Source organism: Odocoileus virginianus, chromosome 8, assembly GCF_023699985.2.
Source record: "Odocoileus virginianus isolate 20LAN1187 ecotype Illinois chromosome 8, Ovbor_1.2, whole genome shotgun sequence".
Taxonomy (NCBI): Eukaryota; Metazoa; Chordata; class Mammalia; order Artiodactyla; family Cervidae; genus Odocoileus; species Odocoileus virginianus.
In genome coordinates, this window is record NC_069681.1 from 12,060,967 (window position 1) to 12,176,961 (window position 115,995).

The 115,995-nt window shown below is 41.1% G+C and overlaps 1 protein-coding gene, 1 long non-coding RNA gene and 1 other non-coding gene across 4 annotated transcripts; 2 read left to right on the forward strand and 1 right to left on the reverse strand.

The window, feature by feature from the left end:
- Positions 1–2,352: 2,352 nt before the first annotated feature.
- EPSTI1 (epithelial stromal interaction 1) lies at positions 2,353–99,548 on the reverse strand. 2 transcript variants are annotated; one of them, XM_020889509.2, is made up of 11 exons: positions 99,280–99,548; positions 79,904–79,962; positions 78,019–78,102; positions 74,063–74,136; positions 73,154–73,237; positions 60,670–60,743; positions 43,738–43,831; positions 32,587–32,670; positions 14,271–14,344; positions 7,990–8,089; positions 2,353–2,891 (listed from the first exon to the last, which is right to left on the reverse strand). In XM_020889509.2, the coding sequence occupies exons 1-11, from the start codon at positions 99,456–99,458 to the stop codon at positions 2,883–2,885; spliced, it is 915 nt and encodes a 304-aa protein (XP_020745168.2). In that variant the 5' UTR covers positions 99,459–99,548; the 3' UTR covers positions 2,353–2,882. The 2 variants fall into 2 exon arrangements, with proteins under 2 accessions (XP_020745168.2, XP_020745166.2); XM_020889507.2 differs by lacking the exon at positions 99,280–99,548 and adding an exon at positions 98,976–99,253.
- On the forward strand, positions 62,410–62,481 carry TRNAR-GCG (transfer RNA arginine (anticodon GCG)). Its single transcript has one exon. It is a non-coding gene; the product is annotated as a tRNA-Arg (tRNA).
- Positions 99,549–99,584: 36 nt separating the features above from the next.
- Positions 99,585–105,256, forward strand: LOC139036274 (uncharacterized). Its single transcript, XR_011488973.1, has 2 exons — positions 99,585–100,650; positions 101,319–105,256. It is a non-coding gene; the product is annotated as an uncharacterized lncRNA (long non-coding RNA).
- Positions 105,257–115,995: the final 10,739 nt, after the last annotated feature.

Below are 115,995 nucleotides of genomic sequence, written 5' to 3' on the forward strand. Positions count from 1 at the left end.
TTAAAAAACAGCTTAGAGAATTTTATCATGTTTAACAAGATCAATCTGTGGAAGGAATCTAATTTTTTTCAAGCTAACAAAGTGTTTAGGGACCACAGGAAATATATCTTTAGTGTTAAAAATACATAAATCTGTGAGCTCAGGTCTGTGCTATGAATGGAATAAGATCTTCTGCCCCATATCACTCACAACCATACCCAGGAGAAGTCCTGCATTTTCTTATGATGAGTCATTGGGTGGGTTTCTGCCTTTAAAATCTATCAACATAACACCAAGAAGAAGCCACAAAGGAAAAAGATTAATAGGTTCCCATACACAAATGTTTAAACTCCAATACTAAATTAAATAATGATAAAAGATTTATAAAAATTTAGGTATTTCCAACATAATACCTCAGCACAGAGAGATCTTTTATAAATCAACTATACACACACACAAGAAGATAAAAAATGACCAGTAGACCTAAAGAAAGAAAAGAGATTAAGCTCTCCAAATGAAATTTTTTACTCAGCTTATAAGCAAAGATTTTTTTAAAAAATAGTAATAGGATTAAGGAGAGTATAGAGCATACTTTTGGTGCCAATAGATATTGAAGTCAACTTTTGGGAAAGTAATTTAACTACATATATTAAAATACCAGTAACTGTAGATTCCCTTAAATCACCAGTTCTAATTAAAAGTGTTTGTCCTCATCCAGTCATTAGACAAGTATCTGTAAGGATTTTTATCACAGGGAGTTTGATACACATGTTGATAATATCTTGATGGATGCATACCAAAATATTAAGCTGTGAAAATCAACAAATTAAACCCGAAAAAGTCACTAGTTTTTTTTTTCTTTTTATAATTTACTCATCTGTATGTCTAAAGTTTCTGTAACAAATACCTATTACTTTTGTAACAGTCTGTCTCGTTTTTATTCTCTTTTACAGAAAATGTAATGTAAAAGCATAGAAAGGTGATTGGAACTTTGGAATTCTCATCCAGGGTCACTCGTAAGTCAAACTGTGTTCCAATCAAGAGCAGATTAAATGTGAAAAGCAAAACAGTAGGCTCCCTTACAGAGCAACTCTTGCTTCTTTTCTGGTTACTTCTGCCCGCATAGACAATTGTCTAAGGAAGATGTTTATGATCCTATGTGTAGTCTAGAAAATTTTGGCCATAAAGTCACAATCTTCAATACTTGCACAATAACTTTTTAACAAGACCAGATACCTGAACAAAATCTTTGGGAATGCAGGATATGGCAGGCAGTAGAAGAGAAATTGACACCAATTTTCCTGAGAGTCCTTTTGGGGACTTTGGTGTGAAAGCCTCTCTTTACCCTATATTGAGTCCTGGCTACACATGGGAAAACAGAAGCAAATGAGAAAATGCCAAGCCTAGACAGAAGAACCAGAGCATGACCATGGACTGTGAGGTAGCCAGGCTGGCAGGTGTAGGCCTGAAATGGCTGCAGTAAAACGCCTGCAACAGTCACACATTTACAGTCAGTTTGGCGGTGTTTCCAGGCCAGGCTGAGGGATTACATTGTCCCCATATTAGGCAGTGACAAAGTTTCAAATGGACCGAACATTTTATATTACTGTCAACAGCACTAACGTAGATTTGGCTGGCAGAGGAGAGGGTAACCAAGAGTGTCTGCATTATTGACTCCAGAGGAACACTGAGTACCATCTGCTCTCAACCACCATCTACCACCCAGCGCAGCTCTTTCTGCACCACACCCTACCCCACTTCTGTGAGCCCTCCCCCACCAGTCCTGGTCCAAGAACCTGAAATCCCAGTGTTTCTCCAAATACACATTTGGAAAGTCACTTTCAATGCAGCAGTTGGTAACACAGGAGAGCTCTTAATGTTGCATGATATTGTCTGCTCTTGTCCAGTTCCAAAAATTATCTACTCTTCCAACTTTCATTCTAAGACTAAATGCAATGCTGCAGTGCTTCTCTTATATAATGTGGGAGGAGAGGGGTGGCCAGACCATACAGTGTGGAAAACCAGTAATTCCCACACCAGGGTCTATAAACTGGTTCAGGGTCATAAAAGAATAGGAAAGCCTACTGAATTAGTAATAGGAACTAGGTTGCATGAGGAAAGACAAGTTTCTAAAACACCTACAAACCACACGTGGTATCAACATTTGTGTCCAGCTGATTTTTTATGACCTTTCAGAAAATGAACTGTCCCACTCTCAAAAACTAGAGGAACAGTATTAATAAGTAAGTCAAAACCAAAGCCAAATCCAGTAGTGATTATAGTACTACATTTGATCTCTATGGACTATAAAGAAGAATATAAAAACAAGAGAGAAAAACTCAAGAGCTTTTCATTGAAAACAAACACAAATCATTTATACAGAAGCAGTTCAAATTTTATTTATAAATTTGTTTAAAAGCTTATAAAGGATTTTTCTTTTGCTCACATTTGTAGCCTGAATTAAGAAAATAGGGATACAAATCTAAAGGTGCCAGAGCTTCCCCAAACCTGATCTGAGAAGCAGAAAAAATTAGCTGTTTAGAGACAGGCAGGCAGCACCCACAGTTCTCACTAACCTGAAACAATCAAATGACTCCCTGCTATTCTAGCGTCCTAACATGGCTCTAATTATACTTCCAATAAGAGGCAAAAACAATTAGAAAAATAATGCAACATTTCACTAGCAGTAGAGATTAAATATGAGTTCAGTAATCTGTGCCTACAAATATGCATAAATAATGACAGGGAGAAGAAACCAGTCATCCTCAGCCGCTCAGCTGAGTGGGTGGGCAGTTGGAGTCAAGGTAAAAAACAGTGAGGCTGAACAAAGCTGCAAGAAAGAAAAACATCTCGTGTGGTTTTTCAAGGTCAGTTGACAAAGGCCAGACATAAGCAAATATTTCTCATGTATCCTGGAAGAAAAAGAAAATGAAAATTAGCACCAGCAACAAAACAGAATTCAAAGCCTTTGCAAATCCAAAATAAAGTTCCTCCAAAAAACACTCTGACTACATGACAATTTTTTTAATGATTTCAAGTCCCAGTGAAATGATTTAATTTTCAAGTTCCATTTCGACTCACTAAATGGTCTCTGTCAACAGTGTATTGGCTTATTGAGTGACAGCTCATCAGCTGTGTTCTGAGAGATAGGCTAACATGGGTGACGACTAATAGTGTTCACAAATATTGTCACCTACCTCCATAGTTAAGATCAAGGACAGGGCAAATACGGTATGGAGCAGAGCTACTTAAATGGAAATGTGTGGAGTAGAAGTGCAGTGTATTATACAGCAGGTAGGTGACATCTAAGGGGGCCTTGAGGAAAGGATTTAGACTTAAATGAGTTCCCTCCCCCGACCATGTGCAAACAGTCATGTCACCTCGATCAAGCCTCCCAGACTACCAGGCCAAGGTACACCGAGGTTTCAGACTACTGGCTCTAACATTCTGGGAAACTAAAATATCAGGTTGCCTCATGGGTCATGGCAAATGCTTAACTGCCCTTGAAGACACAGGATTCAGAGTTTCCACAGCATCTCAAAGGGTCTCACCTACTAGTATCAGAGAAATTATCATTTGAACTGATTCTTTAAATATCCTACCTTAGATACATCTCATATGTGATTTCAAAGAAAAGCTTTGGATGTGCTTTTATTATAGATTTTTGATCCCTTGTATTAGATAAAGAAATTTATTTTCTATACCGAGTTTGCTAGAGACTTTTACCATAAATGAGTATTGAAATTTATCAAATGCTTTTCTCTATCTATTGAGATGTTTCTTCTATAATCTATAGGTGTTTCTCCTATAATTTATGTGGTAAATTATCTTGGCTTTTTTTTGGTTCTATTTATTTGTGATGAGCCAAACTTACATTTCTGAGATAAGTATATACTATGCTTTTTTAAAAAATTCATTGTTAAATCTGTCAAAACTTTGTTGTGATTTTTTTTATCTATGTTTATGAGTGAGACTGGCCTATGATTTTTTTTCCTGTATAGTCTTTGATTTTGATTCTACATTTACCTGCTTAATCCTTTGGAAGAATACTCCCTTCTTTTCATTTATTTGGAAAACATTCTGGACATTTGGAATAATCTGTTTCTTGAACATTTAGTAAAACTTTTCTGGAATATGTGTAGGCCTGGTTTTTATTTTATGGGAAAACAGTACCTAATCTAGATATAATTTAAATCATTTTGAATCCTACCTACAAAGTGTAAAAGAAACTGTCTCCCCTGTCTTGCAAACAGAGCATGTTGTCAATCTCTTGTGTTTTGCCAAATAATAGATAAGAAGTGATATTTTGGTTTAGTTCAATTTGTATTCCTTTTGTTATAAATTCATTGGGTGCTTTAATTTCAAAGATTATAATTTTTTATTCCTAGAAGTTCTATTTTGCTCTCTTTCAGTCTTCCTTGTTGTCATTGTCTCTTGTCTTTGCTTATCATTTCAAAGTCAATATTTATTCCAAATGTTTTACACATAGATATCTTAAATTCAACATCTAATCATTTAAGTATATCAAATTATTTGGTTCTAAGTTTTGTTTTGGTGACCCTCACCCACAGCTATCTGTTTCCTGTCCTTGTGGTAAGTTCCAGTCACTGTGTTATACTTAGGATATATCAGTGAACAAAACAGTCAAAGAGCCCTGCTCCGATGGAATAGGGAACGCAAATTATCACAAGGAGAGAATGATAGTAATTGATCAACAAAACATCTAAGAAAATGATGTTAGAGACTTAGACCAGAGGTTGCAGAGTGTTATAGAAAAGAGAAATGGAGCCTGGAAAGGGAATTGCAGGAGTCTGGTGGCAGCATTCAGTGGATGGCCAAGGCATACTTGGAGCTTAAGAAAATACTTGAGAGAGAACAAATCATTTGGATGTTTTGGAGAAGAGTATAGAGGGAGCAGCCAGTTCTTAAGTATTCAAAGAACAGCCAAAGAAAGCTGGTGCGGCTGAGAGGAATGAGGAAGCACGGCAGTCGGAGGAGAGTGCCCGAGAAGTAGCGTGGGCTCTAGGTCTTGAAGCGCCTGTAGGATGAGTAACAGACATCCTGTGCTTTTACTGTGAAGACTTTGGCTTTTACTCTGGAGAGTCGTCAGAGCCACTGGAGGGCTTTGGGCCAAGGAGTGACAGCAGGTGACTTGTTTTTCAGTCTCATGTTGAGATCAGACTCTAGGTGGAAGTGTGGAAGCAAGGACACCATCTAGGAGATGGTTTCAAGAATTGAAATGAGCAATGATGGTGGTTGCAATCAGGATAATAGTGGTGAAGGTGGATGAAGCTGCGAGACTGGATACATTTTGAAGGAAGAGTCAAGGAGACTTGCTGATGCATCAGCTGTAGAGGTATAAGAGTCAGTCATGCAAACATGAAAAAGTGCAGACAGAGAAGTGCGGTCCAGGGCATCAAAGCTGAAGTTTAGACATGTTAAGGTTGAAATGTCTACCAGACACACAAGTAGTGATGTTGGGTAGAAAAATGGATCTGCAAGTTTAGAGGAAGAGATCGAGGCAGGAAGTTGAAATTTGGGACTAAAAAGCATATTGGTATTTAATTTCATGGGAATGAATGAGGCCATGAAGGTATTAAGTGAACGTAAAGAAGGTAGTTCAAGATGTATCCCTGAGGCACTCTAATGTGGAGAGGACAGAAAGAGGGGATTCAGCAAAGGAGAATGGAAAGCAGTGGTTACTGAAATAAAACTCAGGAGAGTACAGAAGCCAAGTAAACAAAGAGTTTCAAAGAGGAGGCAGTGATTTACCATGACAAATGATGCTAATCGGTCAAAAGATGAAGACTGAGAAATAACCACTCGATTTTGCAATGTAGATAATGTTAGTGACCACGAGAAGAACTTTGTGGTTAGATGGTCTAAATTCTGATTAGAGGGGGTTTAAGAGAAAAGGGAATAAAGAAATTGGAGACAGGACAAATACCTCAAAGTTTTTCTCTAAAGGGAAACAAAGAAATAGGACAGTAGCAAGAGGAAAATAGGCATCAACACAATTTAATATTTACATTTTCTGCTGATGAGAGTTTTCTAGTCGAGATGACATGTGACAGTTTGGGAGAGAGGGAGGAGCATTGTTAGAACAAAGTCCCCCAGCAGATGGAGAAGACAGAATCTGTGCCATAATGAAAAGCAGACACAGAGGAGGGCATGTCTGTACTGAAGTGAGGTGGAGATGAGAACCTGAGCAAGTCTTTGCCTCTGTGTCACTGCTTCTTTCACACAAGTGAAAAGCCAGTGACCACGCTGGATTTGGGTATGCCTGTCTTAGTAAGGAATCTTCAGTCATCCTCACTCACATCATATCCTGAGAAAGTGATGTTTCTCTCTTTCTATCTGTGAGGAACCGAAGTGGAGATGCATAGCTCATTTACCTAAGACCTACCAACAGTCAGGGGTAAGCCAGACTCCCACATCCCTATTCCCCTTACGGCAGCCATGGAGTAATCATTTAGTCTCTCCTGTCATCTCTTCAACCCCAGGTATTTTTCTCTGTATGTGTGCTTAGTCTCTCAGTCATGTCCAACTCTTTGCGACCCCATGGACTGTAGCCCGCCAGGCTCCTCTGTTCCCAGGATTATCCATGCCCTCCTCCAGGGGATCTTCCCAACCCAGGGATTAAACCCAGGTCTCCTGCACTGCAGGCGGATTCTTTACCATCTGAGCCCCCAGGGAAGCCCTTTCTATGTATATGCACCTTCTAAATTGGGGTTATTAAGTATAAGAGAAAATGTACAGCAAAGTTCCAAGTCCTGTCCAAAATCTGAGTTTCAATCACATTTCACTACTTATAAATCCTATAAACTTGGATAGTGTCTTAAAATCACAATGCCCTATTTTCCACATGACTCCTACTCACATATTCTTTTACGTCAATAATTTGTCAATTTCACACACAATGCAAAGATACTGTTTTGATTCTTTTCTATCTTTGTATATTGTCTCTACTCTGAATGCCTTAGTGATACACAGGAGCATACATTATAAATAGACACATCCACTATGCATTCTCTACAATTTGCCTACATTTAATTATCTTCAATATATATTGAGAGAGATTGTGAGATCTCTCCATAAATTTTAACCACTAGATTGATTCCAAGAAATCATGCATATGAAATCTCTAACAGATTATTTTCTCAAAAATGATCTTTTGTCCAGCAAGTATTTATTAAGGGGTGATCTCCTCTGGAGTTACCAGGTCAGCAAGTACTTGATTATTTTCTCATATTTTACCAGTTTAAAGATTTCTGTCTGTTCCTTTTTTTTTTTTTTTAATAAGTACAGATACACTTGGGCTTCACTTGAATTGTAAAACCCACTGTGGTTAGTTTTAATTCTGTACACATTGCAAACCCCACAACCCCATACATTCCAAAGCTTTGGTGCTGTTTAAATAATCTACTGTGCACACAAAACACATTACATACATATTACAACATAGTCGCAAGGCTTTCTTCCCCAAAATCTGTAAGAACATTTCATTTTCAAAAAGTGCCTTTTGCTATAGGGTTTTTAAAAAAATCATTTTGTAGTGAAAAATTAAATACTGATTTCTTTGATGTGCTAGTTTCACTGAAGAGTATGTTACAAGAGAATGCTTACTATTTTTAGAACCATATTCCACTGAAAATCTTCCTGGAAAAAAAATGTTCCTTGGTTTTTATTGTAGGCCTGGGCAAAGGGTGATTTTTTTTTTTTTAAAAAGCCTTGCAGTCCAGGCAATCACACAGCAAACAAAGGGCAGGTGTCATTTTTTATTGTGATTGGCATTGGGCTAGAGCTGAAAGCAGGACTTTCTCCATCTCTCAGAAGCTATGGTGGAATTTACAGTAATCACCCCAGCTGCCTGCCCACTACACAGCTGAATGGCACACAAAAAAAATATTTATCTGGAGAGAAGGCCACAACATATTTTTTAAATTCTCATTGTTTTTATTCTTCAACTTGGAAATATTTAGTTTTTGAGAAAAAAATAATAAAACTCACCCAGCTGTTACCACTATTCATATTCCAATAACCACTGAAGTGCTGGAGGCCACCTGGTTGACTTTTGCCTTGGAGTCGGTCCAGAAAAGCATTATTTACCCTTTAAAACAACGAAAAGTGGGTGAGTGGAAATCTCGCTGCAGGGCTGAGAGATTTCTGAGAACCTAATGTGCTGTCTGAATGGACTGTGGGGCTCTCTGCCCCCATTCAGCTCAGAAGAAATCTACAGACACTTCTTTTCACATTAACCACATGATGTGCTGTGAACAGTCCTTTGGTGGAGGCGGTGGCGGTCTTGGCTCAGTCCCAAAGGGGCATAAATTCTTCACTCCAGAGTTTCACTCACCCACCTCTACTAGTTCTACAAGAGTCGTGGTCACCCAAGCAACCATACTCCTTAGGGCCACGCCAGGCGTGAACCCCAGAGAAGGTAGAAAGATGGAAGCTTCAGCAAGAGCTAAAACATGAAGAGAAACCAAACACAGTTCTGTGGTGCTGTTAATAGTATTACAAGATAAATGTCTCTCCCATACACCCTGTACCCCATTGCCAGTCTTTCTAAGGTAAATCCCACTAGTGAAAAGTAGAAGGAAAACAGGAAGAGAGTGTGAGAAAAGGGAAACACCTGAAGAAGGAAGCTCAAGCTTTCAAAAGAAGGAAGGGGTACATCTTTCCCTGATGTCTGATCACACTGGCAGCAACCAATTTCAGAAATAAAGTCAAACATATAAGAGGTAAAACTAAAAAGAAAGGCAAGAAGTGATTATCCTAACAGTCAAGGTAGGGTTATCTGTAGGATGATGGTTATTTTGTGTCACTGTAGCTGGCTCCCTGGGCGTCCATTTTATAATTAATCACCCTAAATATCCTTTTCATGGACTTGTGTGTGTTACGTCTTACAGTTTTTAAGTTTAAAAAGGAAAAAGGCCACAGCATGCTCTGAGTTGCCCGTGTGTGGCTGAGCAGAGTCAGAGACCTGGCAGCTGAAGAAATAGCATGGCAATAGGTTCCCTGTGATGCGAATGGATTATTGGGGAACAGCAGCGTGAAGGCCATACGCTTCTCAACAGAAACACAGTGCCTGGAGCCCAGAAACCATTCAGTCCATGCTTGTGGGAGAGGGGTCAGGCAGGACCCGGTGAGGTGAGCCTCCTTTTCTGTCATGAAGTTTAGCCAGTGTGGTCATCGTGGGTGGCTGGAAGTCAGCATCTGTGTAAGATTTGGGAACTTTGAGGATAATGACTGCTGAGTGGCAGAGTCAGAGGCTGGGGGTTTTGCCTATTGGTCTTGCTCAGTGTGTTAAGCTAAAATGCCAACTGCATGTTGACTCAGGTTAGTCTCTGATTTATGGTTGCTGTTTTCAACTTCAAGCCCCATTTGGCAGTGGTTACATCTTAGTTATTAGAAAGCTTTTTTTTTTTTTAATCTCTCACCATAAAATCTACCAAGGTGTCATATTCTGGTCTGCCTGGTGGCGGTGGTTTAGTTGCTAAGTCGTGTCTGACTCTTTCAATCCTGTGGACTGTAGCCTAGCAGGCTCCTCTGTCCGTGGGATTATCCAGGCAAGAATATTGCAGTGGGTTGTCATTTCCTTCTCCACTGGTCAGCCTAGTTCACTGCAGGACTGAATGTTTACACTGCCTTTTCTAGACCTCTCAGCATGCAGATTGAAATAAGATACCTGAGCTGGAAACTTGAATATTAAGGAAGAAGAAACTGGCCTTGTTTCCCCTAAAACTATACAACCAATGGTATTGTACATACACCTGTACTGTCCAACTATGTGTTGGACAGTCCAAACACCTGGGGCTGTTTTTATCCAGTCTCTGTCAGTAACAAAGATGGACATTCCCTCAATATCCCTCATCCCACCTCACATCCAATCCACTAGAATCCTTGTTGGCTCCACCCACTAAACACATCCTGAATTTACCTTTTATTTCCATGGCCACCATTCTAGTACAAATCCCTGTCTTCTCTCATTTGCCTCTCTTTCCACTCCTGCCCTCTGCAATCCATTCTCCATACAACCACTTGAATAAGTTATAAAAGGGACCAGGCCTTCCTTTGGTTTAAAACCCTCCCACGACTTATTAGTCTTAGAATAAAATAATTGACTTACAAAATCTTCTACTTCCTGCCTATCTTTCTTTTCTCATTTTGTAGTAGTCTCTTTCTCACCATCTATAAGCAAATCATTTGGGACTCAGAAAGTTCAAGCTTATTCCCGATTTAGGGCCTTTGTGTTTGTTGCTATGCTTGATAAGAGGGGACATCCCATTGTAATGTTTTGCCCCCTTCCCATCTCTGTGTGACTGACCCTTGTTCTTGGATGTCACCTCTTCACTGAGGAACTATTGCCTGTAATCTCTCCCTTAGTGTCGTTTTGTGATGTGGTCCTCATGCTGTGCATCGCTCTCTGAAATAACCTTGCTGCTAAATTGTTACCTTCTGTTCATCTCCTCCAGACTGTAAATCCCATGTGGCTGGGGGCCTTCTCTGCCTTGTTTGCACCTATTCCTAGTGCCTAGAACAAAGCACAGGGTATGCCCTGGTTCTTAAGAGGTGAACGGATGAATTGTCCAGGTGCATGCTCCCCGCGTTAGCCCCTTTCTGTGACGGCAGCTGCATTGTAAAATTAGCCAGGTAGTGAGAGTAGTTCATTGCCCACTGCCCTCCATTCACTTAACACTTTGAAGATGGATGACTCTGTCATGTACACAAGGTGATGTGATTCACTTTTGAGCGTGTTACTAAGAGGACAGCAGGCTGGGTCAACTAGAGATCACGGATGGTAAAGAGATTACTTTTTCAATTTCTATCAAGAATTTGTAATAGGGAAGAATCTTTTGTATTCTATTATAAGTTAATAACTAGAGGGATGTTGCCTATAAGCTTAAATTATACATAATGGCCCATCTCTGAGAACCCTGCTTCTCAGATAATGAGCATTAAGCTAAAATACCTTTGTTTAGCTTGCAGGAAACATCCTGACCAGGCCCTCTATTAATGACTGCAGGAAAGAAGAAACTAACACATAAACCCCAGTCACTGACTGGAACCAGGAAATGTTTGACTTTACTCCCTCCCCTTTTAGTAGAAAAGAAGCCTGAATTCTAATTCAGGCAAGACTGGTTCTTTGAGACACATGTCTACCATCTTTTGCCGGCTGTCCAATAATGTTGCTATTCTTTGTCCCAACAACTCATCTCTCAATTTATTGGCCTGTCATGGGATGAAAAGTGCGAGCTTGGAAATTCAAATAGGGGGGAAAAGTTCCAGTTTATATTTTTGTTTACTAGTTTTAGAAAATACATATATTTCATTGCTGTCAAGCTAATGCTTAGGGTTTTCTTCAGAGGCTTAACTTGGATAAAAATTATTGTTTAGAGATGATTCATGTTTCAATAAATCAGTTCAGTTCATTCCAATTTCCAGATTGCAGCCCAGTTCAAGTCCTTCACCCCCAGTGCTCTGTTTTTTCCTCTGAAGTTTTAACTTTCTTCTCTTCCTCAGAAAGTTACACTGGGTCAGGTTCAGATGCCATTAGGTTCAATCGTTACAGGATTGGTTGTAAAGCTTGTTAGGAATCTGCATGATTTCTATTATAAAACTCAGGGCTGCATTTTCTGCTATGTGAACTTCCAAACAGTAGAAAACACATGGTCTTCTTGTCTGCAATAAAATTATATCCTTGGAGAAAACCTAACTTAACGACCCCTTTACCCAAACCACATAGCTTGTATTGCTACCCTCAGCAGGAGTGGACAAAACTATTTTATTCATTAAGTGACAACTGAATGAGTATTTTCATATGAAAAGATGGAAAAGCTCACTGTAAACACCAAAGAACAATACAAACATGAGCTTTTATCAAAAACTGATAGTATAAATAAAATATGTGTAAAGACTTGATCAGTTATTTCAAAACTGGTTACTGAGTTTATTATCCAGAGAGATTTCCTATTGGATTAAACTGGGATCTATATTTAACTAGAATCAATAGAAAGAATAGAAGGTGGAGGAAAGAAATAGTGCCATCAGTACTTAGGTATTCAGTAATAAGGAAATAAAGGTCAAAGTTCCATAACAAAAAGTAATCTTTTCGACCTCTAATCAAATAATGCATTTTTATTGGGTGCCCACTGAAGATTAATTTCTTCGCAGTGGGCCCTATTAATGTGACATATCACTATCTTTAAAATGCCTAAAGCTTTATAATCCAATTAATCCTCAGAAATCCAGAGAAATACTGGCTACTAATAACTAGTGTTATAGAAATATCAGGTTTTTTAATAGAAAGACTTTTAAAGAGAAAAAGTAAAAGACTGAACTAATTTATGACCTGGTTTATTAAAAAAAAAAAGTAGCAGTAAATGTTATATGGCAGCCTGAATGGCGAGGGCAGTTTGGGGGAGAATCAGTTCGGTTCAGTTCAGTCAGTCAGTTGTGTCCGACTCTGTGACCCCATGGACTGCAGCACACCAGGCCTCCCTGTCCATCACCAGCTCCCACAGTTTATCCAAACTCATGTCCATCGAGTCGGCGATGCCATCCAACCATCTCATCCTCTGTCGTCCGCTTCTCCTCCCGCCTTCTATCTTTCCCAGCATCAGGGTCTTTTCAGATGAATTAGTTCTTCGCATCAGGTGGCCAAAATATTGAAGTTTCAACTTCAACATCAGTCCTTCCAATGAATATTCAGGCCTGATTTCCTTTAGGATGGACTGGTTGGATCTCCTTGCAGTCCAAGGGACTCTTAAGAGTCTTCTTCAACACCACAGTTCAAAAGCATCAATCCTTCGGTGCTCAGCTTTCTTTATAGTCCAACTCTCACATCCATACATGACTACTGGAAAAACCATAGCTTTGATAGACGGACCTTTGTTGGCAAAGGTCCAACTGTGGGGGAGAATGGATACATGTATATATATGTGTGGCTGAGTCCCTTTGATGTTCAACTGAAACTATCACAGCATTGTTTGTTAACTGGCTATATTCCAATACAAATTAAAAAGTTTTTAAAATGAAAAATAAAAACAAAAGAAAAAATAGGTAGTAGTAATGGTTCCCCTTTATCCAACAAAATAGTCTAACCAGTGTATCAGAATTTTGATGTTTCCTTACAACCAGAGAGCGGTTCCCAGGTGGCTCAGACAGTAAAGAATCTGCCTGTAATGTAGCAGACCCAGGTTCAATCCCTGGGTCAGGAAGACCCCCTGGAAAAAGAAATGGCAACCCACTCCAGTACTCTTTCCCAGAGAATCTCATAACAGAGGACCCTGGTGGGCTACACTCTATGGGGTCGCAAAGAGTCAGACATAATTGAGTGACTAACACTTTCACTTTTTCACTTTATAACCAGAGAAAAACATATAAATTTGCATTTAACATTTTAAAATTATCTTGACAGGACCATGGAAGCAGAATAATCCATTCAAAATAATATGAATATACAGCCACAGTTGGCAGGTACAGCAGAATTAGGAACTTCCATTAACACTTTCTAAAGTCTCATTTACAAAATGAAAGCCACCACAATTTAAAAGTATGCCTTAGCGACAGTGGGAAGGTTAAACACAGTCAGTTTTGAAAGAATTTGCTCCTTTAAATCATGAAAGCCTTTATATTAAATTCTTCTCCTGAGACACTCAATCACATGGCAATAAACTCAAATAACCCAACTGCTCCCTAGGAAAATCTAGAATAATGATAGATAAGGTAATTATTAGCACTGACCCAATATCAACATGATATTCTGGGCACTCTTAATGTCTGACATTAGAAATAAGATAAAGACTATTTCCACTATTAAAAATTACTTACTGATTCTAAATATTTTTCCCTAATATATTAGTCAACATAAAATAACTAATGGTAGTTCTTGTCTGAGCTTTTATATTCAGGTATGAGTATCTAACCATCTATACTAGTTCAGTTATTATAAAGTAGTGTACAAATGGTAAGGATTATATAAAAGGATTACCACGCTTTGTCTTATGGGAGGAAGATTAAGTATAACCTAAACAAACATATAGCTTGAGAGCTGAGTCCACTTTCTAGGGTCAATTTATGCTGCCAATTAAGAAAAATTGGATATTGTTTGTATATGTATGTGTGTGCATGTGCACATACCACATACCACACCCCAATAATATAATGATTAAAAAACTAATATAGATTCCAAAATCCTGTTCAGTGTTACTGTGTTTTCCTAAAACATTGCAAAAACTTTATAGGTAATTGTTTTAACCAAGGATGCTTATTTTAGTGGTTTATACCTCCTGTGTTCAGCTTGGTGGCTTTTGGTTCTTTCTTCCTCCTGTTGCTGTCGTTTAAATTCCAGTAATTCACCCTAGGAACATTAAAATATGGTTTTCAGTTAACATGGTTGTACAGAAGACACCCAAATCAATTACATATTTAACCTTAGCTCAGACAATATTTCATTTTTGAAATTTTTACTTAAGTGCCATTTCCATGTGAAATTGTTTTCTTACATAACTAGGTAGCAAAAATAATTGTGCCTTAGCCAAATAATAACTGTGAGTGTAAAATCGTGAGATTAAAAAGGCAATGAGCATGTTCAAGCTATTAGACCACTAGGTACAACATACACAGGAGAAAACGCAATGTGAGCCAAACTCACCTGTGTCTTACAAAGAAAAACAAATCAAATTAGTTTCCTTAAGGAATGTTACACAATGCTATTTCTTGGTAATTTCTTGAGCTTCTTTTTCCCAACAAGTTCACAGCTGCTTACAAATATATATTGGACTCAATTCTGTAGAGCAGTTCCATTAGAAACACATTTTCCATCCTGGGGAATAATCACACAGCTATCATTGACTAGTTATTTCTAAAACTAGCAGAACATGGGAGTGGATGCTTGCTTCAAATAGGAGGTCATATTACTCCAACTAAATCTCTAGCTTCTGACATTCTACCTTCTTGGAAGAGTCAGCAACTTCCACATCCTGTTACTGTGCTCACAGTATCAAACCAAACAACTAGGTTGCCAGAGAATCTCAACACTCAGCTGCCTACACCTTAGGCAGACCAAGTTATAACCTCATGTCCCAGGCAGAAAAAGGGAGAGGGAAGTTATCAGGCCCCTGTCAGGGGTTAGTGCCGGAGTCAAAGAGGTTTTCAAAGAGAGAAACTACAGTCACCTCTTGATAAACACATAGCAGCTTGTGTACTTTTTTAACCCGCAAACTTCCATGATGAAAAGTATAAAATAAGTTCAAAATTCAGATTGACATTTTATTCTTTTAATTTTATTCTAAGGCCTTCCAACATTGTATAGCCTCCAAAATAAGGACTGGTTTCTTAAACTGTGATAATCCAAGTAAGATACACATTAATCCCAATATTTAATCCTAATTTCTCCTGAGCACCAATGACAAGGGGAAAAAAGTACTCATTCAGTCACTTCACAAGTATTAAACGCTGAGGCTTGTGCTAGAGACTTACTTTTTCACAGTGGCATAAAGTCTTTCACTTTAATTTCTGTCACTGTATAAGCATAGATTAAAAATCTACCAAGCAACAGTACTACTTATACTAGGCTTATATTAAAATAAAGGAAGTCCCAGTCTTCCCCCACACCCATACAATCATGTTCAGTTTTTGTGTGTGGTTTCATCTGTCAGTTGCCTTGTTTAAAGCATGAATATTCTTCTGTTTCTTAATTTAAAAAAAAAATAGCATTAACATTTGGCCTCCTACCATGGAGATATACATCTCTATTACTACCTCCATCCCAATGCCCGTTTCCCTTCCCGGTATACCACCATCTTCATCCTTCATCCTGACAACTTTGTTTAAGTTTCACTGTGGTGAGGGAAGAGTCCTAGGGGTCTTACCACTCCTCAGCTAGATTTCCAAGTCACCCTTTTTTCAACTCTAGCCCTCCGAGGTACCAGGTGCATCTAATTCCACATCTGTATCAGGACTGCTTCAATATCAGTATTACATGTCTTGAAAATGAGTTCTGCCTTCTCCTGCTTTTCCTACCAGCTTCCAAAATTGTGCTGATAACGTTTTTTTGCAGCAGCCTCCTGGTCTGCACTTTTGTTCTACATACTGGCTTATGCCTTTTTAAAAAACATTTCCTTTGTTGTCTTTTTAGGGGATCTACGGAAAGAGGAACTGGAGTTAAGCAAATGAAATGTTTTGAAAGTGCAGTGTTTAACCAGACCTTAATATTCTGAAGCAAAAATTATACCGGAATTCTGTTACTTGATCCTCACAACAATTCTCAAAGGTAGGCAGATAGCATTTTTTGATAAATGAATGGATAAACATTATTACACTTGTTTTATAGAAGAGGAAACAAAGGATCAGAGACTCAGTTTAAATGTTTTGTGAGGGGCTAAATGGCTCCTAAGTAACAAAATAAAGATGAGAGCTTAGACTTTTTTGTACCTAATCTGTAAAAATGCATCCAGTATAGGCGGTGGAGATAAAGGATAACTTGTCACTAGTTAATCATACTCAAGAATAAACAGCCAGGTTGGATGCATGAGACAAGTGCTCGGGCCTGGTGCACCGGGAAGACCCAGAGGGATCGGGTAGAGAGGGAGGTGGGAGGGGGGATTGGGATGGGGAATACATGTATATCCATGGCTGATTCATATCAGTGTATGATAAAAACCACTACAATATTGTAAAGTAATTAGCCTCCAGTTAATAAAAAAAAGGGGGGGAGAATAAACAGCCATATCTAGAACTGTAGAGCCCATTTACATTCAAAAATTCTAGCAGAATCTATCTAATTTAAGTTCAAACCTAAATCCCTCTTGTCAAAGGATGCTAATTCTTCCCACTTATATTAACCCATTTCTCCAAGGAGCAACGTCTATATCCAGCCATTCCAAGTTTGATAACATGAACCCTGGACAAACTAAATTAGGACATCAATCCTAGATATGAGACAAAAGAGTTTTTAAAAACCTTTGAAACATATTTTATAGATGCGTATTACCACATATTTCCTTAAAATAATTTTTAAGATAATTTTTTCAGCCTTGGCAAAAATGACCCTGAAACTTATCTGGTAAAAGATATATTAGCAAATAGCAATAAAAAAATTCCTGAAAAAAAGAAATGAGTGAGAACTAGCTTTCCCAAATATTAAAACATATCATGAAACTGCAGTAATTAAAACAATTTGAGTTCAGGAAAAGACTTACTACATGGAAGCACAGCTTACCATAAGTTGTTTTGCTAAACCCTCACAGGAGAGAGAGTTCAGTGAATGATAATGGACTAGCTGACTACTGTGAGAAAAAATCAGAACAAGATCCTTTATTTTTATATCAAAATAAATTTTACAGAGCCCCAGGACTTGAACTTAAAAGATGGAACCATAGAAGTTTCCAAAGGAGGCATGGGTAAATGTATTTATAAACTTGGAATGAGGAAGCTACAGACTCATGAAATAAAAGGATTAATAAATTTGGCTACATCAAAATTCAAAACTTCAACTGGGATAAAAACTTAAAAAGATGTTTATGACACACATAGGCTACTTCAGTTATTCTTCCATTCAGTCATTCAACAATATCTGAGTGCATATTGTGAGGCAGCCTTGCATCTATGTGATGGGGATACAATAACAAGACAAATGAGATCCTTGCTTCTTAAGAGTTTATATTCTAAAAAAAGAGAAGGCCATGAATAAGTGAGAAAAACATCCACTGATAATCCTATGCAGAGGATTAAACATGCTGTTGTGAGGCTCAGTGGCTCAGTTCTTATTTTAGGTGGAGGCTCAGGGGAGGCCTGAGGAGGAAGCTAAAGACCTTATATAAACCAATAAAGAAAACACAGCCACCAAACAGAAAAAGGGCCAAGCAAAGGAGGAGGAAGCTGGCAGCTAAACCACGGAATGCCTGTAAATTTAAAAATAGTCATCACTTTCACACATAGTCAGACGAATATAATTCAAAACAATGAGATAAAGTTTTTCTTCTGTTGACAAAAACTAGAAAAGTTTGATAGAGAATCAGGTACATTCCAGCACTTCGGTGGAGTGTCTAATTTAATAAAAGATTAGTTTTTGGAGAGCAGTAACCATAAATATTTAAAATGTACACATCCTTTGCAGAATGTTCAAAGATGTATAAAAGGAGAGGCACATTTGAATTACTGAAACAGTTAAAGAGAAAGACTTCATGCACATTTACAAGGCATCAGTAAAGTATGGCATCATCCATACAATGGAATATTATGCAACAGCTCCAAAGAATCAGATAGATGGCAGAGAGGGGGTGCCTATGATAAGATCTCTAAGATACATTAAATGATAAAAGTTATGTTCAGAGCCGTTTGGAGGGTACTGTTCCTTGTAAATAGAAAAGATACACATATATCCATTTTTAACTTTTATATGCTGGTATACAAATCTTAGACATTTTTATGGTAAAACACATACTAAAATGTTAACTGTAACTATCATTGGCGCTCAAAGCATGGCAGGTAGGTAGGCAGAGGAAGGAAACTTTAATATCATAAGTAGTGTTTGTTGTTTTAATGTTTGAACCATGTGAACATTGCTTCCTCAAACTATCCAGAAAGGTTTATATCTGTGTGGGAGACCATTCCTGTTTCTTTCTGCTTTCCTTTATTTAAAAGTCCCAATGGATATCTAGTTTTTAATACACAAAAATGTAAAAGAGCAAAACACTACATCATGAAGCCAAGAACTGTCAGGGAAGGCAAAAAAAGAGGACAGGAAGAGACTAGCACAAAGCATCCTGTTACAGAGGCGAGGACAGGGGAGGGGAAGACACAGAGCAGGAGGGGGCAGGAGGGGAGTCGACGCGCATCGCCACGACTCCAGGTGGCAGAAGGGGGTGCTCGAGTTCCGCTGCACTCAGGGCTTTTATTCTACAAGCAGCAGAGCCTGTTTACTAGGGAGAGGCTGGTTTTCCTTTGGTGCCACGAAGGATAATTTCCACTAATTAATTTCTTCTGCTGAGCTGACAGCCACTGCAGATGCATCTGCATGCTTTATAAGCCTATTCCTGGCTCATTGATGCGGTTCTCACCCAGAAATGCAACACCTCCTTGGACAGATACAAAACAAGTCGTTCCTGTTCCGAGGACTGAGCTTTGGACACTAAGAAAATAAAAATGCTCTCCAAGTCGGAGGGACACGACACACAGCATCTGAGACACTGTCAAATCTCATCTCACTCAACACATATTTGTGAAGCACCAACCATTTTCCAGACACCTGGATTCAGGCTGAAGGTACAGATGCAAAGAAGACCCATCTCCAACCTGAAGGAAATCACAGAATAATGAGGAAGACAGACCCGGGAAACAACTGTGACACAAAACAGAAGGAAAGGCATCTCTGGACACAAGTTCAAGCAACATGACAGGAGAAGAAGAAGGAAGGGATGCAAGCGAGAGACAAGGAGCAAATGTTCCCGGACGCTCGACACTTTAAATGCACCCACGAAGGCTCCCAGGGGAGAGAGCATGTGTCTTCTCACCGCTCTGCTTGCCTCCCTGCATTCAGATGGAGCTCCATACAGAGAAGGTACTTAAGCCCTCTGATAAACAAAATCTCATTTTGGAGGTGCCAAAGCAGAACCTCCTGTAAACACTGGCCAAGTCAGATATGTGTGTTAGTCGCCCAGTTGTGTCCGACTCTTTGTGACCCCATGGACTATACAGTCCATGGAATTTCCCAGGCAAGAACACTGGAGTGCCATTCCCTTCTCCAGGGGATTTTCCCGACCCAGGGATTGAACCCAGGTCTCCCGCATTGCAGGCAGATTCTTTACCAACTAAGCCACCAAGTAAGTGTTTAGTAAATGAGGACAGCACTGCAAATGGTGCCACAGTCTGTGCCGGTCCTGCCGGGACTACTCTTGCTGGAGGAAGGGCTGTGATGGAGCAGTGCTGGGGGCCCAAGTTAATTGCAAGAAGTAAAAGGGTCACCATTTCCTGCCAGAGGTTACAGAAATCACTTCTCTGAGTTGCATTCTACCAAAGGCTCGACTAAACAATAAACAGGTGTGTACAAGGCTGGCTGCGTGAGAAAGCTGATGAGTTCAAAGGCATGTTCCAAAGCAAGGCTGTGGTAATTGGAAACTAGGACAGGGTCATTTTAAAATCATGTTCGAATTCCAGTGGGGTGTGTTCTGACATGGTTCAGCTTGACTGCATTATATGTAAACATCAAAGTGTCATCACCAGGGCAGACATGCTGCTCCCAGGAGAGAATGTTCTCTCAACTCAACAAGGGAAAAAGGATAGTGGAAGCGGGAGAGTTGATGCCATGAACTTCAAGAACCCCTACCTTTGGATGTTTAAAAAAACAACAAAAATCAGGAGAAGAGTTTGGGGCTGGGGACAGCTTAGAGGAGCCTTGGTTCTGCAGCTCCCCACAATAATGCCTTTCCTCAGAATAAAGATGGCATTGGCTATAAGAAAAAGTGGAAATGAGCTCAAATTATTGAGAGGAAACCAACCAAATCCAAGGAAATAAATACTCATGGGTAAAGTAGGAGAGTGAAAAAATAGCATTAATAATGTGTATTCCTCTCTTACTGTGCTGTGCTAAATCACTTCACTCATGTCTGACTCTACAGTCCTATGGAACACAGCCCACCGGGCTCCCCTGTCCATGGGATTCTCCAGGCAAGAATACTGGAGTGGGTTGTCATGCCCTCCTCCAGGGGATCTTCCCAACCCAGGGATCGAACCCAAGTCTCTTACATATCCTCAGGTGGCAAGCGGGTTCTTTACCACTAGTGTCACCTGGGAAGCCCCCTCTCTTATTAGTTATTGTTAATCCTGTCATTATTTAATATAAAGAAATGGACTTTCAGCTACAATATTCATTGAGTTCTCTATCTCCCACCCAGAAATACTTCCTATCAAATTTCTTCCAACTTACAAAAAATATTTTTTTATCATAAAACTTGCTTTTATATGGTGGAAAATGTAAGAAGTATAGAAATTACAAAGAAAATTATAATAATCACTCATAAAAACTCTCCACCCAGAGATAAGCTCCTTCAACATGCCAGTATATTTTCCTCATTTCTTGATTTACATATATACAGAGATTGTAACTGCTTCTCACCACCTCGGGTCACATTTGCAGGTTTACCACATGCCAGGCATGAAGCTAAATTCTCCATGTGGTCGCTCTCATGTAATCTTAACAGTGTCATGAGGTAAACAGCATGACTATCATCTATAACAGAAGAGGTTTAGATAGGAGAAAGTAATCTGTACAAAGTACAACAAGAGAAGAGGTAGGCTTCAAGACTCACCCAGACTCTATTTTATAATCTTTTTTTTTTTTTCATTTTCACATAGATAAGCACATTCTTACATCACTGAAGCATGGTAGTAACTGTTGCATGGTATTCCAGACTTCAAAATCCTCAACTTCTCTACTGCTGAAAAATTATTTTAAACCTCCCATTAAGCTGATTTTAAATATAAACTATCCTACCCATACAGCTTGCATGCATTTCTGATTATTTCCTCAGAATAGATGTATACCTTTTAGATCTAAGACTTTTATTTTAGGAAACTCTTTTTTTTTTTTTTTATTAGTTGGAGGCTAATTACTTTACATCATTACAGTAGTTTTTGTCATACATTGAAATGAATTAGCCATGGATTTACATGTATTCCCCATCCCGGTCCCCCCTCCCGCCTCCCTCTCCACCCGATCCCTCTGGGTTTTCCCAGTGCACCAGGCCCGAGCACTTGTCTCATGCACCCAACCTGGGCTGGTGATCTGTTTCACCCTAGATAATATACATGTTTCAATGCTGTTCTCTTGAAACATCCCACCCTCGCCTTCTCCCAGAGTCCTGAGAACATCTGAGAACATCTCTCAGATGTTCTATACATCTGAGTATCTTTTTCTGTTTTGCATATAGGGTTATCATTACCATCTTTCTAAATTCCATATATATGTGTTAGTATACTGTAATGGTCTTTATCTTTCTGGCTTGCTTCGCTCTGTATAATGGGCTCCAGTTTCATCCATCTCATTAGAACTGATTCAAATGAATTCTTTTTAATGGCTGAGTAATATTCCATGGTGTATATGTACCACAGCTTCTTCAGCCATTCATCTGCTGATGGGCATCTGGGTTGCTTCCATGTCCTGGCTATTATAAACAGTGCTGCGATGAACATTGAGGTGCACGTGTCTCTTTCAGATCTGGTTTCCTTGGTGTGTATGCCCAGAAGTGGTATTGCTGGGTCATATGGCAGTTCTATTTCCAGCTTTTTAAGAAATCTCCACACTGTTTTCCATAGTGGCTGTACTAATTTGCATTCCCACCAACAGTGTAAGAGGGTTCCAAAACTTTTCTCCACACCCTCTCCAGCATTTATTGCTTGTAGACTTTTGGATAGCAGCCATCCTGACTGGCGTATAATGGTACCTCATTGTGGTTTTAATTTGCATTTCTTAGAATTCGATATTGTCAGAGATTCCTTTGGTGCCCCTCTTAGCAGCAGCAGTATGAGGGAGTCTGTAATTTTTTTAATAGCTAATAATGTAAACCCTCCTCGCCCCAGCAAACACACAAATTATTTCTTATTTAATCTTGTGATTATTCTCTCAGTTGAAGTGTAGATATGGTTTTTCAAACTACCTCAAATTCCACTGAAATTTTTACTGGAATTGCATTAAACTCATTCATTCATTTGGACAGAACTGAAGCTATTACAGTATCGAATTTTACCACTCACGGGCATCAGCCCTCCCTACTTTATTCAGATTGATGTTAGTGGATTACAGGAAAGTTCTCAGGTATTCTGGGGCTTTTTTAGGTTTGGGGGTTTTGGATGTGTGTTTTTTTTTTTTAGGGATTGAGCAGTTTTTTATATTGTTGCTTTTCGATGAAATCTTCTATCCCCTGTTTTCTCATTAATTTTTACTAATATTTGAGGGTGTTATTGATTCTTACATATATGTTTTATGCTGTGCTTAGTCGCTCAATTGTGTCCGACTCTTTTTGACCCCATGGACTGTAGCCCACCAGGCTCCTCTGTCCATGGGGGCTTCTCCAGGCAAGAATACTGGAGTGGGTTGACATGCCCTCCTCCAGGGAATCGTCCCAACCCAGGGACTGAGCCCAGGTCACCCGCACTGCAGGTGAATTCTTTACCATCTGAGCAACAGGGAAGCCCAAGAATACTAGAGTAGGCAGCCTATCCCATTCTGCAGGGCATCTTCCTGACCCAGGAATCAAAACAGGGTCTCCTACATTGCAGGTGGATTCTTTACCAGCTGAGCTACCAGAGAAGCCCTAAAAAATATGGAGCGCTTCGTGAATTTGCACATCATATATATATGAAGTGAAGTGAAGTGAAAGTCACTCAGTCGTGTCCAACTCTTTGTGACCCCATGGATGATACAGTTCATGGAATTCTCCAGGTCAGTATACTGGAGTGGGTTGGCCTTTCCCTTCTCCAGGGGAATCTTCCCAACCCAGGGATTGAACCCAGGTCTCCTGCATTGCAGGCAGATTCTTTACCAGCTGAGCCACAGGGGAAGCCTATATATATATATATATATACATATATACATATACACACACACACACACATATATATACATATATATGTATATATGTATATATATAAAATCAACTCATTTAATTCCATTTGTTCTAAGCACTTTTCAGTTGATTCTCTTGGGTTGTACAAGCAGATTGCTCTCATCCATAAATAATAACTTTTATTTCCAATAATTGGATAAAACTCCTTTTCTATTTTTGTCCTATCAAGTTAGCTAAAACAATTCTCAAACCTTGTCCCATGCAATACTGAAGGTTTCTTCCCCTTCACTAGAAAAGAGTTTTTCATCAAATAACAGTAAAAAGCATTAGGTTAGAATTTCTAGAACAAACACTAGTTGGTGGGAGGGGTTGCAGATACCCTTATGTTGTTCACTGTTCTAATAGTTTACCATTGAGATTAATGTTGGTTATTGGTTTCAAAGACTATATGAATGTTAAGGGAAAAAAAATTGTATCTCTAGCTTACTATGGTTTTTTTTTTTAATTGATAGATTTTAACCTACCAGTGCCCATTTTTTGGCAACTACAGAGGTAGTCAAATTCTTTTTCTCTCATGATCTCTTTTTCTCTCATATTTTGGGCTTCTTTTGTGGCTCAGCTGGTAAAGAATCCACCTGCAATGCAGGAGACCTGGGTTTGATCCCTGGGTTGGGAAGATTCCCTGGAGAAGGGAAAGGCTACCCACTCCAGTATTCTGGCCTGGAGAATTCCATGGACTGTATAGTCCCTGGGGTCACAAAGAGTTGGACACAACTGAGCAACTTTCACTATCATAATGCAGTGATATAAAAAGTTACAATTATAGGTAGTCATCTTTGCACTCCTAGAACAAACTTAACTGTCTTTGTCAATGATATGAGAAAAAAATCCCATTAGCTAGAATTTTCTTTCAGATGTTAATCTCTATAAATCTGTGTGTGTGTGTGTGTGTGTGTGTGTCCCTTTACCAGGTTGTGACATCATGAGAATGACAGTTAAATAATACTAATTCTAAATTATTTCATCTTTTTCCTTGCTCTGAAACAACTTGTAGAACACAGGAAAAAAAATATGTTCCTTGAAAATTCTAATGAACCTACCTGTAAATGTATCCAAATTTAACTTGTTAAGGGAAAGTAATTCTCAGAAAACTTCAAAATCACCTGCATTTTTGTCTTTATTTTAATTCTTTGAGTCAGTTTAGAGTTTTACATTTTCTCATAAAACCATTCACTTAATCTTTTCTAAAACTATGGTTCTAGCCCCTCATTTATACTGTTGTATATTTGCATTTTTACTAATATTTTCTTGATTAGACTTACCAGAGATTTGTTCATTTTGTTGACCTTATCAAAGAAGAAGCTGTTGGATTTTTATAACAGCCGTTTCTTCAAGGTTTTTTTTTTTTTATTAATTTCTGTTCTTAATTACTTCCTTCAGTATTGTTTATTGTTCTTGTTTTAAATTCTTAGGTTGGATACTTTGTTTCTGTTTTGAGTACTGGTTGAATTTAAAGTTGTGATTTTTCTTTTTCCAAGTACAGCTTTGCGAGGATTCCCTATAAGCTGCTCTCACCATAATTTCTAACGTAGTCTACAGTCATTTTCTCTGTCATTGAATAAGTATGTTTTCGTGTTTTGGTTTGTTTTTACTTTCCAAATGACTATATAAAATCAATAACCATGCAAAATCAGTAAGTGCACTCAGTGTATCAGAAAAATTTTAAATTCCTTGTAGGTAGAAAAGGGATAAAATAAATTATATGGAGAAACAAGTATGCAGGATCAACTGGGTCTGAGTGAGCTGTGTTTCTGAAGCAGATCTGAGAGAAGCTAAAGATGACCAGTTGGAGCGTGCTTTGAGAGGAGCTCACAGTGGCTGCCTCCTCCCCCACACTGGCACACACAGCCGCCTTCACTGACAGCCCCTGAGTCACACAGAGTGGGGAAGCGGTGCGGAGCTCAGAGGAGCAGGACAGTGGTGTCCCAGTACATGCTGACCGCTGGAGAACAAGAGGCTGCCACATGCAGAAGATCGGCTTCTGTATATCTTAGCTTGGCCAGGGGCTTCCTTGGTGACTCAGATGGTAAAGAATCTGCCCCAAGTGCAGGAGATCTGGGTTCAGTCCCTGTGTTGGGAAGATCCCCTGGAAAAGGGAATGGCAACCCATTCCAGTTTTCTTGCCTGGAGAATCCCATGGACAGAGGAGCCTGGTGGGCTACAGTCCATGGGGTCTCAAAGAGTTGGACACAGCTGAGCAGCTAATACTTTCACTTTCACATGTCCAAAGAAACATGAGGAGATAACCAAGAATCACCAAACATTTGAGAGAGAAAACTACATGAGATAAAACTTACATCACAGAGGGAAAAAATACTGTTAAAATAGTAAGTAGACAATGTTACTGATTGTATAAACTGCCATTAATGAAGAGATCAGAAAGGATATTGCACTTATAACGCAGAACACTGCTATGAAGAAGTCAGCCAGCAACACTGGTAAATAAGCAAATTCAATGCATGGGCCAAATAAGCAGAATGACGAAATGATTTTAGGAGCAAGATGATTTAGCAAAAGGTTTCTCCCAGAATGCAATGGAAAAGGTCAGACAGGAAGTATAAGACAAATGGTTAAGAGAGACAGAGGAGAGGTCTAGCTAGAATTTCCAAAGCTACTTGATACATATCCAAGAAACAGGGAGTAGGGATGATAATAGGGAAGAAGTGTGAAAAGAAAATAGAAATTTCTCAGAACTACAGTAAGACATATCTTGAGCTTAAACAGGCCAACAAAAGGTAATACAAAATTAAAATAAAAACCACTAAGAAATTTCTTATGATAGGGAGGAAAGGAGAGGAGAGAAAAGAGGAAAAGTAAATAAACAGGACAGAAAATTCAGAGTCAAGAAAATAAAGAATGGAAAACAAAAAATAAATTATGTAGAAGAAAATGGGCAAATACAATAAATGGGCAAATCACAATAAATGAGAATATATTAAAAAGAGATTATGATTATCATTACGATCTTTCTAAATTCCATATATATGCATAACAATAACCCCGTACGCAGCACAGAAAAAGAGACACAGATGTATAGAACAGACTTTTGGACTCTATGGAAGAAGGCGAAGGTGGGGTGATCTGAGAGAACAGCATCAAAACGTGTATATTATCAAGTATGAAACAGATCGCCAGTCCAGGTTGGATGCATGAGACAAGTGCTCGGAACTGGTGCACTGGGATAACCCAGAGGGATGGGATGGGGAGGGAGGTGGGAGGGGGGTTCAGGATGGGGAACACATGTAAATCCATGGCTGATTCATGTCAATGTATGGCAAAAACCACTACAATATTGTAAAGTAATTAGCCTCCAACTAATAAAAATAATTGGGAACAAAAAATAAAGAGATGAAATAAAAAAATAAATAAAAAGAGATTATGAAATTGGGTAAAGAAAAATCAGCCATTTTTGTTACTAGGAATCTAATTTAAGCCAAATGACACAGAGAGGTTAAAATTATGGAATGAAAAAAGAAATTTCCACAAAAGTTCTAACAAGAAGGATGGCAAAATAATAGGATCAAATAAAATTAAGACCAAGAACCATCAAGGTGAAAATCACCAAATGAGAAGAGTAGTCCATTTCATATTGATAAAATCCTGTACTGAAAGGCTGGCTTCCCATAAGTCATCTTGGTTGGAACTACTTCCCGTATCAATGGCTGAACCAATCACAGTCAATGAGAATAGAACTCCCATGATCAGTTAGGCCATTTGCAAATGCATCCCTGGGCTGACTTCTTCTGACTTTTCTGAAACAGGCCATGCTAAGTAGGATGAATACATGAAGGGGGAAAAAAAAATGGGGTTTTAGGAGAGAAGTAGGTAATCAACATTATTTGCTACACCACTCTGAAGTTATCACAACACACAATTTTTCTTGTGCAGTATTACTACCAAGTGATTATTCACTATAAAATAAAAGTACAGTGTTTTATTTGTCTTCTTTTAATAGTTCATCTCCTCCACAAAAAAGTAAACTTTAGGAGAGAAGGGGCCTTGTCTATCCTATTTCTAGTTGGAACTTCAGTATCTTCCAGAAGGCTCAGTACATAATAGGAGCTCAGTCCCTGTTGCTGACAGAATGGATGGATGGATGGATGGGTCGGTGGATGAATACTGGGATGGATTACTCCAAGATAGAATAATATCAGAATAATAGAGTAAAAAAAAAAGCCATAAAAGCTTTAAATGGTATAAATAATGTCAGAGTTACAGGGACACAGGGATTGCAAAAAGACCACTGAACCACTGAATTGAATGTTCAAAAGGGATTTTATCTTTAGAGAGCAGTTTCAGTAAGAGCATTTATGAATATAAACCAGAACGTAAAGCATTAAGGACAAAGTGGGCAATAAAGATGTGATTATAGTAATATTACCTCTGTCTTTTTTTTTCTTGGTAGAAGCAGAAAAGGTGATAGTCCTGAGGATAGCGGAATCAAGGAAGAAGCAGGCTGGCTTGTTTATTTTACTATGGCAAGAGTCAACATGCTTGCTACAAAAAGTATACTAGTCAACAGAAAATACACTGAAAGTATAGGGTGAAGATGATGCTTTTGAACTGTGGTGTTGGAGAAGACTCTTGGGAGTCCCTTGGCCTGCAAGGAGATCCAACCAGTCCTCCTAAAGCAGATCAGTCCTGGGTGTTCATTGGAAGGACTGATTTTGAAGCTGAAACTCCAATACTTTGGCCACCTGATGCAAAGAGCTGACTCATTTGAAAAGATTGGGGGCAGGAGGAGAAGGGGGACGACAGAGGATGAGATGGCTGACTGGCATCACCGACTCGATGGACATGGGTTTGGGTGGACTCCGGGAGTTAGTGATGGACAGGGAGGCCTGGCATGCTGCGATTCATGGGGTCGCAGAGTCAGACATGACTGAGCAACTGAACTGAACTGATAGGGTGAAAAACTGAAATGAGAAAGTATTAGCCAGTCAGTTGTGTGTGACTCTTTGCGATCTCATGAACTGTAGCCCACCAGGTTCCTCAGTCCACGGAATTCTCCAGACAAGAATACTGGAGTGGGTTGCTATTTCCTACTCCAGGGGATCTTCCCAACCCAGGGATCAAACCCAGATCTCCTGCACTGCAGGCAAATTCTTTACCACCTGAGCCACCAGGGAAGCCAAGGGAATTACAAATAGAGTTTTGGAAGTGGGGATTGAATCAAATGTAGAATACTGAGAAGTTAAAATTAAGGAAAAACCTACTGTCCCCAAAGACCAGAGTCATGGGAGAATGTGAAAGTCAGGGACGGAAGGAGCAGGCTCAACATGCGGTCACCTCAATTCAACTTAGAGAATCTACTCTCCAGTTTCTCCACAGTAGGTGTTCATCAAATACTTGCTGAATCAAGGGAGCAAGAAACACATGAATGTGTGTGTTAGTTCCTCAGTCGTGTCTGACTCTTTGCGACGCCATGGACTGTAGCTCACCAGACTCCTCTCTCCATGGAATTCTCCAGGCAAAAATACTGGAGTGGGTTGCCATTTCCTTCTCCAGGGGATTTTCCCAACCCAGGGATCAAACCCAGGTCTCCTGCACTGCAGACAGATGCTTTACCATCTGGGCTACTAGGTGAAATCAAACACATGAAAAGACGTGATGATACAAATGTTTTATGTCTCCCTACCATAAACATGACTCTCTTCTAATTTTCTTAAGCAAAACCACTGAAGTGATAATGAGTGACAGACTCTAATGGCCAGGGAACCTTCCAGTGGACATTTTTTAACAATAGACTGAGCAAAAAAGGGAGAGAAGCAAAAATAAGGTAAATATCCTTATGTATTCTACCATTATTGAAGTCCCCAGTGATGGAACTATCCATACACTCATTATTCACTTTATTGAAAGCTTCAGTAAGTAAAAGGGAATAATTTATGTAAAAAGAAAATGTTTAATCAATAACCAGAAAAATATATATGTATCAATATTTGTCTGATTCCAGAAGAAAAACAAGATTAAGAAATAAAAAGCTTAATTTTCACTGTTTAAAATAACTGCTCAACCTGAAAATTAAATAGCAAATCTGATTTTCTAATCTGTTGAGCATGCTGTTTGTAAAATGTTCTACATTTAAAGGTTTTCACGTTCTAAATATACCAAACTTTATAAAACAGTATTTAAGATTCACTAGTAGTTGTTTTAAAATACATCATGTCTACACTGATTTGTAACACTCCCCTCAGTATCTGAGTACCTCAGGATGTGGTAATAAGTTTAAAGATCACAGAAAAATATTAATACTTCCATGTCATTTGATGGACATCGTTGAAAATATAACTTAAATATAAATATATACTAGATTCAGTTTCTAGTTGCTAATTACTAGAATCTTACATTAACACTGCTTATTTAACTGTGGATTTCAATATGAAGCCTTTGTCAAAGGAAAAATATTATTTTTTTAAAAACACCAAGAGATGAAAATGCTCCATGGCTTCTGTATCGCTTATCGTGCTTGTACTCAGTCGCTAAGTCATGCCACGTCTTTGCAACCCCATGGACTGTAGGGCCTCAGACGCCTGTGTCCACGGGATTCTCCAGGGGACCACTCAGAGCCGAGGCCAGACCCACACCTGCAGGCAGGCTCTTAGCCCTGAGCCACCGGGGAGGCACCGCGCTGGCACCTGCCTGAGCCATCAAGCCTGGCGAGCGGCTTCGTGACCAAACTGACAGCTACGTTCTTTCTTTCAGCAGCTTAGCAGTTGAACCGCACATGGAACAACGGACTGGATCCAAACTGGGAAAAGAGTACGTCAAGGCTGTATATTGTCACCCTGCTTATTTAACTTATATGCAGAGTACATCATGAGAAACGCTGGGCTGGATGAAGCACAAACTGGAATCAAGATTGCCAGGAGAAATATCAATAACCTCAGATATGCAGATGACACCACCCTTATGGCAGAAAGTGAAGAAGAACTAAAGGGCCTCTTGATGAAAGTGAAAGAGGAGAGTGAAAAAGCTGCTTGAAACTCAGCATTCAAAAAACTAAGTTCATGGCATCTGGTCCCATCACCTCATGGCAAATAGATGGAAACAGAGACTTTATTTTCTTGAGCTCCAGAATCATGGCAGATGATGACTGCAGCCATGAAATTAAAAGACATTCGATCCTTAGAAGAAAAGCTCTGAGCAACCTAGACAGCATATTAAAAAGCAGAGACATTACTTTGCTGACAAAGGTCCATCTAGTCAAAGCTATGTTTTTTCCAGTAGTCATGTATGGATGTGAGAGTTGGACCATAAAGAAAGCTGACTGCTAAAGAATTGATGTTTCTCAACTGTGGTGTTGGAGAAGACTCTTGAGAGTCCCTTGGGCTACAAGGAGATCAAGCCAGTCCATCCTCAAAGAAATCAGTCCTGAATATTCACTGGAAGGACTGATGCTGAAGCTGAAGCTCTAATACTTTGGTCACCTGATACAAAGAACTGACTCATTGGAAAAGACCCTGATGCTGGGGAAGATTGAAGGCAGGAGGAGAAGGGGATGACAGAGGATGAGATGGTTGGATGGCATCACCAACTCGATGAACATGAGTTTGAGCAAGCTCCAGGAGTTGGTGATGGACAGGGAGGCCTGGTGTGCTGCAGTGCGTGGGGTCATAGAGAGTCAGACATGACTGAGTGACTGAACTGAACTGAACGGATGCACAAAACAACTCAGTGACAGCCACTTATTTTGTATGTTGGATGAAACTATGAGAAAGTAAGGGCTTGACCTCTGTTGGGAGGAGGGTAGCACTCAAAGGGTCAGTTATAACAACAACAATTAATACACACTTCATAATATCAATATGTTATAATATGATTTCCACACTCAATTGCTATAATAAGTTACCTTGTAGAGCAAAGACATAAGGGGAAAAATCACACCAAATTAAGGAAATCAGAATGGGCGTTAGAATTCAAAGTAATTGAATAATTGAAGAAACAGACTTGAGGGATATCCTGAAAGAAATGACAGGATATATGAAGTACAAATAGAGCAAGAAAAAAGTTGCAAGATAAATATGGGGAAGATAATGGTCTCCCACTAGCTGAACAATTTTTTTTTTTTTGCTTTTTTAAAGGACCTGAAATAAAGTGGCCCCTTGGAGCTGACTCCCATCTCTCATCACTCCCATCCTTGGTTGAGGAGCCTCTGAGCCTGTGAATCAAAGGCAGGTATGACCATCAAGTCACAATACTGTTTTCAGTTACCCTGTCAGAAATTTGCTATTCTAATAAGTACTTTTCTCAGTGTTCATTTCCCTGATTTCTATTGCTCATTTTATTTGGAATACTGTTTTTTTGAAACACCTCACATATTTGTATATGTGTAGAGTATGCATTGTTTCATTCTTTGGGTATTTTTAGATGAACATTTAAGCCAGTGTCACAATTTTGTGTGCCTGCTTTTTTTTTCATTATGCATTATCGTGGTCTCTGGACATTATTTGCAATATCATATATCTTTAATTTAAAAAATGGCAGTGGCATTTCTTATATTTTGTATACCAGAAGTTCTCAAGTGTCCTGAAACTCCACTTAATATTCTGCAACAACGTAACTGGGAAAAGAATTTGAAAAAGTATAGATGCATGTTTATGCGTGTAACTGAATCACTTTGTTATATACCTGAAACTAACACATTTTTAATCAACTATACTCCAATACAAAATAAAAAGTTTAAAAAAAAGAAGTTCCCAAGTGTTCTGTCATCTCCTCCCTGAACCGGTGGTAGCAACCACGGCAGACACACTGTAGCCCTGTGCGGCTAAGCAAGAAGCCGGAGCCAAGAAGTAGCTGAAAGAAGCCGCCATCACACCACCGTACTCTTAAAGCACACTCACATCTCACCATGTTTAACACCTGTGGTGTTTTGCTTTGTTTTTAGGATTTTCATGTATGTAAATATTTCTGTTCTCAAGCTCTTCAACATTATCTAGTACCACAACTAAATACTAATATGGTCTTTGAATACCTTCTGGTGCTGTTCTTCCTTCATCTTTTGCAATTTTTGATTTTCTTCTTCCTTTAGAGTATCCATATAAGCCTGTCTTCTGGCCTGTAATGGTATAGAAAAAAAAGAGTCATGAGAAAAAGCATCACCACAATGTCTGATGCCTACTGTGGGTCCAGTTCTAACAGATCGACCTGAGCATACAGCAGGCTTTCCATGTACACTTGCTTAAAATTGAGTGATTTATGCATACGTCTGCAGATGCCCCTTGGGATATACAGGAAGAGACAAGGATAAGCACAACCACCCAGCACACTTTAAAGGATGCTCTAAACGCTTGTTTAATTAGGCTTTAAAAAATATCCCCTCAGAGATAATCAACATAGTTTATTCCTTCTCGTGAGAAGGATTTGAAGCAGAGGAAAGTTAAATATATTTTTTCAAGACTATTTCAACGAGCTGATGAATATCAGAGGCAAGCAGTGGTGACACTGACCGCAGAAGCACAGACGTGTCTGCTGCTCATTAATGCTGTCCTATTAAACAGCCTGTCAGATGGTGACTGATGCTGTGTAATTCCAGAGACGAATTTCTCTCCCGGTCTTTGTGTCCCTAATCTGTACCTGGAGTTCATTTCTGTGCCTGAGAGGGAAAGCAAAGTCCGTTCAGGAGCACAGAAGCCATCATTTCTGGCTGAATTAGGACCTCAGGGGGGAAGCTCGGAAGAGTCAGCACACACAGTTAGGCGTCCTTCAGTCCCAGTGACCCTCCATGTCAGGGTCCCCCCACCTCTCCATGGGCACAGAGACCACACGTGCTGGAATTGATGAGATTTCAAGTATTCCATCTGTTCCTTTGTCATGCCCTTGCTCTCCCTCACACTGATTTGCAGCCCACCCTCAGGAAGGCAGAGAGGGCAGCCTGATAAGCTAACACGTGAGAAATCCATTGTTCTCATAAAACTACCTGCAGCATCATGGCAGCAGCGACATATTTCAGACCCTAGTTCTTTGGACTAATAATCCATAAAGCTTCTGTAGCCTGGTCCCCCCTTTTCCCTTACTATAATTTTTCTCAAGTACTTCTTAATTCATTCCTCCATTTCTGTCACTATAAAACCCATCTTCCAGCAAATAAGAAGAAGCACTCGCCGGAAAGAGAGATTCTCAGGATGCCTCAGCTGTAGCACTACTAAGTAGAACTGCGGCACTCCAGATGTGTCCAGTGTGTTCAGAAAGCCCACATATATCCAAACCTTGCCACATTAGACAAGCACACGCATCCTAGGACTTTATCCATATCCTGACTACAAGGGGACTGTGGTAAGATATGAACGGTAAGGAATCATTCTCTAGTGACCCTTTATTTTTATATGAGAAGGTCTGAAAGGAGGGAAGAGTCGCTGGTAGCACATTCTCTATTCAAGGGAGTAAAAGGAGGAATAAGAGATTTAGTTAAAGCAGATAAGATGACTTGAGTGAGGAACCTATTTGTATACCTTCCTTTTAAACTCAACCTGTTGAGTTTCTTATCAGAATATGGGTCCTGGGCTTCCCAGGTGGTGCAGTGTTAAAGAATCCATCTGCCAATGCAGGAGACACAACAGATGGGGGTTTTATCCCTGGGTCGGGAAGATTCTCTAGAGTAGGAAATGGCAACCCACTCCAGGATTCTTGGATGGAAATTCCATGTCAGAGGAGCCTGGCAGGCTATAGTCTATGGGGTCGTGAAGAGTTGGATGTGACTGGGTACACATGGGCACAGCACACAATATTTGACTTAGAAAAAAGTGGTTAGACACATAAAGTGCCGATGAAAAAGCCACAGAATCTGGACAGTTCACAAGGCATCTCAACTCCGAAGAGTTCAAAGTTACTTGCAGGCCCAATGCTTGCTTACCCAGCTGTAATCCCTAGGCAGGACAGGAAGTTCTCTTCAAAAATATGGGCAATGACTCTTGATCACTGGTTTTCTTTATTTTTATTCTCACAATGAGATTTTAATCTTGAGTGTTGTCTGTGCGTGTATGCGTATCACTAGCTTTCTTAAAGTCTCAGAAATTTCTATGTAATTATATTCATATAATTTTTCTATCAAAAAGTATTAACATATTAGTGATAAATTTGTTACTCAACTACACTTTTGCTTATCCTCCCCCACAAGCTATACTAATAATATATTCATTCAATAAGCAATATTTCAACCTCTTATGCACAATCCCTGAGGTCAGATAGGACCCCCGGCCTCAAGTACTTATAGCCTAGAGTGGAAGTCAGACAGAAAGATTAATAAGATTAATGATTACAGTATAGCATGAGAGGTATTGTGATAAAGGATGCTAAAAAGAAGGACATTGAATTAAAGCAGATCAAGGACACCTTCTCAAAGTGGGAGACATCAGGTTGCGTTTTAAAAAGTAGGAATCAGACTAAGCAGGGACAGGACATTGTGTGAATAAATGAAAAATGACATTGTATTATACTAGGTTGTTCGGGCTGTCATAACAAAGAGCCACAGACCGGGTGGCTTAAACAACAGATGTTTATTGCCTCACATGGAAGCTAAAAGTCTAAAATCAAGGTGTCTACAAAGTTGGCTTCTTTTTTTTAAAATTTTTATTGGAGTATAGTTGCTTTACAATGTGATGTCAGGTTCTATTGTACTGTGAATCAGCTATATGAATACACATATCCCCTTTTCTGGACGTCCTTCCCATTTAGGTCACCACAGAACACAGAAGAGAGTTTCCTGCACTATACAGTAGGTCCTCAGTTATCCATTTTATACACAGTGTCAGTAGTGTATATATGTTTCTTCTGATGGCTTCAAGGGAGGGATCTATGCCTCCCTCCTTGCTTAAAGATGACAGTCTTGCTTAAAGATGATCATCCCCCCTCTATAACGTGTCTGCTCCTGTGACCTTTCCTAGTGGATTAGATCTCATTTTAACTTAACGTCCTCTGTAAAGACCCTATCTCCAAATGAGCGTGCATGCTGAGGTACTGGCAGTTACGACTTCAGCATATAAATTTTGAGGGGACACAATTCAATCCATAATAAGTACTGCGTTCCCATTTCAGATGGTGAAGTGAATGTGTTTCTGCTCCATGCTTTCCTCAGAAGTTACCCTAAACAGAGGAGGAACTGAAACAAACATAAGCCCTAGTTTCAAAAACCCAAGAGAAACCAGTGTTCTCCAACAAAGGATCCATGAGGACAAAGTAGATGAAGAAACACTAAGCGGCCAGGGGAGCAAAGAGCAAATCTAAAGCCTTGCTGCAGGGGGGGGTTAAGTCGGGGGAGTGATGCAGGAGCCACGGGAAGGCAGCTTGCCCCACAGAGCAACCTGAGGGCCCCAGAGATGGATGTACCAGCGACCGGGAAGGCGGAGGGTTGAGAGGAAGGCGTCCACATCTGCTTCCACCCCGACAATTCAGGTGCTAATGCTCCCAGCCTGACAGGAAATCAAAAGTGTATCCTCTGGATCAACTAAACCAGACAGGCCTAGAACAGAAGGCAGCCGTGTTCAGATCCCAGGGTGAGAATGAAAGGATTGTGTGAACTCCTGCATACCAGGCTGTGAGCCTCTGGACCCCCTTCTTTGAGCTTTTATGCTGCTCCCTGCACTGTTTCCTCTGAGACATAGAGGGTGATATTTTATCCATGAAACAAGAACAGGTCGCTGGTTTTTTATTTTTAATGCAACAAAGAAAAGGAGCTCTTAGAAATTAAAAATATCTCTTCTTCCCCACAAAAAGACAAACAAGTAAAATATTTAGAAGATAAAGTCAATAAAATGTGAGATAACAAAAAAAATTATGTATACTTAAAAATGTTATATACATTTTGAATATAGCATATATGGCAGGCTGTTGTTGTTCAGGCACTAAGTCATGTCTGACTCTTTACAACCCCATGGACTGCAGCACGCCAGGCTTCCCTGTCCTTTACTATCTCCCAGAGTTTGCTCAGATTCCTGTCCATTGAGTCAGTGATGCTATCTAACCATCCCATCCTCTGCTGTCCTCTTCTCCTTTTGTCTTTGATCTTTCCCAGCATCAGAGTCGTTCCAAAACATAAATACAGCAGATATATATATATATATATATATATATATATATATATATATATAGAGAGAGAGAGAGAGAGAGAGACAGATATAGATATATAGATAACTGCCCTAAGCTCCTGGCACAGAGCGCAGAGCTCCTAAAACCGTTATAGTTTCCTAGATGATAAGAGCTTTCAGAGCACCTCTTGCTCCGGTCTTTGGTCTTTGACCCCGTCTCTGACTCAGGGCTCCTGAAACCCTGCAGCCCCCTAAGTGATCAGACCACGAGCAGCGCCTTTGTTCTACCGAGGCAGCTCCATGTGGGCTCCAGAATGATTCCTGCACGGGGCCTGGCCACCAGAAGAGCCACGTCATGGTTAGATGTTTGCATCTTCAGTCTCAAACCTCCATCCTCCAGAGGAGAAAAAAGAGCTGGAAATGGAATTAATAACTGATCATGCCTATAGGAGGAAGCCTCCATAAAAGTCCCAGAAACATAGGGGTTCGAGGAACTGTTGAGTAGATGCACATACCCATATATAACATATGCACCATGAGGGTGGCCACACCCCAACCCCACAGGGACAGAAGCTGCATACAACCCTCCCTGGCTGTTCCCTGTATCTTTCCTCATCTGGCTGTTCATCTATATCCTTTATCATACTCTTTAATAAACTGGTAAACGTAAGTAAGTATAGAGTAGAATGAGTTCTGTGAGTGGCTCTAGCAAATGAATTAAATCCCAAGTGCAGGTCGTGGGAACTTCTTTTTTGGCTGTACCCCATGGCATGCAGGATCCTAGTTCCACAACCATGGATTGAACCTGAATCCTCTCAATGGAAATGTGGAGTTTTAACCACTGGACTGAGCACCAGGGAAGCCCCTTGTGGATACTTTGGATTTGTAACCAAGTTGGGCAGAAGCTCTGGGTACCCTTGGGACCAATCACTTGTGACTGGCATCTGAAGTGGGGAGCAGTCTTGTGGGACTGAGTCCTTAGCCTGTGAGATCTGATGCTATCTCCAGGCAGAGAGTGTCAGAACTGAGTTAAATTGTGGGACATTGTGCGACATTTAGCTGACGTTGCAGAACTGCTTGGTGGGGAAAACCCGACACACGTTTTGTATCAGAAGTGCTGTGTGTGTGTGTGTGTGAGAGAGAGAGAGAGAGTGAGCATGCACACGAGGTAGTGTAGGAGTTAAGGATACACTTAGGAGGGAAAAGATTAGAGTTTTTTCTAATTCAGTATGCCAGGAAGTAAGTGACTAACACACACACACAAGGGGGTGGGGGGAGTAGTCAAAGATAAATTAGAGGGGAAAAAATACTTTTTTATGAAAAAGAAGATAAATCAAGGAAGCCTAAGATTTGAATAATAAGAATCCCATAAAGAGAAAATGAAAGGAAATAAATCAAAGAAATAACACAAGAAAATCATCTAAAACTAGAGATAGATTTCCAGACTGAAAATGAATAAAAATGACCCTCACACTAAGGCACATCATTATGCAATTACAGAATACCAGAAAAAAACAAAACAGAAGGAGATACAGAAATATTTCCAGGGGAAGCAAGGGAAAGCCCCCACATAAGTACAAAATTCAGATGGCCTTGCATTCCTTAGGAACAAATAACTCAAAGTCAGAAGAGCAATGCCTTCAAAATGGTAAAGGAAAATTATTTGCAATTTGGAATACTTACTAGAAAATTGCAAGCTGAGTATGAGGGTTGAATAAAGATAGTTTCAGACATGTAAGGACTTGAACATACATCTTCTCTTGGGAAGCTAGTACTAAATAATATGCCCCACCAACACAAAGAAATAAAGCAAAAAAGAAAAAAAGAAGAAGAAATGCGACCCAGAAATCAGGGAACCCAACACAGGAAAGCAATAAAAGCAATTCCCCGGATGATTTTAAAGCCCTGAGTCTCATCCTTGGCTGCACACTAGAATCATCTGGGGAGCTTTAAAAACCTAAAGCCCAGGCCACAATACAGCAGGAGCCCTGGGGGCATGACCCAGGCATCAGGGAGCTTTAAAGTCCCCCCACCCATATGATTCCAGTGAACAGCTGAGGTTGGGAACTATTCCTTGAAAGGACAGTCCCAGAACAATAACACTGTAGGAGGCTTCAAAATCAACCAGCCCAGGTGAAGTGAGGAGGGAGGTTTGCAAAAGGGAAAGAAACCCAGAATTGACAAATTAATCTGACAGTCACAAAGTGGAAAATTGTATGGAAATTTGCATCAAGAGGCACTTTGTAGAACACTCACAAAAGCTAAAGGAAGGCAGTCAGATGTTCAAAGGAAACTAAGAAAATGAAAAATAAAATGAAAGATTTCCAAAGTTATAAAAGAGAGAAAATGTAAATTATAACTGGCTTGGCAGTGAAAACTATTTGCAGAGTCATAATAAAGGAAAGCCTGAGATACTGAATGATTAGATGGGGAGAATCAGGGGAAAAAATTTATAAGATTTAAAATAGATGAATCAACAGATAGCCATATACTTTACTAACATCAGTTCGGTTCAGTTCAGTCGCTCAGTCGTGTCTGACTCTTTACGACCCCATGGACTGCAGCACTCCAGGCCTCCCTGTCCATCACCAACTCCCAGAGTTTACTCAAACTCATGTTCATTGAGTTGGTGATGCCATCCAGCCATATCATCCTCTGTCGTCCCCTTCTCCTCCTGCCCCCAATCTCTCCAGCATCAGGGTCTTTTCCAGTGAGTCAGTTCTTCGCATCAGGTGGCCAAAGTATTGGAGTTTCAGCTTCAGCATCAGTCCTCGCAATGAATATTCAGGACTGATTTCCTTTAGGATGAACTCGTTGGATCTCCTAGCAGTCCAAGGGCATCTCAAGAGTCTTCTCCAACACCACAGTTCAAAAGCATCAATTCTTTGGCACTCAGCTTTCTTTATAGAAAACTTCATTAACATATTCAGAGCCAAATAACAAAAGACAGCTAAGGGAGTGTGGCTGGATGAATAACGGCCCCCTCAAAGAGCTCCACATCCTAACCCCTGCACACTGTCTGTGAAAGTGTTAGTCGCTCAGTCTTGTCCAATTCTTTGCAACCCCCTGGACTGTAGTCCACCAGGCTTCTCTGTCCATGGAATTCTCCAGACAAGAATACTGGAGTGGGTAGCCATTCCCTTCCCCAGGGGATCTTCCCGACCCAGGGATTGAGCCCAGGTCTCCTGCGTTGCAGGCAGATTCTTTACCATCTGAGCCACCAGGGAAGCCTCAGAAGCTGTCAGTGTTACCTTATATGACAAAAGGGACTTTGTAGAAATCAAGACTCGGGACACAGAGAGAAGCACCTGTGTGGTACGGGTAGAACCAATAGAATCACAGTGGTCCTTGTAAGAGGAAGGCAAGAAGGTCAGAGTAGAGAGGAGGTGATATGACGATGAGATTAGAGTGAGCCACAGGTCAAGGAAGGGCTTCCCAGGTGGCTCAGTAGTAAAGAATCTGCCTGCCAATGCAGGAGACACAAGAGATGCAGGTACCATCCCTGGGTAGGGAAGAGCCCTGGAAAAGGAAATGGCAACCCACTCCAGTATTCTTGCCTGGAGAATTCCATGGACACAGGAGCCTGGTGGGCTGCAGTCCATGGGGTCACAAAGAGTTGGACACAACTGAGCAGATACACACACACACACACACACACACACACACATGGGTTAAGGAAACAAAGAATGGCGGCAACAGCCAAGAGACACTGGGAGAGGCAGAGCAGATTCCTCCTCGAGCCTCCAGAAGAAACCAGCCCCACTGACACCCTGACTTCAGTCTCTTCCTCCTCACATCTGACTTCTGACCTCCAGAACTGCAGAGGTTCCATTTGTGTTTGAAGCCCCTAAAATGGCAAAAATTCACTACAGCAGCAAAGGAAATGTTTCACTAAGAATGTAAAGAACTGGAATAGAAGTGGGTTTGAATGGCATGTGAGGGAACTGTGCCTTTCAGTGCTGACTTTTTAAAGGACATGTGACACATGGATAGAAATTAAAGCAACCTGCAGTCAGTGTTCAGAGTGGTGGCAGTGAAAGTGGTAGCAGTAGTGGCCAGAAAGGCATGAATTAGCGAGCAGTGCTCCTCAAACATAAACGTGCACAGACTTCAGCTACAGCCCATGTTAAACTGTGGGTGCTGACTCAGGTCTGGAGCATCATTCGGGCACCACTTCTACTGCTGGGCCATGGCCCACACCTGAAGCAGCAGAGACCTAGACTGCAGGACCACAGAGAGGTGGGTTGTGGGGGGAGAAGGTGGAGGGATGGAGGCACAGATAGGGCTTTGTGCATAAGCTAAGGCATTTTGACTTGACTCTTGAGGACAGGGGGAGCCACTGGACCATGGAACTACAGGATGGTGGTATTTTTCTCAAAGGATTAATCTCGGTAGAAGAGGCAGGGGGAAGCAAACCAGAGACTGGTAGTACAGTGACGGTGCAACTGGAAACATTGTATGATATGACTCGGGGCGGGGAATGATGCTGCTGGTACGTCTGCTTCCACACCCAGTATAGAGAACTACATCCATCCATGTGCGAGTGAACACTGTGAATTCCTCCTCTCTGACGTTCTGACCTACAGGAATTTCCTTGTTTTTTACATTGGCATCATATATAGTATTTATTAAATTCCCATCTGCCATGGTAGCCCCACATTTAAACAAGTGGGAAGAACGACAATTTTCTCAGGAAAGTTGCATTATGTAGTAAAACTGAAATAGCTTTAAAAAAAATTGAAACCTTGCAGCTCCTCACACCCCACATATTTGGGTATCACGCAGTGTCACCTTCTGCTCATTGACCATAGTTAAAGCAAAGTGCAGGTGTCTTCCTTTAAATTCACAGAGGTGTAGTGTGCATATTTGATTTTCCTAAAGCATTAAAAAAATGGTTCTGCAATGCATTCTCTGAGGAATTCTATGCATATGGATTAGACAGTATGAGAAGACCATAATATGGGTAACAAGTCAGTAAATATATTGAACACCCACAAATTATTAATACTTTGGTGTCAAAATGGGAGCAGCTGTTGAATGCTGTTGGTGAGGAGCCATCCTGGGTGCAATCCTGCCCCATATTTTCTATTAATAGCCTGAGGATCTTATGACTAAGGCACTAATCAATCCACAGGAAATGCAGCTCTGGGAGAGATTACTAATGCTTGGACAACAATATTGAAATTCCAGGAGGATCTTGTTCAATTGAAGAAACGAGCCAAAATCAATAGTGCAAGCGCACAGGTGTTTCAGTTACAGGATTCAAGACCCTTCAAACAGAAATCAAGACCATCCTGCCAGCCAAACACCCAGGTGGTAAAGCTATTCAATGCCTGTCTTGCCTCCCCTCCTCTGTCATGAAAAGGCCGTGTAGACATATGTCAAGGAACATCTCTACACGGGATTAACCCTACTACCTATAGCTCCTCAAAACTTCTTCCTCCAGTACCCTGCAATGAGAGGGACAATGGATTTGATATGACTGGTGGAGCCCACATTTAGCAAATCTGGACTTTGGAACACTGTGGTCTTCAATGCAGGGGAAAAATAAGAAGCAATGAGAGGTTTCTGGTAAGAGTAGAATGACCTTTTCCCAAGGAGCGTCATAGTATCTTCCTGACATTTTAAAATGCAATCACTAAAGAGAAGGAGGGCTGGGGGAAGAGGACAATCAGACGTCTCTAACAACCTCTCGTTTACCTACCCAGACCCTGAAAAGCTGTGTTTCTAAAACCTAAAACAGCCTTTTCTTTCAATTACAACCCTTTCCCATGGTCATCCTTGCCCCCACTTGGTCAGTCAGTAACCAAGCTCTGCCCTTTTCACCTCCTAAGCATTCCTCTGACCTACACTCTCATCTCCATCCTCTCACCCACCACTCTACTTCAGACCGTCATCATTGCTCGCTGAGTCTAATATGGAAGCCTCAGAGACCTCTCTGTTATTTAAGACCCATCCTTCACCTGGTTACCAGTGTGATCCAGCAGCCAAAATGCAAATGGGACCTTGAAGCTTCCCTGTTTAGAACATCTCAGTACCTTCAGGACTCACAGAGTGAAATTCAAGTTCGTTCAGGTGGGCAGTGGTGTTCCCCCATGGGCACCAGGAGCTTCCTGTATATGGCATCTCTGAAGCCTCAAAGCCTGGGAGATGCTTCTAGTATCTTCTGCCCAGGGTGTCAGGGCTGCTACACATCCTGCAGTACCCAAGACAGCCCACCCAATGGACCACCCCACCCAGACTGCTACAGCTGAGGAACCCTCCCCAGGGCTTCTGACTTCTCCAGACTCCTAGCTTGCCCTTCTCAACTGCAGCTACACAAAATTCATCCATGCTTTTCCTTGCCATTATACCTTCATTCTTCTAATTCCTGAAACCTGGAATTATACTCTCTTGTGACTCATCTTTTAAGCTTCAGCTTTCCAACGGTTTATATCCTCTATACTCACCACTCTGCTCGACACCTAGTTCTCCTCTTCACTTAACTTAGGTCCTTCAGGCAGAAATTGTATGTGCCCGGTCCTTGTTAGTATAGCGGTGACTATCCCTGCCTGTCACGCGGGAGTCCGGGGTTTGATTCCCCAATGGGAAGGCAATCCGCCCTTTTTTTGGGGTTTCCCAGGTGGTGCTACTGGTAAAAACCTGCCTGCCAATGCAGGAGACACAAGAGATGTGGGTTTGATCCCTGGGTCGGGAATATACCCTCGATAAGGGCATAGAAACCCACTCCAGTATTCTTGCCTGGAGAATCCCATGGACAGAGGAGCCTGGCAGGCCACAGTCCACGGAGTCGCAAAGAGTCAGACATGACTAAGCAACTTCGCATGCATGACAGAACTTACATAAACATACAAATCTGAGGGGTGGATGACTGGGTGAGAGCAGAGGTTCTTCAGAGGCTGCTGCTCGTCCCAGCGCCCATGATGCTGGCAACAGGTACAAGCATTGTTTTACCACTAAGACGATAGTTGAGGTCAGGGTTTCAGCTCAGATCAGCTCTGCCTTTAGTTCCAAAATTCTATGCTGTAGAAGTCACTCTCTGGCCCTAATCTTCACTCACTTTAAAAAGCGCCCCACGGCACCCTGCATGATATTCCACTCACCCAAGCTGAAGACTGTGGGTTGTGACCAGCAGCTGGACAGGCTCCTCCGTGTGGCACGTCGGCCTCAAACCTTCTCAAGAACTCAGCAGTTTTGCTAGCAGGAACACAAACAGGTGTTAGCGCCTTCATAACAGAAGAAATATCCCTCTTTATTGTGCCTTCAGATACTAGCCTAGACTTCCATCGGGGATGACGAAAAGTGTCCTCGATAGAACAAAAGCGGAGTTTGTGGGCATGGTAAGAGTACAAGATCAAAGCAAAATGCTATTGCAAGATTGTACCTCACAGTTTGAAAAATATAATACTAGGCTTGTGGAATGTGAACCTACCGTTTCATTTTTTTCTGCTTCATGTCCTTTGACATGGAGATAAATGCCCTATCAGATTCCACAGTATGGGCGCTAATTTCCTATCTGAACACTTAAAGCTTTACGACTCAGACTTCAGTGTAGGGCTATAGAATGAACATCCCTCCCCTGGTATGGAGTCCCTCACACCTTGCTGGTGCCACGTCAGGCCCTTCACCCTCCAAGGGTCCCTCTTCCAGTCATCTCACTGCCCCCGTGGCTTGGACTACCCTCAGGATACACAGAGCCGCTAAGCCCGTCACTCTTAACCATTTACAGGCCATGGGCCCCTTTGGAATTCTGAAAGCAGAAATGGCCCCTCTCCTTATACATACACACATCCCTTTGCATTTAATTTCCACCTTCCATGGAAGAAAGACAGGCTGCCAGTTCTGATCTATCTCTTTTTAGCTCTGAGAGATTGTGAAAGGTGTAGCAAGACATAGCCCCAGTGTTTTTAATATTTTACTGATTTATTTGATTGCCAGGTCTTAGATGCAGCATGCAGGATCTTGTAGTTGCAGCGCATGGAATCTTTAGTTGTTGCATGCTAACTTAGCTGTAGCATGTGGGATCTAGTTCCCCAACTGGAGATCAAACCCAGATCCCTGTATTGGGAGCATGAAGTCTTAGCCAATGGACCACCAGGGAAGTGCCCTCAGTTTTAATAAGTTGATTTTCCCTTAAAAATCCAAACCATCACCCCAATTTCTCCCTCCACTGTGTCAAGCATAGAAGGCTGGAATTGTTTCCTGGTCCTTACTTTTAACAACTGCCCCATTCTGCCTCCTGCTGATGAATTTCTATTGCTTTGTCCTTTCCCCATGTAGTTGGTGGAACTTTGATCCCCTTACTCTGTATTCACAATCAAATAGCTCAGCAAGGCCTGGTTTATACCGCACGAGACTCTGGCAGTGTGCTCTCCTTCTGCCTTTTCCTTCTGTCACCCCTCTGTTCCCCCTCATATTTTAGGCCTGATGCTAAGATCCAATTTATCAAGCATTTAGGGCATGGGCATCAAAGGAGACACAAATGGTCTGGTAAAAATAAATGGTATCCAGTGAGGACAGGAATCAAAATAAGGAATTAGAAGTTAAACAGAGATGCCAACATCACTTCAAATAATTACTTAGGTAGAACATGGCATCTGAACAAGGTCAGAATCTTCAGCTGGGAAAGGAAGAGCTGAAAGTTAAGCGATGAACATAACCCGAAGAAACACAAGGCTTCAGCAGCTGAGACGAGCAGCCTTTCCATTTGTCTTGGGTTGCTTATCTTGCCCAGAGTAGACAAGGAGACTAATGATGTCGCAGAAGCTGGAAGCTGCCCCATTGTCTGAGGCTTTATGAAGTCATCAGTCACAAGTGTAAAAAGAAGAGTGTTGCCAGAAGTTTGGTTGAGATTTCTCAACATCCGTAGCTGAGAGCAGACTGTGGGAGCAAGCAGCGGAAAAGAAGCACTGTGATAAGCAAGTAAGGAGCTTCGGACCAGGTCACCAGCAGCCCCGCACTGTGTTCTAAGGGATGTTTCTTACCTGCCAATGCCAAGCACAGAGCCGGCTGGCTAGGTAACCAGCAGCCATGGCCTTTGTGCCCATGATCACTGCCCCATTCATGCTACAAGATCAGAGCACAGTGACAGGGCCATAGGACTGCCAGAGGCATACCAGTAGGGGCCTGTGAAGCATGTGGATTACTCCCAAGTGATTAACTTTACAAACAAGAGAAGTTCCAAGTTACCAGGCTAACTGGCATTTTTCTATTATCAATACAGTAAATTCCATGGATTGGCTGAACTAGATTGGAATGCTTGCAGGTAATTATGGTCAAATTCAATAAAAATAAAATAAAGAACCTCCTTGAGGCTCAAAAGGATGAATATCTACTGGAGGGGAAGTCCAACAAAACTAAGAACCCTAGACTCCAGCACTGAGTCACCTTTTTGTTGGGGTTCCTTCTTTGCCACCACTCTGACTCTGTCATCTAATGAGGGGGGTGATCCTCTCCCACGTTAGCACTTTAACCCAGGCACAAATACAGGATCCCTTCCTTTATTCTCCAGAGAACACCTGAGAATGGACCACAAATAACAGGCTGGTTTTGAAGATTTAGTTAACTTTAATTCATCTCCAACTTAGGACGCTTAAGCATCTTTCCTTCTTGTCCTTGTGGTGCCTATGGCTTATCCTAAAATGCCTCTTCAGGGTAACATCTGCTGCTGCTGCTGCTGCTGCTAAGTTGCTTCAGTCGTGTCCAACTCTGTGCGACCCCATAGACGGCAGCCCACCAGGCTCCCCATCCCTGGGATTCTCCAGGCAAGAACACTGGAGTGGGTTGCCATTTCCTTCTCCAATGCTTGAAAGTGAAAAGTGAAAGTGAAGTCGCTCAGTCATGTCCTACTCTTAGGGACCCCATGGACTGTAGCCTACCAGGCTCCTCTGCCCATGGGATTTTCCAGGCAAGAGTACTGGAGTGGGGTGCCACTGCCTTCTCCATCTGTTGTAGCAGATACTTCTAAATATCCATCAAAATGAAAGTTCTCTTCTAGTCATATAACCTGACCATATTTCCTAGCTTTCCATGCAGCTAAGGTTGGCCACGTGGATGTTCTGACCAAAAAAATGAAGAAGGAAGTAATGCACACCACTTCAAGGATGAACTGATAATAAGCTTCCCATGCATGAGCCTCCATATATTTCCCTCCTCCTTCTGGAGGTCTGGAATAGGGACAAGCCCTAGCACAAACCTGGAAGTCATTTGTGTACTGAAAGTGGGAGAACCACTGTTTGTGGTGTCTGAATATCTGCGTGGAGGGGGCCTCTTCTCATACCTGTTCTCCCATGTCTTACGTCAAAAAATAGGGCTCAAATAATTATTTTATTTTGAGGTTTGTTGATTACAGCAATGAGCCAACCCTACTAATACAACTAATCCAAAATCACTGCAGAAGGTGACTGAAGCCATGAAATTAAAAGACGCTTACTCCTTGGAAGGAAAGTTATGACCAACCTAGATAGCATATTAAAAAGCAGAGACATTACTTTGCCAACAGAGGTCCGTCTAGTCAAGGCTGTGGTTTTTCCAGTGGTCATGTATGGATGTGAGAGTTGGACTGTGAAGAAAGCTGAGCACCGAAGAATTGATGCTTTTGAGCTATGGTGTTGGAGAAGACTCTTGAGAGTCCCTTGGACTGCAAGGAGATCCAACCAGTCCATCCTAAAGATCAGTCCTGGGTGTTCATTGGAAGGACTGATGCTGAAGCTGAAACATCAATACTTTGGCCACCTCATGAGAAGAGTTGACTCATTGGAAAAGACCCTGATGCTGGGAGGGATTGAGGGCAGGAGGAGAAGGGGACGACAGAGGATGAAATGGCTGGATGGCATCACCGACTCGATGGGCATGAGTTTGAGTAAACTCCGGGAGTTGGTGATGGACAGGGAGGCCTGGCGTGCTGCGATTCATGGGGTCGCAAAGAGTCGGACGTGACTGAGCGACTGAACTGAACTGAACTAATACAACATAATATACACCATAATATACAACTGAGAATCACCTCTCAGTTTAGGTTATCAGTTTTACCAGGACATGAGGAGAGGCCAAGAAGGGCTGAGGAACAGTAGAAAAAATAGAATTCTCAAGGGTTAAGCTCATCATCTTAGTTATTTCAGAACCTTAGGGGAGGAGAAGGTGAGAAAGGGGAGGAAACCACCAGTCCTTAAGGCTGTCTCGGTATCAGGTCTAGCAGCTGCCTAGGCCCATGGTGTAAAAATGAATAGGCATTTATCTCAGTACCACTAAGATTTGTCTGGTTTGAGGACAAGTTGGGGTTTGGAAGGAGAAACTGGAGGGCGAGGAAGTCAGGGAAGGAGAGGGATATGGATGGTTATATTGCAATATGATGGAATATTAATGTTAATGGCGATTCATCAATCAAAAAGTTCTTGACCTTTTTGAAAGGATAAGATATATGGGACAGATCACAGAGAGTGAAATGTGTATGTGTTAGCTCATTTAAATAGGTCAGAAAGACAAAGATAATTCCTATAAGGCTTTTTTTTTTTAATTGTTAGAAAAGACAACCAGCTTCTCTAACGTTCAAGGAGGAATCAGTTTATATAAAAAAACTTATAATAGTTACCAAAGGGGGTGGGGGTGGGGGGATAACTTGGGAATATGGGATCAACAGATGCACAGTACCATACATTAAAAAGATAAGCAACAAGGATTTTTAAAAACAGTCAGTTTAAAAACGTTCACTGAGATCTGTCAGAGCTCATGAGTCAGGCACCCGCCACCCGTTACACCACAGGGCTACAAGGCATGCCACGCATCTTCCTCTGCCTGGTTGCCCACATCCAACGCTGAACCATGACAGATAAGGAGGTGCTAATAAAAACGTTAAAGGACCCATTTTAACCCTCAAGAGTCATAATTAGGAAGGCATGCTCCCTGAAAAAGTAGCAGTGATACTCTCTTTTTGCCTTGTGGGGTGGATGGAGTAGTTTTTCCTTCTCTCATCACCTATCAGTCGACACACAAACTCCAATACCTGCAGAGTGCAGACAGTGAGGTAAACGAGTGAAGGGCGCCTAGACAGAGGGCGGCCAAAGGAACGCCTCTCAGTAAAATTCACAGTAGACACACCAAGAACGTGCTAACCTAGTGCAGTGCTTGCCACGTACCAGGTGTGTAGTGTGTTAGTCGCTCGGTCTTGTCCAAGTCTTTGTGACCCCATGGACTGTAGCTCACAAAACTCCCCTGTTCATGCAGTTCTCCAGGCAAGAATACTGGAGTGGGCAGCCATTCTCTTCTCCCGGGGATGCTCCCAACCCAGGGATCGAACCCAGGACTCCTGTTCTGCAGACAAATTCTTTACCATCTCAGCCACCAGGGAAGCCCATACATACCAGGTACAGTACAAACTGTTGAATATACGAAAGCACATTTCCTGTGAGATACTATCAATGCATTTATATTTTTACCAGTGAAACAGAAATTTTATTTGTGCTTCTCAAATATTTTTCTGTTTATATTTGTTCTCTTTGGACTATTTGTTTCAATCCCTTTGCCAGTTTTTCTAGAGTTGCCTTTTTCTTATTAATTTGTAAGAGTTCTTTGTGAAACTAAGCCTTTATTATTTTTGAAGCAAATAGTTTCTCCTAGACCATCACTTACTTGTAACATAGTTCACCATGTCACCTAGCATAAGTTTTTCCTGTAGTCAAATCTGTATTTTTTTCTTATGGATTCTAAGTTGTACATACAGCATAGAAAGGTGTTTCACCACAGAATTCTAAAAGCAGTCTTCACTACACTCTGTGTTGAGTTAATACAGTATGTCAGATTATCTGTCCTTTTGACAATGATTTGAAAAAATACTTCTATCAACAGCTAAAGTACCCTGATGCTGGGAAACACTGAGGGCAGAAGAAGGGCACGACAGAGGATGAGATGGTTAGATGGCATCATCAACTCAACGGACATGAATCTGAGCAAACTTCAGGAAATAATGAAGTCCAGGGAAGCCTGGGGTGCTGCAGTCCATGGGTCACAAAGAGTCGGACATGACTGAGAGAATGGTAGACTCTTCCATTCACTGTTAACTGCAATGCCAAAAACACTTTGTTATTATTACCATACCTATGTTGTATATGATTCATGTCACCAGCTTCTCCCTTGTCCCTTCAATTTTTCAAGTCTATTTTTAAATATTTTTCTCTTTAAAATTGGTTTATCATATTTCATTAAAGGTCCTGTTTCATTTATATTTGAATAAGAGTAGAATTATCTTTACAATGTTGATTTTTTTCCTCCTATAGTAAATAGATATTCTATATTTATTTTCATCTTATATTATGTATTTTTTTAATATATAAAAGTCCATTAGACTTACATTTACCTGTTTTACAATGTAAATAGATATTGTAAATGAAATTTTTCTTTTAATTATATTTTATAATGGACTTTTGATGGTGTGTCTGATGGTGTGAAGAAGGAAGTATTTACATATTGATTTTAGATTCATTCATGATAGCCAAACTTTGATTAATTCTAACAATTTTTTAGTTAAGTCCCTTGAGGATTCTTTAGTTAAGTCCCTTGAGAGGTTTTAGATAAACAATCAGAGTCACTTATCTCTACCTTTCCAATAGTTAAGTTCTCTCTTTGTTAGAAACAAGTTCTAATTTCCTATCTAAAAATCAGTATCAGTTGTAAATAGCAAATACTCTTGTCATCCTGTTCCTGATTTTATTGAAAAAGTTGCCTTCTTTTTCTGTTTTCAAACAAGTTGGACCTAGTGTCTTTTTTAAGATGGGATCAAACTACATTTTCTCTTCCACTTAGAGTTTTTATTCTATTCAGGTTTCAAGTCTAATGGCATTCTTTTTCCTAGGAAATTTGAGTTTAAAAAAATTAACAGAAGTAGGACATAGTATTTCTCTTGTAGAATTTTGGCTGTACGTCCTTTCTTATCCTTGGAGTTATTCCTTATTCCTTACTCAGACAAGTCAAAAGTTTATCCATTTTATCAGATTTTTACAAAAAACTTAGGTTTTGGTTTATCAATGATAAATTTTTCTATTCACCTTTATCACTTTTCTCCCTTTAATTATTCCTCCTTTCTGGTTTTTTTTTTTTTTTTGCATTTATTTTATGTGCTTAGTTATTTTATTTCCATTTTTCTAAAAGCTTTTAAACCTCTACATTTTAGAAATAATTTTGTAGTCACATTCCATAGATTTTTAATGTGGAATACTTTAAACATTATATTCTCTTATCCTAAAGTAATTTGTAATTTCAGTTTTGGTTTCAAAATTTTTTATCCTAATAGTTTCCCACATCCTCCCAGGAAACCTGAATCTTTATTTTTTAATTGAATAATAATTAACATACAATATTCATTTCAGGTATAGTGACTTGATATTTTTATGCATTATGAAATGGTTACCACAATAAATTCGGTATGGTGACAGATGGTAACCTAACATTTAAAAAGGTAATTAGAAAAAAATTTTAAGTGGATGGACTTTAAAATTTCTTATTGTTAATTTCTAATTTTATTACATTTTTTTCCCTTAGGAATGGTGACTTTATAGACTTTGGGAGTATTTTGGGAATTTACTGAGAGCCTTTGAGTCATTTTGTTGTTTAGTCACTTCAGTCGTGTCCAACTCTTTGTGACTCCATGGACTGTAGCCCGCCAGGCTACATGGGATTTTTCCAGGCAAGAATACTGGAGTGGGTTGATATTTCCTACTCCAGGGCTTTGAGTCATGGCCAATGGTAATTAAATCATATTTGTAAAGGATAGATATTTTCATAAACTAGGCACAGTATGTCTATATAATCATGCCAAGTCATTGTTAGTCATATCCTCTATGCTCTGAAATTTTTTTGGCTCACATGATGACCTATTAATTTCTATGGAGAATTAGTTAAATAAAAGGAAAATTTGACAAATCCATAATCTACATACAGACTTCAGCAGTTTCTGTTTCATATATTACACATCTCTATTGGTATTTATAGCTCATATTATCTTTTGGATTACATATTTTATCTGCATAAAATATCCTTTATCCTACTGAATGCTTTCATCTTGAATTCAGTTGTGTCTCATATTAATATTGCTACATTTGCCTTTTTTATCAGCATTTATGGATATATGTTCTATGCCTTTATTTTTAGTTGTATAGATATCTCTAATAGTAACATACAGCTAGATTTTGGGGTTTTTTTGCAATCCAAAAGATTTTAATAAGGAAATTTAGTCTATATAACCTTTTACTGTGATTGCTATCTTGTTGCTTACAGAACTTCCACATCCTTTTCTGCCTTCTGTTGTAATTATCAATTTTTCATTTGATTTTTTCTTATGTTTTTTGTTATATATCCTAGTTGTACATGTAATACAATTAAATATATGATAAAAACATAATTACCTATTTTTTCTATTAATATCTGGAATTCACTAGCATTCACTCATACAAAAAATACTTGTTTTACTTCCTATCCTTCTCTCTTCCATCCATATGCCTCTTCTAGCACTGAAGCCCTCCATGATTTTAATTTGATCATGTTGATTCTTAATAATGGAAAAGAAAAAAGTTAATCATGTGTTTGACTATAAATGTCATTGTCTTCTTTATTCACAATTGTTCTGATATCACTTCCTCTTTCTTGGATCCCTTATTTGTTTGACCAGAGTTCATTTTGTGGTGACATTTTTAAGTAAATATCCTAGAATTCACACAGAAGTGATAAATAGAGAGAGTGCCTGATGAACTATGGACAAAGGTTCGTGACATTGTATAGGAGACAGAGTTCAAGACCATCCCCAGAAAAGAAATGCAAAAAGGCAAAATGGTTGTCTGAGGAGGCCTTACAAATAGCTGTGAAAAGAAGAAAAGTAAAGGAGAAAAGGAAGGATATTCCCATTTGAATGCAGAGTTCCAAAGTATAGCAAGGAGAGATAAGAAAGTCTTCCTCAGCGATCAAAGCAAAGAAATAGAGGAAAACAACAGAATGGGAAAGACTAGAGATCTCTTCAAGAAAGTTAGAGATACCAAAGGAACGTTTCATGCAAAGATGGGTTAGATAAAGGAAAGAAATGGTATGGACCTAAGAGAAGCAGAAGATATTAAGAAGAGGTGGCAACAATACACAGAAGAACTGTACAAAAAAGATCTTCATGACCCAGATAATCACGATGCTGTGATCACTCACCTAGAGCCAGACATCCTGGAATGTGAAGTCAAGTGGGCCTTAGGAAGCATCACTACAAACAAAGCTAGTGGAGGTGATGGAATTCCAGTTGAGCTATTTCAAATCCTGAAAGATGATGCTGTGAAAGTGCTGCACTCAATATGCCAGCAAATTTGGAAAACTCAGCAGTGGCCACAGGACTGGAAAAGGTCAGTTTTCACTCCAATCCCAAAGAAAGGCAATGCCAAAGAATGCTCAAACTACCACACAATTGCACTCATCTCACACGCTAGCAAAGTAATGCTCAAAATTCTCCAAGCCAGGCTTCAACAATACGTGAACCTTGAACTTCCAGATGTTCAAGCTGGTTTTAGAAAAGGCAGAGGAACCAGAGATCAAATTGTCAACATCCGCTGGATCATCGAAAAAGCAAGAGAGTTCCAGAAAAACATCTATTTCTGCTTTATTGACTATGCCAAAGCCTTTGACTGTGTGGATCACAATAAACTGTGGAAAATTCTGAAAGAGATAGGAATACCAGACCACCTGACCTGCCTCTTGAGAAACCTGTATGGAACAACAGACTGGTTCCAAATAGGAAAAGGAGTATGTCAAGGCTGTATCTTATCACCCTGCTTATTTAACTTCTATGCAGAGTACATCATGAGAAATGCTGGGCTGGAAGAAGCACAAGCTGGAATCAAGATTGCCGGGAGGAATATCAATAACCTCAGATATGCAGATGACACCACTGTTATGGCAGAAAGTGAAGAGGAACTAAAAAGTCTCTTGATGAAAGTGACAGAGGAGAGTGAAAAAGTTGGCTTAAAGCTCAACATTCAGAAAACTAAGATCATGGCATCTGGTCCCATCACTTCATGGCAAATAGATGGGGAAACAGTGGAAACAGTGGCAGACTTTATTTTTCTGGGCTCCCAAATCACTGCAGATGGTGACTGCAGCCATGAAATTAAAAGACGCTTACTCCTTGGAAGGAAAGTTATGACCAACCTAGATAGCATACTAAAAAGCAGAGATGTTACTATGCCAACAAAGGCCCAGCTAGTCAAGGCTGTGGTTTTTCCAGTGGTCATGTATGGATGTGAGAGTTGGACTGTGAAGAAAGCTGAGCGCTGAAAAATTGATGCTTTTGAACTGTGGTGTTGGAGAAGACTCTTGATAGTCCCTTGGACTGCAAGGAGATCCAACCAGTCCATCCTAAAGATCAGTCCTGAGTGTTCACTGGAAAGACTGATGCTGAGGCTGAAACTCCAATACTTTGGCCACCTCGTGAGAAGAGTTGACTCATTGGAAAAGACCTTGATGCTGGGAGGGATTGAGGGCAGGAGGAGAAGGGGATGACAAAGGATGAGATGGCTGGATGGCATCACCGACTCAATGGACATGAGTTTGGGTAAACTCCAGGAGTTGGTGATGGACAGGGAGGCCTGGCGTGCTGCGATTCATGGGGTCACAAAGAGTTGGACACGACTGAGTGACTGAACTGAACTGATGCAGGTAGCTTGTCTCCAGGATAGGGTTGGGGGTGGTGCATATCCTCCCAGGCATAGTATGTTTACCAGGAGCTCTTTCCAGGCCCTGGGGCCTTCTTAGTGCATCTCTTGTCTAGAAGTTGTTAGACTCTACTCTTGCAGGTAAAGGCCAGAGTTAGCTGGTCTCTCTCTTCTTCCTCCGCTGTCCTTGTTTCCCGTTCCTTTATACTCTACCTTCTCCCTCCAAGTACAGTGTCTGATTTCTTACATGGTTTATACTGATTAATCTTCTTTTGATTTAGCAAATATTAGCCCCACCCCATTGCTATATATGAGGAAACAGAGGCTCAAAGAGGTTAAAGAGGAATTTCCTGTTATTACAGTAGTTAAGACTTGGTGCTTCCACTGCAGGGGGACGGGATTCGATCTCTAGTTGGGGAACCAAGATCCCACATGCCTTGCAGCCAAAAAAATAAATAAATAAAGCAGAGAGATTAAAAATGTTAGGAGAGAAGTTAAATTTTGAGACCAGGCAGGCAATCTGGTCCCGGATATACCCTCCCAAGAGGGGAACAGTGATGGTATGATGTTCCAGTGATGAGATACTTAAGTGAAACTATTTTATAAGTGGCCAGTCAACTTTTTTTTTTTTTTACCAATTATTAATCACATCCTAAGAAAGACAGAAACTGTTCCTGACATCCAGGAGCTGGCCTGGCACTCATAGCTAAGCCTTGGTCTTCTCCTATTGAAAGTAATTTCATACAACATCAGTCTCAGAGGAGGTCACTTTATGGCTTATGAAAAAATAAGACTGCTCCATGACATGGCTAAACAAAACAAAACAAAATGTATGAACCTTGTCTAAACTACAAAAATGACTATTAAACTAAACCCCCCAATGTTTTGGAAAATGATAGAGACTGCTGCTTATTAATCAATTACAGTATTAGTCTCACTCTGATCTTCCCTCTTTTTAAATAACATATCTGATACCTACTTTGCTATACCCCTGGAATTAATACAACATTGTTAATCAACTGTACTCCAATATAAAATAAAAAGTTTTAAAAAGATACTCGATAGCTAATCACTGTTACTCTTGCTTGCTGATAGCAGCCAATCCAGAAGAAAGCCTTGTCTTCTCAAACCCTCTCCCACATCACCCAACACAGACCCAAATCCTATCAGTCTTTTGGTATCTATAAGTTCACCTCATTAGCATAAGACAGAAAGTTATGAATAGGATGACTTTTGGTTCACCTTACTCAGATTATAAAATGTGAGGTTGGATGTAAGCCTACCATATGGATAAGGGATCACTGTGGCCCTTAAGTGTCTTTTAGAAGCTCCCATGAAGGGCATTAGAAGTTTTGTGAGCATATTAGAAGACAAACTTGGAACCTAAGTATGCATATTCAGCAGACCTGCCTGGATCCCTGGCTCTTAGAAACTAAAACAGATGAAGATGTGCCTCCTAGGAACTAATCACAGTATCATTCAAATGGAAGTAAAAGAGATGCATGGCTCCAATGGCGGAAATGAAGAGAACTCCCAACATTACCATCGGCAGGTAGAGTGCATGGTGATGCTTAGCAGTGTAGGACAAAGAAGATCCTATTTGGGAATGAGCTTGGTTCCAAATGCTTTTCCAACTAAGGTTTTAAGAACTGAGCCCTGGGCTTGCCTGGTGGTCCAGTGGTTAAGAATCCACCTGCCAGTGCAGGGGACATGGTTCAGTCCCCAGTCTGGGAAGACGCCGCATGCTGTGGAGCAGCTAAGCCCGTGTGCCACAGCTGCTAAGCCTGTGTTCCAGAGCCCGGGGCACCGCAGCTCCTGAAGCCTGCAGGCCCTAGGCCCTGTGCCCCACAGCAGGAGAGGCCACCACGAGGAGGAGCCTGCAGCTGGAGCCCCTGCTTGCGCAACTGCAGAAAGTCAGCACACAGCAGCCAAGACCCAGTGCAGCCAAAAATAAAAAATAAATAAACAAACAAACAAAAAGGAGCCGAGCCCCTTCTCCCCTAGGAATATTAAATATTGAGTCTGCCCAGGAGAGTTCACAAAAGCCCATGTACCCTACAGTAAGCTTAACTGTGGAATTAATCTCATGTGAGACCTGGAGGAGGATGTCATTCACGTGTGAGGAAAATCAGAGAAAGCACACATAATTCCTTGGCTTTCCTTTTGCCTCCTATGGGCAAAATTTAGATCTTCCTTGGAAGAATTAGAAGTCAATTTTGCCCAAGTCTTTATCTCTGAACTGACCTATAGTCTTCTCCACAGCACCCCCACCCAGTGCCATGGAGCTACAGTACTTATCACCCACCCCTAGCCAGATGTTCCTGACCACACCTCTAAAATACTCATTTTCCCTATCCCCCCAAATTTCAGGACCAAGATCAGACTGCATCATTCACTGCATCTGTGACTTTGGGGGCAGACTCAAATTTCACAGTGGAGAGTCAGTTCTAGTATTCTTGAGCATGAAAGTGAAGAGTAGAATTTAAATTACACAATCCCTCCACCTGTAAAATAAAGATGATATATCTCTAATGGGATTGATCTAAAAATTAAATGAAAAATGTATATAATATGCCTAACATGGCTGAAATACCGTAAGTTCTCAATAGTATAGCAGCTTATTACTTTCAAATAGCATTTTAAAAGAACCAAGCACTTTCTATATTTTTAAAACTATACAAATGTATAATCTATTATATTAAATGAGTATTAGATAGGAATTAAAATTATAAATGCTTAAAACACACACAATTCTCATTTCTCCAGCAAATCCTTACAGAGCACTGTTTTTCCTAACACCTGCACCCAAAATGCATCTGATTGCCCCATTCACACCTTACCCTAGCCCCCATAATTCATTATGTAGTCTCCAAATTCAAACCTGTCTTGACATCCATCGAAAAGCCACATGGTTAGAAAGATGGCTGTGACTCAAAATAAATTACCATTTAAATTAAAAATGTTGAAATTTGAAAAATCTAAATCACAACATCCTTTCTATGATTATAACAACACACACACAGGTTTATTAACTGCTACTTCAAATCCTTAAATCTACCAGTACTATTGACTCATAAAAAAAAATCCTGAAAAATCACATTTCACCCTTTATAAACAGTAAAGAATGACAGAGTAAAATAATGATGAAAACTATGCCAAGGTTAGAAGCCTATTTCTACCCTTCACTTTCATGCTCAAGAATCCTGGAACTAACTCTCCACCGTGAAATTTGAGTCTGTTCCCAGCCAAAATAGCAGACTTAATGCACCATTAATCTGGTCTGTTCTCAGCCGCCGATTGAAATAGTCACAGTCATTCGATTGTTAAGGAAAAGACAGTACTGCAGAAGTACACGCCAGAGGTCCTTTCATAAAAGCCATTCCGTGTGCTCCATCTGCACGTGCAATCTGCTTGTGTATTTTCAGCCAGCTTGCATGGGCAGATTAATGTGTACAATTAGAAAGCAACCTCACAGGCATTCAATAAACTGCCTTCATTATTACACTCAGGAGAGTCCCTTTGGATGTCAATAAAAGCCTAGTTTTCTGCCTGTTAGCTAAATAATTGACAACACTAAAAATAATCAGAAGCAAATGAACAAGCCTGGAACAAGGTGGTAAGAAAGAGCACATTAAGATTCCCATGGTGGTGCCCCAGGATACTATTAGGAGCTTTTTCTCCAGCAACTTGGAGTTACAGTCTGCTCAAGTCCATGGTTGCCCTTCTCTACAGAAAACAAAACAAAGACCACCACTCCCAGTCTGATATTTGAATTACACATATTATGGCATTGAAAATATTTCTTATTTCTGTTTCTATTTTGTGATCCTTCATTTGAACACCTTCAGAAGAATCTAACTTTGGGGTGAGAGGATGGAATAACAGCCTGGTTGGTCTAGTGAAAACTTTGTGCTGTTAAAATTCTAACAGCTCAGGGGAGACATCCCTGGTGGTCCAGTGGCTAAGACTCCATGCTCCCAATGCAGGGGGCCCAGGTTTGATCTCTGGTCAGGGAACGAAGATCCCACATGCTGCAACTAAAGATCCTGTGTGCCACCAAGGAGGTCAAAAATTCCCTGTGCTGCAATGAAGACCTGGTGCAGCTAAATAAATATTAAAAAAAAAAAAATTCTAACAGCTCTCCTATTCAGTTTCTCTACCATAAATTGATCCTAAGAAAATATGATAAAGGCTTGTTATACAGAGGATCCATCTTTTCCAAGAAGTTTTCTTTCATATTTCTAGCTATATCATGGTCATTTATTTCATTAGCTACTAGTCTTTTAATTTTGAAAGCACTTCAAAACAAAAGATACTTAAAACACACACACATATACTTCTTCTTGTGTTTCTCAATAGGCTTTAAAAATCAATTTGAGATACTTCTCATTTTCAGCCAACTTCTCTTTTTCCTGGTTAACTGGGACTTTTACGATAAGCAGAAGAAAGCAAGAGTGAAATGTGCATGAAATTGAATTCAGCTCCACTGATAGTGTGTGAGGTGGCTGAGGGTAGAATTCTTTTTTTCTTTACAGAAAAAGGGTGATCTCTAATATTTAGTAAAACACAAACTCAAGAAGCTGGAGGACTAGGAAAAATAAAAAAGGTTTGATGACACAATCTCCCACATCCTCTAAAACTCTAAGAATCTCTTATCCTTCACCTTATCGGGTTAAAACTTCACAGAGGATGGGCTTGTTTTCCTAGTCTTGTACCTAAGACTCCTCACAGTGAGAAGGTCTTCCCTGTCCAGTGTAAAAGGAGGATGCCACAGGATAAATACATTTTATTATGTATTACAATCTATTACAATACTAAAATACTATCTTATTGTTTCCAGGCAACATGCCCCCATGGAATCCCTGTGTCTCCTTCAACTCCTCTGATTGGCCAAGAAATCAACTCTCATCCATTATCTACCAAAGAAGGCAGAGGCAACAATACATTAACCCAAATCTATTGCCTGCCTCCCTCAATCTCTAGGACAGTCAACTTCTCCTGGTGTTTAGCTTAACACCAGCTTCCTTACCACATGCCTGCCTTAAAACAAAAGTGAGGAAAGATAACGCCATTCATTAGCACTTCCACCCAACCCCATTCCATCTCCCACTTTTTACCTGGCCTGGGTATTAGAGGCAAAGTACCCCAATTGGGAAGGGGCAAAGTGAAATATTGATAAATATATTTTGCATTCCAACCTGAGTCTTAAAGCAAGGAGTTGTTGCTCACAACAGAGGCAGGAAAATTTCAGTGGTATGAGAAAACCAGAGAGAGCTGTACTTAGAAGAGGAATACACTTTAGGGTGTCACATATGCTCACACCAACTACCAATAAGCTTAAATTCTGCAAATGAGGTATAATGATGGAAACAGATAAGAGGAAGCAGTCAGAACAATCCATCTGGAAGTGGAAGGCCAATGTCTAGCTCTGGTGCAACCAAAAATCTATATAGTCCCTACAAAATGTTTTCTGATCCCATTCAATAAGAACCTCTCTCTGTACGAAGTTACTTATCAAATCCCCATAAAATGAAATCACTTGTGTCCCATTTATATATTTTATTTAATCCTTACAAATGTCTGATGGGATATTTCCAATCCTATTAGAAAAAAAAAAAAAAAAACAACTACTGAGGTTTCAAGAAGTTTAGTAGTTTGTCCAAGGTCACAGCTGGAGAATGGAGCTAGGATTTTGAACCCAGATCTGCTTGGTTTTAATTCTACAATATTTGGTATTAATCTAGGGACAGAAATACAGTTCTTTGATTTTGTCTATTCTTTTACGTGGTGTTACTTAGAGCTGGGACACAAACTTATGATAAAGCACATTGTGGTTGCCCTGGCACATTGTGGTTGCCCTATACACGTGGGCTGCTGTGATTCCCAAGTCACACTGGAAAAAGTACCTTGATGTATGACCATCAATTGGAGCTTTGCTGATAACTATGAAATTATTTCTCAAATCTTGTTTACAAAAATATAAGTCCTCTGTCCATTAGCTAAATCCCTAGTTAGATTCTGCTTGGGTACTTCTTTTCAAACAGCATCTTGCTTATATTGATGTTTCGGAAGTCTTCATAATCAAAACTAACCCGGATTACCGAAAAGTCAAGCCCTCCAAGTTATTTAGAATATGGAATTTCTCAAATTTAGCAGTATTCTTTCTAATCTGTTGACTACTAGCCACGACTTTGGTGAGTAGAGATGTCTCCAAACTTGGAACCTCACTTTTAGAGTTCAATCACATAATTAATAGCCAAGAATTCATTACCAGATATTTTAAATAGTTACCATCACCTGGACTTTAAAAGCACAATGAACAATATCTCTGTAAAAGGTACAAAGTTCTGAAAACAAACTTACTGTTGCTGATGCTCTCTGAAAGTTTCTCTCCTGAGGTTTTCTTGAAGTCTTTTTTTCTCCTCTAATTTGTTGCTCTGAAATTGCAAGTAACAAAATATTATCTTTTAAGGAAGCTTTAGATGAAAAAGTTGACTTAAAACTCAACATTCAGAAAACTAACATCATGACATCTGGTCCCATAACTTCATGGCAAATAGATGGATAAACAATAGCAATGGTGAGAGACTTTGTTTTGGGCTCCAAAATCACTGAAGATGGTGACTGCAGCAATGAAATTAAAAGACGCTTGCTCCTTGGAAGAAAAATTATGACAAACCTAGACAGCATATTAAAAAGCAGAGACATTACTATGCCAACAAAGGCCCAGCTAGTCAAAGCTATGGTTTTTCCAGTAGTCATGTATGGATGTGAGAGTTGGACTATAAAGAAAGCTGAGCACCAAAGAATTGATGCTTTTGAACTGTTGTGTTGGAGAAGACTCTTGATAGTCCCTTGGACTGCAAGGAGATCAAACCAGTCCATCCTAAAGGAAATTGGTCCTGAATATTCATTGGAAGGACTGATGCTGAAGCAGAAACTCCAATACTTTGACCACCTGATGTGAAGAACTGACTCATTTGAAAAGACCCTGATGCTGGGAAACATTGAGGGCAGGAGGAGAAAGGGACAACAGAGGATGAGATGGTTGGATGGCATCACTGACTCAATGGACATGGGTTTTGGTGAACTCCAGGAGTTGGTGATGGACAGGGAGGCCTGATGTGCTGCAGTCCATGGGGTCGCAAAGAGTCGGACACGACTGAATGACTGAATGGAACAGAACTGAGCAGAATCATGATGTTAAAATTAACCAAGGTCCAAAATCTTTAGGTTCAAGTGGCCTCCATAATCCATTATGATGCTTAGCAGGGCTGTGAAGATGATACCCCTCTCTCAACTCTTGGGCCCTACACTGAAAGCCAGAAGCCCTGAGTTCTTTCCATGGTCACCCTCTCCCAGCTTGATGGGTATAATCACAAAAATCAGTATTTCACATTTTTAATCTTAGTTCAGATGATAGCAATATTTCTATCTTAAGCAATGTCTTCAAAATGTTCTAGGGAAAACAAAATTTCCATATCAATCATGTTAAATGAAAATGATGATAAATGGTTTAATAGTCAATATATATATATATATGGTTAAATATACTACATACATATATAAATATTTGTATATATATGTACATATTTATATATTTGTATATATATGTACATATTTATATATTTGTATATATACTACATACATATTCATACTACATATATATATGTGTGTGTGTATATATATATGTCTCACTCTATATCCTGATAAAGCATTCAGGAAACAATTTTCAATAATCCAATTCAATTCCCTTCTGACTTAGAATCAGACACTTAAAGCTGTTGGGAGACAGAACAGCAAATGTCCAAAATAAGCCCTCGCTTAAATACTCTTCTCCTTTTTTTTTTTTTAATTGTTTGGAGAGTCTAAAGAATTTCATATTTGATATTACTGTGATATTGCATTACTTCCCTTGTGGCTCAGCTGGTAAAGAATGTACCTGCAATGCAGGAGACCTAGGTTCAACCCCTGGGTTGGGAAGATCCCATGGAGAAGGGAATGGCTACCTACTCCAGTATTCTGGCCTGGAGAATTCCATGGTTTATATAGTCCATGGGTTTGCAAAGAGTCTGACACAACTGAGCAACTTTCACTTATGCTTCCCTGATGGCCCAGACGGTAAAGCGTCTGCCTGCGATGCAGGAGACCCAGGTTCGACCCCTGGATAGGGAAGATTCCCTGGAGAAGGAAATGGCAACCCACTCCAGTATCCTTGCCTGGAGAATCCCACGGACAGAGGAGCCTGGTGGGCTGCTGTCCACGGGGTCGCTACTGTCACCATGGCTCTGACATATTTTAATCCAACTTAATAACCCAGAAACACTTGCTTTTTTTTTTTTTAATATGATACAACTGTCATTTTTTAAATTTGCTCATGAAAAACAAGTAGACTTCCTAGATGGCAAATTTAATGGGGAGTTGAGACAAATTCCACAACACAGGAGAGATTTGAAGTTTTAATGTCAAGCATCTTTTATTTGCTTTAATAAAAAAAAAAATGGACTTGTCTACTGGGAAGACCTGTGAAAGGAGAATATGGAAATCATCACTTCCAGACTCTAACATAAGTTTAGTTCCATTTTCCAAAGAGGGAAAAAATTGTTCATTTCTGTGGAAGTCTTCATTCACATAGAACTATTTACTTATCCCATCTTGAAAGGTAAAATGAATGATTTCAGTTTCAGAAAAAAAAAATAAGGAAAATTTACTACAATCTGAAAGCATAAATTATAATACAAGGCAAGGGGGTTATTAATGAAAACAGTTCGAGGAAGCAAACTGAATAAACATGATCTCAATCTAGAAAAAAAATCCTGACTCATGAGACCAAAAGTGGTCAATTTTGATGAGCTCCCCACATCTCCGGAGGAAGGAAAGGGGGCCAGAGCAGCAGGTACTGATCAAACCAGAATTAGCAATGCTACTGAGAGAACAGTGAGAAAGCCACACAGGCATCTAGAGATCAAGGCTGGGTTCCTTCAGCAAGGTCAGAAATTGGAACATGGACACTCATCTCTTCACTAACAGATTGTCACTGTACTTAGCTCACAAAAATAGTTACCCAGTAGCTATATCCTATCCAACAAAGGCCTGTTTATCCCTGAAGAGTTGATGGAGAAGTGTTTTTCAGAATCTAGAGTATTTGAGTATTCAATACCTACCACTGTGGTGGTGGTTTCCGTTGTTTCGTGCTGTTCAGTCACCAAGTCGGGTCTGACTCTCTGTGACCCCTGGACTATAGCCCACCAGGCTCCTCTGTCCATGGGATTCTCCAGGCAAGAATACTGGAGTGGGTTGCCATTTCCTTCTCCAGAAGATCATCCCAACCCAGGGACCGAACCCATGTCTCCTGCTTGGCAGGCAGATTCTGTACCACTGAGCCACCTGGGAAGCCTAATTATTTTAGCACACTAATCCAAATACTTAGATTTAGTCAGACTGTTTCTTTCTTTCCATTTAGCAGTGAGTTAAGGAGTCACCCAACCATACTTACACATGCATATACAAAAGCAGAATGTAAAATACCTAAGGACATGAGGTCCAGAAGAAAAACACTGCAGTCGGTTCTAGGTTCACTATCACTGAGTGACCTTAAGCAAATCATTTACTATCACTGAATCCCATGCACTCAATAAACATTCATCATATGCCTGTTATATGCTCCATACTGTGTTCTGTTAGATGCTGGGACTATAGGTATAAACAGAGCAGAGTCTACCCTGGAAAATTTGAGAAGTTAGCTGGGACCATAGACAAGAAAGCCATGATGACAAAGTGTAAAATATATTAGGGAATAGAGGTTTGCAGATCTGTAGTATGAACATAAAGAAAAAAAGCATAGAAGTGGCCTGTTGGAGAAATGCTTTCAACAGGTGCCATAAACATTCATTTGGTGCCTTCCATGTGCCAGGCCCCATCTTGGGTTGGGGTAGTCAGGGTTAGCCAAAATTTGAATAACTTTTGAAATGTGGTTTCTAACCTTGGGTTCATGAATTAAGTGTCTGTTAGGAGTATGCTCAGTTTTAAGGTGAATGGGTTCATAGCTTGCTTGCTTCAGATTTCCCTAGGGGCGGATGACCAAATAAAAGGATAAGAACCATGGGTCTAGTGAGAAATAGACATTCTAGATGGAGACCAATGTTAAGCAAGAACTCCACAGGAGGAAAAGGGGGTGATGGGAGCAGGATACTGCATTCCACTGTGTGAGTCTCTCACGGCCCAGGGCCTAGCAGAGAGGTCCACAGGACTAAAATAGAGCAGCATTCAGCTCCCCAAGCTTTGCGTCCCAGCACAGGGGCCTTCAGCACGGCAGGGGTATCTTTCTCTGTTTCTCACAAAGATACCATCTCTCACCTTTGTGACAATCTGAGCACCCACAGAACTGACTGCCTGGATGAAGCATCTGTTTCTAATTTGCACAAAGGCAATGATGGGCTAGTTATGGCCCTGAATAGGAAAAGGGCATTTTTATAACATGTATTTTCAATACCGAAAGGCAGAAGAGAATATATCAGTTCAGGAAACCCCAAGAAGCTTATGTATAAATTCAAAGGGGTTTGTATGAGATGGGTGGAAGATAAGATTGAGAGAGCAGGAAGGGGCAATTATAAAGAAATGTATATGCCAAGTAAAGGAGTTTGGACTTCATTAAAGGCAATGATGAGCCACTGTGTTATTTTAAGCAGGATAGTAAGCAGTTAATCCTGAAAGCAGCATGAAGGATAAGCTGCAGAAAGGATCACAAATATAAAAACCAATGGTGTGGTTCTCACAAGCCACATCATAAAATGATGAGTCCCAAATTAAGACAACACAGACATAAAAGAAAGGACAAACTCTGAGAAAATGTAGGGGACAGAAATAAGAGGAGAGTAACAAGGAAATAGTGGGAGGCAGGCTATATTAATGTGTGTGTGTGTGTGTGTGTGTGTGTGTGTGCGCACGTGCTCAGACATGTCAGATTCTTTGCAACCTCATGGACTGTAGCCTGCCTGGTTCCTCCGTCCATAGAAATTTTCAGGCAAGAATACTGGAGTGGGTTGCCATTTTCTTCTCCAGGGGATCTTCCCAACCCAGGGATCGAACTCACATCTCTCGCACCTCCTGCACTGGCAGGCAGATTCTCTACCACTGTGTCACCTGGGGAATCCATATTAATATAGGATGAGTCAAAAAAGGGGGGAGATTACAGGTGACTGTGATTTAAGAGCATCAGAATGAATATGAGGTCGCTTTTGAACCTGTTAGGGGTATGCTCATTTGTATCTGAGATATACTGTGGCACCTCTAGAAAGGAATAGCAAGCATACAGTAAAATACAGTAAAACAGATGTTCTGCGATTCAGGAATACAGTCTGGAGATGTGGCTTTCACACATCATCAGCACAAGCAAAATCCAGACATGGAAAGGTAGGGGCTTTCACCTAGGAATACGGCAGCACAGGCAATGAGAAGATGAATGGAAGGGACCTGATACAACATCAGTAATAGGAAAACAAGCAGAGAACAGGGTCCAGAGGAAATCCAGAAGGGAAGAATTTGAAGGACAGAGTGCTCAATAGATACAATATTACAAACAGTTAAAATAAATTAGGAGCTGAAGAGTCTCCACTGAATTTTTCAACTAAGCTCCACTGGTGATCTTAGCTAGATCCATACCAATGATTTATTAGAGACAGAAGTCAAATTTGGCCCACCAAGGAGCAAGTAAAGATGAGGACTCAAAGAAGGTGAGTTCCTAAAAGCCAGCTGAGCTCACCAAATCACCTGGGGAGCATCACTTAAAACAGATTTTGGAGGGGAGCAGTTCAGATGATTGATAGGAGTTGGTCTACAGACTAGCATGTGGGAATCCAGTGGGACAGAGAAGACTTTCAAGAAGCTGAGCTGTGATGCTTGGGAGGAAGGAGTTGAAAGCAAGCCAGCATAGAGACAATTTGTTTTTAAGGTGAGAGATTTGAATATGATTATACCCCAAGAGAGAAAAACGAAGAAGAAAGCTACAGAAGAAATGGAGCCTTAACCAATGGAGCAACAAGGTTCCTGACGAGGATGGAGGAAAGATGGGATGGGATGGGAAGCACAGGTGGGAGAATCCATCACAGCAACAAGGAAAAGCAGTTTCTTATTCCTTCCAAGATGAGGTGGGTGTAGAAGCAGCAAAGAAAGAGTAAGGAAACAGAAAAATATAGACTTTCAGCCTCATGGTCTTTATCTCCGAGACAGTGAGAAATGAGGTCATGTGTTGAAAATGAAAAATGAGGATAAGGGAGAAAGATGTTGATAATTAGAGATGAGCCTAGACTGCAAAGGAAAATACTGTGCCCTGGGGATGATTAAAGACCCAGCTGAGAGGGAAGCCCAACAATTTCCGTAAGAAGAAGAGCCAAGTGTGTTTTTCCTCCAGCAACCCAGTTCATGTGAGCTTAGTGAAAATGAGATAATTAAGCCGATCCAATTCGTGTGTAGAATAAAAATCCTGTCTGCCGTCCACATGAGAGGTTGATATAGTAATAGAGGCAGGGACTTACCAGATGGTCCAGGGGTTAAGACTCTGCCTTGCAATATAGGCGACTGTGGGTTCAATCCCTGACTGGAGAACTAAGATCCCACCTGCCTCGGAGCGACTAAGCCCAGAGCCCCCACACCACAACCAGAGTCCGTGCACAGCAACAGGAGACCCCACATGCCGCAACTAAGACCCAGCTCAGCCAAACAAATAAATATTTTAAAAAATAATAAGAGTCAAATGAGATGGGGTGCTTGTTTACAAATATAGCTAATTAGGTCAGGGCACCTTATTCAGTGCTTACTTAGCACTATCCATGGTATTCAATACAAAGGGATTTGCATGTATTGCATCCTTTAATCCTACACCCATTTTACAGATAGTAGCTCAGCGGGTAAAGAATCTGCCTGCAATGCAGGAGACACTGGAGACGCGTGTTGGATGCCTGGGTCAGGAAGATCCTCTGGAGGAGGAAATGGCAACCCACTCCAGTATTCTTGCCTGGAAAATCCCATGGACAGAGGAGCCTGCTGGCCTACAGTCCATGGGTCGCAAAGGGTCGGTCGGACACAACTGAGTGACTAACACAGACACACACACTTTATTACAGATAAGAAAAGTGAAGCATAAATATATGAACAGCTTACACTTTTAGTCCTGTACCTGCATTTCAGAGAGCTTATTAAATCCCAACATTATGTGTTAATTAATGGGGCCAATTAATGGGACCCTACTGCATTTCAACAATCAGAGGCTTAATGCCCACGCTGGGTCATGCATAAAGAAATGCATGATGTAGGAACCATATTTCTGGGAAAAACTTGAAAGTTTTGTTTTGTTCCTTGAAAGTTTTCAGAAATGGAAACTTTTCCCAATTTTTAAAAGCAGTATTGGAATAATTACCTTGATGTTGAGTTTTTACCCTAGAATTGTTCTAAAGTCATTAGCCCTGCTACTGTTTGTTTCCTAGGAATAAGCAACAGGTGTGATTCCTTAAAAACATGTGGATGCACCTCTGCACCTAATATGCAGACCTTGTTTTCTATGCTAATAGAAAATGAAGTAGGTATGAAGTAGTTCCTACCTCACTTTTAGCATTAAAACTAACTAATGATGCTTTTTGGTGTCTATAAAAAATACCATTACCTCTAGGGCTCCACATAACTTCATCAGCTTTATGACTTTATAGTTTATTGGAAAGAGCAAAGAAAGGTTTCGTTTGCCACTCATATTTCTAGCTGGTTTCTTGCTCTCTCTGACGTCCTGATGCTCTAAGAAGTTGGGAGAATCAAATGAAAATATTCATAAACTATATAGCACTATATATTATTTCAAACATGTGTTGGTCAAAAGCAGAATAAGATAAATCCAAGAGGTAAAGAAGGTCTTTGATGTGGACTTGGAGATTTTTATTTTTTAAGTTTGTGGGCATTATGAAAGTCTGAAAAAAAAATCAAATTATTACTTAATTCATCAATGTGATTATGAGGGGAAAGTGTGGTGAAGGTTTATTTCCATGGCACTGCATTTGGGTGAAAGGCTTGCTATGATGATTCCTGAAAACTTGTCTTCCATGCTGAGATCCAGTGACAAAGCAAGTACATGCATGTGTTATGCTGTGGTTTTATTTTTTCCAAGAACTTTATTTTACTGATGCACTAATATTTTAGAGATATTTTCTCTTCCATATATATTCCAAGAAGAGAAATTAATACACTATATAACCACATGGATTGTATTAGCTTTCTGTTGGTGCTATACCAACCATAAACTTAGTGGCTTAAAACAATATAAATTTGTTAATAATCTTACAGTTCTGGAGTTCAGAAGTCCAAAATGGGTCTCATGGGGCTCAGATAATATACTGAGGTTGAGGGAAATTAGCAGATTCCAGTACCAGCTGTCATGTCCACAAGGCTTTCAGGTAGCTAGCAATATGAGTGCCCTCCAAAGACTACAGCTGAGTTTTTACTTCTTTCTACCCTACGATAAGAACTGTTTTTCCAGAAATCACATCTATTTGTATGTTCTGCTATCCTAAGTGCCAGTCATCTGTTTGGTCAGTGTAGAGTTAGGGGTACCATAGTTATGGTTTTGTAGCTCCTACCTATAGGTTTAATCTTTTATCCAGTGGCCTTGTTCTATCTTCAAGCCAACAATGGCAGGCTAAATCTTTCTCCTGCTCCATATCTTTATGCCCTCAATTTTCTGGGTCCTTCTCCCCAATTTAAGGAACCTCATGATTACATTGGACACAGCTGAATAATGCAGGCTCTTCTCCGTATTTGAATGTAAGTTGATTAGTAACCTAATTCCAGCTGCAAACTGAATTCCTCTTTGCCACATAACATCACACCTTCCTAGGTGCTAGGGACTCGAATGTGGAAGAGCAGGGCAGGGGGTGTCATTCTGCCTGGAACCCACTTTTAAATCAGATATGTAACATGCCAGATAATTCACAGAATCTTTGCCCCCCACCAGCCCTCTGAGGCTTGGTTTTAAAATGGGAGAGAGGGAGGGAGGTCTTATTTCCTTTAGGGTGAAGCAGTGGTGTGCTGATAAATGTAACACCTAGCTCTAGCAAGGAGCGGAAGGGTGTTTGATTTGTAGCATTTACTGATTCCAGTGGTGAAAATACCCCCTTGTGGTCAGTTTCAATCTACCAACATGAAGTCAACTAACTCACAAAAATATAACAATCCACTGTCATGAGCCAGTACAAGGAGGTCCCAGTACACCACTGGAAGAGCACACATCATCAACATCCCCTAGTATAGGGAATCCAAGTTTACCCGAAGCATCTCGGTGCCCTCTCCTAAGTTCCCCTGAGCCCCCAGGATTAACTCCTCCCGGACGTCAATGGCATGACCAGATGCTGAAGGACTGGCTGCCTTTCATACCTTTCTGCTTATTAAGGATACAGGGAATGCAGGTTACTCTCCGCTCACTCACACACAGGTGGTGACCAATCAGAAAGAGACCCAGTGTTGCTGGGTGACCCTCCTGCATGTGTGTGTGCTAAGTCGCTTCAGTCAAGTCTGACTCTTTGCAACCCCATGGACTGTAGCCCACCAGGCTCCTCTGTCCATGGGACTTCCCAGGCAAGAATACTGAAGAGGGTTGCCACTCTCTCCTCCTGGCGATCTTCCCAACCCAGGGATCAAACCTGCGTCTCTCACATCTCCTGCATTGGCAGACAGGTTCTGTGCTGGTGCAGGTTCCCACTAGTGCCACCTGGGAAGCCCTGTGACCCTCCCTGGAGAGGACAAGATAAAGGCCAAGGGGGTGTTAAGACCAATGGACCACGCTCAAAGTCCTCGGGTGGCAGCAGGTTGCTTGAGTTCTCCTTGGTTTGTGGTTCCTGGACAGCAGCCCGGGGAGGAGGTGGGGAGGGGGTTGTACGCTGGTGTCCATGTGTGTGTTTGCTGTGCATTTTAAAGAATAAATGCTCCATAAGCACAGCCATTATCGCTTCCCTTGGCCATTTTCACACTGGCAGTGCGAAGCATGCCATTTCGAGATGGCTAATGTCCATTTTTCTTTTATCTGACACAAGCTACTAAATAGGCTCACATTTAGTATGAAAGCCTCAGATTTATATACAGTAGAAAAAACTAGGTCAGGGTGGCAGTCCAAGCCAATTAGCCAGAGAAATCAAGTTTGTGGAAGGGCCAGAGTGGGCGGCCCCATCTTTCTCAAGGCAGTTTAGATGAATGCTCCTCAAACCAGGATGTGCGCAAAAATCACCTAGGGAGCTTGTTAAAATAACAGGTGTGTTTCAGGAGGTCTGGGGTGGGGTTTGAGATTCTGCATCTCTTTTTTTAAATATTTATTTCTTTGGCTGCATCGGGTCTTAGTTGCAACATCAGGATCTTCATTGTGGTGAACAGCATCTCTAGTTATGGCACCCGGCTCAGCTGCCCTGTGGCACGTGGGATCTTAGTTATCCTATATGCATGCTCAGTCACTTCAATCGGGTCAGACTCTTTACAACCCCATGGACTGTGGCCCGCCAAGGCTCCTCTGTCCGTGGTATTCTCCAGGCAACAATACTGGAGTGGGTTCCCATGCCCTCCTCCACAGGATCTTCTCGACCCAGGGATTGAACCCGAGTCTCCTGTATTGCAGGCAGATTCTTTACTGCTGAGCCACCAGGAAAGCCCCTTAATTATCCTACCAGGAATCAAATCTTCGTCGTGTCCATTGCAAGGCAAATTGTTAACCACTGGACCACCAAGGAAGTTCCTGAATTTCTAATAAGTGATACTCCAAGGCTGCTGGTTCAAAAACTGCGTTTTGAATGGGAAGGATCTATATATCAACTCTCTCTCCCCATCTGTTACTCTTAGACAAATTTATACCAATAATCATTATAGTTATCATTTTAGAAAGGCCAATTCAGTTAAGATTTTTGTAGTAAATGATGGCTGTACAACTAGCGGTATGGTCTAACTTAGGAAGGAGGGAATGCTGCTTTCACTCAGCATTAAAAAAACTGTTTTGGCCACTAACATTTCTAAATAGTATACAGTACATTATTTGAACCACGAAGAAATGACCTATAAATAACCCACAAGCCAGCCAGTTATGGTTATTAAATGACAACTAGTAAATCACTTCTAGGATAAGAGTTCACAACACAATTCTTCAGGATCTGCAAGCCTCTTAATTAGTTCCTGGTGATTATTTGATGATTTTCTGAGTTCAACCTGAAATGCAAAAAGTCTATGCTATATAAAGGGAATACCTCCTTTGCAATCTTGAGACTGAAGTGTAAACCTTCCTCTAAAGGAGGAAATGGGGTGGAAGGGGCGGGGTGGGGGTGGGGGGGGCTTGAAGGGAAAAGAGTGAGGAATAGAGAGGAAGTGAGAGAGAGATAGGTTTTAAAAAGAATTATTATGAGAATCTTTTCAATGAAGGTGTAATAGCTGATGACTTGGAAGTCAATTGCTGAATCAAATTTAGTAAACAAAGTGTCTATACTTTTTTTAATACCACCAGCATTTCATTTCAATTCTTTGTGTACATGTCCAATCTTATCTCTACCCCACAGCCTACATCTCTACAGATGTAGCATTTCTGTATCTACACATATTCCTGGCCTTGGGAGCAAGAAGGTGGAGCTTACAGACTCGTTTTACAGCAACAGTTCAGAGAGGGGTAGGGGCCTGTCCAAGGTCACACAGTGCAAGAGGACACCTTCCAAGAAATATACCTCTCCAGCCAGGTATAGAGCTCCCTGGTGAAAGAAGACTCACATTCTTGTGCATACTATAAGCCATCAGCTTTGGGCTTTGTTAACTCTAGCTAGTAAAGATATCTATTGCTTGGTAACTAGGTTAAAGTTTTGACCAACACCCAATCTTTAAGAGGAAAAAGAGAGAGAGAGAGAGACAGCAGGAAAAAGAATTGTGTTTTCATGACTTATACATATAGCAGATATCATACTTGGTCACTAGTATCATCAGTCAACCTCTTTCCCCCAAACCTCCAACACTTAAAACCTATGACAGCTTAGGACTTCACGGGGCATGGGAGAAGGAGGAGGCAGACAGAAGAACTGTACATTCTTCCTTCTCCGGCGAATGAGCATCTTCAAGAGACTTTCCCCCGCAAGCCCCAGAAAGAAGATCAAAACTAAAAACATCACTTTGAGATTTAAACTAGATCATATCACTAATACTGAAATGCAAATGCATGCTTTTTCTTTTACCAGTGAGAAGGATATGTTCACCTATTTAACATTCAGCCTGGAAAGTTCAATATTTGTGCGTAAACCTGATGGGGCACCACTGGTGGCCGTTGTCACTAGTAGCTGTGCCTTCTGGCCAAATACACAGCTGCTCTTTTGACCACCCGCCTGAGGAGGTGAGAGAGTGTGAAGATAATGAATTCCAGATCTGGGACTTCCCTGGTGGTCCAGTGGTTAAAACTCCATGCTTCTAATGCAGGGGGCATGAGTTTGATTCCTGGTTGGGCAACTAAGATCCCATATGCCATGTGGTATGGCCGATAAAGAAAATAAAATTACTTAAAAAATAATAATAACAACACTAGCTCTGAGACCAGTCAGCCTGGATTTGAATCCTACTTCTTCTTTTTACTGGCTGTGATTCCTCGGGCAAGTTATCTGATCCTCTGTCCATGGGGTCACAAAGAGTCAGATATGACTGAGCAGCTGAACTGTCAGTTTCATTTGCAAACTTGGACAACAAGAATATTATATACCTCACAGGCTCTTGTGAGGATTAAATACTTTGTATATGAACCGTGTGGGAACCTGGCACATCAGAAGCCCTAGGTCAATGTTAGCTTACCATCTTCTCCAGTTCCTACCTTCTCTCTCTGAGCTGCCCTCATTTTTTGGACTTCAGCTTCTTCAGCTTCCTTCTTGATTCTTAGACATTCTTCTCTTTTTAGCTAAATTGTATTGAGATTACAGAGGACAAAAAGCAGTTACTATTTTTCCGCCTGAACCCCTGGAACACAAAATTATGATGAAAGGCAAATTACAGTATTGTTTGTGCTATGGCACACCATGATTATAGGTTGGTTCTGCAGGCTACTTAGATCACAGAAAATGGTCAAGCTATATCTGCTGCCCATGAAATTTATCTGTGTTTCTACCTTGGTATCTGTTTCTCTGTCTCCACAGGCCCCAAACCACCCCCATCACCAGCCCAGGTTAGGGAGAAGAAAGGGCAGGTAATTCTTCCTTAGTATTTAACTCAGACTTCAGGGACCTCCTTGGCAGTCCAGTGGTTAAGAGTCTGCCTTGCAATGCAGGGAACGCAGGTTCAGTCCCTGGTTGGGGAACTACATGCTGCCTGGTACAACCAAAAACCAAAAAAAAAACCCAACCTGAGTTCCTTGTTAAAAAAAAAAAAAAAATCATTGTTTTTTTTGTACTACTATCATGCTTTCATGACTGGAATGGAGTAAACAAATCTATGCTCCTGGAATCAAATATTCAAACCATAGTAGAGACTTACACTGGGGTTGGGGTGGAGAAAATTCCCTTACCAAGGTCCCACTGACTGATACACAGCTTGGGTGGAGAATTCACAGTATTTATCCCTTCGCTTCTCACATCTGGATTTCTTTGATTTTTGAGATTTTTCTTTTGCAATTTGTTTCAAGGTTTTATGCTTTTTGGTAAAGTTACTGTGTTATTTCATGGTTATTTTGAAAGTGCTGGTACTCTAATTTCTTGCCAAATTTAAGCTAAAAGAGATGGATTCTGACCTTCTTCTGGTATTTAGATTGTATCAGTTGAAGCTGTTGTCTTCGCCTGACTTCAGCCTCTGATTGGCTTCCCCCTAAGGAAAAAAGTCACAAAGGTGAAACATGAATGTTAAACTGAAATGTCAGCCATCAAAGACTAATTAAATACATGATAAGTCTACACCACGTGTTTCTTTAACATTTTCACACCACTGGAAATAAGGGCCTAACTGAAATTGAGTCCCCCTAAAACCTAGTTCCTCTGCTGAGTTTATGATTAACCTCTCCATCCAAAATATTATTCCCTTTTTCGTCCAACACCTGTTCTCCTCAAGCTTAAGGAGTCTCAAAGAAAAGGGGGAAACTGTAACTGGGCAAGACCCTTCATATCCTCATATCCTCTACTTTAGCTCCTCTCTGAAGTACCTAGATAATATCATATCTGATGTACATTTTCCTGAGTTGTTTTATAGATGCTAAAAATGGAAGAAGTTAACTATGTGATTACAGCATGTAGCCCCCAAGCCCATTGAAGCCTAAGGATTGATAATGTTAACCCCTGTGATACAGTCCTAGGATCTCACCATCAACCAGTCAGAATTGTGCACAATCTGATCATATACTCTGTGACTCCCCCTCCCTCACCTGGCCTTTAGAAATTCTGTCTTGAAACCCATCGGGGAGTTCAAGTTTTCTAAGCACTATTTGTCTCCAACTCCTTGGCTGATGCCTGATAATAAACACTGCACTTGACTTCACAAAGCGGTGTCAGTAGACTAGCTTTATTGCAGAGGGGCAAGCAGACCCAAATTTGATCGGTAACTTAACCAATTTTTTCAAGTGAGACATTAAACAACAGTAATTGCATTAAAGAAAGATAAGGCCACATTCCCCCAATAAGAGGACAGTGCTACGAGGGTTTTTCAATCATGTAGGTATTCAAGCTTTTACATAGACTGTAATCACACCTGAAGGTCCATGCTAAATAAGAAACAGTGCTTCAGAAATTCTAGAACATTCTTCCTGCTAGAGTATGACCATTTCTTAACCTAATAAAGATGATAGTCAATGATGTTTCCAATGTTTTTCTTCTTTTGATTCTACTGCCCTGTATTCAAGTAGCAAAGCTCAGGAAATCCTGAGAGGTCTTGCCATGAGACAAGTATACAGTCTTTATAACCAAGTTTTTAAGTACAATGGGAATATTCTAGGTAAAATTAATGGTCAATCCATACTATTTATTGTTCTTTCTTTAGGTATTCAAGAGAAAAAATATGGATGTTAGATTATTCATCTGCTCTTTCTTAAACCTATAACAACTGGGGGCCAGAAATCCTTGCAGCTTGACAGGCATCTAAGAATTACTGTTTAGGGAGTTCTCAGTGTTTATGCAAGCTTGGCATGCATATTTTAAAGATTCCTTTGAAATAATTCTCTGGTGCTTTGGTCACTAAAAGTGTCAGTTCTCTGAAAGATTCACTTACACAGAAGATGCATTAAAACAATTTGCATTCATCATAGTTTTTATAATTGAACAGTTAAAGACACCATAGAGACTTTTGAGTCCCAAAAGATCTATAATACCTGTTTGGTCCTGGCCCTAAGGAAAGAAACAGTGAGGCCTAATGAAGCTTTTATCTAATGTTACAGCTACTTTTATCTCCTAGAACCATTCCAACATTTTAAGGGGTAGAGGAATAGAGGAGGAGTTGAGAATTTAAAACATGGAGAAAATCAGGTGTCTAAGCATTTACAGGTTTTCCTTTAAAACTCATCTCAAAGTTTAATACATCCTAGAACTCTTTTCTACTCTGTGCCCTCTTTCTCTTGACCATTCCTAGATACACCGCATACCAGAACTCCTGATCATTTTTGGTTAAGACCCCAAGACAATAGACACCAACATCTCCAAATTCCCAAGGCAAGTGCTTGGCTCCCTAGCAGGATCTGTAAGGGGGTAACTTAAAACCAGTTTGGGGAACATCAACTGGCAACCACTTTCAGCCTATAAAAGAGGTTAGCTAGGTCAAAGGGAGGTAGAAATCAGAGAAAAGATACCTTTGTGAATTTCATCTTCTCTGAGTATGTGTTTGGGGAAGGAAGAATCTTCACGTCTTCAATGTGAGTAAGAGAGATTTAATGAAATTCATTTGAAGAGCTCAAGCTGTGTCCCCAAAAGAATGAGGGACCCATGCTTAGGAAAGACAGTGCCAGAAGGCACATGGCTGTCCTCAGGTGGCTCCTCAGACTGGTCATCAAGAAGAAGTGGCCACAGGGCAAATGGCCTGTATTCTTAGAGTTTGTGGAAAGAGTTTCCCACACTCCCAATCTGGTTGTCATGAAAGAGAATGCCAATCTAAAGTCACCTTAAAAGGGACTTGCCCATGTGGACAACTCCATAGGCACAGTGGAGCTCTGCAAAGATAGTCCAGCTACCAGGAGCCAACAGTGAAGCCAAGTACTGCCAGCAAGAAAGTATCATCTGTATCAGGGAAAGCCAGGTGAGAGATGGATGGCGGGCAAAAGGGGGACTCCGAAGAACTTCAAAGACCTCAGGGCTGAGATGCACAGCAAACACACCCCAAAACTTGAGGAAACTGGGATCGGTGCAAGAGAGACCATAACCTCCTCTTCTTCCTTTGACCCACAAGGAGGAGGAATCAGTAAGAGAAACAGGAGTCAACAGAGAAAAATTCAGTCACACTCATTTGCTTTGCCAACTTTCTATCCAAAAGAGGCCCGGGCTGGGAATTCCCTGATGGTCTAGCAGTTAGGACTCTACGCTTCCACTGCAGAGGGCAGGGGTTTGACCCCTGGTGGGGAACTAGATTCCACATGCCACATGGTCTGGCGAAAAAAAAAGGAAAGCAGGCCCAGGCTGGAACAGGGAAGAAGCTTTAATCTCTATTAGCAATAGAGTTGTGACCAGTATTTAGGGCTGAACTTACTGAAAAGACAGTTTTATGCCTAGAATTAGCTGGACAACTTTATTATTTGAGAAAGACCAAAAAGATCTAATTTCATCCAAAGAACATAGGAAAAAACAGACCTAGATAACTAGTGTGAGGGGGCCAGTTAGGAAGGACAGAGCTGTCCTCCAAGTTGCACCCCTCAAATGCAGCTTATTCAGCATAAAGGTGACATGAGATGAACCCTGCTCATGAAATACAGTGGGATGATCATGATAATGCTATCGCTTGTACACAATCACCAAATGAGCTTATTTTTACCAATATCTTGGAAAAAGTACTTCTCGCAAACTACTGTGAGAGTCAGTGGCCCCTGATTCTTCCACATTTGTGTGAACTAAACCTGTGGGAACTGTGAGTCCAGCCCTTTAAGCTCCCAGCTGCTGCTGGCAGAAAGAAGATGTGAACGCTTTGCATGAGAGGACTTCGTGTTGAGTGAGTCAAACACCAGGCAGCGGTAGCCCAGGCAATTTATCACACTGCCATGTGCTCCAGAGGCCCAAAAGTCTCTATTTGCAAATGAAAACACAGGTGATATTATCTTTATACCTACCCTCTGTCCCCAGCCCACTGACATCTTACTGTTGGAATTGACCCTCCAATTTTTTTCTCCCGTAACCAGTTAACTGCCATGATTAATATGCTTGTGATAGCACTAATTAGGATGGGAGTAAAAACTATGATGGGGCATATGCAACGCCCCAGGTAAGATTTCTTCAGAGCTGATCAACTAAGAGGCTGTAAATTATTTGGCAATTAAGCCATCTTCTTATTCCCCTATAACTGTGGCATCATCTGTTTGCTACTTGCAGACAGTCAGAAACAACAGTCTACCTGCATACTTTTGACCCTAAATGTATGTTTTGACTTTAAATGCATTTCATTTCAAGCCGCACAATGACCCAAAGACCTATAACGGACATTGAAAGACAGATGTGGGCAAGGTGCTAAGCGGATCGCTGGGCGGCCCTGTCCTCCTGCATTCAAGCAACTGGCTTGGTGGCTTACCTAGCGTCATGGGCAGCAGGTTAATGGACTTCACCCTTTGTTGTTTCTTCCAACTTTCCAGCTCCTCCAGCTCTTTTGCAGCCACTAAGTCAGGTGAGAAATATTAAATCATCAATTATTAGAGTGGGAAAAGGAAACGGCTCCCCTGAGATGGACATTTAACTACATGCAGGCATGAGTGGGTGAAATATCCAGGAAAGGAAGCCACCACCCAGTACTAACCCCTTGGGGTTAGGCATTTTCTCTCCAAGAGTTGGCACGGAAGTACAAATGTGAAAACAACCTGAACTCCTGCTAAATAAAGAAGTTTAGTTTTTCGTCCCATTCTGGCATTTTTCAAACTCTACATCATTTAATCCTGGAGAAGGAAATGGCAACCCATTCCGGTATTCTTGCCCAGAGAATTCCATGGACAGAGGAGTCTGGCAGGCCATGGTCCATAGGGCCGCAGAGAGTTGGACACGACTGAAGTGACTGAGCGCACATCATTTAATGTTAAAAGTTTCCTATAGGGTGTATGCAAAACATTCATGTGGCAATGAGAACTCTGCACACACGGTAAACGTAAACCCCCATAGAATTCTGATGCCTGTATCCACTGCATTTTAAATATTCCCCAAGATTACTGTAACCGTGAGGAATGAGGGCTCTCTGATTCCTAGTACCTGGGCCCGTTAAGCTGAGCCTACTCCCTGTGGAGCAGTGCCCACTTCCCCAAGTATACTCTGACTGGCAGCAGGGGGCGCCAGAGGCACTAGTTCTGTTTTATCCAAGGTACCTCATGAGACGTGATTATTTCAAACATCCATTTATATTTTTTAATTATGAGAGGGGGAAAAAAAACTTCTGAAACATCTCAAAAATCCAGACCACACTGAGGCTTAAATTCCTGTTGACCATTTAAATAAAAAACTTGTAAGATGCCAGAACCTTTGGGATTCCATTGGTCAACTGCAGGCAGTACCCACAGTCACCATGTCCGCACAGCTGTAACCGTCATATTCTGCACAGACTCAGATATACCACCCAGGAGGCTACTTCAGTGGAGGCCTTTACAGACCTGCCTTCCTGTCGTGCCCTTATGTTCATCAATCAATACAAAATCAAATTTCCTAGTAAGGTCAGGAAAGGAGAGCACAGGATCTCAGTGCTAGCCCCATAGCTGACTTGAACAAGCCTCAGAAACTTCTTTGTGAATGAAATGAACTTTAGTTCTCCTCCTAACTCAAAAATATAATGCTGTCACTTTAAACAGCAGCACATATTTTACCGTAACATTAATACAACATTAATCATGTTATATGTCCGCTAGGTACAAGGAGCAGAAAAACAAGCAGGATGCAGCCCTGCCCTCAGAGAGCTTATAATCTAGAGAAGGAAAGTAAAGTCACCAATAAAAACAGCTGAGGTTAGACTCTGCTGGCTACAAAATTACGGGAGCAGAGAAACTAAAGAAAAATTTCATTAAGAAGGAATGGGACACATCCAGGAAAAAGACAGATTACCTTATAATCTATTTCATGTATCACTTGTCCCTTTCAAAAGTGTTCCTAGTCCTGTAAAGATATCTGAAGTGAGCCCAATTTTGCAGGAACTCGATAGGTCTATTGGCAATAGGTGTGAAATTGTTTAACTGCAACAGAAACCTCAGATTTATGATTGTGCAATGAGTTCTGCTATTAGCATAGAGAAACAAATTTAGAAGCATTAACAATAAAATAGTTTTAAAAGGTATAATTAAAATTGCCAAAATTTGAAAAGGAAAAAAAAATGAGCTCTAGTGAGTCTATACAGATCAGAAACTAAAAATTCTTCAGACCAATGCAAGCCAATTCTACTCTGTAAGAAAATGAGCAGTATTTTGAGTGTTAAATAATATACATACTCTGTTGTATCTCATTTCTTCGTTTTTCATTTGGTGCTATCAAGGTATATGCACCTGTGCTAGAAAGAAGAGAAAAAAAATCAATTATCAGGAGAAATTATTTTTTTAAATACTTATTTATTTGGCTGCATCAGAACTTAGTTGCAGCATGTGGGATCTAGTTCCCTGATCAGGGATCAAACCCAGGCTCCCTGCATTGGGAGCACAGAGTCTTAGCCACTGGACCACCAGGGAAGTCCCCATGGGAAATTATTAATGCATATAAACCACCAGATATTCTTTCTGATAATGTATTGTATTTATGATCATCACCATCAAATAGGTAGTATGAAAGATAATCTGCCTCTAAAGACCCAAGTGTTTTCTCCAGGCGCTTACAATCTAGTTGTCAAAGTAAAACCAGAACACATGGCCAAATATGGAAACATAAAGCAGCTGGTGAAGCCTGACAAGTGACACCATTAGCTCTCGGTAAACCACAGGGGTCCACTGTTCCTCCACGTGGCCCTCGTGGGCGCATCCACTTGAGATGAGTGGCATTCTCCCATGTCACCCACACTGGGAATACAGGAAACACCCCTTTTTTGTTGCTGCAAACTGAGTGTAGGGGCCGTTTGCAGTGCAGAGACCTCTTCTTAATGACCCATTTGAGTGGCCAGATGGCCACAGTCTTGGGTTTTGGGGCTTTGATTTCCAGGCAGGTACCACTGGGCCCCTCATTCTCCTGGGGACACAGGTTGAGCATAATCAGGAGCTCAGAGGAGCAAAGAGTCACTTCAGTTCACTGGCACAGGATGAGCGGGTGGGGAGGGAGTGGGAATTAGGGGAAGCTTCATTTAGGCAAAAATATTCAACACTGAGATACAAGAAGTTGTTCAAATATTGCGAGCTTTTGCAGGCAGAAACTCCGCTTGATTGATCTGTATATGCCCAGCCCCTGGCACAAAGTAGCTGCTTGATGAATGTGGACGGAATTGAAATGAAATGATACCACAGACCCCAGTCTGCGAGTCTGTGCCTGCGGTGGCTCTTCTTTGTTATGATGCATGTAATCCCACAAAAGTATGAATACTTCATACAGCAAAAATATAACACAGCCACAAACTGCAGCATACACATGGGTACAGTGTGAGGGGAAATGTTATGGAATAAATACAATCAGCTTATAAATGTAGGCCTTAAAAAAAAAAATCCCCGATACTCTTAGAAGTCTTTGTCCAACACAGAATGTACCATTTCAAAGGACAAATTAGCAAAGATTGAACAGTAGAGGCCAAAAGTGCTGATTAACAGAAGCCGTTTCTTCCTTATCTCATTATTTTCCTAGCAGCGAGCCTTCAGCCAGCTTCAAACTGAGCTTTAATTTTAGACTTGTACACAGGAGATGTGCAACCCCCTCTGCATGCAAATGTGGCTACTGGGTGCCCAACTTCCTAACGGATATCAGCAGACGTTGCCTGTGTAGCCTCACACACGTACAACGTGATGAATACAAAATCAGGAGGCTGCCACTGGAAATTAATCCCTTGTCCATTGCATATTTTTGTTCACCCTCAGAAAGATTTTGCACTCAAGTGCCCACACTTGATAGAAGCTTGAGAGCTGCAGTTCTGTGGGTCGTACCTGCAGACTTGAATATGATGCAACAGTGAGCCATTCGGCAGGGCCTTAAAGATGAAACATAAGGTGCTGGATTTAAATGCCAAGGATGAAATGACTGCAAAAGCCTCAAGGTCCCCTCACATTATGGTATGGAGCTTCTCAACATACCAGGGGTTTGACTACACCGCAAATCAGTAGTTCTTAAACTTTAGCATGCATCGGAATTACCTGGAGGGTTTATAAAATTTTGAGTTTCTGATTCAACCAGTATGTGGGGGAGGGAGGAGCCTATAACTTGCATTTTGAACAATTCCCAGATGATGATGATGTTCTGGATCTGGGGACCACACTTTGAGAAGCAGGGATGTAGATCAATCAAGCTGACTTCAAATACCTGGACTAAAAGGGAACTGTGCATGCATGCTCAGTCGCTCAGTCGTGTCTGACTCTTTGCGACCCTATGGACTGTAGCCCACCAGGCTCCTCTCTCCGTGAAATTTCCCAGGCAAGAATACTGCAGTGGGTTGCCATTTCCTCCTCCAGGTGATCTTCCCGACCCAGGGATTGAAATCACATCTCCTGAAGCTCCTGCATTGGCAGGCAGATTCTTTACCACTAAGCCACCTGGGAAGCCCCAAAAGGGAATTGAAGGGTTCATAAATATTGATAAAGACATAGAGGTTAAATCATATGCCAAAGATCATGAGATTTTTTTAAGCAATTGTGTTGAGACTCAAAAAGCGCTTTTGACTTAAACCAGGGGGGTATCTGGAGCTAAATATTCATCTCAAAGTAGAAAACATAAAATATGACTGTCCTTAACTTCCACCTCTTGCTAGACTTCCAAGCAAAGCAAATAAATGTAACTGAGCACCCACTATGGTCTTGTGTGTTAGGGGCTTATGAGAAGAGAGGAGAGATACCAAAAACAGATACAACCCCTTTAACAGAGCTTACACCTGCCAGTGCAGGAGACTTATAAGAGACTCTGGTTTGGTCCCTGGGTCAGGAAGATCCCCTGGAGAAGGAAATGGCAACCCACTCCAGTATTCTTGCCTGGAGAATCCCAAGGACAGAGGAGCCTGGAGGGCTACAGCCCATGGGGTCATAAAGAGTCGGACACAATTGAGTGATTGAGCATGCACACTTAGGAACAAGTCATGAAACCATCAGAGCAGACCACAAGCATGTTTGCTAAGAGAAGCTTCACAGAGAATTTTCCAAATTCCATGAATCTCTCTTATGAAATTTTCAGGAAAGGTTTGTAAAGAAAAAAAAACAGTTTGTAACAGATTTTATTCTACAATATCTAATTAAGTTTAACTGTGACAACATCACACTAGAATCTTTAATCTTAAGATTAAATAGGACTATGGTTAATCTACGGCCAACACAGGTAGCTGACAAGTACCCAGACTCAGAACAGGGCCATGAGAAAAGGAGAATTCTCTAGCCTTGAAATCAGAGGCTTTTAACGGAAAACATTTAAATATAACCCTGGGCTCAAGGACAGTGGTCCCAGTAATAAATGTTTTATGTTAAAGAATTCCATGGCAACCTTCTTAGCAGTATTTTATTGGCTGAAAATGTCAAAGCTGAAACATAATATTCAGAGGAAAGCATTGGCCAAGTAATGAAGCCTCTCTTCCTCTTCCTTCCTGTAGGAAGAGGTGCTTGAGTTTAAGGATTATTTTTTAATATCCTGTGGCACAGCCTAATGCCTGGGTAGACGCAAATATTCATCTCTGCTCTCTTAGCTTTTCCTTGACATGAATAACAAGTATAACTTATTCATGTTTTCAGCCAATTAGTTTCCACCCACAGCAAAGGCCTCTGCTGTTTTAACCTCCATGTCGTCCCTTCCAACAGCCTGACTCTCAAAGCTGCTGATGGGGACGAGCCCAACCTAACTATATTTAGTATTCCAGTCATTTCCTGATTAAGCAACATTCAAAGCCACTGAAATAAATGTATATCTTTCAAAATGAGTTTCCTTAATTACCTCATTGAAATTTAATGAAACATCTCCATTTGTAAGATTATTCTCACTTTCCAATAGCCCACATCCATGACATATACTAAGGGAGAACGTATAAAGATTAGCATGTGACAAGGGAGAAGTGTTTTTCTGTACCATTAAAATATATATTTAAGAATTCTTTGCCTTGTGAGCACTCTCCTAAGCTACACAACTGTCTCTCTTGTGTACTTTCTTGCATGTTTTTTATAAGGTCTCATCAATAAGCACTCTATGAAAAAATGTTATGTTGAAGTTATGAAGAATATCTTGGCTGGATAAAAGTATTACATAAATATATCCCCTGGTGTGTGTAAACCGCAGCAGATGTAATTTAAATTTCTAATTAGGAACAACACTGATTTGACTGAAAAAGGAATGTAGTCACAAGCAAAAATTCAGAAGAGATTACATTACAAACAGATAAAGCAGAATAGTAGACACAAAGTTTACCGTCCTATAAAAAGTTGGTTTGAAGTTTTCGTAGTTCAAGAAAATCTTACCTTTGGGGGAAACTGAAACAAAAAAAATTTTTGGTTAATCAAACGTAGTGGATAGGGTTTCCCTGGTGGCTCAGTGGTAAGGAAGCCACCTGCTAATGCAGAAGACACAGGTTCGATGCCTGGTCCGGGAAGATCCCATGTGCCTCGGAGCAACTAAGCCCATGAGCCCCAGCTACCGAAGCCTGTGCATCCAGAGCCCAGCAAGAGAAGCCGAGGCAACGAGAAGCCATGCAGCGCAGCTGGAGAAAAAGCCCTCACGACAACGAAGACCCAGCACGGCCAAAAAGAAACAAATAGAATTATACAAAGGCACAGATACATAAGGATATTTAATTTCTAGATACAGTTTTCCATATTGGTTTTTAAAACATGGTTTTCAGCACAGGAATCTAAAGCATATGTTTTTAACCAATGTGAGTCACCTTATAGGGCATTCGGGTTTTCAAGAGTTCTTTTGTAAAGAGACCATATTCCTAAGTTAAAAAAAAAAAAACAATGACAAGATCAGGCTGAATAAATCATCCTTGACCCCTAGCCTGTCACACCAGTCGTGACCCATATTCCACATCCCTGGTGTGGAAGGAGTAATGAATTCTCTTTAGTCTCAGAGTCTGAAGAGCCCAGGACTTTGTCTGCACACCCAAGAGGCTGACTCGAGGCTGGTTAGTTCTATAACTCATAGCTTCTGATGGAGGGCTGAACAGATGTCCAGAAGGCTGGCTACATAGACACCCAGAGAGAAAAGATAAGAAGAGACCATCAGGACAGCAGGGCCTTTGTTCATAAGACACCTTTATGGAAAATAGAAAGAGGGACACACACACATATCTCCATCTAGGATCCTCATGTAGACCCATGGCTTAGTGAGAGGTGCTAAACTGACGCAGATCAGAAAAAAGCGCCCCTTCTGTCAGGCGGAGGTAACCACACCTGATTAGGGCACGTGATTGGTATGTATTCCAGCTTCAAATTACTATCTTATCCAGATAATCATATAGCATAGAGCTGAAAGATGTGATGCTTCTTCACTTAAAACACACATAATATTATAGAGACTCGCCGTCATTAAGAGACCAAAAGCCAGTGATGGAAGTAGAGATGAAGACCAACTGGTAAGAATACTTGCAAAATGTTTTAAATTGCTTCCTCAGTAAAAAAAAAAAAAACTACAAGAAACTCACATTTTCAGAACACAGAGATGTCAGGTCTGGGATGTGACTGGAGCCTACCTGTAAGCAAATCTTTGCCTAACAGGCTATTACTATGTCATGGATGCTGGCAGAAGACAAAACTCCTGAGTCAGAGACAAAGGACTGTATTACTCACAGCACAGCATCAGCATCAGCATATTTATGTCTAGTCTCTCTCTCTCTCTTTTCAGGTTAAGATGATGAATGCTGCACACACCAAGTTTTGCATTGTAGCTAAGGAACACTGAATTGTGGAATCCACCATTTTTAAAGCAGGTAGTAAGCAAGCCTGGTCTTTTCTCTGGGGAAAATGTACCTCATCTCTCAAGGTTCCCAGCTACATAACAACCCTGAGAGATAGTCCAGGTTAAAGTGTAGTCTGGTATGCAATCTTGGCACACCCAGCAAGACATCTAGAATGCAAGAAACCCAAGGAGGACTATCTTTTCCAACAAAAGAATATTTAAGAGTGACTTAGTGACAAGAAAAAATGGCATCTGCATAAAAAACACTTATCAAATTGTTATACACTTTCTATGATTATTATTATCATCACCATCATCATTATCATTAGACTAAGCTCTGATTATGTCCCCATAATCAGGTCTAAAGCATTGCTCATCTGGGTCATCTATAACTTAAAGGAGAAAACTAGAGATGCAAGACATAAGGTATTTATATCTAAATATCTGCACAGAATATTTAAAAATGAAATTCATTCTGATTTTGAAATAAACATACACTCATATAAGAAGAAGGAGAAACTTATCTTTAAGACATTTAAAAGTCACTCATAACTCTACTCCTCAGAGATCTCAATGACAGTTTTATTTGGCTGAATTTCAGTTCAATCTATATTCTATACATATTACACAGATGTAGTCATATCTTAAGTCCAATTTTATCTGCTTCTTTCACTTGTAAGTGGTTTTTCCAATTATGCACATAAGAAGCTTCATATTAAATGGTTACATATTTTGCAACATCGATGCATCATTAATATAACCACTGGCTTAACCATTTCAGTTGTTTCAGTTGTTCACTATTATAATCCTGCAGGATGTACAAAGCATAAAACAAAGATTGCACAGAACATCATCCAGAAGAAAACCCTTAATAGTTCTCTAAAATCAATACTCAACAGTAATGTGGACTATATTTAAATTTTTCTTCCTTAGATATCCCATTTGCATTTTCCAAAGCTCCTGCAATAGTTTGATCATATGATTGATTTCTGCTCATGTGCTTGATTCTCCTCAATGCCTAAACCAGACAAGATGCTGGCCTACCTAGCCATTCATTCTCACCACCTCCTTACTAAAAGCACTCCTGTATTATTCAGGTTAACAATGTGCCCAGTAAAGACTATAGTCTCCAAACTTCTTTGTAGTCAAACATGACGTGTGATTGTTTAGCAAACTGAGATAAAGGCGAAGCCATTGAGAAGGATTTCTAGAAAAGCTCCATTAAGTGAAGACAGACAGATGGACAGGAAAGGTATTTTGTTGCCTTCCCCCCTTCCTGGATGGTTGAAGTGGTAGCTGGTGCTCAAGCAACTTCGTCAGCGAGGTAAGTTGGATATAGATGACATGCCTCAGAAATAGCAGAGCAGAAAGAAGTAATCTGGTGCCCTGTAACTGTAAAACCACCACACTAGTGGTAATCTATTGCCAAACTGCCTGGCTTTGAACTCTAATTCTGTTACTTCCTAGCTATAATTTTGAGCAAATTACCTAGTTTTTCTATTCTTTCACCTGTAAAATGGAGATAAAAAATATCCATCTCTTAGAGAATAAAGCGTTTAGAACAAGGCTAGGAAATAACAAAAGTTCTATTAAGGTTGCCTATTATTTGTACTATTATCAGCCCTAGACTACACACCTTCAGAATTATTCTTATAGGACAGAAACAAAGCCATCAATGCTTAAGACACCTATTTAGAGATATCTGTTTTATGTAATTATAATAATTATATATAAGACATTATTTTTCTCACCTTCAATTGGCAGTAGAAATTGAAGGGCATAATGGCTCTAAGACTTTCTAATTGGCATAAAAAGTGAAAAAGCACAACCTATACTTTAAAGAGGTCCTTATATCAAACAGCTTGTTTATTTCTGAGGTTCTGAATTGCAAGAGATTTTTCCTTTCTATATTAGTTTAGTAATGTTTAGTTTTTTGTTCTGGGGTCGGGGGAGGGGATGGTCTTTTTTTTTCTGGCTGTACCACATAGCTTGTGGGATCTGGGTTCCAGGATTGGGAACTGAACCTGGGACACAGGAGTGAAAGTGCTCAGTCCTAACCATGGGACTGTCAGGGAATTCCTGATATAGTTTAGATTTTTACAACAAGAAGATATAACTTTACTTTTACAGCCATGAAAAAATATTCCAAGGATTTTTAAATGAGAAAATACTTAAAGATTTCTTAAAGCAGGGGTTCAGATTTTCTTACAAGCCTAGGTAGCCCAGGATTTCTGCTCTCACTGGTTCCCTAGTAAAACAAACACTGGGCAATACTAGCCCATGAGTTTTAAAGATGGCAAATGTCTTCAGTTTTGTCAGTTCAGTCGCTCAGTCGTGTCTGACTCTTTGCAACCCCATGGACTGCAGCACACCAGGCCTCCCTGTCCATCACCAACTCCCACAGTTTACTCAAACTCATGTCCATTGAGTCGGTGATGCCATCCAACCATCTCATCCTTTGTCAACCCCTTTTCCTCCCGCCTTCAATCTTTCCCAGCATCGTGGTCTTTTCAAATGAGTCAGCTCTTTGTATCAAGTGGACAATGTATTAAGAGTTTCAGCTTCAGCATCAGTCTTTGCAATGAATATTCAAGACTGATTTCCTTTAGGATGGACTGGTTGGATCTCCTTGCAGTCCAAGGGACTCTCAAGAGTCTTCTCCAACACCACAGTTCAGAAGCATCAATTCTTTGGTGCTCAGCTTTCTTTATAGTCCAACTCTCATATCCATACATGACTACCGGAAAAACCATAGCTTTGCCTAGATGGACATTTGTTGGCAAAGTAATGTCTCTGCTTTTTAATATTCTGTCTAGGTCAGTCATAACTTGTCTTCCAAGGAGCAAGCATATTCTAATTTCATGGCTGCAGTCACCATTTGCAATGATTTTGGAGCCCAAGAAAATAAAGTCTGTCACTGTTTCCACTGTTCGCCATCTATTTGCCATGAAGTGATGGGACCAGATGCCATGATCTTAAGCCAACTTTTTCACTCTCCTCTTTCTCTTTCATCAAGAGGCTCTTTAGTTCTTCACTTTCTGCCATAAGGGTGATGTCATCTGCATGTCTGAGGTTATTGATAGTTTTCCCTGCAATCTTGATTCCAGCTTGTGCTTCCTCCAGCCCAGCATTTCTCATGATGTACTCTGCATATAAGTTAAATAAGCAGGGTGACAACATACAGCCTTGACGTACTCCTTTCCCAATTTGAAACCAGTCTGTTGTTCCATGTCTAGTTCTAACTATTGCTTCTTGACCTGTATACAGATTTCTTAGGAAGCAGGTCAGGTGGTCTGGGATTCCCATCCCTTTTAGAATTTTCCTCAGTTTGTTGTGGTCCACACAGTCAAAGGCTTTGGCATAGTCGATAAAGCAGATGTTTTTCTGGAACTCTCTTGCTTTTTCGATGATCCAGTGGATGTTGGCAATTTGATCTCTGGTTCCTCTGCCTTTTCTAAATCTAGCTTGAACATCAGGAAGTTCATGGTTCATGTACTGTTGAAGCCTGGCTTGGAGAATTTTGAGCATTACTTTACTAGCATGTGAGATGAGTACAATTGGCGGTAGTTTGTGCATTCTTTGGCATTGCCTTTCTTTGGGATTGGAATGAAAACTGACCTTTTCCAGTCCTGTGGCCACTGCTGAGTTTTCCAAATTTGCTGGCATTGAGTGAAGCACTTTCACAGCATCATCTTTCAGGATTGGAAACAGCTCAACTGGAATTCCATCCCCTCCACTAGCTTTGTTCATAGTGATGCTTTCTAAGGCCCACTTGACTTCACATTTCAGGATGTCTGACTCTAGGTGAGTGAGCACACCATCAAGATTATCTGGGTCATGAAGATCTTTTTTTGTATATTCTTCTGTGTATTGTTGCCACCTCTTCTTAATATCTTCTGCTTCTGTTAGGTCCATACCATTTCCTTTATTGTGCCCATCTTTGCATGAAATGTTCCCTTGGCATCTCTAATTTTCTTGAAGAGATCTCTAGTCTTTCCTATTCTGTTGTTTTCCTCTATTTCTTTGCATTGACCGCTGAGGAAGGCTTTCTTATCTCTCCTTGCTTGGAACTCTACATTCAAATGGGTATATCTTACCTTTTCTCCTTTGCCTTTCACTTCTCTTCTTTGCACGGCTACTTGTAAGGCCTCCTCAGACAGCCATTTTGCCTTTTTGCATTTCTTTTCCTTGGGGATGGTCTTGATCCCTGCCTCCTGTACAATGTCACGAACCTCCATCCATAGTTCTTCAGGCTCTCTGTCTATGAGGTCTAATCCCTTGAATCTATTTGTCACTTGCACTGTATAATCATAAGGGGTTTGATTTAGGTCATACCTGAATGGTCAGTTTTTGTTCTGGACTTTAATAAATTGCCTTTTAAGTGTTTATTGTGGGGGGGGGGGGGTGGTTACGAACATTACAGAACAAAGGAATCATCATTGGCTGATTCTCTGATATAGAACAGACCCTTCAAATACAGTCTTCTCCCTTTGATGATTTTTTTTCCTGTTAAGCTTTTGTTTCAGATTCAAATGCATTCTGAATAGATACGATTAACCTTAACAATATGTATAACCTTACAACACTCTGCTGACTTTGAAGTAAGTAACCTTACTGTGTAATTGAACTAAGTTTCTTCCCCCCCCCCTCATTTCTGCTAAGCTTCTACTGATTATTATAGGTATTATGTGTTTGCAGGCTTTCATCATACTGCTGATTTATTGTTTCACTGTTTCAGCTGTCAAAAGACTTTCTGAGACATTCCCACTCACTTTTGATATTATATTTGAACAAAAATGATTGCTCCCGAAGACCTGGCAGAATGCAAATACATATACTGAGGAGTGGAGTCTAGTGCAGAAAAGTTGGAAATTCATCCTAAATAGGATCATAATTCCTCCCCTCCTGTATAAACCGGAAGGTAAATTTGACCTAATCAAACCAAAGTGTCTTTTCTTTCCATCCACTCGAATAATCTCTTCTGCCATGCACAGAACAATGCTTTGCTCTTCATTCTGTGGGTGATAACCCACTAGTGGACTATGAAATCAATTTGATAGGTTTAATGAATTAGAATAGAAAATGTCAAAGTCATCACATATAGTAAGTAAGGGTAAGAATTATTTTCTGACTTTTTTTTCAATTATCTATAAACTCACATATCCCATACATGTACTAGGTCATGAATGTCAAATGCATCGCTAACCTTAGGCTATGGTCAGAAGTCTGAAAGATTGCTGGAAGGCAGTATGTAGTTTAGGTTGCTCAGAAACTGTGACAGTGAGAAAACTGTTCTAATGCAAGCCAACCAAGCTGTCATGAGGAAATGCAGCAGAGAACAGAGCATCCACACAGCACGGTTGCTCGGACAAACCACTTCTCTATCCACATCATGTTAAAGCTGGAAATAAATGTCACACTGCTGATTCTATATAGTACCACTCTCTTTAGCCTATAGAAATTCTATTTTCTTATGTGAATAGAGGACCATTGATAGGAAATTCGTGAGTTGCGCGGTCATTCCCTCCTTCAGCTCCATCATGTTCAGGATCCAGACTCTGGTAGATAGACTCAGGTTTGACTGCTGGTTGTGACTTAAAGCCATGAGACCTTAGGAAATCATATACTCGCTCAAGACTCAGTCTCTTCAACTAAAATGGGGCAAAGTGTTCACTGTGAAGAGAAAAATGAATTACATGATGTGTGTAGCACAGCATTACATGTTTGAGACATCAGAGTTCCAGCTATCGATTGGTATTTTGGTTTTCAGTCCCTCAGAGTACACAATTTAAATATTCTAGATCACAACTAATCTCCTTTCCACTACCGTAGTGTTGCAATGCTTTGTCACATTTCTCCTGTCTAAACTCAGTCAAATAGCAGAGCTCTACTGATTAGTTTCGTACTAGAATCCGGTCATCATTGAGACACCTACCCAGCTCATTGAGTTGTATAATTATCATTGAGTTTAATACTATCTGTTGTTTCACAAACTTCCTGAATGCTTATGAGCCCTGCCTGGAGATTGAGTTAAATAGTTCCCTAATGAATAGCTACCCTTACTGAGCCATCAAGATTACTCATTAGAATCAATCATAGACTTTCTTTTTGTATGTACCATTATCTCAGAGCACTAAAAGGAACTCTAGCATTATTTGGTACTCCATCTCCAGGGAGAAGTAACAGCCTGATGCTTTCATGCCACTTAACATCTACAGGCAAAAGTTTATTTTCTCACAGTCATAACAGGAAACAGAAGAGAAATCTGGGACATTCGCAGTGAAGAAATAGTAAAAGCAGTTCCTATAAGTGTCATAAGTTTGTAAAAACTTGCATTTCATTTAAGACAATTGTATGTGGCTACTTCAGATTCAAATGAGCTGAATCAAGAATGACTGAAGTTTTTTTCATGGTCTGTTTTAGGCATAAAGTATACATCGGGATTAAGAGTATACTCAACAATGATTAAATAGTGATGTTTATAAAAATGGGACCAATACTATAACTTAATGACTAGATTATCATCTAGCCCATCTTATATTTCACCTTACATTTACAAAATGTTTAATATTAATGTAACACCATGTTCTTTAAGAGAGAAAAATCAGGAATTGGTCATTAATCAGTGGGCTTACCAAGCCATTCTTTATTCTCCCTTCACTCTCCCTTGATATTTTGCAGATGAAGAAGAAAAGAAGTATTAATTACCAGGGTTACTTTCATCCCTGGAGCACAAGAAGCTGGAGAAAGCATTGAGGTTGGACTAAGAAACTAGAGAATGTCCCCTGAGCTCCAGAGGAGGAAATAAGGAAAAGGAGCGTCTTCCCACAGAACACAGGGCACTCCCACAGCCAGTGTCTCAGCTGCTATGGTTGGGAGTAGGGTGTATCTTAAAGGCTGAGTCGGTTTGGGTCCTCCAAGGAGCAGACATCAAGATGAGGTTAGACAAGCAAGAGATCTGCTGAGAGAAAGACTTGTGAAGCATAAAGGGAGCAAACAGGAGTAGGCAGGGAAAGCCTTGAGAACGTGAGCAGGTCTGACTCCTGCGAAAGGAGAGGGGGAAGGAGGATTAGTAGGAAGAGCCTTGGACTGGTATACAGTACTGGGAAAATCTTGGGTAGGTCCATGGGGAGTCCTCTGGCAAAAGCTGCCCCATAGAGAAGTCTCACACTGGGATGCTCGGCCCCTGGTGGAAAGAGGGCAGAATAAATGTGCTTTCACAGCAAAGGGTGCAGGGGAGTCAAAGAACGGCCTCTAGAGCTGTCAGCTGGCTGTGCTCCCCGCAGTAAGTTGTCTTGGAGATCTGAATAGCAGGCTTTCCTGGCTGCCACAAAGGCTATGTAAACAATGCTGGTATAATGAGGTTTAAGTATTCGATCACTGTCCCCGGTTCCTGGCTCAGAGCTCCTTAAAATCCTTGGAATTCTAAGTTATAAGGGTATCAATCATATGTTAAAGCAATGATTTCTGGTGGGGGCCCTAGATAGTTTCAGGATTGGAGATGTTTTCCATTAAAAAAAAAAAAAAAGAAACACTCTGTGATTAGAGGGTTAGAAATTTCAGGTCTACTCCTTTCCCAGCTCTGAGGAGGGGAGACGGGCTGGAGATTGAATTCAGTCACCAATAGCCAACAGTTTAATCAGTTATGCTTTTATGATAAAGCCTTAATAAACATCCTCAAACAGTGAGTTTAGGGCACTTTCAAGTTAGTGAACACATCTAGGTGCCAGGAGGGTGACCCACCCAGAAAGGGTGTGGAAGCACGGTGCAACACCCATCCCCATATCTTCCATTTGGCAGTTCCAGCGCTGTATCCTTTATAATAAAGCTGTAATTATAAGCACAGGGGTTTCCATGAGTGCTGGGAGTCATTCTCCTGCTGCTGCTAAGTCACTTCAGTCGTGTCCGACTCTTAGCGACCCCAGGGACTGCAGCCCACCAGGCTCCTCCGTCCATGAGATTTTCCAGGCAAGAGTACTGGAGTGCGGTGCCATTACCTTCACCCGGGAGTCATTCTAGTGAACTATTAAACTTGGGCAGAGGGGAGGTCATGAGAAAGTCAAATTTGTAGTCAGAAATGCAGGTAGCCTGCAGTCCCTCTCATTGGCTTACTCCTAAAGTGGCGGCAGATTTGTGGGACTGAGCCCTTAACTTGTGGAGGTCTATATCAACTCTGAGTACTGTCAGAACTGAACTAGAAACAATCAGTGTTAGAACATATTTGTCAGAAACAAAACAAAAAATACAACTCCTAATCTATCCGGTAGATTACAGCTCAAACATTCTCTCTTTTCTTGGAAGTAATTCTCCTACTCCCAGGGCTAGCTCAGGTGCTGGCTCTGCTTCACTGAGCATATAAAGAGTTACTCGTAAAAAAAAAAAAAAAAAAGAAAAAAAAGAGTTACTCGTGTAATTCTTTGATAACTGTCTGCCCCGTTAATTAGACCATAAGCTTCATAAGGGCTTGTCTTTTTGTTGAGTAGGTATTTGTTCCTATATTTCTAATTAAACATCCAGAGCTAGAGACCCTGTCTTACTACAAGGTTGTTGTGAAGAATCAAAGAGTTAATATTTGTAACGCACTTTAACATACATACGTTAAATACACAAGTATTTGCCATAATTTTTGCTAATCTTTGTTTCTACAGTTCTCACTATAAAATTCAGTAAGTAAAGTTGCTCAGTCGTGTCCGACTCTTTGTGACCCCGTGGACGATAGCCTACCAGGCTCCTCTGCCCATGGGATCTTCCAGGCAAGAGTACTGGAGTGGGTTGCCATTTCCTTCTCCAAAATTGGCCACAAATAAACTGAGTTTGTATACAAATTAGGTTCAAGTTAACTGTATAGTAAAATTCCACATGATGGGTTCATTTTCAGAATACCTTTTTAGCATCAAGCTAAAGGACCACTTCTATAGATGGTTATAGACCAGCATCTGAACAAAGTGAACCTTGCCTGTATTATTGTCATAGGCAAAGAGCCTTTTGGGTAAAATGCCCTTCCAGAAAAACCCATGTCTTAGTCTTATATTTATATTTATCTAGAGTTTGGGGAAAGGGTAAAGGATTACTTTGATTAGAAGTTTGCGCTATTTACTTGGCTTCGCCACACACACACACACACACAACTGGTTGTGGATCTTAGTTCCCCCACCAGGGATCAAACCCGTGTCCCTGAGAGTGGAAGCACAGAGTTGTAACCACAGGACCGCCAGGGAAGTCCCCATTTTTTCCTCTTTAAATCTGTATAAATAGCTTACAGTATTTAAGGCCAAGATAAAATCACCAACTGAAAATAATTAGCAAAGCTATTATTTATTAGTAAACACTTGTAATTACCTAAATCCAAATAGAATTGAGGGCTTAGCTTTGCCTTAGAGTCTATTAGAGGACCTTGGGAATCTTTCTAACAACATGCCTTCAAGTCTTTTTATATGTAAGTCAGTGTTTTAAACCAGTATGCTTTTATAAGGAATAAACACTCCGGGGTGACAGCACAGTACCTGGTCAATGAACATTTGTGAAATGAACTCAAGAATATCAGCACCCAACATTTACTGGATGTTTGCCTTCTACCAGGCCTGAAATTGTTTTATGCATACATGTATTCACACATACAGACACACACAGACCCTGAGAGGCTGGTATTATCCCACCTCACGTAATGAAGACACTAAGAGATAAAGTAGCTAAAACCTTGAAGTGCAGAGACTAAGTAATGGCAGAATCAGAACTTGGACCCAAGTTCTTTAATCAAAGCTTCTGCTCCCCTGCCCAGATTGGGGCTTGCTTAGTTAATAAGTGGAAGAATGCATACAAAACAAGGTCAAAGTTCAGCCCTTTATCATATAAATAAGCTCACACTGAAAGAGAACAGGTGAGGTTTCACTATTAAGCACTCAACTCTATCCTTCCTTTTTCTTAATTTTCCATCAGAAAATGCTTCTAATTTCTCCCCAAGAAAATAAATCTTAATGGCTTTTTGTCAGTTTTATTGAGCTGTTATTAGTATCTGCCATTCAACCAGTTTCCTACTTCCATTAAAGGAGACAAGCAAGTATAAACAGCAGATATAAGTGACTGATGGAGATGTAAGAAGAGTTCAGAGTGGTCAAAGCAGGATCTCACATGTTAGATCCTTAGGAGGAAATGTATCTTATACTGTTCTGCTTACTGTAGCTGGTTCGCATGAAAACGATGAGCTCCGTGAAGCACAACTGAACGTTCCCATGTACTCTCTAACGTCTACTGGCAAATTAGAAACTACAAAATAGTATGTAGTGAGGTCTTCAGATACCGAGGTCTGGAAAATTAATTAGAAAACTACCTGTTTCTGAACAATTCAGTCCAGCAAGATTCTGAGGGTAATTTACTGGTACAATTAATTTACAAATAAGAAAACAGATAGATACCACTGCTAATGTTTATGTGATGTTATGAGCTTGCAATTAAATAATTATGTCTAAGTAGATGCTGTATAATAGAAAAAAGGCATAGAGGGTATTTATTATCAACATGAAAGCATACATCCATGACCTCTGTTCTATCAAATGCTACAGTTTATAGAGCTGGAAGTTACTCAAAATTATGGACTTCCATTATTACCAGATAACCCTCCTTTTTTTTTTTTCTTTTTTGCCACTATGCTCAGCTTGTGGAACCTTATTGACCCAGCAGGGATGAAACTCCAGGCCCAAGCGGTGAGAGCACTGAGTCCTGACACTGGACTGCAGTTGCGGGGCGGGGGGGGGGGGGGGGGGGGGGGTTGCGCAGTGCAGGGGGGTGGGAATCTGTGAGGAAGTCCCCCACCACCAGCTACTCCGAGTTGGAGACAAATGCAGCAATTTCTAATTGAAATCACCCACATAATCCACCCCATCTAAGGGCAACTCTAAGTTCAGTTCAGTTGCTTAGTTGTCTCCGACTCTTTGCGACCCCATGGACTGCGGCACACCAGGCCTCCCTATCCATCACCAACTCCCGGAGTTTACTCAAACTCTGTCCACTGAGTTGGTGCTGCCATCCAACCATCTCATCCTCTGTCATCCCCTTCTCCTCCTGCCTTCAATCTTTCCCAGCATCAGGGTCTTATTAAATGAGTCAGCTCTTCGCATCAGGTGGCCAAAGGATTGGAGTTTCAGCTTCAACATCAGTCCTTCCAATGAGTATTCAAGACTGATTTCCTTTAGGATGGACTGGTTGGATCTCCTTGCAGTCCAAGGGACTCTTAAGAGTCTTCTCCAACACCACAGTTCAAAAGTGTCAATTCTTCAACCCTCAGCTTTCTTTATAGTCCAACTCTCACATCCTTACATGACTACTGGAAAAACCATAGCCTTGATTAGACGGACCTTTGTTGGCAAAGTAATGTCTCTGCTTTTTAACATGCTGTCTAGGTTGGTCATAACTTGTCTTCCAAGGAGCAAGCGTCTTTTAATTTCATGGCTGCAGTCACCATCTGCAGTGATTTTGGAGCCCAAAAAATAAAGTCTGTCACTGTTTTCCCATCTATTTGCCATGAAGTGATGGGACTGGATGCCATGATCTTAGTTTTCTGAATGTTGAGCTTTAAGCCAACTTTTTCACTCTCCTCTTTCACTTTCATCAAGAAGCTCTTTAGTTCCTCTTCACTTTCTGCCATAAAGGTGGTGTCATCTGCATATCTGAGGTTATTGATATTTCTCCCGGCAATCTTGATTCCAGCTTGTGCTTCTTCCAGCCCAGCGTTTCTCATGATGTACTCTGCATATAAGTTAAATAAGCAGGGTAACAATATACACCCTTGACGTACTGCTTTGCTGATTTGAAACAAGTCTGTTGTTCCATGTTCAGTTCTAACTGTTGCTTCCTGACCTGCATACAGATTTCTCAGGAGGCAGGTCAGGTGGTCTGGTATTCCCATCACTTTCAGAATTTTCCACAGTTTGTGGTGATCCACACAGTCAAAGGCTTTGGCATAGTTAATAAAGCAGAAATGGATGTTTTTCTGGAACTCTCTTGCTTTTTCGATGATCCAGTGGATGTTTGCAATTTGATCTCTAGTTCCTCTGCCTTTTCTAAAACCAGTTTGAACATCTGGAAGTTCATGGTTCGCGTACTGTTGAAGCCTGGCTTGGAGAATTTTGAGCATTACTTTACTGGTGTGTGAGGTGAGTGCAATTGTGTGGTAGTTTAAACATTCTTTGGCATTGCCTTTCTTTGGGATTGGAATGAAAATTGACCTTTTCCAGTCCTGTGGCCACTGCTGAGTTTTCCAAATTTGCTGGCATATTGAGTGCAGCACTTTGATAGCATCATCTTTTAGGATTTGAAATAGCTCAGCTGGAATTCCATCCCCTCCACTAGCTTTGTTCATAGTGATGCTTTCTAAGGCCCACTTGACTTCACATTCCACTCTAAGTTGAATAATATTAAAAGCCTGGTACTTATGAATTCTTTCAAAAGTTAAGGGATGAAATAAAATCTGTTTATTGGTCGTAAGTTTATATATTGTTCCTGAGGAACCAACATTTGTCTTTCATGTAACTAGAAGTTGATGAGAAGGGAGAACTGAAATGGAAACCACCTATCAATAGAAAGTTCAGTTCAAACAGAGGCAGCACTTCAAAAGCAGTAAGGCCTTTACAAACCTTACTGTCGGCTTGATAAAGTAGCTTACCCATTGGTGGGAAAGGGTCACTGACATTTTACAAGATAAATGTTTCCAGTATCGTAACTGTAGTCCCTGAACCAAACACCAAGAATAAATGCTACCTGGCTGTTGATAAACGTAGAGCACTTCTCAACACCAGAGACAAGAAACACCGCAGGGCTTCCCTGGTGGCCCAGTGGTTAAGGGACACCGGTTCAATCCCTGGTCCAGGATGACCCCACGTGCCACAGAGCAACTAAGCTCGTGCTCCACAACTACTGAGCCCACACTGTAGAGCCCATGAGCTGCAACTACTGAAACCCCCACACCTAGCACCTGTGCTCCACAAGAGAAGCCCACACATGGGCAACTAGAAGGCGGCCATGCGCAGCAACAAAGACCCACCACAGTACAAATAATAATAATAATAAACTCTTAAACACTGCAGCCACTCACATCCTCTCTGACTCAGTCCTCTGGTGCTGAGGCTATTATTTTGTTGTTGGGCTGCAAATTCCTAGAGGCAATATTTGCATCTTCTACCCCATAACACATTCCCTCTTCACCCTTACCCTGGCAGCTGATGTGAAGATACTATTTAGGGCATCAATTTTTTTTTTAAGAAAGGAAATTTTAAAATATTTTCATATTATTTAAGGGCTTCCCTGATGGCTCAGTGGGTAAACTATCTGCAATGCAGGGGACCAGGGTTCGATCCCTGAGTTGGGAAGATACTCTGGAGAAGAGAACGGCAACCCACTCCGGTGTTCTTGTCTAGAGAATCCCCATGGACAGAGGAATCTGGCCGGCTACAGTCCATGGGGTCGCAAAGAATCGGACACAACTGGGAGACTCACACATAAGAGCATGAGTTCTGGAGATACCTGGAAAATTCGCGAGAAGCCTAGGCAGTCACTGCACACGCATGTCTTTCAGTCCTGGAGCCAGTCACAAGAATCAGGAAAGGAACAGGGGCTTGGATGTTCAGTAAAGGACCCCGGACTGGCACTCTCAATTAATACTGTAATTCACGGTTGTTGCTGTTTAGACGAGTGAACCTTCCTTCTCCCAGGAACCCTGATTGGGCCTGCGTGTTTCAAACTCCAAAGATAAAGGAAGAACCTGCGGGTCTGCTCAGGAAAGACCTGCTGGGCCGCCGCCACCGCGAACAGGTGGTTAAATACTTACAACGTCGGGCGCGCGCGCTCCGTGCTCTCCCGCGAAGAGCTCTCGGGAGTCGCCTCCAAACCCCCCGTGGGAGCCTGCGGTGGGCCCAGCTCCCCGCGCCAGGCAGGGGGGTCCTGGGTCGGGCGGGAGGCGGCGGGGGCTCCGAAGCCGGAGCCCTGCAGCCTAGCGCGGGTGTACATGGTTCAGAGCCCGCGGGGCTCCGGCCGACGCCGCTGCAAGACGGATGCGGGCGGCACTGGGATTCGTGGCGGGTCTCGGACTGCGACTCCGAAGAGCCGCGGCAGCGGTTTTAGCAGCTGAGTTTCGGTTTCTCGCTCCCAGCAGCCGACAGCACCGCCCCCAGGACTTCCCCGACCTCGCTCCTCTTCGGCGCCCTCTGACCTGATCGCAGGAGACCGCCTTCCCGCCCAGCCAGGGATACGGAGCGAACCTGGCCGGCTCCAGGTGAGTCGGTTTGAGGATCTCACAACCACCTTAAATGGTGATTAACAGCTGTCTACGATCAGCCACGACACCTCGTGTAAGCACGGAGTAGCCACCAGGTAACTGAAATTCCTGAAAGACGCCTTAGGGACAGTTAGTTAAACTAACTAAACTCACCCTAATATGAGGTTCCTGCAGAGTATTTGAGACTGTGAACAATGTATTAACCTTCAGATGCCAGAGATTAGGTCAATAGTTAAAATCATCTAGACACAATTTGGCCTTTCATCAGTAAAGGCTGCTGTTTAGCTTTTGCCACGTAAGCTCAAGATAGAGGAAATGAAAAGTGAAATCAAAGAAAAAGCCAAGTGGAGAGAAGCAAGCCAGGGGAAGGCAGAGATGACTCCACAGCTAAGTGATTGATCGGACAGTCAAGAAATTTTGATGAAATACCTGCTCTGTGCAAGACATTGGGCAATAATTCAACCATGGTATGGGAATAGTTTAAAATATGGATCTGCAAGATTCTGTAGGTCTGGGGACTAGTGCCCCCATCCATACGTTTAAAAAGCTCCTGGATGGTTCTGAAGTGTGCTGGGTTGATTACCATTGTCCTAAAGCTGGCGGTACAACCATGAAAGATGTCTCTTCCTTCACCTAACCAGTACCCTAAGACAGTGGTCCCCAACAGTTTGGGCACCAGGGACTGACTTCCTGGAAGAATGACTGCTGGAGAGGCATGGTTTCAGGATAACTCACGTGCATTACATTTATCGTGCCCTTCGTTTCTGTTATTACTACATCAGCTCCACCTCAGATCCCAGAGGTTGGGACTCAGGGAAACTAGGGCTTAACCCCTCTGAGTAATTCAAGGGGACATTTGGGAACGAGCCACAGAGGTCAAGACGTTCACCAGGAAGAAGGAGGCTTGTGGCTTAAGCTGACAAGGTGAGTACCTAGCTCCAGGTGGGGCAGGGTGGTGGGGCACCCCAGCCTGTAGTCAGGGAGTCAGCAAGGAGCCCAATTGCTTTGCTTGTCTTACGGGTACTTGGCTCAGTCTGTAAAGAATCTGCCTGCAAGGCAGGAGACTGCCTGCAATACAGGAGACTAGGGTTGGATCCCTGGTTCGGGAAGATCCCCTGGAGAAGGAAATGGCAACCCCTTCCAGTATTCTTGCCTGCAGAATCCCATGGACAGAGGAGCCTGGCGGGCTACAGTTGCAAAAGAGTTGAATACAACTTAGCAACTAAACCACACACTAGTACTTAGAAAAGAAAGACAAACACATGTTTGATAGCTCGTGAAAGAATTAAAGGAAGGGCAGGCAGTGGATGGAGTGGGAAGGGGAGAAGGTAGTGACAAGGTACTTGTCAGGAAAGGAAGTCAAGGTTTCTAGGCCACCCTGTAGCGTTAGAGGTTTGTCAAGTAGACTTGGGTTCTTGAACTTCAGAGAGCATCAGAACCACCTGGAGAGTGTGTTGAAACAGTCTCCTGGCCCCTAATCCTTGTGTCTGGGATTCAGTAGGTCTGGGGCGGGACCCTGTGGGGGTATTTTGAGGATTTATAAATAATCCACACCAGTGGTTCTCAAATGGAGTTGATTTTGCCTCCCTCAGGCATTTGGCGATGCCTAGAGGTAATTATTGTGGAGCCTGGAAGTTGCTGGAGGTGGGACTACTGGCATCTAGTGGAGGCCAAGAACGCTGCTAAATACCCTACAGTGCGCAGGACAGGCTTCCCCACACAGAAAATCATCCTGCCCCAAACATCAACAGGTCAAGTTAAAAGCTTTTGAACAGCAAAGGAAACCATAAACAAGATGAAAAGACAACCCTCAGAATGGGAGAAAATAGTTGCAAATGAAGCATCTGGCAATGGATTAATCTCCAAAATATGCAAGCAGCTCAAGCAGCTCAATATCAGAAAAACAAACAACCCAATCAAAAAATGGACTGAAGACCTAAACTGGCATTTCTCCAAAGAAGACATACAGACAGCCAACAAACACATGAAAAGATGCTCCACATTGCTCATTATTAGAGAAATGCAAAGCAAAACTACAATATGGTATCATCTCACAGTGGTCAGAATGGCCCTCATCAAAAAATCAACAGACAAATACTGGAGAGGATGTGGAGAAGAGACAACCGTCTTGCATTATTGGTGGGAATGTAAATTGATCCAGCCACTTTGGAGAACAGTATGGAGATTTCTTTAAAAACTAGGAATAAAACTACCATATGACCCAGAAATCCCACTACTGGGCATGTAACCTGAGAAAACCACAGTTTTTAAAGACACATATACCCCAGTGCATTGCAGCACTATTTACCAGAGCCAGGACATGGAAGCCACCACAGTGTCTATCGACGGATGAAGGGATAAAGAAGTGGTGGTTCATATATACAATGGTATATTACTCAGCTATAAAAATGAACAAATTTGAGTCAGTTCTAGTGAGTTGGATTAACCTAGAGCTGTTACACAGAATGAAGTAAGTCCAAAAGAGAAAGATATCATATATTAATGCATACATATGGAATCTAGAGAAATGGTAGTGATGAACCTATTTGTAGGGCAGCAATGGAGATGCAGACATAGAGAACGGATTTGTGGACATAATGAGGGAAGGAGAGGGTGGGACGGACTGAGAAAGTAGCCCTGAAATATATACATCACTATATGTAAAATGACAGCCAGTGGGAATTCTCTGTATGACACAGGGAGCGCAGGCCGGTGTTCTGTGACAACCTCAAGGGGTAGGATGGGATGGGCGGCGGGAAGGAGCTTAGAGGAGAGGACACACGTACACCTATGGCTGATTCATGTTGACCTATGGCAGAAACCAGCACAACATTGTAAAGCAACTATCCTCCAATTAAAAATAAATAAATTAGGAAAAGGAAACGACAACCCACACCTACATTCTTGCCTGGGAAACCCCACGGACAGAGGAGCCTGATGGGCTACAGTTCATGGGGTCACAAGAGTTAGAGACGATTTGCTGACTAAACAACAGCAAAGAGCCAGAGTCATTTAATGGTTGCTGTTTTATGGTGACGTTAAGGCTTTAGATTTGTAAGTGGGTAAGTGGTACAACCATTCATAATTAATCAGGCGGAAGGTGAGAGAATTTTATTTGAGACTAGGCAGGCTGGAGGTGCCTGCAAGGTGAGACATGCTTACTACCATGGATCTGGGTGGTCTTTCTGGGGGTGATGAGCTTCAGAATCTCTTCCCCTGGGAAAACACCATAGGAACTTTTGTTTCGGAAGAGAAAGCAGTTGGTTTTGGTGGTTAGATTACATTCAAATTTTGAGTAAGGGAAAGCCCATTAGGGGAAAACCAGTTCTGTTAAAGGTAATATTAAAACTGACTTTAGGAATGCACTTAGTTGACCATGTTTATTTTACAAAACAACCATGCAACACACCCATGTTTCAAACATAAGATAGAAATAGAAGATAATGGTCAAAATCTAAATTGTTTATTCTATTAGCGTTCGCTACTCTCGGCTACATTCTCAAAGTGTTTTTAAAAATGTGAATATGATTTGTGATTACAATAGACATCTACAAGCTTCTTCAGGGTGCTTAAAAGTGAGTCATCTACTGCCTTATCACCCATTGTTTCACCTTAGTCTGTTAGTCACCTCAGTCGGGTTGGACTCTTTGCGACCCATGGACTGTGACCGAGTCCAAGCTCAGTCTGCTCAGCACACAAGAGGCCAATGAAAGAGACCAGATATTGAGGCAAGGAAAACTATTCTGAAAACCAGCTGACCGAGAAGATGGCAGGCTAGTGCCTCAAAATAACCATCGTATTGGGGGTCTGGACGCCCAGCTCTTTTATAGATCAGAGGTGGCAGGGGAGGTGAGGAAGCAAAGTAAAAAGGACATTAATCTTGCAAACATCTCCCAGAACAGGCAAGCGTCAGGCAGGGAATCTATAGGTGGACAGAGTCCTGAACAAAGGCACTTAGTTTAACAGCCAGGCAGAGAGGCAGGATTCTCTGAGGCAGGCCATTCTGTATGATTATGATAACAATAGCAACAAAAAGCAAGTCAAAGAAACAGTTCCAACATGGAGTCAGAATAGGCTTCTTCTCTACAACAGGACTGCCGCCCTCCAGACTCCTCCGTCCATGACTTCTCCAGGCAAGAACACTGGAGTGGGCTGCCTCTTCCTCCTCCAGGGGATCTTCCCGACCCAGGGGTCATCCCAGGTCTCCTGCACTGCAGGCACATTCTTTACCGCCTGAGCCACCAGACAACACCACCTTATGTGTGTGCACTTGTGTGAGAAGATGAGCTGGCCTTTTGCATGGGTTGTCCTGGGGTGTGTGCCTCTGTGGCATCGCTGGTGGGGGGGCGCAGGGCAAGCGGTAAGGTTCTAGACCTCCATCCCTGCTCCCACGGGAGTCTTCTAGCCCTCATCTCTTCTATACAGTGGACTGCTGCCTGATTTCTGTTTGAAGCAAGAGTTCTATGGCTTTAAAAGTTTGTAGCACCACTGTACTAGACAGTTGTTTATATTTTTAAGACAGCAGTGCCCAGCCTTTTTGACACCTGGGACCTGTTTCATAGAAGACAATTTTTCCACAGATCTGGGCATGGGGGAGTAGTTTTGGGATGTTTCAAGCACATTACAGTGAAGTGAAAGTCTCTCAGTCATGTCCAACTCTTTGAGACCCCATGGGCTATACAGTCCATGGAATTCTCCAGGCTGGAATCCTGGAGTGGGTAGCCTTCCCCTTCTCCAGGGGATCTTCCCAACCCAGGGATTGAACCAGGGTCTCCTGCATCACAGGCAGATTCTTTTTCAACTGAGCCACAAGGGAAGCCCGATTTGGATGGCATCACCGACTCGATGGACATGAGTTTGAGCAAGGTCCAGGAGCTGGTGATGGACAGGGAAGCCTGGCGTGCTGCAGTCCATGGGGTCGTGAAGAGCTGGACAAGACTGAGCGGCTGAACTGAACTGAAGCACATTACATTTACTGTGCATTTTATTATTATTACATCAACTTTACCTCAGATCATCAGGCATTAGATCCTAGAGGATGGGGACCCCTGTTTTAGAGGACCAGGGGAATAGCTGAAGCCTAGTGAGATAGATAAATTGCCTGAAATGTGGCCAATTAGAGATTTGTTTAGGAAACGGTTTTCTTTTAAAATAGAACTGCCTCTGGGAAATAATCATTATTCATTCCTTTAGGTAAAGGAGCTTAATCTGAGCAAAAGATATTTTGATGGGGGAAGAGGGAAGCTGATGGAAAAGAGGAGGATTCCAAAAAGCTGTGCAAAGGAAAATGCTGTTTAAATAAGACCTTGTTGAGAAATGGCAATTCAGGGCTCAATGAGCAGGTTTAGCCAGCACCATAAGCAAAGATTGCAGCAAAAAGGACCTTCACCAACTTGGTCAAATGCTAAAATATCCAGGTATGTCTTTATTTTCTGAGGAAATAAATGGAAATATATAAAAGTGTGTCTGATTTTTAAATCAGTTGCCTTAGATATTCCTTCATTAGTGTGAATAAATAAATATAAAGAGATATACATTGTTGTTATTTAGTCGCTACAGTGAAAGTGCTAGTCACTTGGTCGTGTCTGACTCTGACCTCATGGTCTGTCCATGGAATTCTTCAGGCAAGAGTACTGGAGTGGGTGGGTTTCCGTTTCCTTCTTCAGGAGATCTTCCCAACTCAGGGATGAAACCTGGGTCTCCTACACTGGAGGCGGATTCTTTACTGATGAACCACCAGAGAAGCTCAAATACAGATACATAGACTTGGCTTTTTCTTGTCATTAAGTGTCCCATTAAGTTCCCTGGTGACTCAGCTGGTAAAGAATCCGCCTGCAATGCGGGAGACCTGGGTTCGATCCCTGGGTTGGGAAGATCCCCTGGAGAAGGGACAGGATACCCACTCCAGTATTCTGGCCTGGAGAATTCCATGACTGTATTGTCCATGGGGTCACAAAGAGTTAGACATGACTGAGAACTTTCACTTTCACTTTCAAGTGTCCCATGAAAATAGTCTGAAAATTCTAAAAAGTTCCCTCTTCCTTAAATTTGATTCTACAGCGAAAAGGTAGATTAGACAACAGTTACTTTAAAGATTTTTTTTTCTCTTGTAACAGAGGAACTACTTGAAACACCTAATATTTGGCATAGCCTCATTTGTGTGTGTGTGTGTGTGTGAGAAAGAATGAGCATATTTATATCATGACAATTTCATATTCTTTAGAAATTCTTTTGTAGCATAACATCATGGAATGCTGCAGTAATAAGTCACCTTAAATTATTGGAAGAAATCTTTATTTAATGTTAAGCATATACCATCTACTCTGTCAACCCCGGATGCTATGGTGAGGAACAGATAGAACCTTGTTATTCCAGCTCCAAGTTTAAGATTATCTAACTACCACCTTATTTTAGGAAACAGAAAGTTAGTGAGGTAAAGTGATGTCAGCATTAAGTAACAAATCCATGGCTGAACCAGAACTTGATTTAGGTCTTCTGAGTCCAAGTCTAGGTTTTAACATTTTGAAAGATGATTGTGACAAAATACATTTTTGACAAAGTTTGAAATTTGGAACATTTCTCAATTATTATAATTTTTCCAGAGAGCAGCTATATATTATTTTCCCAAAACAGTTGTGTCAAAGCTTCTAAACCTATCAGAATCAACATTAATAGAAGCCTTAACACTTCAATATGCCTCCCTATAATTACATGATCAAATGATCTATATCATGACAGTACTACTTGCAACAAGTCATATTTGCAGCAAAACATGCTCACTTTAGCTCAAATTCCTGTTCTTTAACAGTGTTAAAATACTAAACTTTATAGTGTAGCACAAAGACTTCTACTTAAGAATGGAAAGATATACATTTTCTCCATCTATTTTTTTGTTGACAATGTGTCCTGTCACTTGGGAAAATAGGAAGTGTAGAAATGTGCTTTAGATGGTATTTTCCGTCTTCTGGAAGGTGGCTGAATTTGTCTGCACATTTGAATCTGCGGAGGACATAATTGCTCCCGTCTCTGGCTCCTAACACCGTGTGGCAGCTGTCACAGGATCGCTACTGCAGCTTCTGTGGTGGTCTGGTGGTTGGGAATCTGCCTGCCAGTGCAAGGGATATAGGTTCAACCCCTGGTCTGGGAAGAGCCCACCTGCCACGGGAAAGCTAAGCCCGTGTGCCTCAACTATTGAGCCCGGGTGACCTGGAGCCCATGCTCTGCAACGAGAGACGCCGTTGCAATGAGCAGCCCAGCAGCTAGAGAAGGACTGAGAGCGGGAACAAAGACTCAGCACAACCAAAAACAAATAAACATTAAAACAAAGATCTCTACTGGCTGCAGGGAGAAAGGAATCTCCCTTAACTTCGGAAAAACTTCTGAAGACTTGGTCCGCGGCTTGGGAGATTCCTCTGAACTGGTTCTTTAGCTGTGATAGATGAATCAGACAGAAACTCTACAGACCACAGTCAGTTTTTCACTCACTCACTGTGCTTTTTCCTCCAGTGCCCCCTCTTTGGGAACTCCTCGTTTCTGTGATGTGTTAACTCTCGGCCAACTCCTTTGTGAGCATTCACAGTCCTTTGTAAATGTGGCCAAGTCAATAAGAGAAAGTGTGTTGCTAGAGATGTGGGGGCAAGAGGAGGTTAGGCAGAAAGACTTGACCTTGAGATGTGGCAGTGCCATTTAAGAGTTTTTGACCTCAGGCAACCACTGAAACTCTCTGAACTTTGGCTGCTTCATTTGTAAGATGGAAATATGAATCATAATAATACCACCTGTCCGATCTACCTTTAGGGATTTGCGAGGACCAAATGAGATAACATGTGAAAGTGGTTCATAAATTGCCCCTTGATGCCATATAAATGGAAGTTATTTTTTTGAGCTGTCAATGCAAGAGCTTTATATGTTTTCTAATAATACTTAAATTTGTCCTCATAGAGTTCTTAACTTCAGTTCCCACAGTTCTTGACTTTCAATTGCTAAAACATTACAGAGCTATATCCTCAGTGTGTTTTATCTTGAAATCCCTTTCAGAATAGAAATAAAGCAGTATATACTTTTACTTACCAACATATAAATGCCTGGCACAGACATGGAGTTCCCAGTGAAGCTGAAACTCTGTTGGCATACCTGGAAGACACTGGGCACTTCATAGACATTTTGTGACACTCTTCTATCCCTATTGCCTTCTGGAAGCTTGCAAGAGTTTCATTTCTATGGATAAAACCTAGGGTTCTCCTGTTTGACTTGACTTGAAGGGGTCATATTAGAAAATCCCATGGCCTTTCAGTAAATCCAGGAGTGTGACTTGTGGTCGCGTTCCCCATAGGCATACCACACAGGTTGAAGTTGAAGACTCCTCTGAGTGGTCCTCAGCAGTCCAACTAGGTGACTCCTTTCCTTGAAGTACCAGTAAGACAATTCCTGAAAATGGTTTAGATAATAAAGTTACATGTAGCCCCAGGAAAGGGAGTGCTTCCTATATTGGCTACCAAGGTTTGCTATTCAAATTTTAGACTGTGGATCTGTGTTTAGATCTTGGCTCCACCATTTACAACTGAGAGGTTTTGTTTGCATTATCAAATATCCAGAGGCTTCGTTTCTTCAACGGTTAAATGGGAATAAGAGTCATGCTGCTGCTAAGTTGCTTCAGTCGTGTCCAACTCTGTGTGACCCCATAGACAGCAGCCCACCGGGCTCCTCTGTCCCTGGGATTCTCCAGGCAAGAACACTGGAGTGGGTTGCCATTTCCTTCTCCAATGCATGCATGCATGCTAAGTCGCTTCAGTCGTGACTGACTCTGTGTGACCCCATGGACAGCAGCCCACCAGGCTCCTCTGCACAGGGGATTCTCTAAGCAAGAATACTGGAGGGGGTTGCGATTTCCTTCTCCAGAATAAGAGTCATAAGACCAACTAAATAATGTTGTTGTATGAATTAGGTGGCTCCCCTGGTGGCTCAGTGGTAAAGAATCTGCCTGCCAATACAGGAGACACAGGTTAGATCCCTGGGTTGGGATAATCCCCTGGAGAAGGACATGGAAACCCACTTCAGTTTTCTTGCCAGGGAAATCCCATGGACAAAGGAGCCTGGCATGCTACAGTCCATGGGGTCACAAAAGAGTCAGACATAACTTAGTTACTAAACAATTACAGTGCTTACTACCAAAAATCCAACCTAGTATACTTAATAAATAAATGCAGTGGTCATTTTTTTAAACCCAAAAACTGAAACAAACTGGGCAATATACTTGAATAAACACTTTATACAAAAGAAGATATCCAAATAGCTAACAAAGAAATGAAAAGGAGCTCCACTTCATTTGTCTTGGGGAAAATGCAAATTGAAATTACAATGATATACCTCCATGCACACAAGAGAAGGGCTAAAATTATAGAGAAGACTATTGTGAGCAAGGATGTGAAACAACTAGAAGTCCCAGGCTCAGCTAATGGGCTTGTAAATTAGTATTACAACTTGTTTGGAAAACTGTTTGGCAGAATCTTCTAAGGCTGAATAGTTTCATATCCAGCCATCCCACTGTACCTGTGTTCTCTTAAGTCATGTGCAAGAATGTTTATATGAGGATGTTTCAGGGGAGTAGAAAACTAGAAACTGCTCCCAAGTCTATCAACAATAGATTAATAAATTGTAGTAAATTCCTCCAGGGTACTGCCATATAATAGTGGGTCTGTATTTATCATTATCTAAATACTAGTTGGCTTCCCTGGTGGTTCAGCGGTAGAGAATCCGCCAGCAATGCAGTAGATGTGGGTTCTATCCCTGAGTCGGGAAGATCCTCTGGAGAAGGAAATGGCAACCCTCTCTAGTATTCTTGCCTGGAAAATACTAATGGACAGAGGAGGCTAGCGGGTTGCAGTTTATGGGGTTGCAAAGAGTCTTACAGGACTTTAGTGATTAAACAGCAAAATACTAGTTAGCCATTGTATTACTTCCTCAGGCCATTTGCAGTCATCACTGTATTTCTATCAAGCCCCTCCCCCTCCCACCATGTAACTTCAGCTCAGTTCAGTTCAGTTCAGTCACTCAGTTGTGTCTAACTCTTTGCGACCCCATGAATCAAAGCACGCCAGGCCTCCCTGTCCATCACCAACTCCCGGAGTTTACTCAAACTCATGCCCATCGAGTCGGTGATGCCATCCGAGCCATCTCATCCTCTGTCGTCCCCTTCTCCTCCTGCCCCCAAACCCTCCCAGCATCAGGGTCTTTTCCAATGAGTCAACTCTTCGCCATGTAACTTAGACTGAATAAACTTTAGGTCCAGCTGCAATAGTAGAGGCTCAAATTAACTGTGGTTTATTAAACAGCTTAGAAATTTGCTCTTAGGTACCAGTTGTGGCACCCGCACAGTATATGTGGCCAGTATGGTAATTCTATAATGCCAAAGGTCTAGGCGCCTACTGAGTTGCTCTGCCTTCTCTAGGGTGTTTCCTTTATGTGCATCTAATGCATAAATCAGCCAGCCAGTGAGGAGGGAGAGAAGGAAATCAGAGGGCAAGTCCATTCCTTTTAAGTGTACAACCCAGAGATTGCACTCATCACTTTTGCTCACACATTTAGTTAATTTAGTTAATAGGTCAAGTTTAGTTAATAGTCAAGCTCACTTGTAAGAGTGGCCAAGAAATGTAGTCTTAATTCAGTCATTCAGAACTTATTTCTTGAGTATGTAGTGTATACCAGGCATTCGGGTTAGAGCAGTGAATCAGTACGTTGAAAAGCCCTGCCATTCTAGAAAAGCCTTTCATTCTAGATGCGTGTGGCCATTCGTGCTCAGTTGCTTCAGTTGTGTCTGACTCTGTGAGACCCTATGGTCTGTAGCCCACCAGGCTCTTCTGTCCATGGGATTCTTCAGGCAAGAAGACTGCAGCGGGTTGCCATGCCCTCCTCCAGGGGATCTTCTCGACCCAGAGATTGAAACCAAGTCTCCAGTGTCTCCTGCATTGCAGGCAAATCCTTTACCACTGAGCCACAGGGAAGCCGCATTATAGATGGACAACTAACAAAAATAAGATATGTACTGTGTTAGATATTATTAAGAACTATGGTAGTCAGATTTCAAGGTGGCCTGCAGTAATTCTTGCTTCCTACTCCAAATTTGGGATAAAATGTAATGTAGTAGTAGGCAATTAATATAGATTTTAATACTTGGAAGTGTGGTGCAGTTCAACAAAAACTGAGAATATGGGCTTGACTTTGGAAGAGAGAGCAGTAGCTGAAAAGACTTTTAGGAAAAAGTGAAGTTTAGGACCGTTAAAAAGACATTGGTGCAGGCACCTCCAGCGCCTCAACAGACGAAGACATAGAGACAGAGGCTGTCAATGAGATCCTGGAAGACATCCCAGAACATGAAGAAGACTACCTTGACTCAACTCTGGAAGACAAAGAGATTATTATTGCAGAGTACTTATCCTATGTAGAGAACATAAAGTCAGCAGCAAAGAAAACCTAAGCGATGAACAGAAATAACTTTTAAGTTTCTGCTTATAAATATTCTATCCTTTTGAAGGTGTAAAAAAAAAAAAAAAAAAGACTTATTGGAAGTCTGTACCCTCTAAGGAGGCTGCCAATGAAAGATGAGGGAAAATGTTATCAGGAACTGAAAAATAGGGATATTTGGTGTGCAGTGGTAGATAGTTTAGCAACATTGTTAGCTATGGTAATGTGGGCAGCAGAAAATATACTCAATAAGTTGAGTTATCTAGCTAAGGAAATTTCCAGGCAGAATGTTGAAGGTCCTACCTAATTTATTCTTGCTGCTTATCTTATACTAAAATATGAGAAAGTGAAAGTGTTAGTCTCTCAATCATGTCTGACCCTTTGCAACACCATGGACTGTAGCCCACCAGGCTCCTCTGTCCATGGGCTTCTCTGTGCAATAACACTGGAGCGGGTTGCCATTACCTTCTCCAGGAGATCTTCCCAACTCAGGGATAGAACCTGCGTCTCCTGCATAGCAGGCAGATTCTTTACCATCTGAGCCAAAAATAGGAGAAGAGAGAAAGAGAACCTCAATGAAGGATTATTAAACAAAAAGGAGCCAGGACTTACTGGTTTTGGAAGCACCCTCTCAAATAGCAAACTAGGCTAAATTTAAGAAATGAGTTGTTGAAGGGATCACATCAGAGCACCATCCTGAAAACCTAATGGAAAGAGGAAGCTGAGAGAGCAGCTATTAACTCTTTTAAGACATCAGAATGACCTAAGGTTATAAATACCTAAGGAAATCATTCAGTCCAAGAATAAAAACTTTTAGAAACTCAAGAGTGTTGACCTTCAAAGTTTGTCCTTCAAGACAAAAAGCCAAGGTAGTGTTTTTTTTGTCCAATGGAATAAATCCAAATAAAATTCATTAAAAAAAATCAGACATTTTAAGAGAATTGTATTTGTAGGAACACCACCAGTTTGGACTGAAAGAGATGTACATTAAAAAAATGAAAAAAAAGTCTTAGACTGACAGGAATTGGGCTGAGAAAACCTCACAGCTATACACCCAGGCTACCTTTCCTGGGGGAAAGGTAACTTAAAGGACCCAACTTAAAGCCCCACATGTAATCAAATGCCATGAAGAGTTGTTCCTGGACTTCCCTGGTGGCCCTGTGGCTAAGAATCTGCCTGTTCACACAGGGGGCACGGGTTCGATCCCAGGTCCAGGAAGATTCCTCCTGCCACTGCAGTGAGAAGCCCGTGCGCCTCAAGGTGGAGCAGGCCCTGCTCGCTAAACTAGAGGAAGCCCACGTGCAGCAGCACGGACCCAGCGCAGCCAAAAACAAAACTAAATGAAGAAGGTGTGATTCCTCATCAAGGGAGCGGCAGTCTGCGCCTCACTGGAGTTCAGAGTTGCCATAGCCCAGGGGGCCAGAGTGTCTATACTGGATGTGCTGGGGAAAGATAACTTGTCCCTTTACTTCTTACACGTGTAAGGAGCCTCAGCTGTATCAGACCCGATCTAGATGACAAATTCTAGATTGGAGCTGCTGCTCTAATGGGATGAGACTTACAGGGGGGTAGAAGAAGGTGGGTGTGTTGTGCATGTCGGAGAGAGATGAGTCTTTGGGGACCCATAAGCATACTGTGGCAGCTAACCTCCAAGAGGGCTTCCAATGACTATTTAGGATAGACTGAAGGAAATCAAGGATGGAAGCAAGAAGGTGAGTTGAGAAGCTATTGCAGTAATCCGGATGAGAAATGGTGGCTTGGGCCAGCACAGTAGCCATAATGAGGTAATGAGAAATGGTGAGGTTCTGGGATATGTCTTAAAAGTATATTGAACATGATTTTGAAAGTAGGATTAATAAGAAAAGACTGGATGTGAGTTGTACAGAAAGGATTCAAGATGATATAAAGATTTCTGGCATTGTTGGCAGGAAGGATGGAGTCTCACATCCTTTGGGGAAGGCTGTGAGAGAGACATGAGCTCACTTTCAGACTTGGTAAGTTTTAAAAGCCTACTTGATATCCAAGTGGAGAAAGTTACTGAAGTCCAAGTGTGAATTCAAGAGCTTGCTTGTGAAAGTTGTTCAGTCATGTCTGACTCTTTGCGACCCCATGGACTATAGAGTCCATGGAATTCTCCAGGCCAGAATACTGGAGTGGGTAGCCTTTCCCTTCTCCAGGGGATCTTCCCAATCCAGGGATTGAACCCAGGTCTCCCACATTGCAGGTGGATTCTTTACCAGCTGAGAGTTCAAGAGAAATATTCCCAAACTAAAGATAAAAATTTGGAACTCACCAGTAGGAAGCTCCCCCGAGGAAGGCATGGAAATCCACTCCAGTATTCTTGCCTAGAGAATCCCATGGATAGAGGAGCCTAGCAGGCTCCAGTCCATGGGGTCGCAAAGAGTCGGACATGACTCAAGTGATTTAGCATGCACACAGCAGCAGATAGAGAGCATTTAAAGTCAAGTGATTGGATGAAATTATCCAGGGAGTGAGTTTACATAGAAAAGGGAGTTTGGGTGTCTCCTCCCCTTGTTTTAAAATATAAAAGCAATTTTATAAAGTTCTAAAATTTTATGAAACTTTTAAATATAGAAGAGGAGGAGAAAAGATATCTAAAGAACTAGAATTCTCTCCCTGCTCGCTCCAGGCCCAGACTGGTTGGTCAGTACAAATGCACTGGGAATCCAGGAATGAACATTCATGAACCAGACTAATGTTCCAGAGGTGTGGGGTCAACACTGAAATGTAAGAACAAACAGGCATATCTGAACCCCCAAATCCTGAGTCCAACCAGGAAATAGGGTAACAGACAAGCTAGAAAAGCTGTTGCCTAGCAGTTGGTAAACCAGTTCTTTAGCTTCTAGCTCAGTGGTTCTCAATGTTGGCTATGCTTTGGAATCACTGAGGTTTGGGGTCCACCGCAGAGGTACCCCGCTGATTTAACTGGTCAGGGGCACAGCCTTGACACTGGGAGTTCAATGTATAGCCAAGGTTGGGAATCAGCATGTAGATGAAGAACCCTCCAGCTAATATCATCATTCTCAGCACCTTTAGGAGCAGCTCTCAATTTGCTTTTTACCCAAAAAGGTTAGAGAGAAGTTGCTATACTGTAATAGAATGATGGCTTGAAAGGCTGAAAAATAGACAACATATAGGGAGAAGTCCTGAACATTTATTTTAAATTGCTTCTAGGAAATCATTTCTCAGAACATTAGGCTAAGACCACAGGGCTGTGTGCAAGCAGAATGACAATTTGGGCTTTTTTGCAGCTTGTAATAGAGTAGGCGTTGTAGTGTAGAGCAGAAGAATCATCAGCTGGTCCGTGAGGGAAGGATGATGAAATATGTACACAGAATGCACTAAAACAGAGGCTCTGGGGGTGAATTTAATACCTGGCACTTTTCAGGGGAATGTGGGAAGGGTAAAGATATAAAAAAGTATTGTTATAAGAAATATCTAACTGTTGAGACAGTGCTTTTGGAACGCCTTCCAAACACGTATCTGTTGTGTCTGTTTGTCAGGGTATCATTTCTTTGGATCCTGTGTAGGTGACCCCAAAAGTTCACATTGTTCTTTCAGGTGGGGTATAGGGACATCACATCAATGGGATAGGTTTTGTGGCACTGTGTTGTAAAAAATAAAAATATTTTGAAGACCAAACCCACATTACCCTAAATCCCTTTTGCTTTCAATGAATTATCTTGGGGACTTCCCTGGTGGTCCAGTGGTTAAGAATCAGCCTTCCAATGCAGGGAATGCAAGTTTGATCCCTGGTTGAAGAATTAAGATCCCACTTGGTTCTGGGCAACTGGAGAAACCCCTGCATCACAACTAGAGAAACCACCCCCACCATCACCTCAACTAGAGAAAGACCAAGCACTGCTACAAAGGCCCAGTACAGCTAAAATAAATAATTAAAAATAATAATAAATAAATTATCATGGCTATAATCTAGGAAGGACATGTAAAATGCAAGAAAAGTTGTACAGTTTATACAATGTCATTCAATATAGGTTTGAGGGCTCAATTTATGTTAAAACAATCCAACAAACTTCTCAAAACCTCATATACTTATTCAGAATTTGGCCATAAGAATGAAGTCAAGACCCAAGCAAAACATGATATTTTTCTATTTCCATGCTGTGTTTGTCAGCAATGATTTTTCTAAGGCAAAAGACCTTGGGTTATCAAGGGTTATTCCCTTTCAGGGTATATTTAATCCAAGAAATATGTGCTTCTGGCTTATGAAATTCTACAGTTGAGTTTTAAATCCCTGAGAAAATAAATGAAGCAATCAATGTATCCTGTTATAAATAGTAATAGGCAGATTAGTTCTCAGTTACCATCCACAGTCTGTGCTTCAGACCAGATGTTTAATTCTGGCCAGAATGCTAAGCTGTGTTCTAAGGAGATGACTGATACTGGTTATTTGGGGAATTTTAAACAAGAAAGTTCCCATATTGTCTCTTCTTCTTAAAGGGAACATGACCTTGAAATGAATTATGAGATTCCTGTGAACCTGTTTCATTTCCTGTAAAACCTCTCCTACTCATTTACTTTTACTCGATTTCAGAGCCAGATGTCATTATTCCACACAGGAAATCATAAGTTTTTTTTTTTTTTTAATAATTGTTATGTAACTAGTGAACAATGACATACTGGATAATCTGGATCTACACAATGAGATGGTAGCATTTTTATAGATAATATAAATTTGCTCTACAGGAGGGTTGAGAATTCAAGAGGGTTGAGAATGAAAAGAAATTTTCCATTTATTATCTCATTATTTATCCCGACTACTTCTAC

What these genes read in the sequence shown, in the direction of transcription:
- EPSTI1 (XM_020889509.2), bottom strand. Translation starts at nt 99,458, where the DNA reads ATGTACACCCGCGCTAGGCTGCAGGGCTCCGGCTTCGGAGCCCCCGCC. An exon ending in AAGAAATGAGATACAACAGA is followed by an intron (nt 78,103 to 79,903) that starts GTATGTATATTA and finishes CACCTGACTTAG; the next exon opens with TGGCTGCAAAAGAGCTGGAG. An exon ending in TTCAGAGAGCATCAGCAACA is followed by an intron (nt 43,832 to 60,669) that starts GTAAGTTTGTTT and finishes TGTTCCTGCTAG; the next exon opens with CAAAACTGCTGAGTTCTTGA.